The sequence below is a fragment of the Astatotilapia calliptera genome, chromosome 18 (assembly GCF_964374335.1).
Source record: "Astatotilapia calliptera chromosome 18, fAstCal68.1, whole genome shotgun sequence".
Classification (NCBI taxonomy): Eukaryota; Metazoa; Chordata; class Actinopteri; order Cichliformes; family Cichlidae; genus Astatotilapia; species Astatotilapia calliptera.
In genome coordinates, this window is record NC_137439.1 from 5,328,127 (window position 1) to 5,450,022 (window position 121,896).

General features: G+C 41.9%; 9 protein-coding genes and 5 long non-coding RNA genes across 18 annotated transcripts; 10 read left to right on the plus strand and 4 right to left on the minus strand.

The window, feature by feature from the left end:
• The first annotated feature begins 7,360 nt into the window (after nucleotides 1-7,360).
• On the plus strand, nucleotides 7,361-10,267 carry LOC113010225 (tripartite motif-containing protein 16-like). Its single transcript, XM_080292663.1, has one exon. It carries the CDS (start codon nucleotides 7,490-7,492, stop codon nucleotides 9,149-9,151), a length of 1,662 nt encoding a protein of 553 aa, XP_080148789.1. The 5' UTR covers nucleotides 7,361-7,489; the 3' UTR covers nucleotides 9,152-10,267.
• Nucleotides 10,268-11,822: 1,555 nt separating this feature from the next.
• Nucleotides 11,823-18,788, plus strand: LOC113010286 (uncharacterized). Its single transcript, XM_080293015.1, has 5 exons — nucleotides 11,823-11,922; nucleotides 12,097-12,224; nucleotides 13,499-14,278; nucleotides 16,319-16,580; nucleotides 17,283-18,788. The coding sequence occupies exons 1-5, from the start codon at nucleotides 11,823-11,825 to the stop codon at nucleotides 18,209-18,211; spliced, it is 2,199 nt and encodes a 732-aa protein (XP_080149141.1). The 3' UTR covers nucleotides 18,212-18,788.
• Nucleotides 18,789-31,593: 12,805 nt separating this feature from the next.
• Nucleotides 31,594-102,517, minus strand: LOC145421845 (uncharacterized). Its single transcript, XR_013903203.1, has 2 exons — nucleotides 102,379-102,517; nucleotides 31,594-32,730 (listed from the first exon to the last, which is right to left on the minus strand). It is a non-coding gene; the product is annotated as an uncharacterized LOC145421845 (long non-coding RNA).
• Nucleotides 32,564-62,547, plus strand: LOC113010273 (tripartite motif-containing protein 16-like). The gene is made up of 3 exons (XM_080292670.1): nucleotides 32,564-32,669; nucleotides 59,490-59,576; nucleotides 60,066-62,547. The coding sequence occupies exon 3, from the start codon at nucleotides 60,209-60,211 to the stop codon at nucleotides 61,865-61,867; it is 1,659 nt and encodes a 552-aa protein (XP_080148796.1). The 5' UTR covers nucleotides 32,564-32,669; nucleotides 59,490-59,576; nucleotides 60,066-60,208; the 3' UTR covers nucleotides 61,868-62,547.
• On the minus strand, nucleotides 35,508-49,799 carry LOC145421829 (uncharacterized). The gene is made up of 4 exons (XR_013903186.1): nucleotides 49,608-49,799; nucleotides 47,849-47,881; nucleotides 36,055-36,214; nucleotides 35,508-35,835 (listed from the first exon to the last, which is right to left on the minus strand). It is a non-coding gene; the product is annotated as an uncharacterized LOC145421829 (long non-coding RNA).
• Nucleotides 63,409-74,041, plus strand: LOC145419267 (uncharacterized). 2 transcript variants are annotated; one of them, XM_080292690.1, is made up of 3 exons: nucleotides 63,409-63,620; nucleotides 69,499-69,777; nucleotides 70,264-74,041. In XM_080292690.1, the coding sequence occupies exons 2-3, from the start codon at nucleotides 69,531-69,533 to the stop codon at nucleotides 70,806-70,808; spliced, it is 792 nt and encodes a 263-aa protein (XP_080148816.1). In that variant the 5' UTR covers nucleotides 63,409-63,620; nucleotides 69,499-69,530; the 3' UTR covers nucleotides 70,809-74,041. The 2 variants fall into 2 exon arrangements, with proteins under 2 accessions (XP_080148816.1, XP_080148815.1); XM_080292689.1 differs by lacking the exon at nucleotides 63,409-63,620 and adding an exon at nucleotides 68,088-68,233.
• LOC145421809 (tripartite motif-containing protein 16-like) lies at nucleotides 78,134-81,049 on the plus strand. The gene has a single exon (XM_080292650.1). The coding sequence runs from the start codon at nucleotides 78,486-78,488 to the stop codon at nucleotides 80,163-80,165; it is 1,680 nt and encodes a 559-aa protein (XP_080148776.1). The 5' UTR covers nucleotides 78,134-78,485; the 3' UTR covers nucleotides 80,166-81,049.
• Nucleotides 80,170-86,830, plus strand: LOC145421826 (uncharacterized). Its single transcript, XR_013903182.1, has 4 exons — nucleotides 80,170-81,918; nucleotides 82,949-83,210; nucleotides 83,913-84,058; nucleotides 85,329-86,830. It is a non-coding gene; the product is annotated as an uncharacterized LOC145421826 (long non-coding RNA).
• On the minus strand, nucleotides 95,762-101,059 carry LOC145421936 (uncharacterized). The gene has a single exon (XM_080292931.1). It carries the CDS (start codon nucleotides 100,346-100,348, stop codon nucleotides 95,762-95,764), a length of 4,587 nt encoding a protein of 1,528 aa, XP_080149057.1. The 5' UTR covers nucleotides 100,349-101,059.
• Nucleotides 101,067-101,514, minus strand: LOC145421837 (uncharacterized). The gene is made up of 3 exons (XR_013903195.1): nucleotides 101,388-101,514; nucleotides 101,244-101,303; nucleotides 101,067-101,163 (listed from the first exon to the last, which is right to left on the minus strand). It is a non-coding gene; the product is annotated as an uncharacterized LOC145421837 (long non-coding RNA).
• A 159-nt stretch (nucleotides 102,518-102,676) lies between the features above and the next one.
• Nucleotides 102,677-108,849, plus strand: LOC145421836 (uncharacterized). The gene is made up of 3 exons (XR_013903194.1): nucleotides 102,677-103,197; nucleotides 103,305-103,480; nucleotides 105,556-108,849. It is a non-coding gene; the product is annotated as an uncharacterized LOC145421836 (long non-coding RNA).
• LOC145421824 (uncharacterized) lies at nucleotides 103,562-108,119 on the plus strand. Of its 2 annotated transcripts, none has more exons than XR_013903180.1 (7): nucleotides 103,562-103,706; nucleotides 103,817-103,910; nucleotides 104,014-104,106; nucleotides 104,181-104,407; nucleotides 104,501-104,672; nucleotides 104,770-104,897; nucleotides 105,006-108,119. XR_013903180.1 is itself a non-coding variant. In XM_080292698.1 (7 exons), exons 4-6 carry the CDS (start codon nucleotides 104,306-104,308, stop codon nucleotides 104,835-104,837), a joined length of 342 nt encoding a protein of 113 aa, XP_080148824.1. In that variant the 5' UTR covers nucleotides 103,564-103,706; nucleotides 103,817-103,910; nucleotides 103,996-104,106; nucleotides 104,181-104,305; the 3' UTR covers nucleotides 104,838-104,897; nucleotides 105,006-108,119. The 2 variants fall into 2 exon arrangements, 1 of the variants encoding a protein (XP_080148824.1); XM_080292698.1 differs by having other exon boundaries at nucleotides 103,564-103,706; nucleotides 103,996-104,106.
• Nucleotides 108,850-110,004: 1,155 nt separating the features above from the next.
• LOC145421813 (tripartite motif-containing protein 16-like) lies at nucleotides 110,005-114,333 on the plus strand. The gene has a single exon (XM_080292660.1). It carries the CDS (start codon nucleotides 110,629-110,631, stop codon nucleotides 112,291-112,293), a length of 1,665 nt encoding a protein of 554 aa, XP_080148786.1. The 5' UTR covers nucleotides 110,005-110,628; the 3' UTR covers nucleotides 112,294-114,333.
• Nucleotides 113,683-121,651, plus strand: LOC145421822 (uncharacterized). 3 transcript variants are annotated; one of them, XM_080292686.1, is made up of 5 exons: nucleotides 113,684-115,406; nucleotides 116,437-116,706; nucleotides 117,401-117,546; nucleotides 118,812-119,090; nucleotides 119,577-121,651. In XM_080292686.1, exons 4-5 carry the CDS (start codon nucleotides 118,844-118,846, stop codon nucleotides 120,119-120,121), a joined length of 792 nt encoding a protein of 263 aa, XP_080148812.1. In that variant the 5' UTR covers nucleotides 113,684-115,406; nucleotides 116,437-116,706; nucleotides 117,401-117,546; nucleotides 118,812-118,843; the 3' UTR covers nucleotides 120,122-121,651. The 3 variants fall into 3 exon arrangements, with proteins under 3 accessions (XP_080148813.1, XP_080148812.1, XP_080148811.1); XM_080292685.1 differs by having other exon boundaries at nucleotides 116,437-116,698; XM_080292687.1 differs by lacking the exons at nucleotides 116,437-116,706; nucleotides 117,401-117,546 and having other exon boundaries at nucleotides 113,683-115,406.
• The last annotated feature ends 245 nt before the right edge of the window (nucleotides 121,652-121,896 follow it).

Consider the following 121,896-nt stretch of genomic DNA (forward strand, 5'->3'; position numbering starts at 1 on the left):
ATGCAAGTAAACTCAATGTTTGCCAACTCTGTGTGTGCAGTTTGCTTCATAAGTACAGTAACAGAACTTGAACTACATGGAGCCTATTTTGATTACATCATTACAGATGTAGATATTATTCATAGTTCATATTTCACAGTGTGCTGCAATCTTCTCCACAGACCTGCATTGCTCTCTGTTCAGACCCGTCATCTTCAAGATGTCCACTAGATGTCGTCAGAGTTCCCCCACTTTCCTCATCTATTGTGTTGCCATTACCTGAGCCTGCTTAAAACCTACAGTCCTTTACATATGGGTTCATTCAGGGTCATGTTTAGTGGGCAGGTTTAGTGCGATGAAGGAAACTCGTTTTCTTTAACTTTACCTCTGAGTAAGTAACTGGAGTAACAGACTCACTGATTCCTCCCCACCTGCTGGACATGAACCAGCTGACTGACACTTGTTTTCATTTTCTCATTCATAAAGTTGCTACCAGTTCAATTCATTTATATTTATATATAGTGCCAAAAAACAACAGTTGCCTCAAGGTGCTTTATATTGTAAGGTAAAGAATGTAAAAACCTCCACAATTGAACAAGCTGAAAAGAGCAAATGCTTGGCAGCAGTGGCAGAAACAGGCTGTCTGTCGTAATCACTGTAAAACACTAATCACTGGTCAGTCATTTGTTGTGTTGCAATCGGTTACACTGAGGGAAAAAATTTCACAACTGGATCTCGGAGATAATGTGAATATTTGTGAAAATATGTGAAGATGAGGCTGAAATAACTCTGAGACTCTAAAACATGATGAAATGCTTACATATTGAAATGTGTGTAGTAACATGACCTACAGCTTGTTTAAGAACTCGTGATTTTTTTCCCCTGTTGGCATAAGGTGAAATCCTGCATAAAGGAGGTGACCTTTGCTCCCTGACTCAGACGTGATAAACATGACCCAAATCATTCACGTTGGTGCCAAATAATGTTTTGTTAAAGTTTAACAAGCTTTCCCAGCCTGAAACTGCCAGACAAACAAATCACCTGTTGGAGATGCTGGTTTAGCTCCCTGGGTAAAGTGGGTGACCCAGATGCTAAAGCCCAGCTATGACTCCTGCCTGAGGACTTTTAGTCTTGGTTTGCATCCAACTTTTCTGCCACAATAGTTCAATTTTCTTAATAAAACACCAAATTACAACAAGTTACCTCGAGGCAGTTTATATTGAAGGCACTTTATTTGAAGGTAAAGATCCGACAATAATACAGAGAAACAACAGGTAGAAGCAATGGAAGATTGAAAATAACGGTTGTCATTACTTTTCATTCAGTCATAAGATACAGAAACACCATCTGTTGTGTGTAAAGATGAACAGTAGGGGTAGGGTGATTTTCACCAGATCAAAGCCATGGATTCACAATTATGGTTTGGTGCTGTTGAGTACCTGGATAGAAAATGCACATGTGGAATGGTAGAAAGTGTTCAGCATGCTTTGATGATCTGCTTCAACTATGCTGGGGTGAGCATTACAGACTGCTTCTTAAATGTAATAACCAAATTGCATCAATGGGGAACTATAAATTCTACATTTGGATTTCTGATTATTATTTCTGGCTGATTTTCATTAGATCGACCTGAGTAGGGCAGCGACAGATGTGTGCGGTCCAGAAGAAGAAGAAGAAGAAAGAGGAGAGCAGAAATGATGACATTCTAGGCTCGCTTTTCACCTTTGATGTACTCTTAGCAGGAAGACTTTGGTTTGGTGATGTGTTAGAGATAATTTAGTGGTTGAAGCTACTGTGGACTGACCAGATCTGCCATCAGCTCAGAGTGCTGGATATCACCGCAAACCTGAGACAAAGTCATACAGAACAGGTGTGTAAAACTGTGATGGTGTCAGTGAAATAACACTGACTCATGCAGGACTCTGATAAAAACTCAGCTTGTGGGCTAACAGACTAAAATCAAAGAATGCTTCTCTTTTTCTCTTTTGTTAAAAACGTTGAACATCCAGTGAGACACAGAGTAAAGTGACTTTCCGAGATTGTTTCTTCTTCTACAGATTCAGATAAATGATGTCATTTTGAGCCAGAAAGAACATTTCCATCATAAAGTAGGAGACTTTTATATTTTTTATTTATTTATCTGGTAAAAAGTCTCATTGACTTTGAAATGATCTGGCCAAGACCAGAAGCTCCAGTTTTTTCTGTTTGCAGCAGAGCAAAAAGGACAGAGAGCAAGGGACGAGAGAAGACACGAGACAAAGACATGAACGGGACCAAATACTAACCAAGACAACCTAAACAACAAATACTGAATAAATTCAAGAGCGTAAGCCCTTGAATTCTGATTTAATAAAGTAAATCAGAATACTTTATTAATCCTGAAGGATTAATAAAGTATTCTGATTCTGATAACTAGGAAACATAAGATACACAGAGAACAGAATAATGATTAAACAAGACTCAAAAAACCACAAACACAAAACACTGGGTCAACGACCCAGGTACCCTAACAGCCGAGGGAAAAGATGACCTCCTATTCACATCAGTATGGTATATTTTACTCCCATATCACTACTCAAAGATCATATTTTATTGTTGTAGGTTGTGGAGGTGACACACACACAAGCTGTAGTTCAACAATGACTTCATTCCTCTATTGACCTATAAAGAGGTCTTGTTACATAAGATTAAAGCTGGAAACTGACACACATAAGCCCAAACACATTGTGTTATTGTGGACGTTGAAGTCACTGCATGTGTTTTTCATGAAGATTAAACTTTCCTGTGCTGTTGGTTCTTTGTTTAATTCTGTTGATTCTTACTTTTTTGTTCCTAAAGTTTAAACTAAACTCTTGTTGGATACCAGGTGTTCATTTAATAAAGCTGCAGGTTCAAACTTCTAACTGCATGAAAATGTAATGTGTAATGTCATGTGTTTCTAAGTACCATCATTGATTTTGGTCATCAAATCAGCCATTACTCATTTAATTTGATGTAAATTTCCCCTAATTTGCATATTCAGATTCAGTATTCAGTACCACATGTGAAAGTGACCCAGATCAGATTTGAAAATATTGGATTTGTGCCGTTCACACTGTCGTAGCATGATCGGATATAGGGTCGCATAGGGTCAAAAAAATCGGATTTAATGCGCTTTCGCCTGCAGTGTGAATGTAGCCTTAGTTAGTTCTTAGAGTTTGGTTTCTGTGTTCCCCTCTATTTAGTGTCTGTACCGTGTCTCTGTGCATTTCCTGTTTTATTGTGAAGGTCCATGTCTTATGTTAGTGTGTTCTGTTCACATTTCCCCTGTCTCGTGTAGTCAATTAGGATCAGCTGTGTCTTTGCCATTCCATGTCTCCCCCTGTGTGTATTTATACTATGTGTCCTCGTGTGCTCCTCGCCGGTTCATCTGTGTTTTTTCCTGCATCATTCTGTGTCGTCTCCCTGCATCTCCATTTTAGGTTTCAGTTCTGTGTTGTGTTAGTTTTTTCCAGTTTAGGTTTCACCTCCTGCTGGCCTCCTTCGCCCGTTCCTAGATGCCCCTGGTCTCATATTGCACTGGACTTCATCACTGGTCTCCCACCATCCTCAGGTAACAGTTATTCTGACCATCATCGATCGGTTCTCCAAAGCTGTGCATTTCATTGCTCTGCCTAAGGGGATTAGGTGCAAGAGTTGTTAAAATGTATAATTAAATAATAGATGTGTTACACCCCGGCCTAGGCAACCGGCATGCAACGTATGAAAATAGAAATAAGAAAAAAAACACACGAGAAAAAAACTAAAGCTCTCCACCAAAATCCCAAAACGAAGGTGTCTCAAACGAAAATATTAACAAACCCATTCACAGCTATTTACAACAGACTATTTACAACAAAACACCAAACTATTTACAACACGGGGGGAGATCGCGACCATGACATACTGAAACAAGGCTTAAATACATAGAAGGAGCAATCAGGGAATGGACCACAGGAGGGAAACACAGCTGGGGCAAATTAGAACTGACGAGACAGGGAAAATGTAAACTGAACACACTAAGATAACACAGACTTTCAAAGTAAAGCAGGAAATACATAAGTCACGCCAAAACAAAACGCCTAAAACAATACACTGCCAACACCGAACCGTAACAGATGAATTCAATAGCAAACTGTGCCTCGTTCTCAGATGGACAGCAAGTGGAATGTGATAGATGAGATGAGGAGATGGAAGGAAGAAGAGAGGCAAAGAGTGATTCACAGGCAGAGCTTAGTTTATTTCCCAGTTTTGTTGCCTTATGGTTCCAAGCGCCGTGACCAATCTTTGCGTTTTATTATTATCTCATAACACTTGTTTAATCAGCTACCCTCTCTCCTGTGGACTGTTTAATCTCTACAGTCTCAGATCAACACAGCCCTGCCCTCCAGCACTATCAGCAGCAAGAGCAGAAGTGTGGCCAGAGGGGTCTTCAGAGGCTCTACAGGACTGCTTCAATACTACAGACTGGAACATGTTTAAGCAGGCTGCCACCTATAACAACACCACTGACCTCCAGGAGTACGCAGAGACTGTTACTGCCTACATCAACAAGTGTATTGAGGATGTAACAGTCACGAAAACCATAACTGTCCGGGCCAATCAAAAACCATGGATGACAGGAGAGGTCTACAGGCTGCTGAAAGCTCGGAATGTTGCCTTCAGAGTTGGAGACGAGGCAAGCCTGAGGACAGCTAGGGCCAACCTTTCCCGTGGCATCAGAGAGGCTAAGAGACAGTACTCCAGGAAAATATCTCATCACTTCAAAGACAGCAGAGACTCACGGAGCCTGTGGCGGGGCATTCAGACCATCACAGATTACAAGCCCCCACCACAGACCTGTGATAGCACTATCCCCCTGCTGAACGAGCTGAACACTTTCTTTGCTCGCTTTGAAGTCCAAAACAGCACCACTGCACAGAAGACCCCACCCCCTCCTGGTGACCAGGTGATGACTCTGTCACCGGACAGCGTGAGGAGATCCCTCAGCAGGATCAATGCACATAAAGCTCCGGGTCCTGACAACATTCCTGGTCGTGCACTGAGAGACTGTGCAGTGGAACTCACTGATGTCTTCACAGACATCTTCAACATATCACTCATCCAGGCTGTCGTCCCCACATGTTTTAAAGCCACCACAATCATTCCGGTTCCAAAAAAGTCATCTCCCTCCTGCTTTAATGACTACCGTCCTGTTGCACTTACTCCCATCCTGATGAAGTGCTTCGAACGACTAGTCATGCAACACATCAAGACTGTCCTGCCCCCCTCCCTGGATCCCTTCCAGTTTGCCTATCGGCCCAACCGCTCAACCGATGATGCCATCTCCACTGCACTCCACTCGGCACTCACACACCTGGACAAAAATGACTCATATGTTCGAATGCTGTTCATAGATTTCAGTTCAGCATTCAACACCATAATCCCCCAACAGCTCATTCAAAAACTGGTCCAGCTGGGGCTCAACACCTCACTGTGCAACTGGCTGTTGGATTTCCTCACCGGAAGACCTCAAGCAGTACGGGTTGGCAGTAATACATCCAGCACCATCATTTTAAACACGGGGGCCCCGCAGGGATGTGTGCTGAGCCCCCTCCTCTTCACTCTGCTGACCCATGACTGCACCCCATCATACAGCTCCAACCTCTTCATCAAGTTTGCGGACGACACAACGGTGGTGGGTCTCATTAGCAACAGGGATGAGACCGACTACAGAAGTGAGGTGAGACGCCTGGCCACGTGGTGTGCTGACAACAATCTCTCTCTGAATGTGGAGAAGACGAAGGAGATTGTTGTGGACTTCAGGAGAATGCACACCCAACATGCTCCTCTGACCATTGACGGAGCGTCTGTGGAGAGAGTGAGCAGCACCAAGTTCTTGGGTGTGCACATCACAGAGGATCTCTCCTGGACGTACAACACCACAGCACTGGCCAAGAAATCACAGCAGCGTCTCTTCTTTCTCCGCAAACTAAGAAGAGCAGGAGCACCAGCCCCCATCATGTACACTTTCTACAGAGGCACCATCGAGAGCATCCTGTCGAGCTGCATCACTGTGTGGTTTGGAGCCTGCAATGCGTCCTGTCATAGAACCCTCCAACGCATAGTGAGAGCTGCAGAGAGGATCATTGGTGTCTCTCTCCCCTCCCTCCAGGACATTTACAGCACCCGTCTCACTAAAAAAGCCCTTTGCATAGCGGCTGATCCCACACACCCAATGCAAAGCTTCTTCAAGCTGCTGCCGTCGGGGAGGAGACTGCGGAGTCTCCAGGCCAGGACCAGCAGGCTGAAGGACAGCTTCATCCATCAGGCTGTCAGGAAGCTTAACTCCCTCCCGATTCTGCCCCCTCTCCCCTCTCTCCTCCACGGTCTCACTGAACTCTGTCACACACACACAAACACACACACTCTCTGACTCACTCACTGGCCTGCACCAGTTACCAGTCACTTTGTGGAGCATTGGACTGCCATTACCTCATAAGACTTTGTTGTTACACTTTCTCTTACCGTACACTACTAAATCTCCATTTGCACTATTTGCCTATTTGCACTACTCTGCCTGGTTTACACTCAATGTCACTTACCCATTATATTGTATATTATATAGCTTTCTTGTTATATGTAAAATTGTATTTATTTAAATTTTTACTTTTTAATTATTTTACTTGCATTTTTTAATCACTTTTATATTTAAATATATTTAAATGTTCATTTGCTATTTATCTAGGGAGTGAAGAGTAACGCAATTTCTATTCTCCGTATGTCCTGTACATGTGGCAGAATCGACAAATAAAGTTGACTTTGACTTTGACTTTGAGAAGCAACCCCCCAAACAGCAACATTGTACCCATCAGGTAAAAAATGGGCTACGTTTGCTTTGCATTGTGCCCACCTGATGACAGTGATGTAGTGTGATGTGATTCCATATTAGATTCTTGATGAATGTGGGTTGTTGTTCTTCAGCCTGCTTCTATGTGCCCTTTTTAACTGTGAGCACCCGCCCCTTTAAACATCTCTGCACTGCCCTGACTAAATGTATATATAAACTGTCTCTATGGTTTACAGTCTGAGTCTGACAAGCTGTCAGCTGTTCATTTCTGCTATTTGAATTGTTAAAAGAAACAAACTATTCATTTAGCAGATTAACAAAAAGAATAGAGAGGCATCCAGTTATTGACATTTATATTATTTAGTTAAAGGTTTGAACAGAAAAACAATTAAACACAGAGCCTCTTCCTGCTTTCTGGAATGTTTCACAGCATGAAAACCCTTCCTCTTCTTCCTGCTCTCTAGCTCAGCACCTCCTGTCTGTCCATATCGTTCTGTGTTCCCTCCCCTTTAGATCTACATTATGAAGATGGGTGTAACCAACATGTGTTAGAGCTGGCAGGCCCCATTCACAGCAGCAACACATGTTGTTCAGATCAGAGGTCAGACCAGTTTCTATAATAAGGAAGTGAAACTTACACAGTCACTGACACTGAGAGGAGAAATGGCGCAGAAAGGAGTTCAGCTAGACCGAGAAACCTTCTCTTGTTCGATCTGTTTGGATCTACTGAAGAATCCGGTGACTCTTCCCTGTGGACACAGCTACTGCATGAACTGTATTGAAAGCTTCTGGGATGAAGAGGAAAAGAAGAAAATCTACAGCTGCCCTCAGTGCAGACAGACTTTCACAGCGAGGCCTGTCCTGGTGAAAAACACCATGTTAGCAGTTTTAGTGGAGGAGCTGAAGAAGACTGGACTCCAAGCTGCTCCTGCTGATCACTGCTATGCTGGACCTGAAGATGTGGCCTGTGATGTCTGCACTGGAAGAAAAATGAAAGCCTTCAAGTCCTGTTTATTCTGTCTGGCATCTTACTGTGAGAAACACCTTCAGCCTCATTATGATTCACCTACATTCAAGAAACACAAGCTGGTGGAGCCCTCCAAGAAGCTCCAGGAGAAGATCTGCTCTCGTCATGATGAGGTGATGAAGATGTTCTGCCGTACTGATCAGCAGAGTATCTGTTATCTCTGCTCTGTGGATGAACATAAAGGCCACGACACAGTCTCAGCTGCAGCAGAAAGGACTGAGAGGCAGAGAGAGCTGGAGGTGAGTCGACAAAACATCCAGCAGAGAATCCAGGACAGAGAGAAAGATGTGAAGCTGCTTCAACAGGAGGTGGAGGCCATCAATCAGTCTGCTGATCAAACAGTGGAGCACAGTGAGAAGATCTTCACTGAGCTGATCCATCTCATCCAGAAAAGAAGCTCTGATGTGAAGCAGCAGATCAGATCCCAGCAGGAAACTGAAGTGAGTCGAGTCAAAGAGCTTCAGGAGAAGCTGGAGCAGGAGATCACTGAGCTGAAGAGGAAAGATGCTGAGCTGAAGCAGCTCTCACACACAGAGGATCACATCCAGTTTCTACACAACTACCCCTCACTGTCAGCACTCAGTGAGTCTACAGACTCATCCAGCATCAATATCCGTCCTCTGAGCTACTTTGAGGATGTGACAGCAGCTGTGTCAGAGGTCAGAGATAAACTACAGGACATTCTGAGAGAGGAATGGACAAACATCTCACTGACAGTCACTGAAGTGGATGTTTCACTGTCACAACCAGAGCCAAAGACCAGAGCTGGATTCTTAAAATATTCATGTGAAATCACACTGGATCCAAACACAGTAAACACACAGCTGTTATTATCAGAGGGGAACAGAAAAGCAACATTAATGAAACAACAACAGTCTTATTCTGATCATCCAGACAGATTCACTGTATGGTATCAGGTCCTGAGTAGAGAGAGTCTGACTGGACGTTGTTACTGGGAGGTGGAGTGGAGAGGGGGAGGAGGTCGAGTAGCAGTCGCATACAAGAATATCAGCAGAAAAGGAGGGAGTGAATGTGGATTTGGATATAATGACAAATCTTGGTCATTAGATTGTAACAACAACAGTTTTACATTTTCGTACAACAACATTGAAACTCCTGTCTCAGGTCCTCGTTCCTCCAGAGTAGGAGTGTACCTGGATCACAGAGCAGGTATTTTGTCCTTCTACAGCGTCTCTGAAACCATGACTCTCATCCACAGAGTCCAGACCACATTCACTCAGCCGCTCTATGCTGGACTTTGGGTTGGAGCCACTGCTGAGTTGATTAAAGTGAAATAGACTGAAGTCTTTCATATTGTTGTAAGTTTAAATCTGTATTTTAGTTCCCTTTTAGTTTCTCTCCATCATTATTGTGGTATTTATGTGCTGCACATAAATCAGATGTCAGTCAAACATTATGGGCAGTACCTCGACATCTTCAACATGTTGTCTTGATGTTTTTACGTTTTATAGGTGGAGCTCTTTCCTGTGTCTGTTCAGCCATGGAGACTATCAATGCTTATGGATATTTTTATTTGAAAAATTTCTCCACATGACAACATAAACTTCTCTATCTTCTAAATGTTTACTGAATATTTTTCTTAGGTATTTGTATGTTGTTGTTTCTCTTCACTGATCTTAACAGAGAAGTCTACAGACCTTCCTTTATCACACAGATTTTATTCTCATTTGTACATTTATAAAGAAAACAATTAATTACAGAGCAATAAGAAATTTTAAGAAAGTGCACTATATCATAATTTATAGTAAAGTGTATTAAAGCATCGTTAGTTAGTCACTTATTTAGTTTGGAGCTGTATCATCTGACACTGTAGAAACATTTCCTCCAGCTTCAGCACAGAATGTTAAAAACAGAACTATTAATGAGAACAAACAGTAGGAACACAGTATCAGCAAACATCATGGCTTAAAATGGAGAGTAAAAATCTAAAAAGAAATAAACAAATTAGTAAAAAGGATTTCCTGTTGACATGTTATTGGTCCTATCTTGTCTGCAGCACCTCCAGGATGCTTCTTATATGTTTCTGGTTATTTTTGCACCAATTTTAGTTTTTGTCAGTAGGAAGTTCAAGTTCAACTCAGTGTGTTTGTTTGTTTTTTTCAAACTGATGCCTGACCTTGAACACCAAACATCTGTCAATAAAGCAATGATATAAAATGCTTATATTAGTACTGAAAAACTGCATATCCACTTTACAAATATAAATAATGATATAAATCCACAGCTGAACTGGAGGAGCAGCTGATCTAGTTCACTCATGTGTTTCTGGACTAAGAGTTGGAGCAAATACCTTATGATTCAGTGATGTTTGTTTTTGTTCAATATTTTGTAGATCCAAGAGTGAGTTTGACTCATGATGATGATGTTCCGAATGAAACAAAGTTGGTCACAAATTCTTCAAAGCTGTTTATTAAGAATATATTCACTTGGACTCATGAGACAGGCTTGTGATCCAAGGGAGCCATCAACTGGACAATTACTGACATGACAACAAAAAAGCTAAGTACAGAGGGGGGAACAGAGGTGAAAATACTTGCTTTAAAGGATTGTAATGTTTCCTTTTAAAATAAGTCTCTAAGGTCAGACAAAGGGACAGAAACTCATAGCTTTCTACCAGCCCAATGACAAAACTATAAGTTGTTTTTTAACATCTACTTTTTCATCTATTTGGCAGTCACAGTGAAAAGTATAAACATTGGCACGCTTTGTCTTGTGATTCTGCTGTTCGTAAAAAATGACCATGCGCAAAGTACCAGACTTTAAGGCTTTGACTTGATGCCAATGGCCTGAGGAGGACAGTATTACCCTTGGACATGTGTAGTCTGCCGTCTACTCAATAGAAGAAGAAGAAGCGCGGAAATGGCACAACTGTCTTCAGTTTCTGGGAGAGTTTAACAATGAGAGACTGATGATGCAGAAGAAATCTCCGTGGTTAAAAACATTAAAAACAGTCGTCCAGGATGATGAGATCCGCCACTGGCTCAGACTGCTGTATATCAGCCGGAGACCCGAGATGAAGTCACGCAGCAGCAGGGACGTGCAGAGGGGGGAGGGGGCGGAGGGTGCTTGAGCACCCGCCCCTTTCCTCCAGGATGCCTCAAGTGCCCCTTTCTTGTGTTTTTTTTTTTTTTTTTTTTAAATGTGTATCTGCGTATGGAGTCCTGCCTTTGCCCCTCAACAATAAAATGTAACTATTAATCTCAATTTTGCTAAATAAAAGGATCTGGCTTGCATCAGTCACATGACTACCATTAACCAATGGTTGCCCTTGAGAACAGAGCGCGCTCGTTAAGAGCCAGGTACGAGCTCGCAAAGTGCACGCGCATTTTCTGCAAGCTAGGTGGTGCGGAGCTGGAGGAGGCAAATTAATTGGAAGGTGCTGACTGCAACAAAACAGTAAGTAGGGTGTACAGCTCACATTATAGTCTATAGCAACAAATAAATTGAAATAAATGAGCGTGCTGTTTGTGCAACAGCGCGACAAACATTACATGTCCTTTTATTAACTGCATAAGTAGTGGTGGTCATTAACTGCTAGCTAACTGGGTAAGGGTGTTACAAGGGGGTCTGTAGCTCTGTCCACAGTCTTAGGGAACATGTTTTGTTTTAAAGTAAGTTACAGGACTTTTCCCTTCTTTTCTGGAGGGGTTTTATTTCACTAAAAACGATGTAATATGGATATCCACATAATTATGGATTATTATATTTATGATATTCACCCCCCCCCCCCCCCCCACACACACACACACACACACTTGTTTTTGAAGAAAATATATTAAGTAACAGATGATATTAGGTTTATATTTCAAATGAGATAAAATGCTGATTTTAGAGTAGTAAAATTATTGTATCTCTACAGTTTGAACATTTAATAAGCACAGCATGTGTGTGTTTTATGTGTATAGATTTCTAAAAATGATTACTAATAATATAACAAATATTCCAGAAATGCCTCGTAAGGAGAGGAGGAAGAAACAGCTACAAAAGGAGCTGTGTGAGGCTGCTAAAGGCAGTGGATCCCTCACCAGCTGGATTAAAAAGAGCACAGGTAACAATAACACATGTACCAGTTGTTGCATTGTAGAGGTATTCAAGGATAAAAACAGTAATTAAAGCAGTTGCAATGTTTTGGTTCTATAACATTTTCTATCATTACTTTATCACGGACTAGGTGCAAAAGTTGTTAAGTGTAGATAATTAAATAATAGATTGTTGTTCTCAGATAAACAGCAAGTGGAGGGTGATAGTTCAGATGAGGAGATGGAAGGAGGAAGTGAGGCAAAGACTGAGTCACAGGCAGAGCCTAGAGATAATGTAGAGGAAAGGACAAGCCAGGAGAAAGAGCCTGGAGTGAGAAAGTCAGAGAGTGAGTCAGAGGCCAGAGAGGAGGAGAGTGAAGCTAGTGAAGCCATAGAGAGGACATTCTCAAACCTACTTGGACTTGCACACCCAACTGATCCTGCCCATGTCCTACAATTCCACATACAGTATGATGAGGCCTTTATTCAAATGTGTGATAATATTGGACCCTGCCAACCAGTACTGTCATCATATCCAAAGAATGAAGAGGGACGATCATTTCAAAAGAAGTGGTATGAGAAAAATCCATGGCTAGAGTATTCTCCAAGTGCTGATGCCATGTTTTGTTTCAGCTGCCGTCTTTTCTTAAATGATGAAAAGTACACAAGTCGCAAAACCTGGAAAACGGAAGGGTTCAGTCGGTGGAGAAGGGCTTTAGAAAGGATTAAAGAGCACAGTGCATCAGAGTCTCACATGTGTGGTATGGTGAGGTGGAACTCATTTAAAAAAAAAACCTTGGAGGCAGCTTTTGAAGTAGCTGACCAAGTGTCACAAGCTGCAAAAGATAAAGAAAGAGAGAGAAACAGAGAAATTTTGTCTCGTTTCATAGACATCACTCTTTACTTGGCAAGACAGGGTATGCCTTTCAGGGGAGATGATGAGACCTTGTCAAGCCAAAATCGAGGAAATTTCTTGGAGTTAGTTGAGTTGTTCAGCAAGTATGACAGTGTAATTAAATTACACATTGATGCCATAAAAGAGCGACAGGGACCTGGAAAAAGACCTCTCGTCTTGCTCCTCTCAAACAGAAGTCAGAACGACATAATTAAAGCTTTGGCCACATCAGTAAGACGTGTCATCCAAGCAGAAATTCAAGAATGTGAAACCTTTTGTGTCATGATGGATGAAACCACAGATGTGTCGCACACAGAGCAGGTTTCCTTTGTTGTCAGATATGTGCACAACATGGAAATCAAGGAGCGCTTCCTTCAGGTGTGTAATGTGGAGTCAACAACTGGAGATGCTCTTGAAAAGCTACTAATCGCTCTACTGAAAGAAAATAATCTGAAGATTGACAACATCCGGGTTCAAGGTTATGATGGGGCTGCAAACATGAGCGGGCGCTTTAAAGGACTTCAGTCAAGAATACAAAAAAAAATCCAAAGGCCTTATATGTCCACTGTCAGGCACACTGCCTTAATCTGGTTTTAGTAGAGAGCGCAAAGTCAAACATGTGTTTTGTCAGCTTTTTCAACCTAATCGAAAAGCTTTACACTTTTGTGGCAAATTCATCTAAACGACACTCTGCATTTATTAAAATGCAGGAGAAGTTGTACCCCGAGCAGTGCCCACTGGAGCTGCAGAAGCTGTCAGACACTAGGTGGGCCTGCAGAGAAGCTGCCCTCAAGACAATGAGGAAGATCCTCCCAGCTGTCATGCAGTTTCTGGAGGAAATACTACAGCAAGATCCTCCAGACTCTTCAGCAGGTGATGCAAAGATCCTTCTCAAAAGCATCAATTTTGAATTCATCCTGTGTCTGGAGATCACCTGTCCCATCTTCCAAGTGACTGCTACTGCATCTGATGCATTGCAGAAGACAGATATTGACCTGGCTGCAGCATACAAGATTGTTGATGGTGTTTTGCAGAGCCTGGACCACATCAGAACAGAGGAAGAGTTTGAGAAAATTTATGAACAGGCTAGAGAGAAGGCTGCATCAGTGGGCCTGGACCCCCCATCTGAGGTCCCTGGACAAGCTCGGAGGAGGAAATTGCCAGCAAAGTTTAAGTTTGCTGCCACAACAGCTACTGCTGATGACCATGCTTTCACAACTCCCCAAGAATACTACCGTGTTAAAGTGTTCTATGTTTTTGTTGACACAATGACACAGGAGCTTCTGAGACGCTTTAAAGGAGGAGATAATTCCACATGGGAAATCTTGAATGCCTTACATACCCTGACAGTCCCAGAGAACTGGAAAATAATCTCAACAGAGGCACACCAAGCTGTGAAGAAACTCTGCCAGTTCTATGACATTGAGGAGGAAGACAAATTACAGACAGAACTTAAGGTCTTTCATGCTTCATACTCGTGCCCCCCACCAGTCAGTGTGGCATCCATTCTTTCAGTGGTCAAAGAAAACAATGCACACCTGATCTTCCCCAACATGACTGAGCTGCTGAAGACATATGGAACACTCCCAGTGTCCACAGCAACTGTTGAGCGTTCTTTCTCAAAACTAAAACTAGTTAAAAACAAAATTCGTAACCTTTGCTCAGAGGAGAGGTTGTCAGACCTTCTTTTATTGGCAGTTGAAAAGGATGTTCCAGTCAGCCACAGTGAGGTCATTGACATTTTTCGGGACATGGCAAACAGAAAGTTATTGTTATAATTTGGGACAGGACATGAAGAGCATCTTATTCCTTCCTGCTCTTTCCAAAACATACCCTGTGTTGTTTTTGTTTTCTGATTAACACAATGTTTGATTCATCCTCCTATTGGTTTATTTTTTTACTGTTGTATTTTAATATTTGAAAGAAAGAAAGAAAGAAAGAAGATTTTACAGTTCTACAATCTAATCCCTCCCATGTAAAGTTGATGCTGTGATGTTTAAAAGGTGCTAACAGGACACCAACACTGTATGTATAGATTTTTTTTAATACATTCTCACACTACCATGACCCCTGTCTTTTGTACTACTAATGTCCTGGTTTCAGTTTATTTCCCAGTTTTTAAAATCTGTTGCCTTATGGTTCCAAGCGCTGTCACCAATCTTTTTACATTTTATTTTTTATCTCAAAGCACTTGTTTAATCAGCTACCTATGGCTTTTTTAATATGTACAGTCTCAAAACAACACAGCCCTGCCCTCCAGCACTATCAGCAGCAGGAACAGCAGTAATCCCTCAACAGCAACATTGTACGCCATCAGGTAAAACAAAGGCCACATTTGCTTTGCATTGTCCACACCTGATGACAGTCATATAGAACGATGCAATTCCATATTAGATTCATCATGAATGTGAGTTGTCGTTATTCAGCCTGTTCTATCTGCCCCTTTTTTAACTTTGAGCACCCGCCCATTTAAACCTCTCTGCACGTCCCTGCGTAGCAGGTATGTAAAACTGTGATGTTCTCAATGAACTAACACAGGAACGATCTGAGCTCAGTCTGTAAGCTAACAGGCTAAAATCAGAGAGCAGCTAATCAAACAAGTGCGTCCGTTTTTTTTAAAGGTCAACTTTTAACAATAGACTTTCATGAGACACATCAAAACCAAACAGGGAGGGAAAGCTTCGGTTTTCTGCACTGTGCCACAGTTCGCTGTCTGCTTCGGTTCACGACGCCTCACTCCGGGGCTACAGACAGTTCTCTGCCGCCTGTGGTGCTCCTCACCTCCGTCTGCACCCACAGACTTCCCGAGGTGGAGGCAGGCCGGCAGGGACTTTGAGAGATGGGCTTTACTTTTAAAAATACCCCTTAATCAGGGTCTAACTCACTAAAAGATGGCCACATGTCTCTCTCCAACTTAATCTCTTTCTTTTAAGTAATTGTTTTTCATTGAAATGAAATGAATTGTTCAATAAAATGATTACATTTATAATTGAATTAAAGTTAAATGAATCAAGGTGATTTTGACTTTGCTAGTTAACAGGAAGAGAAACAAACTTACACAGGATAAAATGAAATTTGGAGCCAGCAGAAAAAGTCAGATCACAGACAAACAGAAACATTCCTCTTTGGCTAAAATAAAATGCAGATTATTGCTCATCTGCAGTTTTAATCATGGTGAATAATTTATGATTCAGCCAAGTAAGATTCTTCTGTGTGGAGGTTTTTCCCCTGTCAAAAGGCATTGACCATTACCTTCATCTAAACATGGAATTTAAGTCATGTAGTTGCCGTTGTTTGTTTTTAAAGAGGTCATAATATTTTTGTGATGGTAGAAATTTATCTTCAAAGTAATAGTTATAAAGTGAATTAATAAGACTTTCCAACAAAGAGAGGGAGTCACATGGTGCTTCTGAAACATTTGTACAAACCTCTCTCACATATGTGAGCAACATGCTCACAGTGTACAGCCCTGCTGACTGAGGCTGCACCTTTACCTGTCTAATCTTTTTCTTTTTACTTTGTTCCTCAAGTCCCACATCAACATGAAGTGTAAGGAGGAGGAAGATCTGGCTGGCCAGCAGGTCTGGAAGCAGGAGAGGAACTTCAATCTGGACCAGGAGGACACAGATCCCCCACAGATCAAAGAGGAACAGGAGGAACTCTGCATCAGTCAAGAGGGAGAACAGCTTGTAGTGAAACACGAGGATGAAGGCATCGTCGTCTGGAGCGGGGAAGAGCGGCTCAGACAGCTGCATAACATCTGGAAACCTGAGAAAGATTTACAGACCAGCGGTAAAACTGTAATGGCTTTTCTGAAGTGTTAACATTAATATTAAACCTACAGTTTGTATCAGTCAGATCTATTTAATGTGTATTCGTGAAAACATGACAGGGAGTTTTAAATGGACTGGTTCTTATATAGCGCTTTTCTACTCAATCTTGAGCACTCAAAGCGCTTTACAAAACTTGTGCATTCACCCACTCACTCCCATTCGCACAAGCACATTTTTCTTAGTGCTTTCTACCAACATTCAGACACACATTCCACAGATCAAAGAGCAACTTGAGGCAACTTGGAGTTAGTATCTTGCCCAAGGATATTTGAAATGCAGACTAGGTGAAGCCGGGAATCGAACCGATCAGTAGATGATCTGCTCTACCGCCTGAGCTACAGCCACCCCCAATAGTGAAGATTATTTTGAAAAATATCGAGATGTAGATCAGTTTCGAGATCAACTCCAAAATAGATCATCAGTCAGTCAGTAATAAGTGAGTTCTTTTTTGTTTGAAAGGTTTTTTTTACTCTTAATGTTGCTGAAAAATGTCAGAACTCAAGTTCTCATTTGCATCAGAGTGCACAAATAACTTCATTTTTACACACTTTTAATTTCACCTGCAAATGTGAGCAACATGCCCTCATTACAGACTTTAACTAAAACTTTATCTTCTCAGAAGTGTTTTTCTATAATTACATTTTTTTTATTGTTCGTTTAGACCTCCACCAGCAAACTGCCTGTAAGGAGGAGGAGTTTGTCGCCAATCAGCAGGAGAGGAACTCAAGTCTGGACCAGGAGGACCCAGATCCTCCACAGATTAAAGAGGAACAGGAGGAACTCTGCACCAGTCAGGAGCTGGAGGAGATTGTACTGAAGCAGGAGATCAATAGTTTTATGGTGACTTCTAGTTTTGAGGAAAGTGACCTCAGTGAATCAGAACCAAACGATGACCAGCTCCTTGCTCTTAACTTTCCTGAACCAGAGCTTGAGGAACAGGAAGAAAACCAGCATGTGGACTCGGGATCAACTAGAAATGCGGAGCTGAAGAAAAGGAGACGTCACAAAAACCGAACAGATAAGTCTCGGAGTGAAACTGATACAAGTAAAAAATCTGTAAGCTGTGACACTTGTGGAAAAACTTTTCAGTGTAAATCCAACCTGACGAGACACATGAGAGTTCACACAAGTGAGAAGCCACATTCTTGTAGCACCTGTGGGAAAAGATTCATTTGGAAATCAGGATTGGAAACTCACGTAAGGATCCACACAGGCGAGAAGCCATATTTTTGCATCACCTGTGGGAAAAGATTTAATAAGAAATCCGGATTTGAAAGTCACGTGAGAATCCACACAGGCGAGAAGCCGTATTTCTGTAGCACATGTGGGAAAAGATTTGGTAAGAAATCAGGACTAGAAACTCATTTGAGAATCCACACCGGTGAGAAAGCGTATTCTTGCAACGTCTGTAGGAAAGAGTTTAGAGACTTGTCGACTATGAAAAGTCACAGAAGGATCCACACAGGTGAGAAACCATATATTTGTAGCTCCTGTGGGGAAAGATTCAGTTGGAAATCAGGACTGAATTTTCATCTAAGGATCCACCTGAGTGACAAACCAAATCACTGCAGCACCCGAGGTAGAAAATGACCTCATGCTCCAAGTCACGGTACATTTCCTGTCCACAGCAGTGAAGGGCACTCTATGTTGTTTGTTCCAGCCCTGACTTTATGTTTCTCTAAGCTTGATATTTTTTTTATTGGTCTTTAAAGGTGACACAAATATTTATTGAACATGGATGCTCTTTTAATATTTACCACAGAAACTTGTATTTCTTCTTCAGTATAGAAGAAAACAAACATGAAAATGAGTTTTTCATCACTTGTTCCTTGTAACAACCATGATGTGATTCCTTTTTATCAGCCAATAAATAAGTTTTAATACACAGGACTAAAGATTTAAAAAAGTTCAAGACAAGTATACAATTTTTATTTAAATATGTTTTCTTTGTGATTTATGTTAATGAAGGTTATACTTCAGTATGGCTTTGACCTGGTTGTCCTGGTTCTTCTTAGCAACATGTTGCAAGATTTGATTAAAATGTTTGTGACTAATTTTGTGTATTGTGTAATCCCTGCTAAATAAAAGCAGTTAAATGTGCTATATTGGCTCATGATAAGTGTTTATATCATTTTGCCTAAATGCAAGTAAACTCAATGTTTGCCAACTCTGTGTGTGCAGTTTGCTTCATAAGTACAGTAACGGAACTTGAACTACATGGAGCCTATTTTGATTACATCATTACAGATGTAGATATTATTCATAGTTCATATTTCACAGTGTGCTGCAATCTTCTCCACAGACCTGCATTGCTCTCTGTTCAGACCCGTCATCTTCAAGATGTCCACTAGATGTCGTCAGAGTTCCCCCACTTTCCTCATCTATTGTGTTGCCATTACCTGAGCCTGCTTAAAACCTACAGTCCTTTACATATGGGTTCATTCAGGGTCATGTTTAGTGGGCAGGTTTAGTGAGATGAAGGAAACTCGTTTTCTTTAACTTTACCTCTGAGTAAGTAACTGGAGTAACAGACTCACTGATTCCTCCCCACCTGCTGGACATGAACCAGCTGACTGACACTTGTTTTCATTTTCTCATTCATAAAGTTGCTACCAGTTCAATTCATTTATATTTATATATAGTGCCAAAAAACAACAGTTGCCTCAAGGTGCTTTATATTGTAAGGTAAAGAATGTAAAAACCTCCACAATTGAACAAGCTGAAAAGAGCAAATGCTTGGCAGCAGTGGCAGAAACAGGCTGTCTGTCGTAATCACTGTAAAACACTAATCACTGGTCAGTCATTTGTTCCACAAATTCTACATTTGGATTTCTGATTATTATTTCTGGCTGATTTTCATTAGATCGACCTGAGTAGGGCAGCGACAGATGTGTGCGGTCCAGAAGTAGAAGAAGAAGAAAGAGGAGAGCAGAAATGATGACATTCTAGGCTCGCTTTTCACCTTTGATGTACTCTTAGCAGGAAGACTTTGGTTTGGTGATGTGTTAGAGATAATTTAGTGGTTGAAGCTACTGTGGACTGACCAGATCTGCCATCAGCTCAGAGTGCTGGATATCACCGCAAACCTGAGACAAAGTCATACAGAACAGGTGTGTAAAACTGTGATGTGTCAGTGAAATAACACTGACTCATGCAGGACTCTGATAAAAACTCAGCTTGTGGGCTAACAGACTAAAATCAAAGAATGCTTCTCTTTTTCTCTTTTGTTAAAAACTTTGAACATCCAGTGAGACACAGAGTAAAGTGACTTTCCGAGATTGTTTCTTCTTCTACAGATTCAGATAAATGATGTCATTTTGAGCCAGAAAGAACATTTCCATCATAAAGTAGAAGACTTTTATATTTGTAGGAGCCATAATTGAATGTATTGAATTTTGATGATCACTGGGTTTTTATTTGTTTGGTTGTTATGGGAGTCACGTGGGTGCTAGCGGTGACATAAATGGGCGTTGTCACTCTGTCATTCACGGGTTTTGATTTTGACAGAGAGGAGGGCTGGGTAGCCATAGTTTTTGTTGACCGCTGCACTACATGTTTCGCTTCGTTATATTAGAGCCTGTGATGTTGTAAGAGTTTGAATCAGGAGCCGATGATACTACTCTGTAAACTCTCAAAGCACTTTAATTAAACGAGCAAACAATTCCATCTCTCGCATTATTGCGTAACTTTGACAGCGCGTCAGGCAAATAGGCAGGCTCCATCCCCGGCCTGTAGCGACTGTGGAAGTCGCTATATCTTTAGTCAACAAAAAACGGCATTCTGGAGAAGCCAGCCGCAAGCAGGATCAAAGGAATCAGATCAAGGAACCTGAAAGCCACAAGTAAGTGCAGCGCATCTGAATGAGTGAGCCCAGCAGCACCGACACACCTGACGCAATTCTGAGGAGCGCAGGTAAGAATACCTGTGCATGTCTGGTTGTGGAAAAGGAAGCGACATTGCATTAGCGCTGAGATGTTTCAAGAGGAGACACTGAATGGAATGAATGTTGGTTAAATGTGCAATGTTTTTGGCTGCGCTCTTGGATTGATGACTGCGCTGCGTCTTATTAATTATGCTGCTTGGATGACGTTCAAATGGACAATTAAAGTGCCGTTACGTTGAAAGGATTTTATGGTCAAAGTCTATTGTGGCTTCCAGTGGATATGTTTTAATGGATAATCACTGAAGATTAAAATAAATAAATAAAAAATCGAACAAACAAACGGGAAAATCATGAGTCAAACAGGTGGTGATGATTGTTCCTTTAATGATTTTGGGGGAAAGAGAGAAAGAAAAATGACTGGAAAGGCATTGTTGAATAAAATCGAAAAATCACAAAATGAATGCAAAATATATGTTAATAAAATGAAAGGACTAATACAAAAAATGAAAGCGCTCCTGCAACACAATGAAAATCTTTCTCAAATTAAGCAGTATTTGGTGGATTTAAAGGCACTGTGTGAAAAGGCTTCAAGTTCACATGTTGAGGTGTTGTCTTTGGTGCCAGAGGAAGAAGTAATAAAACAAGAGGAATGGTTTTCAAGTATCATGAAATACACCAATGTGTTTTTAAATGAAATTCAGAACTGGATAAATCAAAGAGAACAAAATTCTGCTGTTTGTCCAAAGCAAATCAATTTATTGGAAAACAATGTTACATCAAATACTGAGACAGAAGTGGAGGATGATATCAAGCCAAGTGATAGTGTTTCAAATGTTGAAAGCCACAAAACTTCTTCATCAAAATCTTCAACTTCATCTGTTCATATGAAAGCTGAGGCAGAGTTGGCAGCTTTAATGATAAAGCAGAAATTATTGGATGAGAAACATGTACTGGAAGAAGAGGAGGAACGTCTTCGTAAAAGAAAGGAAAGGCTAAAATTGGACACTGAAATTGCTGAAAAAATGGCTACAATAAATGTCCTTAAAGCTCAAAGTATAACAAGCAAAAAAGGATCTTTAAAAGTTTCAGATGGAATGAATTCATACATTTCCCATGAAAGATCTAAACAAACCCTTAATGTTGATGCATTAGAATTTATACCTCACATTTCTGCAAAACAAAATTCATTGACTAATGCTGAAACTCAAAACCGGAGAAAAGATAAAACCCAGGAATGTGTCATGCAACAAGCTGTGCTGACTGAATCTTCTCAAAATAAGCATCCTCGACAATATTCAGTTATTCCTTCAAACCCATCTGATGCAAATGGACAAAATCAGAAATCAGAAATCAGAAAGGGTTTATTGCCAAATGTTGAGCAGGTTTACAACATTAGGAAATTGCTGCGGTGCTTCAGTGCAAACATACTGTCATAAAAATATAAAATAAGAATAAGAATTAAAAGTGCTAAGTAGATAGATATATACATGAGTGCAGGTGGTGATCAGTGCCAAACATGGAATGATGCAGTGACACAGCGTAGGGTCATGTGTTAGTGGTGGGAACAGTCATACGGTTATTGTTCATGTGTCCGACACCAGAGGGGAAGAAACTGTTCTTATGGCGAGAGGTTCTGGTGCGAATGGACCGGAGCCTCCTGCCTGAGGGGAGCAGGTCAAACAGACTGTGTCCAGGGTGAGAAGGGTCAGCTGAGATCCGAGCTGCACGCCCCAGTGTCCTGGAGGTGTACAGGTCCTGCAGAGATGGGAGTCTGCAGCCAATCACCTTCTCAGCAGAGCGCACAACACGCTGCAGTCTCTGTTTGTCCCTGATAGTGGCTCCAGCGTACCACACAGTGATGGAGGAGGTGAGGATGGACTCAATGATTGCAGTGTAGGATTGCATCATCGTCCGTGTTGGCAGGTTGAATTTCTTCAGCTGCCTCAGGAAGTACATCCTCTGCTGGGCTTTCTTGATGACGGAAGTGATGGTGGGCTCCCACTTCCGGTCCTGGGTGATGGTGGTACCCAGGAAGCGGAATGAGTCCACAGAGGTGATGGGGGTGTCAGACAGGATGATGGGGGGGGGGGGGAATGTGGAGCTGTGTGCTTCCTGAAGTCCACAATAAATAAAATAAAATGACTGTTATACAAATGGTATGGTGGAACCGGAACCACAAAATGATGTTATTGGAGTAATGACTAAACAAAATGAAATAACAACACTCTTAATCCAACAACAAAGCCTCTTTTCTTTACCAAAGAGAGAAATACCTCATTTTGATGGAGATCCACTTCAATATTATTCATTTGTTAAAGCATTTGAGAATGCAGTTGAGTGCAATACGAAGAATAACAGCGATCGTTTATATTTTTTGGAACAGTACACAAGAGGCCATGCAAAGGAATTGGTGAGAAGCTGTCAACAAATGAACTCAGATCGTGGTTATCGCAAAGCAAAATCACTGTTAAAGGAGCACTATGGCGATGAACAGAAGGTCGCAGCTGCATATCTGGACAAGGCACTTTCATGGCCATCAATTAAAACAGAGGAAGTAAAAGCTCTTCAGAACTACAGTTTGTTCCTCAGGGGATGCTGTAATGCAATGGAGGAGGTGCAGCATCTGAGCGATTTGGACATGCCTTCTAATATGGTGAACATTATTAAAAAATTGCCGTATAAATTTAGGGACAAATGGAGAAGCCATGTTTGTGACCTGCAAGAAAGGCATAAAAGAAGAGCCAAATTTATGGATATTGCAGACTTTTTGGAGAAGCAAATAAGAATATTAACTGATCCTGTATTCGGTAATATTCAAGATTCTCCGCTTTCTTTACCAACAAAAGGAATGAGTAAAGCCAAGTATCAAGGCAGACCTGGAAATAAAGGAACAAGCTTTGCCACCACTATGCAAGTTGTGGAGAGTACACCTAAGCCTGCGGAAATGGAAATGAAAAATAATCAGGTTGGAAGGAACGTCTGTATTTGTTGTGGAGGAAGACATATGTTGGACGTCTGTGCACAGTTGGGGAAAAATGGCTCATGAGAAGAAGATAACCTTCTTAAAGGAAAATGGCATCTGTTTTGGCTGTTTGTGTATAGGACACATCAGTAAAGATTGCCGTAAGAGGATTTCCTGTTCCAAATGCAGCTGGAAACATCCCACCATCCTGCACAAAGAAAGTTCACCTTCTGAAAAGACCGACAGGAACATGCAGCCGCATGTGAGCACACTAGTGTCGAGTGGTCTTACAGGGGCTGGAGACCAGGACTGTAAACTGCCCATTGTGCCTGTCCAAGTAAAGTCAAAGAAAGGAAGCAACATTATTACAACATATGCTTTTTTTGGACCAAGGGAGCACAGCAGTTTTCTGCACTGAGAGTCTGATGCGCAGACTTCACCTTGAGGGAAGGAAAGGAAACATCCTCCTCAGAAGCATGGGCCAGGAAAGAGTTGTGAGCAGCAACACTTTATCAGGACTGGAGGTTGCCGCTCTTTGTGGTGACGAATTTCTGGAACTGCCAAAAGTGTACACACAGGAGTCCATGCCTGTACATAAGGGAAATATTACAACACCAGGAGATATTGAAGGATGGGCACATTTAAAACACATAACCCTGCCTCAAATAAATGCAGGAATCGAACTTCTGATTGGAACAAACATTCCCAAAGCCTTGGAACCTCTGGAAGTGGTGTGTAGTGTTGATGGAGGACCGTATGCCATAAGGACAAGGCTTGGCTGGACCATCAATGGACCACTTTCAGGAAACTGTGAAGCTACAAGTGATCAGAAGCATCCACAAGTTACAGTCAACAGAATTTCTGTTGTCACGCTGGAGGAGCTTTGGCAGCAACGGTTCAAGAATGACTTTCCTGAGAGCAAAGTTGATGAGCAGGTTGGATTGTCAAGAGAGGATCAGAGATTTCTGGAAATAGTGACTAACTCTGCCAAATATGTGGGTGGTCATATCCAGATAGCATTACCTTTTCGGAATGCCAGTATCAGTATGCCAAACAATAAGAAAGTTGTTCAACAACGTCTGTGCTTTCTAAAAAAGAGATTTGAGAGAGACACAGTGGTTCATACTGAGTACAAAGTCTTCATGAATGAGCTTCTGGCTAAAGGTTATGCTGAAAAGGTCCCGGAAGAGGAGATCAATCGCAATGATGGCAAGCTGTGGTATATACCACACCATGCAGGGCTCTAGACTAACTTTTTGACATGGGCGCACCGGTACGCCTAACTTTAAAAATTTAGGCGTACCGGCACAAAAGTTAGGCGCACTCAAATTTTTCAACCGCATCGCTTAACACCGCAGTTTTACATGTGCACTTTCTTTGGGGGGGGAAGTCCATACAGACAATATTAATTTCTAAATTATTAACTAACAAACTTGTGCTTAAAGTGCTTTGTCAATATTGTAGAAAATGTTAAAAACTTAATCATCATCTTGGCCTCCTCTGACGACCTGTTTGCTGCTGTCTGCTGCTGAAAGGCCGTGGGGAGAGGGGACACTTGGGCAGTGCATTTACTGCAGCATATAATGTGTTTTCTGGATACACTGTGCTTTTTCAGCATTCAAATATTGATGGCACCGTGTCAGAGCACTGGCTATGAATTTCAGACAGATCAGGCCTTAACTTAACAAAAAAGTTATCAATAGTTCTTTTCATCTTTTCTTATTACCCACAGCTACAGTACATCCACTTCTCTCAGGCCTAGGCTGCTCACTAGGGCTGAGTATCATCACTGATTTCTATAATCCATTCAATTCCGGTTCTCAAAGTCCTGATTTGATTCAATTTAGCCTCAGACAGTCAGAAATATTATAATTCTGATCATTTATCAGTACTGATACACATGAGACTTCATCAGAATTGTGAAAATCACAGCAGATGCCTTTGTGTGAAAGTAACTGAGAATAAAACACAGGAAAACATGAAGGAGATTTTCCTGGTCTGGCTTTTTATAGCAGATAACCTTAAAAATATTCTGCAATTTTGCATAATTTTAAGAAATTTAAATTTCTTCAGTATTGAACAGCAGAAATTAGGCTTTCTTGTCCGAGGTCATTTAAGTGAAAAAAGAAAAAGCGCTGTAAACAACGCTAGACTGGTGGGTAATAAGCGAATGAATAATGCAGAAAACAGATTTGAGACGGGAAACTGTTCCTGAAGTACAGAGAGAGAGAGAGCTGTGCAGGAAGTGTGATTTTTATCGTGGTGGAAGCAAAACAGCAAAAGTCAGAGGGAATTCATGACGACATTGATCAAATGTGAAGCGCAGTTTGCTGCTTCTTTTGCTGCAGGCTCGGTGAATTTTGGTTGGAGAGAGGCAAAACCTGCAGCTCAGAATCAGCGCAAAAAGACGTAAACACAGCGCGGACCCGAAGAATCGCTAAGCTCCGACAGCGTGTCCGTGTTCAGGCCGTCGGGTGAGAAAGCCGAGAAAGACGAAGCTGATTCTGATGTGTTGGGTCCGCTCCGTGTTTAGGTCTTTGTGTGGAATCCGTTAATGAATTGATATCGCTTTATTCAAGCTACTCACCTCTCTCTTCCACCTGCACTTTCAACTGGACCACGGCCAATCAGAGAGGTCCCGCCCCTGACTATCTCTGATTGGTTTAGTCCACGATAGGGGCATAATGTGTGTCTGTTGTTGACCACACGGAGAGTTACAGAGATTTTTTTTTTTTGTTACCGGAACAGTTGGTCGCACCTGTGCGACCAAATATTTATTTTTAGTCGCACCACTGAAAAATTTGGTCGCATTTGCAACCAAATTGGTCGCACTCTAGAGCCCTGCCATGGTGTTTACCATCCGACCAAGAAGAAACTCAGAGTTGTGTTTGACTGTGGAATGAGTTATCAGGGAACATCTTTAAACTCCCAACTCTTACAAGGACCTGATCTTACAAGCTCTTTAATAGGAGTGATCACAAGATTCAGGAAGGAGCCAGTTGTAATTATGGGAGATATTGAATCCATGTTCCATCAAGTCATGATTCCAGCTGAAGATAAAGATCTATTGAGATTTCTCTGGTGGCCTAAAGGTGATCTGGAACAACCAACATCTGAATACAGGATGAATGTACATCTCTTCGGGGCAACTTCGTCACCAAGTTGTGCCAACTTTGCACTCAGAAAGTGTGCGGATGACTTTGGACATCTCTACAGTGAGGAAGCTGTGAAGAAGTTGTTGCACTGTTTTTATGTGGACGATTGTCTTGTGTCCATTGAAACTGATGAGGAAGCAGTGTTAATGTACCACGAGTTGGTTTCTTTGTGTGCCAAAGGAGGATTTCTGCTCAAAAAGTGGATCACCAACAGACAGGGAACAGTTGGACATTTAACTTGCCGTCACCCCGATGCCCTTGACTCTGTTCTGAACTGGCCCTGCCCAGCACATCATCACCGCACCACTGCGTACCAAGACACCGAGATGACATGCAACATGTCCCCTGACTCCGAGAGAGGAGGAGAGTCATCATTTATTCTTTCACTCGCCTGCTGGAATCAATTCCTGAAAGTCACAGAGCCATAGGAATGAAAGAGTTGAACATGGAATTGGATTCCTCAATGACCGAGCGAGTTTTGGGCGTGGAATGGTGTATAAAATCAGACTCTTTTAAATTCAAGATTGTGCTCAAGGACAGACCGCTCACCAGAAGAGGAATCCTTTCAATTGTCAGTTCTATCTATGATCCTCTTGGAATGCTAAGTCCTGTGGTCTTAACTGCTAAGAAAATCCTAAGAGATCTATGCCAGGAAGGAATCGGCTGGGACAATAATGTAACCGAGCTGTTTTCCAAAAGATGGTTAACATGGCTCCAGCAGCTCCAGCTATTGAGCAAGTTTGAAGTGAGTCGTAGTTTGAAACCTGATGGATTTGGAGAAATCACGAGTGCTCAGTTGCACCATTTCTGTGATGCCAGTGAGGATGGGTATGGAACAGTGACCTATCTGCTGATTGAAAACATCTGTTCAGAACGACACTGTGCGTTTGTTATGGGAAAAGCGCGTGTCGCTCCTCTTAAATCCTTTACCATCCCGAGAATGGAGCTCATTGCAGCAACCATGGCCAGTCGATTGGATGTACTCTGGAGGAAAGAGCTGCAGATGGAACTTCTGGATTCTGTGTTTTGGACAGACAGTGCTTCTGTTCTTAAATACATCAGGAGTGAAACTTCAAGATTCAAGGTTTTTGTGGCCAACAGAGTTTCACAAATCTTAAGAGTTTCATCTTCCTCGCAATGGAGATATGTGGACACTGCCAGTAATCCAGCAGATATGGCCTCAAGAGGAGTGAAAGTCGATGTTTTTATGAAGAATACAAAGTGGTTGTCTGGGCCTCAGTATCTTCTACAATCTAGGAGTGAATGGCCTGTCTACCCAGATGACATCAGTCTGCTTGCATCTGATGATCCTGAGGTAAAAACAGTTGCCACAGTGAGTGTTGAGCAAGCTGGCGAAAATTCTGTTACTCGCTTGTTTAAACATTTTTCCACCTGGACACGTCTTAAGAAGTCAGTGGCATGGCTGTTAAAATTTAAGGACTTGCTTCTGTCCTTTGCGAAGAAAAGGAGAGAATTGTGTTCAAGCTTACCACAGTCAGAGGTCACCAAAGAGCAACAGAAATCATTTGTGGAAGAAAAGCTGAGGAACTTCAAGAGGACATCTGTGATTAAGAATCTTACAGTGGAAGATCTGGACAAAGCTGAGGTTGTCATTATCAAGTTCTGTCAGAGGAGGAGATTTTCCTTGGAGCTTGTGAGTCTGGAGAAGGGACAACCCATTATAAAATCAAGTCCTCTAAGAAGACTCTGCCCACAGCTGCAAGATGGAATTCTCAGAGTGGGTGTGAGACTCAGTAGATCATCGATGCCGGTTGAGGTGAAACATCCCATAATACTAGCAAAGGATCAACACATTTCCGAGCTCTTGCTTAGACACATACATCAGGAAGTTGGACATGGTGGTCGTAACCACATGCTGTCTAAGCTAAGAGAAAAGTACTGGTTGATTGGAGCTAGTACAGCAATAAGAAAAGTGTTATCTAAATGTGTCATCTGTCGACGTCTTAATGCTGCACCAGTGAATCAACAGATGGTGGATTTGCCCAATGAAAGAATCATTCCAGATGAACCTCCATTCACGCGGGTGGGAGTGGATTACTTCGGACCCTTCAGTGTAAAAAGTAGGAGGAGCGTGGTGAAGAGATATGGTGTTATATTCACCTGCCTTGCTATCCGTGCTGTTCACATTGAGGTTGCTCCATCACTGGATACTGACTCTTTCATTAATGCGTTCAGACGTTTCAATGCAAGAAGAGGTCAGGTTCGAGAACTGCGTTCTGACAACGGAACCAATTTTATAGGCGCTGAACGTGAACTTAGAACTGCCATTGAACATTGGAACCATGTAAAAGTCAATGACGTCTTTCTGCAAAAGGGAGTTAAATGGACATTTAATCCTCCTGGAGGTTCACATCACGGAGGAACCTGGGAGTGACTGATAAGACTGGTTCGCAAAGTACTTAATTCCATAATGAAAGTACAAAACCTGGATGAAGAAGGTCTTCATACAGTACTTTGTGAGGTTGAAGCCATCATTAACAGCCGCCCAATTACCAAAGCCTCAATGGATCCTAACGACCTGGAAGCTTTGACCCCTAATCATCTTCTTCTGTTAAAGACCTCACCGATATTACCACCAGGAGTATTCCATTCCACTGATATGTACACACACAGAAGATGGAAACAAGTCCAATACATGTCTGACTTGTTTTGGAAAAGATGGGTGAAGGAATACCTACTACAGGAACGTCAGCGATGGATTGGAGTAAAAAGGAACCTCATCGTGGGAGATCTGGTTCTCATCATGGACAGTTCGGCACCTCGAAACTCTTGGCCAATGGGACGTGTGATAAAGACTTTTCCTGACCGAAGAGGATTCGTTCGTCAAGTTCGGATTAAAACTCAGACTAGTTGCCTGGATCGACCTATTACCAAACTGTGTCTACTGCTGGAGGCAGATCACAGTTAAAGACTTCTGGGTCCAATTATCAGACTTTGATTGTATTTGGACATAAAATGTCTCTCATTTTTCTTTAAAGATAGACTTTAAGATTACCTATAGGATTCCTGCGGGTAATATTGAAATACAGTAAATGCTTGACTTTTCTCTGCATGTTTTATGTCTCCTACTTGGTTAATTATGGGTAATTATTAGAAGGGATCCTAATAATTAGGGGCTGGTGTGTAGGAGCCATAATTGAATGTATTGAATTTTGATGATCACTGGGTTTTTATTTGTTTGGTTGTTATGGGAGTCACGTGGGTGCTAGCGGTGACATAAATGGGCGTTGTCACTCTGTCATTCACGGGTTTTGATTTTGACAGAGAGGAGGGCTGGGTAGCCGTAGTTTTTGTTGACCGCTGCACTACATGTTTCGCTTCGTTATATTAGAGCCTGTGATGTTGTAAGAGTTTGAATCAGGAGCCGATGATACTACTCTGTAAACTCTCAAAGCACTTTAATTAAACGAGCAAACAATTCCATCTCTCGCATTATTGCGTAACTTTGACAGCGCGTCAGGCAAATAGGCAGGCTCCATCCCCGGCCTGTAGCGACTGTGGAAGTCGCTACAATGTTCTTTATTTATTTATCTGATCTAACAGGTTCTAGGTGCCCTAACCAGACTCAGTGGACGGAGGAGGCTGAGGCAGCTTTCCAGGACATCAGGCAATCCCTCAGTAAGACTCCAGTCTTGTATACCCCAGATTTTGAGAAACCTTTTATTCTTCAAACTGATGCTTCTGACAGGGGTCTGGGGGCTGTTCTTCTACAGGGACCACCCAATGAGCGACACCCAGTGGCTTTCATTAGCCGTAAAATGTTCCCAAGAGAGACGAGATACTCGACGGTGGAAAAGGAGGCTTTAGCAATCAAGTGGGCACTTGATTCCCTCAAGTATTACCTCCTAGGCCGGGAATTTACACTGGAAACTGACCACAAGGCGCTCCAGTGGTTGGAGAAAATGAAGGATACGAATGGACGAATTACCAGATGGTACCTTGCGATGCAGCCATTCCGTTTTACCATTCAGCATATCGCAGGCAGGAACAACTGCACAGCGGACTATCTCTCTCGCTGTTCCAGCTCACTGCTGAAGGGGGGGAGTGTGTGATGGGTGCATGCAACCACACAACTGAGACACTTAGGTAATATTCATTTGGTCTTTTGTCTTATGTTTACGTTATGCTTTAAAGTTTCTGTGATCATAAGTTAACTAATTTGATATTTTGAGGTTACCTGTAATGCATGACAGCACTAAACTATAGCCCAAATGGTGGCATAGACTTTGCTTTGCATTGTTTGTTATTTTATATAGGTATGTTATATTGATTATATTTCTGCTCTTTCTCAGTTACCTGACCTCCGCTCCAGTCCTTCCTGGTTTGGCTGAAAGAGGAGGCTGAGGGTGGAGCTGGTTTAAATGCAGAAGCCAATAAAGTGGACTGGACCATCTATTGTGATCATGCAGGGGGAATGGGGTTCTTCTTGAATGATGGTTATCTGTTATCCCTTTAGTTTTCACCTTTGGTTTATATAATGGTTTATTCATTTGCTATATAACTGGAGCTGTTTCTCATTTGGGCAGGTCAGTTTGAGTTATGTTTTTGTTAAGTGATTTTTGAGTAGCGGTCTGTTAAGGTAACCTCTTTTATGGGCCCACTTGGTTCTTACAAACTTTATTTTTTGTTATTTTGAATTTTTGTAATCATTTTGTCCTTTTTGGGGTATAATAAAACCCTTTTTTTTGAAGATTACATTTGTGCCTGTGTGTTCCTGGCGGCTTGGATCATGACAGTCTCAGTGAAATAACACTGACTCATGCAGGACTCTGATAAAAACTCAGCTTGTGGGCTAACAGACTAAAATCAAAGAATGCTTCTCTTTTTCTCTTTTGTTAAAAACGTTGAACATCCAGTGAGACACAGAGTAAAGTGACTTTCCGAGATTGTTTCTTCTTCTACAGATTCAGATAAATGATGTCATTTTGAGCCAGAAAGAACATTTCCATCATAAAGTAGAAGACTTTTATATTCTTTATTTATTTATCTGGTAAAAAGTCTCATTGACTTTAAAATGTCTTTTTCAAAAGAGATCTGGCCAAGACCAGAAGCTCCAGTTTTCTCTGCTTCTGTTTGCAGCAGAGCAAAAAGGACAGAGAGCAAGGGACGAGAGAAGACACGAGACAAAGACATGAACGGGACCAAATACTAACCAAGACAACCTAAACAACAAATACTGAATAAATTCAAGAGCGTAAGCCCTTGAATTCTGATTTAATAAAGTAAATCAGAATACTTTATTAATCCTGAAGGATTAATAAAGTATTCTGATTCTGATAACTAGGAAACATAAGATACACAGAGAACAGAATAATGATTAAACAAGACTCAAAAAACCATAAACACAAAACACTGGGTCAACGACCCAGGTACCCTAACAGCCGAGGGAAAAGATGACCTCCTATTCACATCAGTATGGTATATTTTACTCCCATATCACTACTCAAAGATCATATTTTATTGTTGTAGGTTGTGGAGGTGACACACACACAAGCTGTAGTTCAACAATGACTTCATTCCTCTATTGACCTATAAAGAGGTCTTGTTACATAAGATTAAAGCTGGAAACTGACACACATAAGCCCAAACACATTGTGTTATTGTGGACGTTGAAGTCACTGCATGTGTTTTTCATGAAGATTAAACTTTCCTGTGCTGTTGGTTCTTTGTTTAATTCTGTTGATTCTTACTTTTTTGTTCCTAAAGTTTAGTTTAAACTAAACCTAGTGTTCACATTTCCCCTGTCTCGTGTAGTCAATTAGGATCAGCTGTGTCTTTGCCATTCCATGTCTCCCCCTGTGTGTATTTATACTATGTGTCCTCGTGTGCTCCTCGCCGGTTCATCTGTGTTTTTTCCTGCATCATTCTGTGTCGTCTCCCTGCATCTCCATTTTAGGTTTCAGTTCTGTGTTGTGTTAGTTTTTTCCAGTTTAGGTTTCACCTCCTGCTGGCCTCCTTCGCCCGTTCCTAGATGCCCCTGGTCTCATATCGCACTGGACTTCATCACTGGTCTCCCACCATCCTCAGGTAACAGTTATTCTGACCATCATCGATCGGTTCTCCAAAGCTGTGCATTTCATTGCTCTGCCTAAGCTCCCATCAGCTCTGAACACCAGCCAGATTCTTACACAGCATGTGTTCACGTTCTGGGTTTGGAGAGAGTTTTGCAAGGAACTAGGGGCTCAAGTCAGCTTACCATCCGGTTTCCATCTCAAACTAATGGGCAAATGGAACAGGCAAGCCACCTTGGCTTTCATACCTTGGCTCAGGCGATTAGAGGATCATCAGGGGGTCCTTTTGGGCTTTCCAAATTAATCTGTTCACTGAGTCACATGTATTTTCACAGTAAATTTGTCGGTGTCTGGTTTTTGGCGCAAGATACTAACAACATAAGTTGAGGCTGAATTCCAGTGTGTTAAATAAACTGCTTCTACCGAGAAACTAATAAGACACTACGTTGAGCTAGTTGCAGCCACTTTACCTTCCACATTTAATTTTGTCTAATACTGGCTTCTGTAGCAATAATACGTTAGAATTTCTTCTGAAGACGCGGCCATTAGTCCAGTACATTGAAGTCGAGGTTTGTTTATTTTGTTTATGGTGTCAGTGACGTCCTGGCTTTTGCCGGCTATGAAATAGAAGTTGATTTAAGGAAAAGCAGATGCTGGCTTCACGGTGCAGTTGAACGCTGGCAACGCGAGAGCGAAACACGTCCGTAGGTTTGGTTTATGATACGGCGTGTTCCGGTGGTGCGGCCGTGAAGTGCAGTAGTGGTTGGTGCTAGTTTTAGTACATTGGATAGAGGTTTGACGGTGGTTTGTGGCGTCAGTCGAGTTTTAAGGGCTGCGGTCATAATACAAAGTAAAATTTTAAGTACATAGAGCAAAACCTGGTTTATGATGTCAGGTATAACTTCGGGGATGCAAGCATCACTTTTATGATGCGACTTTGCCCCGTTGTGGGTCATAAGCGCAGAGAAAGGGGTATTTTGTTCTATGGTGCAGTGTGCTTTAAGAAGATCTAATAGTTGAGCTCAGAGGTTTCTGTGTAAAATTCCCGCTGAAGAAAAGTGTTGTGTGTGTGTGTGAAGGCGCGCTCTGAGTGAGAGTGTGTGCGAAGCTGCGAAGCGCGCTCTGGGTGCTGTCTTGTGTGTAAAGCGCGCTCTAGGTGTTGTTTTGAGTGTGAGTGAGGCGCGCTCTGAGTGTGTTTTTTGTGTGAAGTGTGAAGCGTGAACACAGTGACAGTGACGGTTGATGTGTTTGATTAGGAGGACATTAGAGCAAAGACACATTTTAGGATCAAAGGTTGATGCCTAGTGTACCTGTGGAAATAATTTTGCCCTAGGAGTGGCGACCCTCCTGTTCGTGGACGCGCGGCCAGGACCGGCGGCGTCCGGGTGCCGAGGTGGTGACTTGGGGAGGTGAGGGCCCCCGCATAGCTACGGAATAACACTGGGACCGCAGCGTAATCGCGGGTTCACATTTATTCCGGACTAGAACAAGACACATTTTGCGAACAAAGGTTGAGTCTAGATTAGTTAAGAAATAAAAAGGTTAAAATTCCTCGTTTCAGTGGTTAAAATTGTTGTGTGCCTGTCCCCTGACGAGTGTGAAATTAGAATAAAGAGGGAATTTGGAGCCACATAGAGATAGACCCAGCCAACATTTATATGTGGGGCCCATATGGTTTGGAAATGGGCTGAAAAATGGGCCCCATATAGGATTGTCCGCGGGTTCCGTAATGGCCCCATATTAAATGCCCATATAGGTGTTATGTTAGGAAAATCTGGGAACTAAATGGGCCCCAACTGGGAAAAGTACACAGAAACCCACCTGGGCCCCATCTTTCAAGTTTTTGTGGGTACCATGTAGGCACCACATAGGCTAAAAAGTGGGTTTTAAGTGGGATTGTCCGCAGGTTCCATAATGGCCCCATTTTATAAGCCCATCTCGGTGTTATATTGGTAAAATCTGGGAACTAAATGTGCCCCAACTGGGCAAAGTACACAGAAACCCACCCGGGCCCCATCTTTCAAGTTTTTGTGGGTACCATGTGGGCACCACATAGGCTAAAAAGTGGGTTTTAAGTGGGATTGTCCGCGGGTTCCGTAATGGCCCCATTTTATAAGCCCATCTCGGTGTTATATTGGTAAAATCTGGGAACTAAATGGGCCCCAACTGGGCAAAGTACACAGAAACCCACCCGGGCCCCACCTTTCAAGTTGTTTTGTGGGTACCATGTGAGTACCACATAGGCTAAAAAGTGGGTTTTAAGTGGGATTGTCCGCGGGTTCCATAATGGCCCCATTTTGTAAGCCCATCTCAGTGTTATATTGGTATAATCTGGGAACTAAATGGACCCCAACTGGGCAAAGTACAAAGAAACCCACCCAGGCCCCACCTTTCAAGTTGTTTTGTGGGTACCATGTGAGTACCACATAGGCTAAAAAGTGGGTTTTAAGTGGGATTGTCCGCGGGTTCCATAATGGCCCCATTTTATAAGCCCATCTCGGTGTTATATAGGTTAAATCTGGGAACTAAATGGACCCCAACTGGGCAAAGTACACTGAAACCCACCTAGGCCCCATTTTTCAAGTTCTTAGTGGGTACAACATGAGGAAAACATGAGCTAAAAAGTTGGAATGGCATTAGCAGTGGGTTCTGTATTTGCATCTTATTTCTAGTTTGAATTGACTAAGTTCTGGCACTGAGTGGGCCCCATGTAGTAAAACAGTCACAAAATCAATTTTTCAGACGGCTAATACGGGTTCTGTGACACAAAGACACCAAATATATTAAAGCTGACCGCAAACAAAATCTAGTTTGTAAATAAAACCATTTCAAAAATCACGAGGGTACACAAAACAACATTTTTCACATTTATTTTGTCCAACAACTGTGATTTTACGTAACTGTATTCCAAAGTGCGTAAACGTTTAAAAACTAGAAATGTCAAACTACAGCAAAATTCCTTAGATATTTGGAACTGTAGCAACATGGGGAAAAAGTCAGATGGAAAACTCAAAAGCTTATCTTGAATCAGCAGGGTTTGTTTTTTTACAGAGCCGTAAGTCTATTTTGTACCCTTGCAGCCCTCGGTCCTCCTCTGTCTTTAGCTCCACTGAACCACTTGGACAGAGCCTTCTCTGCTTCTTGCAAGTTGACTTTTGATGTTAAATAATTCTTCAGTGCCTCTGCAAATGAAGAAGAAGAAAAACGGGCAAGCCAAAGTAAAGTTAATCTTAGCTTACTTCATTTGGTGATGATTTTCAAAGAACAATGTTTATTTCACTTTATTGCCTCAAAAAATATATACAAATTGCATGATAACCAATCTCAGTTACACTTTCAAACACTTTATTAAAAAAGTTTAGTTTTCTAAAGTTCAAATGTCTCAAGTGAAACTAACTTACCATACACAACATTAAAAAGACGCAAATCTCTGAACTTTTTTTCCCCATGTCGGCCAAGCATGTTGTACTCCACAGCCAGCTCAGGTGATATGAGGAATTTCATCATCCTTCTTGTGGCATCGTCTACACTTGTTTCCCCTGTATCTGCTACCATGGCAACCTGAGGGGAACATACAAAAAGGACAGATTAGATACTGGCATCTGGTTAGGATGCCTCCCTGGTGAGGTGTTTTGGGCACGTCCCACCAGGAAGAGACCCAGAACACCCAGGACATGCTGGAGGGACTATGTTTTTCGGCTGGCCTGGGAATGCCTTGGGATTCCCCCGGAAGAGCTGGGCCAAGTGCCTGGAGAGAGCGAAGTCTGGGCCTCTCTACTTAGTACCGGATTGGGTCGAGGGGCAGCAGCCTAAGCTTAAGATAATGGACCGGAATGGAGGATAAATGGACACTTTACATATTACTTAATGTTTACTGTGTGGTGATAAAAAAAAAATGGTAGTAAACACAAGCTAAACTAAAAAAATTAATTGCGCTTCCTTAACCCTTTATCCCCAATAATGTTACGCAGGATAACTGGTAGGTCTGGTAGGTTTTTTCCTCTACTGTATATTATATGAATGTAATCAAGGATTAATAACAGAAAGAAAAAAGAAATTGAAATTTTGCCATTTTTACTAAAGGCAATCAAAATGTACATGAATAAAATATTTAAATTAGTCAATTCAAATTAATAACTCTAAAACACTGAACAAAATTAAGTATTTGACCCTGTGGTTTATTTTCGGACATCTCTTTTCTTCTAAAAGTCCAGGCGTGTTGGGCCCCTGGCAGAGCTCAGGTTTGACGAGACAGGTTTGGAAAAACCTGTCGCTGGCGACTTTTTGGGGGCTAAAGGGTTAAAATAAATAGGAATTGGCCAAAATTTGTATAAACTATGAAATAGCAGAACAAAAGTAAAAAAAAAAAATCTTTATCTGTTATCAGAATCAAATATTTGATTAGAATAAAAAATTTAACTTTCTGGAAGATTTCTCGTTACATCTGTCATAAAAGTAACAACATCTCAGAAAAGAAACATGATAGCAACAGAAAAATATGATAGCAGTGTGATGTGATGGTCCCTGGCCAGATTTTTACACATATTATAAGCCCTGTGACACAAAAACCACAGAACTCTGACACGCACAGACTGTTTTCCTTCGTGCTAATGAAGAAAAATGCTGGTCTGGTATGTAAAAGGGAATTTATTCTTCCAGGACCTGAAGCTCCGTAATGCAGCCCTCCAACAGCCAAACCTATCTGTTCTCTGATTGTCTTGATGCATGCTCAATCATCCAGGTAAGTAAATCTCCAAAAGTTGATTCTGTTCATCTGGACGTAGCGCTTGCAGCATTTTCTCCCACTGAAAATGCTACGTCCAGATGAACAGAATCAACTTCTGGAGATGTTCTCTGATTGGATTGTTTAATTGGTGATTGACATGAAATTGACCAATCAGCTGAAAGGAAGAAAAATAGGGTCAAAATTTGGATGTGTAAGTATAAATCCACACACAGCCAGGAAAGCCGAGCGCAGAGTTGTTTGTAGCACCAATTCAGCCAGAGTGGAGCCAGATGGATTTTCCATCCATCCACACTGTAAAGTCTATAGACCAGCAAGTGATAAATTAACAGTGTTGTTGGTATTTTCTAAAACAGTTGTATGCAATAGGAATTGCTGTTTATAGTCCTCCTGTATATCTGCATGTTCCCTCCCAATTAAAACCTGTGATAATGGAGATTCAAATTCATGTCATACCTATACCAACAGTTATCAAGTATCCAGATCGACCTTTACTGATGTGCTCTGTCAGTGCGCCCCAGGGCAGCTGTGGCTACAATGTAGCTTGCCATCGCCAGTGTGTGATTGTGTGTGTGAATGGGTGAATGACTGAATGTAGTGTGAAGCGCTTTGGGGTCCTTAGGGACTAGAAAAGCGCTATAAAAATGCAGGCCATTTACCATTTAAAGGAAAATTGTTATTTCCATGTATTTTCCTGTTCTGCCTTCAACTTTGAGGACTTCCCCCCACATTTCTAGTTGTGACAGTGCACCTACAACAAAAAAAATCTGCTGTGATTTACATTTGTTGAAAGAGCAATTTTGTAAAATAGTCTATTTTTGTATGCACAGTTTACAAATCTGTCCTGTACAGCATGGACTGATTGCATGCTAAAAAGTTGTTGCTTAAAAATAAAACAATAAATTTTTAATTAATAACATCAGCAGAAAGCCTTGTTATTAATTAGATGTACAATTTCTATAGAATACGAAACAACTCAGTTCATTTTTGATCATATCAATACCAGCATATTACACAACTAGTGATGGGATTTTCGTCTCTTTTTAGAAAGCCGGCTCTTTCGGCTCCCAACCGGCTCTTCAGGTTGTTTTGTTGCTTTAATTAATTTATTATTAACAACAATATAAAATTATGAACAAAAGGAATTACTAATGTAAAAAAAGAAACGTGGTTTTATTTATATATGTTTATATATAAATATATATGGTGGCCCCTAGAGACAAAGCATGTACAAACTCCAAAACCCATTTCTAGCGTCAACTGAACTTCCAAAACAGAGCTATCTAGATCACTTAATTTACACAATTGAAATCATATGTGTATTTTTTGTGTATTTATACACAAGCACTCATATATATTCATAAAAAATTCCAAAAGCTGTTCATTTACCTGTTACTACCACACACCAAATCCGGTCGTTGGTACTTCCTGGCTTGTGTAGCCACTAGGTAACAAAATCTCAACACTGTGCCTAGCATCCTGGAGCACTTCTGTTGTGTTTTGTACGTGCTTTGGAGTTTGTACGTGCTATGGAGTTTTTACGTGTTTTGGGGTTTGTACGTGCTTTGTCTCTAGCAGCCACTGTAAATATACTTTTATTTATTCTCTCCACATAAAATGTAATAAATAAATCATATAATACAAAAAAAACAACTATTCACATTTCAACTTTTAACTATTTAAATTTTCAGCTTTTTCCTTTTAAACAAATTTAAAGTGAAACAACACAAAACACTGCAAACCACAACACAATTAAATATAAATTATAATATGAAAACAAACAGAAGATGCACATTCTCTGTCATATGGGCCTGCATGAATAAACTTTCTGAATCCTTTATCATCCGCAATTGAAAATAGTTGTGGATGATTACTATACCTTTCTAATGTGACGTTGTTGTCCCTGGCTCTCTTTCTCTCTCTCTCCCTCCTGCTCTGTTACTGTGCTACTGCGTGTGTAACAACCGCCCCTCCCCCCTCTTCCCAGCGCAAAGCACAAGGCTCGCGTGCAGAGTGAAGCGGAAAAAAGTGCGAGAGAGAGGGTGAGAGAGAGAGAAAAAACACGCTTGTGTCGTTCACTTCAAAGAGCCGTTTCGTTTTGACCAACACATCACTAACAACCATGATGAAAAACGCTCATCTGCTTCCATCACCATCAGCTGATTAACATTGAGCTGCTGCAGTCAACACCATCAAACTAATTTACTGTTTAATGTTATGTTATTGAATGCTTTTATTTTTAAATCTTGAAGAAAATATAATCTGATCAAACATTATTCAGCTTTAAATATTGTTCAGCTTTAAAGTTACTGTGCAACTGTGTAATAAAATGTGCTCACGACTTTGGCCTTGAGAGCGATAAGAAGCGATCGCCTCATCCTGCAGGTGCAAGATATCTGCAAGCGAAGAGACTAGAACACCCAAGGCCGCTTTCCTTTTATGGAGTTGTTTTTCTGCTAATGCAGCACTGTCCTCACAACCCCCTCCTGTAAGTTTTAGAGAATATATACCCATTCTCACAGCAAATCTGAGGAATCTCCTGATGTGAGCTGTGTTGAGAGGTTGTCTCTGTCACAATAAAAGTTCACTGATTCCCCATCTGCAGCAGGTGTCCGGTTGTCTTCATTCTCCGCCAGCCTGGTTAAGTCAATTCCTCCTTAACATCTAAAAGAACCTATTTAATGAAGGAAGACGGGTTCACTTTGTGTTTAATATTATTCTATTGCTGTTGTTGTTTTTTTAAATCCTTCAATTGGCGTCACGAACAGGATCCGCTCCAGGGCAACTGGAACGGATGGGAGGACATCGGCAGTGGTCTGAGTGAACGGAGTTTGGACAAAAGCTGTGTGCACACAAAAACAAGGTAAGCAGACCTTTTATTTCTGCTATATTGAACATTATAAAAATACTTAGTGTCCAAACTCCTAGTAATTCATAACCAAAATTGTCTGGCTTACTTAAGGCTTGTTGAGAATCAGACAAGTGAATAAGAGATAAGTGAATAAGAAATAAGTGAATAAGTGAATAAAGATAAGAGTGAACTGAGGTCTGACCACGGTTGCAGCCGACGGGTTGCTCTCCGGTGTCGGATACATACCTCAGTGCAGGTCTGGGACCTTGAAAGGGTTTATTAGTAACGCCTTTCTAAACAAATTAAAAGGTTAAAGGCCTTGAGAATATTTTTTAGTAATATTCTCTAAACTACAGAAGGGTTAGGAAGGCCCAGAGGACTTTATTAGAAAAGATCCTCTAAAACTTAAAAAGGAGAAGTACTGGTTGGAGTCCAAAGGAGGGGTCCCTTTGATCAATAGGAGAAAACGGATCTCTTCTTAAAACCCCGATGATTTTAGTGTTTTAAATGTTTTGATGTTCTGTTTGATATTGGACACACATAAATACACGCTGAATGCTTGCTGTGGAACACTGGGCAGGACAGTTTGGTTCTCCGTTGTTCACAGATTACACAATTAAAGGAACTAGGTTCCTCTTTTGGTTAAAATAATACACCACACATAGAATTTTTTTACACATTTATTACATACATAAGGAGGGTAATGAGTGACTGCAGGTAATGTATGAAGTGTGAATGAGACGTGTGAACAAGGTGACAACCAACTAGCACCCCTATCAGGAAGCTCTAGGCAAGGTTACCCGCCAGACTCCGGTTTGGTAGAAGCCTGGTAACACCTGAAGGGATATTTCAGTGCTGACTCACCTTTAAAGCAGCGCCCCAGCTGTTAGTGCCTAACAGAGGCAGAAACCCAGCTGGCCCAAATTCTCCTTTAAAATCAATAAATAGAACATAAATTACCGGTGTGTGTAAATAAGTTGTATAAATCTGTTAGATCTGAAACTCCTGCTAAAAAACTTCCTCTCTACAACTCTTTTCTCTTCTCTCCCTCTTTCTCTCAGTTGGGATTCTGTGTGTGTATGTGTGCTGGAGAAATAAAAAAAAAGGAAAAGGGTCTCTCTCTGTCTCTGTGAGAGGAAAAAGGTGGGGGCCGAGTGAGCCCGCGGGGCCGAGCGGGTCCGCGGGAGCGAGCGTGTATGCTGTATGAGGAAGAAGGGAGTGAGAGGGAGCGAGGGAAAAGAGTAATCGAGTATTTGGTGATTTTTTTATTATTTCAGAGGCACTGGGTAAGAGTTTTGACTTTAGCTGTGAGAGTTGTGAAAAGAGCAGGTTTTTCTTTTGTTGTAGACTGTGAGTAATCGGTGTTTTTCTGCCTATTGTGCTGCGTGGAAGACACAGAAGTGTAGAAATGTTTGTGGTTTATCTTTGTTTGACGTTTTATATAGAGTTGGTTGATTCAGGGTGATTTCTCCCGTTTAAGGGAGGAGTTGCATTGTGGTTATGTTAAAGCTTTGCTGTAGGGGTATGTGTGTGATTTTGTGCTGGCTTCGCATGTTTAAATGGATGCATAGAAGTTTGTCAGTGAGAAATTGTTATGGTGGGGTTTTAAAGTTAGTAAAGAGTCAAACAACGCCCACTGTTTTAAAAAGGCCCAAAACATCATAAAAGACACCTCACATCCTGGCCACTCCCTGTTCGAACTGTTGCCCTAAGGCAGACGGTACAGGGCAATCAGAGCAAGGACTAATAGACTCAAACACAGCTGTTATCCAACTGCAATAACACATCTGAATACTACAAAAATGTCCACCATGCCACTCTTGTGTTAATCTATGCACGGTCTGAAGCATGACGGTGGGAATACTTAGTATTTTAAGTATTCTATCTATTTTATTGATTGAATTTTATTGTTTTTTTATATTTGATATTACTAGGGATGATGCAATGATCAGGGACCATTCTTAATGTCGTCGGTCTCATGACAATGACAATAAAGTTTTTGATTTTGATTCTGATTCTGAAATACACCCTCCTCAAGAGTTCAATGATTTAGGCAGTTATGTTTATACAAATACTAAATGTATGTTTAGTGTCTTCATACAGGTGTTTTTTCTTAACCTGGAAGCCTGAGTACGGCAGCAGAAGACAGGCCAAGCTTTGGCTAAAATTCACGGCTGGACACCAGAGTTGTCCTCACCCCTCCCGGTAAAACAAAAAAGAGAGAATGTAGTTTGAGGCGGGTTTTTCTCGCTGACCTGCTCTGGGTGCTGTGTCCCTGAATCTCACCAGTGTTAACCTCTGGCGGAAGACATGGAGAAAAGGAAAAGATGTTCCTGGTAAATCACTGAAACAAATAAAACCACACACAACCAGAGAAAGATATGAGAAGGGTGAGGAACAGACACATGTGCGTGTTAGAGAAATGCCTCGTTTGAGAAAAAGTTAAAGTAACCCATATACAGACGCACCCATACATGCAATGAAGAAACAGCTTACATACATGTGCACGTACATGCAAGGTTAAAGTAGCGACACTTAACATACACCTGTTTTTAAATGATATAGTTCATACATTACTGACAATTAAACGCTTTGGGTTGCAGGACAACAACGTAACGTCAAAAGACAAAGACACTGGTCTGAGGATTAAGTGAGGACACGACAAATTTAGTGGTTAAAAGGGTCGACTTGGGACATGTTTTTGTTGATTGTTTAAGACAAATGACTACTGAATGATAGGAAATTCCTTTTTAGGTTTCTAAACAGGATCTTAAGAATTTTAACACGTACCTGTGTTGTCCTGTCAACTTGAGGGGTTATGAGTTGATTATATGGAGAAAAAAAAAAAAAAAAAAAAAAAAAAAAAAAAAAAAAACAAAAACAAAAAAGGGGGGAGACGAGATCTCGTTGTTTCTCCCCTCTCGGGATAACACAGCCAACACAGCACAGCCAACACAACATCATTTTCCTGTTCGCCTGTTTTGTTTTGTTTTTGTTTTTTCTGAGAGCCGAAGCTGACCTGGACTCCTACCCTCCCCTCTACCATCGTTGCCCTCTCCGCGACCATCTTTGACCCTTTGACCCCTGAAGGCCACAGCAGCTGGACTCACAACAACAACTTGAGGATGTCAACAGTGCTGCAAAAGAGTGATCTCATGCAGCAGAGACGGAGAGCACTAAACCTAAAGCCCGTTTCACTACACGGGGGAAATTCCCAGGCTGCGTCAGCTGACAGAGCTGTGACGAGACGCGCATTAAGCCCGGAGGAAAAGGGACGGTGAGCAGAAGGATGCTGACCTCTGAGAAGAGCCGAACAGCAGAGCTGCAGAAGGCCGTGGAGCAAAGTAAGGAAGATGCAGGCAGCTGCAACAACGGATGAAAACAGACCCAAAGAGGAGGGGAGGACCCTAGGCCATGCGTCAGGCCGCTGGTTTACCTAAACTACAGAACAGGAAGGTGATGAACACAAACATATACCAACACACGAACACACACTTCTGCATGCGCCTACTTAGAATGAAGGGAAACACACACATGAACACTTATGCACTTGTTGAGGGAGTAAAAACTGATACATACCCATGCACTAAAATCAAAATGTTGATTTAATTTACTAAGAAGTGACACACAATGCTCTAGCTGCTGCAATGAAGAATGCTTTACTGACAAAGGCTCAATGCTGCACACAACAAAGTCAAATACAGAATTTGCTATAATAATAAGCCCAGAGGGCATTTGTGTGGTCTGGGGAGCAGAGTCCGGAGCGGTTTGGTTATGAAAATGATGCCCGTGCGAGATATCTGGGGCTTAAGGCCTCGACTTAATTGTTTACTCTACACTAAAAAGAAAAGAAAACACTCTGAGCAGTGGTGCAGAGTGAAAACGAGGAATTAACAGTGTGAGTTTTATTTCAGAGCGCCACGTCATTGTGATGGAGATTTAATAAAGGAGGAACACACGGACAAAGAAGAAGAGAAGGGGGGGCAGCCCTTGAACGCGATTGCCTGAGGCATTAAAGTTCTGTACTAAATTCTGGTTTCCAGTGTGAGAAAAGTCACGCAGTGCCAGTAGTAGAGCTAGGTTGAGTGATGATTCTAAATTACTGTAAGTAAATCATCGTACACCGTTCAAGTTTCATGATAACGGGGATCTAGACTTTGTTGAACCCTAGGCAATTTGAACAGGTAAAAGTCGAGTGACCAAGTAGCAGTTGAATAAAAGTCATTGAATAAGTGTTGAAATAAACTGGCAGAATTAAGAGAATTAAAACATTTCAAGAGCTCAACTTACTTAATGGTTCAATTTTGTTTCACGAACGCAAAACATATAGGTTTATGAATATGAAAAGGTTGAGGTGGTGTTGATTTGACTCTGTGTAGGTTTAGGTTGGTATTTTTATTGATGGGAAGAATATTCAGTGACAAGTCCTAAGACCCGGGCGTCTGCATTTTGTTTTTGTTATTTTTCATTTTATTTTGTTTTATATTTACTGATTTTTGTTTGTGAATCTTTTCTTTAAGCAGATCTGCACATCGGAAATTACAAGCATTACACGTCGGCGAGAAAATTGTTGTAAGTGAGTTTCTCCGCATTGAAATGGGTTCTGGAGGAAACACTTGTGGGGACAATTAGAAACGAGAGTCCCTGTTTAAAAAAGGATTCAGCGAGGTAATCCAAACTCAAGTTCTTGTTTCTTTTTGAGATGACGTCATTTTGCTGAGTGTGGAAACTAGATGCGACGACAGGTTTCACTATCAGCAAAGAACGGATGAATGGATGAAAGACTGGGAATAAAAACAAACGGACTGACTGGTAAAAGATGACAAGACTTGACCATGACTCAAGGTTAACCACCTCCACCTAGATAGGATAAAAGGGTGGATGAATTTATGTGGGTTTCTTTTACAGGAGTAGAAGGATGACAAAATATTCGAGGATGAGTGAACCTGTAAATGCCATTTTTGTGTCTTGTGTTGCTTACAGAGGTAACTGCGCAGCGTTACCATTTACATTTTCTTCCCTACAGGGTTACAGTTTTAATGTTTTTCTATTACAGGATTTCTGGGCGGATGTGTGAAGAAACGGTGTTTATGGGTTAGGAGTTGGGGATGCTATTACACTGTATTTACAGGAAATGTTTTATAGCACCTATGGAATGAGGATGCCTGACTACGGTCAATGTGCTGCTAATGTTTGCTTTGCTTTGGTGAGAGGGGTGCAGTAGAAAACAGACAAGTGACATGAAAACAAGTAATAATAACAAATAACAAATTTGGGGACAGTTTGACCTAGAGCCCACTAACTGGCCATTAGGGGCTCTCTCTCTCTCTCTCTCTCTCTCTCTCTCTCTCTCTCTCTCTCTCTCTCAGGTTGTTGCTCTTTAACTCCTAGAACACGCCCTTGGCGAGGTGGGGGGAACTGGACCACCTTTCTGTGCCCCATCATCCTCTATTAGACGACATCCAAGCTAAGTAAACATGTCTTGGCCCTTTCCCCCTGAAATGACAGGCAGGCAAAGATGTTGCGTCTTTGTTTGCTTCCTGGCCCTGGGTCTCATTCCCATTGGCATAATCCTGATCTGTGAAGGGCCCCCGACACTTCTGATACCTTCAAGTTCAAAAGCTTCGCCCCCTTCTGACAGTCCCAATCTGACAAATGTAGCCCCTAGGGTCTTGCCCACCACTTCCTCTCCAGTTTTGCCCACGCCCGATCCATTTAGAAAGAAACGAGACACGGTTACCTCCTCGCCAACGGATGATGAAAACTCTGATCGTGAGGGTGACGAACATTATCGTCTTTCTCTTGTTTAAATGCTTCTAGAATGGTTGTTTCTCTGTGGTGTTTTGTATTAGGCTTGTTATTAATTGTTTCCCTCACCCACTTCCTCTTGAAGGATATATCTGGTTGAACTGTGTCTGGTCGGGTTGTGAGGGTTAAGCGATGTTCTCAGGGTCTCCGGACTTAAGCCTGAGCGAATGTGTACTCCCACCACTGGATATAAATTGTTTTTTTCCACACCCCTTCCTCACGTTTTACCATATTCACTTTTGAATGTCCTTAGCAGTTACCGTTCTGTGTTTATTTTACGATTGATTTATTCTTTCACATTTTCACGTTTATATCTCTCATTATTATAGTATACTCTGTACTCTCCACATTTTTATCATTACTTATGCTTTTTGGTTGCTGAGTTACAGGGACTGTTAATTTTGTGTCACTACCCTGGTTGCACTAACTCGTTGTATCCGTGTGTGCAGGACAGCTGTTACTGCTTTCATCGGGAACCGAGACTGCTTGCAGCCGACCCCTGGGCAGGGTGGTGCCTGGACTCTTTTCTCCTCATCTGCAATGACAGATAAAGACAAATGATAAGACCCGAGGAGTTTTTCGAGCCAGGCTTCGACACGTCTCTGTGTTCCTTTGAATGTTACTTATTTTTGTGTGTTGACCCATTTAAGATGGGTCAAAAGGGGGATTTGAAGAAAATATAATCTGATCAAACATTATTCAGCTTTAAATATTGTTCAGCTTTAAAGTTACTGTGCAACTGTGTAATAAAATGTGCTCACGACTTTGGCCTTGAGAGCGATAAGAAGCGATCGCCTCATCCTGCAGGTGCAAGATATCTGCAAGCGAAGAGACTAGAACACCCAAGGCCGCTTTCCTTTTATGGAGTTGTTTTTCTGCTAATGCAGCACTGTCCTCACAACCCCCTCCTGTAAGTTTTAGAGAATATATACCCATTCTCACAGCAAATCTGAGGAATCTCCTGATGTGAGCTGTGTTGAGAGGTTGTCTCTGTCACAATAAAAGTTCACTGATTCCCCATCTGCAGCAGGTGTCCGGTTGTCTTCATTCTCCGCCAGCCTGGTTAAGTCAATTCCTCCTTAACATCTAAAAGAACCTATTTAATGAAGGAAGACGGGTTCACTTTGTGTTTAATATTATTCTATTGCTGTTGTTGTTTTTTTAAATCCTTCAATCTTTACCAGCGCTTAAAGACTGTAGATGTTCACACCTGGTGTTAGAAAACAGAGCTCCCAGCAGTATTTTTTTTTATAACAGGAAATTTTAATTTTTATTGGTTACCGTGTTTATTACCACTTTTATCAGTAATGTACTTCCTATAAAATATGGATTTGATAAGTTACCGGTTTATTGAAATCAGCTAGTGAACACATCGATCACTTTATTGAACTACACGCCTTACACTCTTGTGAGCTCTGGTTACTAACAGCAGGTGTGAATGTTTGGAGTCCAAAACGCAGATAAAGATTAGAATAACAAGGCAATGTAAAATCAGTTTAATGCAGTTGACAGTAGCAGCTCAGATGGAAATCAGCTAATTGTGAGGAGAGCAGAGGACCAAAACTGTCAGAGTTGTGGGTCAAGTGAAGAGAACACTGTTGGCATTATTGTTAGCATAAAAGATGAAAATTAAATAAATGTTAAATTTTAAAATAGATCATTGCCTCCTGTGCCTAAATAAATATATATACTTAATACCAATAAAAAAAAAGGATGCCCCAAAGACCATCACTTTTCAAAAATAATAATAATAATAATAATAAGTAATACAAATAATATGAAAGTTACTTACATGTCAAAGATGGTGCTTGTGATCTTGAAGAATCTAAACGTGATAAGGAAATGAAAGAAAGTGCATGAGAAAATACAAACATTTTTGTTTTTTCCCAGGATAATTCAATATAAAAGATTCTCTTACTAATGCACAAAATGAACAGTGTAATTAAAAGTTTGAAAGGCACTGCATGTGTTTATATGATAAACTGACTAATTCAAGCAGCAAACACTAGCAGTGCAAAAATGTATCTAACTAGCTGACAGACTTTAAAGTCACAGGAAGATATATCAAAATGGTGACTTATGCCAGAACAAATGACTTGACAGACATAAATCCTAAATTCCTTTAAGTAAAAAAGGAATTACTTTTTTATAAGTGGTCCCTAGTGGTTTTCAAATTATTACATGGCTTGTTAATTTTTTATTAAATTATTAAGAAGCCAGATGAGTTCAAAACATTTACAAATTACTATAAAGCACTATCCAAACTTCAAATCAAGTGGCAAAATCTCCAAATTAAAAGTACTTGCAAACTATAAAAATTTGATTATACTTAAAAATATGCAAAAACGAATTTAGTGGAATTTTTACCTGCTCAAGAATACATTGAACATGCAATATTTAATTGAAAAGAACAAAATTTGTGTACTTTTAGAAAGGATTATTAAATATTTGGGGATACTAGACATAAAGAGGGTCTCGTACATTTACGGGCATCTAATTTCCTGGATTTAATGGTTTAAAAGTTTAATAGGTCTTTGAAGTTGATAATAAAATTGAGTCCATTATTAGCAAAAAGAATTAAAAAAAAAAAAAGAGCAAAAAAATGCTTAATATATAATAATTGTTTTAAACTTAAGCTTTGTAATTGTAGCAGATTTCATTATGTCTGTAATTTTTTATTTAGCCCCACAGTAGTAAAAGCCATAAATGGGAGTTAGATTTATTACTAGTATTTTACACAGCATTCAGCTATAATAACATGTTCTGCATTTTCCTACTTCACCATCTGATCTGAACAGCTGCACTCTCTTAATTAATTAATGACCTAACATTTCTCAGTAACCAATAACTAGATGGAACAGCACAGTATCTAAGAGAGTGATCAGACAGTGTTTGAGCTAAAGACGCTGTGTGTTTCTTTTGGGGGCTTTTTACACACTGATCCACCACCGTTTTCCCATAGTACAATGCATATCTGGTAACATTACCGTATTCAGATCAGAAAACCGTTTCAGCTGCAGGCATCTACTCCTGTAATTTAAACAATCACCTTGCTACACTGCACATGAATATTACGTAACATGGTATGACTAGCTCATGTTCAGACATTTAAGATACTGTTCAGCCATTTTGTTTACTGGGTAGTGCATAATGGCCGAGTTAGCTGAGCAGGAATCCACTAAAGCCAAAAAAATAATATAAATTTTTTAAATTAATTACAAAAACCTTATAGGAAAACCCAAGAAACAGTTGCAGAAGCACAGAAAAAAACTGCCGTGTACGTTATAGTGTGTAAATTCAAAAACTGTATAGAGAGAATGGTGCAATGAAAACAGAATAAGATAAGATGAACTTTATTGAGTAGAATATAGGCAGTAAGAGTTTTTTTAATTAACTTTAAATTATGTTTGCCAAAGACAATGCAGTAAATTAACCCAGTTCTACCTGCTAGCTAAAGATGTTATGCTTCTCCCCCTTATACCGTTTAGGACGACTATAGAAAGTTACTAAAATAACCATTGATGAAAACGTATCAAACTTTCAGTATTTACCTTTGTCATAGTTTTCGATTCTTTGGTATCCTTTTGTCCTCCACGTTCTTAAACACCAGGGAGAGAAAAGGCGCAACAGACGAAAGACCGCGAAGACTAGACGCTAGGCGGTGCAATCTGCTCCTCCCTCTTTTTAAACGAGCCAATAGGAGCTGCTCACATTAAAAACAACTTTATTTAAAAAGTCGTTTTACACCTGATACAAAAATTTTAAAAGTCAAACAATGCACAAGTTTAAAAGAACAATTTTATTTTTAAAAGTTTTTTAAGCATAGGGATGGTTAATATGTTTTAAAAAGTAATATATAATATTTATCAAAAAGTGTCACCCAAATCAACATCATAATAAAAATATAATTAATAAAAATATAATAATGATAAGAAGAAGAATAACAGTTTACCTAAAAGCTCTTCTAACATTAGACTGGTTTTGAAAAGTTTCAATAGTGTCAATACACCATAAGGACAAGGGAGTTTCACAGTTGAAGTGTGACTGCTTGAAAGACCCCATTCCCTCTCCTTTCCACTAGTTCAAAGAAAATATAAATTATTTCTGGTTATATAATTTGAGGGCACAAGTTTGAAGAGTAACATTTTAACAGATCGGTAATATACTTCAGGAGCTTTACTGGATCTGATTAACCAAAACTTCCATCTTCCATGTAACTAACTGTCTTTTCTCTAATACAGTAGAGTGTGTCTGATCTACTAAAAATCCTCAACTGCATGTTTGCTCAAGTAAATAGTCTTAATTGTTTGAACAACCAGTAATCCTTAATTTGCAAATGCCAAATCTGGATTTTGTCTGTGTAATTCACTTTTATCTTAGGTTTTTTATTCGTATTTTTTGCTTTTCTTTTTTTCTACTCTTGTGTCCGTTTTAATCACTTATTATTGCTGCTGTGACAAGTGAATTTACCTAAGAAGAATCATGAAGTCCTTATTTTATCTTATCTGAGCCTCACCATGCAGCCTACCATGCAGAGTTCACATTAAGTACATAAAATGAAATCTAAAATTAAAAAGTAACCAGTTTCAAACCAGTTATTTGGAATAGTGTGCAGAGTGTTTTGAGTAACATTGAATGTTCAAAAACACCAAAGTTCCTATAGTCTCACTTGACAGCTGGGTTGTAGTGTCTGATAACACATAACATCTTGAGGTCTCAATGTGGACTTTGAGTACATTTGCTAGCCAAGGCTAAATACTGAGAGGGTCAAAAATGAAGGGTCAAGAACATCTGACTGTACGTAAGGGTAGCAAAAGTGATAGACTGAGGTTGTGCCAAATATGTTAAAGTTAGGGTGATTTCTTAGAGAATGGTACCACATGGGTGCCGTCTGCAGGTTATAAAAGAGAGTTATGTTCATACTTTCTTTTGAGATTATTTTTACAATTTGACTTTCAGAACTCCCTGGGTTGTGCGCAATCTGTGATGGGCTTGTTTGGAATAAATCCTCCTTTATTCAAATAACACTTTCTCAGGCTCTTCACAGAAGAAGAATCCTCACATAAGCATGTGCTACCATTTTGAACCAATGTACACATTTACCATCACTAACCCAACTAGGACCTACATTGGATGCCCACCCATATGGATTTGATGTTAGAAACGCAAGTGGGTCCCATATATACTAAACAATCTTGAGCCCATGTAAAATATATGCCCATATTAATTTAACACAACCCATTTGGGGCCCACATAGACATGTTTTCAGGGTCTGACTTGCATTTGCCCATGTGTGACACATATAGTTTGACCAGGTGGGCCCCACCTATGTCATCAGTACCAAAAAATATATACCGATTACCTCACTTTGCCCCACCTGGGGCACACAGCAAATGCTTTTCTTTAAATGACTGTGTTTGCCCATGTCTAACCCAGGTGAAAAACCCAAGTGGGTCCTACGTGTGTTTCCCATTTTGAAACAAGTGAAGTGTTTCCCATGTTTGACCCAGCCAGGACCTACTATATGTTTCCACTCGGTTTTGCCCATATGGCTTTAATGTGAGAAACCTAAGTGGGTCCCATATATACTAAACAATCTTGAGCCCACATAAAATATATGCCCATATTAACTTAACACAACCCATATGGGGCCCACATAGACATGTTTTCAGGGTCTGACTTGCATTTGCCCATGTGTGACCCATATAGTTTGGCCAGGTAGGCCCCACCTGTGTCATCAGTACTAAAAAATATATACTGATTACCTAACTTTGCCCTACTTGGGGCACACAGCAAACGCTTTTCTTTAAATGACTGTGTTTGCCCATGTCTAACCCAGGTGAAAAACCCAAGTGGGTCCTACGTGTGTTTCCCATTTTGAAACAAGTGAAGTGTTTCCCATGTTTGACCCAGCCAGGACCTACTATATGTTCCCACTTGGTTTTGCCCATATGGCTTTCATGTGAGAAACCCAAGTGGGTCCCATATATACTAAACAATCTTGAGCCCACATAAAATATATGCCCATATTAACTTAACATAACCCATATGGGGCCTACATAGACATGTTTTCAGGGTCTAACTTGCATTTGCCCATGTGTGACACATATAGTTTGACCAGGTGGGCCCCACCTATGTCATCAGTGCTAAAAAAATATATTGATTACCTAACTTTGCCCCACCTGGGGCCCACATAGACATGTTTCAGGGTCTGACTTGCATTTGCCCATGTGCGACCCATATAGTTTGACCAGGTGGGCCCCACCTATGTCATCAGTGCTAAAAAAATATATTGATTACCTCACTTTGCCCCACCTGGGGCCCACATAGACATGTTTTCAGGGTCTGACTTGCATTTGCCCATGTGCGACCCATTTAGTTTGACCAGGTGGGGCCCACCTGTGTCATCGATACTAAAACATATATTGATTACCTAACTTTGCCCCACCTGGGGCACACAACAACAGCCTATCCTTAAATGACTGTGTTTGCCCATGTCTATCCCAGGTGGAAAACCCAAGTGGGTCCTACATGTGTTTCCCATTTTGGACCAAGTTAAGTGTTTCCCATGTTTGACCCAGCTAGGACCTACTAAAAGTGCTCACTTGGGATGGCCCATATGGGTTTAATGTGAAGAACCCAAGTAGGCCCCATACAAAAAGCCCAGTTTGAGCCCATGCCCACATGGTACCCATCCAGCCCGAGCAAAAACCAGGTGGGGCCCATATATACATGTTGGCTGGGGACGGGCATAATTGGGTGTATTACTCTGTGGTGTAAACATTTAAAAAGTATTATAAAAAAAAAAAAGGAGAGAGAGGGTGAGAAGTGTGTGGTGGTGTGAATATGTCGGGTCTTAAATCTGACATAGAAAAAGGAGTGATGCAGGGTGAGTGGAAAACTGTTGATGAGCAGGTGAAGGAGTTGTTGCGGGCGCTGAGGGTCATGCGACCTGGCAGCGTGGGTGAGAAAAAATCAAAGGCTGCAGCTGTGGCAGCGAAAGTTAAAAAGTTGTGTGATAAGGAAGGAGTGAGAGGAGAAACAAGAGGTTCGTTGGCAAAATTGCTTCTGGGAATAGCACAGAAGCTCCAGGAAGAAGAGCAGGAGATTAGTACACAGTTAGAGGAGGCCTCTTTCTGGAGCAGGCGGAAACTCGGGAAAAAGTTGCAGGAAATTCAGGAGGAGAAAGCCCGTGTAACGAGGTGGGCTGTGACATGCCAGGGGGTGGAGCACTGGATGAGGGAGAGAAGGGAGGAGCCTGAGAAGCTGATGCTGCCGGCTTCTCCGGTGAAGTCATCGCTCACTGGTTTTCCCCCTCCCTATCAGGCCCCTGCCCCCCTTTACCCTGTGCTGAGGGTGGAGCAGGGCTGTCTCTCTGGTGAGAATGGCCAAGTTTTAGAAGTGACAGGAGGTTATGTGGATTGTGATATATCTAAAGAGCCCAAACGACCTACTCCAGCCCCGAAGAGTGAAAGAATAAAGCAAAGCTCCACTTTTGTTAATGAGGAGGGAGCTTGTGGCGGAGTGCAGTCACCGCCCATGAAACAGTCTCCCCAGCAGGTAGAGACTGAAGAAGAGCGGGCTGTGCGGCTGCTTGAAACAGCTATAATAACTCTAGAGCAGCGTCATCAAATTTCTGATGATGAGGCAGGTAGTGGAGTAGTTGTTGCACCACAGGTTGAGAAAGGTGAGGTGTGCGGGCCCGATGGGGACGCATACGAGGGCTGGTTATCCGGCACACTGGATGATAATACGCCAGTAAGTGTCTGGGAAAAGCAGAAATTAGATGCAGGGCCGGAGCTAGAGGGCCGGGGCCGGAGCTAGAGAAAAATCAGGAAGAGGCAGAGTAGTCAAGCCCAAACCTGCAAACAAACCACACCCCATGACGCGTCGGAGCCAGGAAGATAGGGACACTTTGTCTCTGCCGGGGACATTCCCCCTGGTGGTGACCGCTGGGGGTCACATGAAATACAAACCATACGGGGTGGGAGATGTAACTGCATTGACTGAGTTATTACCTCCTATTACGGACGGAGGTGCGGGGTGGTTGAGAGAGTTTGACAGAGCAACAACAGGTGTTCAACTGGCCCTAGGTGATTTCAGAGCTGTGGTGGCCAGATGTGTCAAAGGCACAGCACTGGATGACATAGAAAAAATAGCAGGTACAGCATTGATGGTTGATAGCACCCCGTTCTGCCGTGTTGTGAATGAAATATCTCATGCATTACGTGAAAAATATCCCACTCCAAATGCTGCTAAGATTTTGAAGTTGTTGTGGAAGCCTGATCAAACTCCAAGGAAGTACATAGAACAGGCTAAAGCCACATGGGCCCTTAACACTGGCCAGCATCCTGGTAGAGAGGGGATGCAACAACTGTGGTTTAGAGACGCTGTGTTAAAAGGTGTGCCCGAAAGGGTCAGAGTGGCCATGACTGATAATCCCGACATGGAGGGGGCGGAGTCTCACGTGTGGGAGAAACATCTGGTGCATCGCCTGCAGACAGCTCATGATGAGGTTATGGCTAAAACTGAGGAGACAGATAACATGAAAGAGCAATTGTTGAAATTACAGCTGGGTGAAATGAGGGGAAAGGCAAATGACAAGAAAAAGGATGAAAAAATAGCAAAAGTAATGGTAGCTCAAGGTTTCCAGCAAATGGGGACTGATGTTGATCCTAATGCATTGCCAGTAGACACACCGGGACCCGCGCGAGGCACAAATTGGGGTGGCCGTGGGGTCGGTAGAGGAAATTGGGGTTCACGTGGTGGTCAACGGGGAGGAGGCGGCGGCATGGGTAGACAAAGGGGTGCGCTTAGAGGTCCGTACGTGCCAGGTACTGTGTGTTTCAACTGTGGTCAGACTGGACATTGGGTTCGAGAGTGCCCAGAACCACCTCAGCAGTTCAATACCAACATGCCACGTTCGGCCAGAAGGGGGCGTGGACAATGGTCGGCCCCCAACTCACAGATGGCTCCTCCAGGCCAGTATTCAGTGGAATACTGGCAGCAGGGACAATACTGACACACCCCACAGAGAGGCCTGGGCATAGGGGGAGGGGCAGACCCCCTGGTGCCACTGAGGGTTCAAGGACGTAACCTGCCCTTTTTAGTGGACACAGGAGCGACGTATTCCACCATTCGTACGGCTCCTGACGACATCCCACTCACAGACACAAAAATCAGAGTTATCGGCTTCTCTGGGGTACCTATGACCTTGCCAGTGACTGTCCCTCTAAAGACAGAGTTAGGACGCCAGTCCTTAACACATTCATACATGATTTCATCACAAGTTCCAGTTAATCTGTTGGGCAGGGACCTGCTCATTAAGCTTGGAGCTACTATCATGTGTGGAGCTGATGGATTAACAGTGACTTTGAAAGATGGCACACAGCTGTCCTGTTTGCAATCAGGAATGAGAGGACAGTGGCTGTTATCTGAAGATTGTGAACGCACAGCGCAGATTTACTGGGCGCGACTGACCACATCAGATGGAATTCTGGCACAGTACCAACTCTGGCGTCCCTGGATAATGTCCATGTCGGTTTACTCACCCTTGCGTGACCCCTACCACGTGACCTTGTTTTACGATCGCGAGCGCACTGAGTGGTTTGAGGAATTGTTTAATGAGTGTTTAGATGAGACAACTTGGGAGCTTAACTCTCAGGACATTTATGTTGGTACAGCTGGAGTGGCAGCGTTTGTTCCACTCCCTGAAGATAAAATGAGTTGGTATAGAATGGGGGATGAAGCGGTTCCCCATGTGTCTTTGGCAGTGCACGAGGGTCATCAAGCAAAAGATTTAGGCCCCATGGTGAGAACAGCCACAAGGGCCACAGATTGGCAACAAACACAACTCACTGATGTCTCATACTCACCCAGTTGTAAAACATATCGAATTTCTGTGACTGCTACTGATCAGAGTGTGTTAGAACACAAACTTTTAAAGCGAACACATGGCAGGGAGAAAGCTGATCATGAGGAAGCTGTTAAAGGCTTAACAGAACTCCCAGACACTCTGTGGTCTAAAGGTCCAACTGATGTGGGTTTAACATTTTGTTCACCCGTCACATTTGAGTTAAAGGATGACACCCCTATTTGGCGTTCACAATACAGACACAGCCCAGAGGCAGATAATGGGATTGCAGAAACTATTTCAGGGCTCCTGCAGGTGGGTGTGCTGGAGTCGTCTTCCTCTGCATGGAACACTCCGATCCTCCCAGTTGAAAAGTCAGGCACGGGCAAGTATCGCATGGCACATGACCTTAGGGCAATAAACGCTGTCCTTAAGACACAAACAGTACCTGTACCAAACCCGTACACAGCTCTGACTAATTTATCTCCAGATCAGCGGTGGTTCACATGCATAGATTTGGCAAATGCTTTCTTTTGTCTCCCTCTGCATCCATCCTTAAGAAATATTTTTTCATTTACTTACAGGGGCCAGCAGCTGCGTTACACACGGCTGCCGCAGGGTTTTGCCCTTTCACCTGGCATTTTCAATCAGGTACTTAAAAATGCTCTTTCTCCATGTGTATTACCTGAAGGATGCACACTGATCCAATATGTGGACGATTTGCTGATTGCCGCTAAAACAGCTGATGCTTGTTTTCAAGCGACAATGACTGTGCTTCGTCAGCTGGCTAAAACAGGCTTTAAAGTAAGTAGAGAAAAACTCCAACTTGTCAGAACTGAAGTTACATTTCTAGGTCGTGTGGTGGCGATGCAGACGGTGGGCATGTTGGCGTCCCAGAGGGAAACAATTATGTCACACCCCCAGCCACGTACAGTTAAAGAAATGTTGTCATTTCTTGGGCTCACAGGTTACAGTAGACACTACATTCCTGACTATGTGGGCAAAACCAAACCTTTGAGGGATTTGGTGAAAGAACACGGCATGAGAGATCTCACAGCTAATCTCAACTGGACCACTGAAGCTGAAATGCGGTTCATTGAATTAAAGCAGGCCCTGTCTCGTGCAGCAGATTTGGCAATCCCCGATTATAACTCTGATTTCTCAGTTGATGTTTCTGAAACAAATGGAGTAGTAAATGGTGTGTTGTTTCAGAAAAAAGGGGGAAAGAGACAAGTGCTGATGTATATCAGCATTGGCCTGGATAACACAGAAAAAAGACACCCCATGTGCACACAACATGCAGCAGGGGTAGCAAAAACAATTCAGAAAGTGGCTCACATTGTGAGAGGGCACCCACTGAAAGTGCTCACAACACACAGTGTGGTGGCCTATGTGAACTCACAGGTATTTACAATGACCCCACTGAGACAACAGAGACTGACTAAGATTCTGGAGTCTCCAAACTTGACCTTCACACATGAAGGGATTAACATGGCAGATCAAATGGGGGGGGGGGGGGACACCTCATGACTGTACACAAATAGTAGAGGTTGAAGAGAAAGTAAGGTCTGATTTGAGAGCAGAACCGGTGAGTGAGGCAGATGATTATTTTACAGATGGATGTTATTTTAGAGATCCGAGTGAAGGATTGAAAACAGGCTATGCAGTGGTGAAAGGAGTTGGAGACCAGCTGCTGGTGGAGAAATCAGGAACATTAGAAGGGCCTCAGTCAGCACAGAGAGCAGAGCTTATTGCAGTGATAGAAGCTCTGAGATTAGGGAAAGGAAAAAGAGTTAACATTTATACTGACTCAGCATATGTTTTTGGAGCAGCACATGTGGAGCTGGGGCAATGGAGGAGGGCTGGATTCAGAACAGCCACAAATAAACCGATCAAACATGAGGAGGAAATGAGACAGCTGGAGGACGCTCTGAAAGAACCTCTGGAGGTCGCTATCATAAAGTGTAAAGGGCATGACGAGTCTGACACTTGGGTGGCGAAAGGAAACAGAGCAGCCGACGAGGAAGCAAAACGGGCGGCAGGCTATAAGGAAGGAAAACAAATGGTAAGTATGGGTATGGAATGGGGAGACCTGCCAGCCCAACAGCGAGAGGACATCGAAAAGGCGCAAGGAGGAGCCTCACCCGAGGAAAAGGCGGTGTGGCAGGAAAGAGGGGCCGTACAATCAGAAGGATTGTGGAGAGGGCCCGATGGGCGGCCAGTGCTCGCAGCAGAAGTGGCCCAGGAGAAAATCAAAGAAGCTCATGGGCTAGGTCATGTGGGAGTGGCCCAGATGGAAAGGGATTTGTGTCATTGGTGGCATCCCTACATGAAAAACCTGGTAAGGGAACATGTGAGAACCTGCCTGATTTGTGGACAATACAATCCGAAGCCCACCGTGAAACCAGAAATGGGTAAGTTTCCTTTGCCAGAAAGACCAGACCAGGAAATTGTGATTGATTACACTGACATGATAACCACTGTTCGAGGGTTTAGATATCTGTTGGTGTGTGTGGATGGTCTGACTGGCTGGCCAGAGGCGTGGCCAACGCGCAGAGAGGATAGTAAAACAGTGATCAAATGTCTGGTGAATTATTATGTCCCCTGGCATGGATTCCCAGAGAAGGTAAGATCAGATAATGGCACTCACTTTAAAAATCGAGATCTCGCTGAGGTGGAATGTATGTTGGGGTTGCAACATAGATATGGTACAGTTTACCATCCACAATCTCAGGGAAAAGTGGAAAGAATGAACCAAAATCTTAAAAACAAATTGGCAAAAATCTGTGCACAGACCAACTAGGTGTCTGGGCAGAAGAGATAAAACCACATTCCTTACCCCCCTTCCTGCTTCACACAGAAAGACAGGGAGGCAAGGTCAGGAGCCAGGCTCGCTAAGAATTAGAAAAACATGTGAAGATGCAGCTTTTATGACAAAGAGGGGGGCTTTGACTAGCTATAAAAGTCTGTGAAAGTTGCTACCATTTTGAGACATGCTGTCGAACCTCTGCAGGCATCTCTCCCGTCCGGACGTTGTAATGCTCTGACTGTTGAATTGTATGGAAATAAATGATTGTTGATTGAGCATTTATACACCGAGTATTGTCCTTCCTTCAGCCCAAAGATTCAAAGAATTGGGAGATTTCAACAGTCTTCAAGCAACTTAAACAAGTCCAGACGCTTTTCTTTGCAAGCTGATTTGACTACGATGACCTGGATGACTGAGAACCTTCACAGACATAATAAACACAAAGTTTTTGTTCTATAACATTTTTCTATCATTGCTTTATTATGGATTAGGTGCAAGAGTTGTTAAAATGTATAATTAAATAATAGATGAATTCAATAGCAAACTGTGCCTCGTTCTCAGATGGACAGCAAGTGGAATGTGATAGATGAGATGAGGAGATGGAAGGAAGAAGAGAGGCAAAGAGTGATTCACAGGCAGAGCTTAGTTTATTTCCCAGTTTTGTTGCCTTATGGTTCCAAGCGCCGTGACCAATCTTTGCGTTTTATTATTATCTCATAACACTTGTTTAATCAGCTACCCTCTCTCCTGTGGACTGTTTAATCTCTACAGTCTCAGATCAACACAGCCCTGCCCTCCAGCACTATCAGCAGCAAGAGCAGAAGCAACCCCCCAAACAGCAACATTGTACCCCATCAGGTAAAAAATGGGCTACATTTGCTTTGCATTGTGCCCACCTGATGACAGTGATGTAGTGTGATGTGATTCCATATTAGATTCTTGATGAATGTGGGTTGTTGTTCTTCAGCCTGCTTCTATGTGCCCTTTTTAACTGTGAGCACCCGCCCCTTTTAAACATCTCTGCACTGCCCTGACTAAATGTATATATAAACTGTCTCTATGGTTTACAGTCTGAGTCTGACAAGCTGTCAGCTGTTCATTTCTGCTATTTGAATTGTTAAAAGAAACAAACTATTCATTTAGCAGATTAACAAAAAGAATAGAGAGGCATCCAGTTATTGACATTTATATTATTTAGTTAAAGGTTTGAACAGAAAAACAATTAAACACAGAGCCTCTTCCTGCTTTCTGGAATGAATCGCAGCATGAAAGCCCTTCCTCTTCTTCCTGCTCTCTAGCTCAGCACCTCCTGTCTGTCCATATCGTTCTGTGTTCCCTCCCCTTTAGATCTACATTATGAAGATGGGTGTAACCAACATGTGTTAGAGCTGGCAGGCCCCATTCACAGCAGCAACACTTGTTGTTCAGATCAGACCAGTTTCTATATTAAGGAAGTGAAACTCACACAGTCACTGACACTGAGAGGAGAAATGGCGCAGAAAGGAGTTCAGCTGGACCGAGAAACCTTCTCTTGTTCGATCTGTTTGGATCTACTGAAGGATCCGGTGACTCTTCCCTGTGGACACAGCTACTGCATGAAGTGTATTAAAAGCTTCTGGGATGAAGAAGAAAAGAAGAAAATCTACAGCTGCCCTCAGTGCAGACAGACGTTCACACCGAGGCCTGTCCCGGTGAAAAACACCATGTTAGCAGTTTTAGTGGAGGAGCTGAAGAAGACTGGACTCCAAGCTGCTCCTGCTGATCACTGCTATGCTGGACCTGAAGATGTGGCCTGTGATGTCTGCACTGGAAGAAAAATGAAAGCCTTCAAGTCCTGTTTAGTCTGTCTGGCATCTTACTGTGTGAAACACCTTCAGCCTCATTATGATGTGGCTCCATTAAAGAAACACAAGCTGGTGGAGCCCTCCAAGAAGCTCCAGGAGAACATCTGCTCTCGTCATGATGAGGTGATGAAGATGTTCTGCCGTACTGATCAGCAGAGTATCTGTTATCTCTGCTCTGTGGATGAACATAAAGGCCACGACACAGTCTCAGCTGCAGCAGAAAGGACTGAGAGGCAGAGAGAGCTGGAGGTGAGTGGACAAAACATCCAGCAGAGAATCCAGGACAGAGAGAAAGATGTGAAGCTGCTTCAACAGGAGGTGGAGGCCATCAATCAGTCTGCTGATCAAACAGTGGAGCACAGTGAGAAGATCTTCACTGAGCTGATCCATCTCATCCAGAAAAGAAGCTCTGATGTGAAGCAGCAGATCAGATCCCAGCAGGAAACTGAAGTGAGTCGAGTCAAAGAGCTTCAGGAGAAGCTGGAGCAGGAGATCACTGAGCTGAAGAGGAAAGATGCTGAGCTGAAGCAGCTCTCACACACAGAGGATCACATCCAGTTTCTACACAACTACCCCTCACTGTCAGCACTCAGTGAGTCTACAGACTCATCCAGCATCAATATCCGTCCTCTGAGCTACTTTGAGGATGTGACAGCAGCTGTGTCAGAGGTCAGAGATAAACTACAGGACATTCTGAGAGAGGAACGGACAAACATCTCACTGACAGTCACTGAAGTGGATGTTTTACTGTCACAACCAGAGCCAAAGACCAGAGCTGGATTCTTAAAATATTCATGTGAAATCACACTGGATCCAAACACAGCACACAAACTGCTGTTATTATCAGAGGGGAACAGAAAAGTAACCTTAATGAAACAAAAACATTATTCTGATCATCCAGACAGATTCACTGGATCGTTTCAGGTCCTGAGTAGAGAGAGTCTGACTGGACGTTGTTACTGGGAGGTGGAGTGGAGAGGGAGAGTTTATGTAGCAGTCGCATACAAGAATATCAGCAGAAAAGGAGGTGAATGTTTATTTGGATGTAATGACAAATCTTGGTCATTAGATTGTTACAACAACAGTTTTACATTTCGGTACAACAACATCCAAACTCCTGTCTCAGGTCCTCGTTCCTCCAGAGTAGGAGTGTACCTGGATCACAGAGCAGGTATTTTGTCCTTCTACAGCGTCTCTGAAACCATGACTCTCCTCCACAGAGTCCAGACCACATTCACTCAGCCGCTCTATGCTGGACTTTGGCTTTATTATGGAGCCACTGCTGAGTTGATTAAAGTGAAATAGACTGAAGTCTTTCATATTGTTGTAAGTTTAAATCTGTATTTTAGTTCCCTTTTAGTTTCTCTCCATCATTATTGTGGTATTTATGTGCTGCACATAAATCAGATGTCAGTCAAACATTATGGGCAGTACCTCGACATCTTCAACATGTTGTCTTGATGTTTTTACGTTTTATAGGTGGAGCTCTTTCCTGTGTCTGTTCAGCCATGGAGACTATCAATGCTTATGGATATTTTTATTTGAAAAATTTCTCCACATGACAACATAAACTTCTCTATCTTCTAAATGTTTACTGAATATTTTTCTTAGGTATTTGTATGTTGTTGTTTCTCTTCACTGATCTTAACAGAGAAGTCTACAGACCTTCCTTTATCACACAGATTTTATTCTCATTTGTACATTTATAAAGAAAACAATTAATTACAGAGCAATAAGAAATTTTAAGAAAGTGCACTATATCATAATTTATAGTAAAGTGTATTAAAGCATCGTTAGTTAGTCACTTATTTAGTTTGGAGCTGTATCATCTGACACTGTAGAAACATTTCCTCCAGCTTCAGCACAGAATGTTAAAAACAGAACTATTAATGAGAACAAACAGTAGGAACACAGTATCAGCAAACATCATGGCTTAAAATGGAGAGTAAAAATCTAAAAAGAAATAAACAAATTAGTAAAAAGGATTTCCTGTTGACATGTTATTGGTCCTATCTTGTCTGCAGCACCTCCAGGATGCTTCTTATATGTTTCTGGTTATTTTTGCACCAATTTTAGTTTTTGTCAGTAGGAAGTTCAAGTTCAACTCAGTGTGTTTGTTTGTTTCTTTCAAACTGATGCCTGACCTTGAACACCAAACATCTGTCAATAAAGCAATGATATAAAATGCTTATATTAGTACTGAAAAACTGCATATCCACTTTACAAATATAAATAATGATATAAATCCACAGCTGAACTGGAGGAGCAGCTGATCTAGTTCACTCATGTGTTTCTGGACTAAGAGTTGGAGCAAATACCTTATGATTCAGTGATGTTTGTTTTTGTTAAATATTTTGTAGATCCAAGAGTGAGTTTGACTCATGATGATGATGTTCCGAATTAAACAAAGTTGGTCACAAATTCTTCAAAGCTGTTTATTAAGAATATATTCACTTGGACTCATGAGACAGGCTTGTGATCCAAGGGAGCCATCAACTGGACAATTACTGACATGACAACAAAAAAGCTAAGTACAGAGGGGGGAACAGAGGTGAAAATACTTGCTTTAAAGGATTGTAATGTTTCCTTTTAAAATAAGTCTCTAAGGTCAGACAAAGGGACAGAAACTCATAGCTTTCTACCAGCCCAATGACAAAACTATAAGTTGTTTTTTAACATCTACTTTTTCATCTATTTGGCAGTCACAGTGAAAAGTATAAACATTGGCACGCTTTGTCTTGTGATTCTGCTGTTCGTAAAAAATGACCATGCGCAAAGTACCAGACTTTAAGGCTTTGACTTGATGCCAATGGCCTGAGGAGGACAGTATTACCCTTGGACATGTGTAGTCTGCCGTCTACTCAATAGAAGAAGAAGAAGCGCGGAAATGGCACAACTGTCTTCAGTTTCTGGGAGAGTTTAACAATGAGAGACTGATGATGCAGAAGAAATCTCCGTGGTTAAAAACATTAAAAACAGTCGTCCAGGATGATGAGATCCGCCACTGGCTCAGACTGCTGTATATCAGCCGGAGACCCGAGATGAAGTCACGCAGCAGGTATGTAAAACTGTGATGTTCTCAATGAACTAACACAGGAACGATCTGAGCTCAGTCTGTAAGCTAACAGGCTAAAATCAGAGAGCAGCTAATCAAACAAGTGCGTCCGTTTTTTTTAAAGGTCAACTTTTAACAATAGACTTTCATGAGACACATCAAAACCAAACAGGGAGGGAAAGCTTCGGTTTTCTGCACTGTGCCACAGTTCGCTGTCTGCTTCGGTTCACGACGCCTCACTCCGGGGCTACAGACAGTTCTCTGCCGCCTGTGGTGCTCCTCACCTCCGTCTGCACCCACAGACTTCCCGAGGTGGAGGCAGGCCGGCAGGGACTTTGAGAGATGGGCTTTACTTTTAAAAATAGCCCTTAATCAGGGTCTAACTCACTAAAAGATGGCCACATGTCTCTCTCCAACTTAATCTCTTTCTTTTAAGTAATTGTTTTTCATTGAAATGAAATTAATTGTTCAATAAAATGATTACATTTATAATTGAATTAAAGTTAAATGAATCAAGGTGATTTTGACTTTGCTAGTTAACAGGAAGAGAAACAAACTTACACAGGATAAAATGAAATTTGGAGCCAGCAGAAAAAGTCAGATCACAGACAAACAGAAACATTCCTCTTTGGCTAAAATAAAATGCAGATTATTGCTCATCTGCAGTTTTAATCATGGTGAATAATTTATGATTCAGCCAAGTAAGATTCTTCTGTGTGGAGGTTTTTCCCCTGTCAAAAGGCATTGACCATTACCTTCATCTAAACATGGAATTTAAGTCATGTAGTTGCCGTTGTTTGTTTTTAAAGAGGTCATAATATTTTTGTGATGGTAGAAATTTATCTTCAAAGTAATAGTTATAAAGTGAATTAATAAGACTTTCCAACAAAGAGAGGGAGTCACATGGTGCTTCTGAAACATTTGTACAAACCTCTCTCACATATGTGAGCAACATGCTCACAGTGTACAGCCCTGCTGACTGAGGCTGCACCTTTACCTGTCTAATCTTTTTCTTTTTACTTTGTTCCTCAAGTCCCACATCAACATGAAGTGTAAGGAGGAGGAAGATCTGGCTGGCCAGCAGGTCTGGAAGCAGGAGAGGAACTTCAATCTGGACCAGGAGGACACAGATCCCCCACAGATCAAAGAGGAACAGGAGGAACTCTGCATCAGTCAAGAGGGAGAACAGCTTGTAGTGAAACACGAGGATGAAGGCATCGTCGTCTGGAGCGGGGAAGAGCGGCTCAGACAGCTGCATAACATCTGGAAACCTGAGAAAGATTTACAGACCAGCGGTAAAACTGTAATGGCTTTTCTGAAGTGTTAACATTAATATTAAACCTACAGTTTGTATCAGTCAGATCTATTTAATGTGTATTCGTGAAAACATGACAGGGAGTTTTAAATGGACTGGTTCTTATATAGCGCTTTTCTACTCAATCTTGAGCACTCAAAGCGCTTTACAAAACTTGTGCATTCACCCACTCACTCCCATTCGCACAAGCACATTTTTCTTAGTGCTTTCTACCAACATTCAGACACACATTCCACAGATCAAAGAGCAACTTGAGGCAACTTGGAGTTAGTATCTTGCCCAAGGATATTTGAAATGCAGACTAGGTGAAGCCGGGAATCGAACCGATCAGTAGATGATCTGCTCTACCGCCTGAGCTACAGCCACCCCCAATAGTGAAGATTATTTTGAAAAATATCAAGATGTAGATCAGTTTCGAGATCAACTCCAAAATAGATCATCAGTCAGTCAGTAATAAGTGAGTTCTTTTTTGTTTGAAAGGTTTTTTTTACTCTTAATGTTGCTGAAAAATGTCAGAACTCAAGTTCTCATTTGCATCAGAGTGCACAAATAACTTCATTTTTACACACTTTTAATTTCACCTGCAAATGTGAGCAACATGCCCTCATGACAGACTTTAGTATTTAGTATTTATTTATTTATTGTCATTGTCAAGAACAATGAAATTGCGTTTGGGGCTTCCATACAACCCAAAAAAAAGAAGAAAATAATAAATACCCCTTAAAACCCAAGTGTACATATTTAACCCAGTGTGACTCCAATGCAATAAGACAATCCTTAGCAATAATGTTCGTAGAAATTCAGACAAAGACCTGAGAAACATGACAAAATACAACAATGCAACCCATTCAATATTATTGTACTGTGAGATATGATATCAGATATGATAGTTATCTATTTAAGAAAGAGGGGGGGGGGGCAGGAGGGGGAAGAGAATAAAGATATGATGCACCAATGCAGACCAGTTCATTGCTATTAAGAAGTTGGATATGGTTATTGTCCGTGAGAGGGGGGCAGAGAGTTCAGGAGCCTCACAGCCTGTGGATACAGGCTGTTGGCCAGTCTGGATGTTCTGGCCTGTATAGACCTGTACCTTCTCCCTGAGGGCAGCAGATGGAAAAGGTGGCGCGCAGGGTGATGTTGGTCCCGCAGGATACTGTGCACCCTCCTCAGACAGCGAGTGGGGAAGATATTACTGATCTCTGGCAGACTTGTTCCAATAATTCTGCCAGCTTCTTTCACCACCCGCTGGAGTGCTTGCTGATCGGCCTTGGTGCAGCTGGGGAACCACACTAGAAATCCATACGTCAGAACGCTGCTGATGGCACAGTTGTAGAAGTTCAACATCAGAGATCTGGGAATGTGTGCGCTCCGCAGTCTCCTCAGGTAGTAGAGGCGCTGTTGGGCCTTCCGTACAACTGAGGTGATATGGTTGCCCCAGGACAGGTCCTCGGTCACAGTTACCCCCAAGAATTTAAAACTGCTCACCCTCTCCACCGCCTCACTGCCAATGAAGAGAGGCAGATGGTTGTTATGACCCCTCTTCCGGAAATCTACAATGATCTCCTTGGTCTTTTTGGTGTTTAAGACCAAGTTATTGTCGTGGCACCATGACTCTAGTTGTTGCACCTCTGTCCTATAGTTTGTCTCATCATTGTTGGATATAAGTCCGAGCACTGTAGTGTCATCTGCAAACTTAACAATGAGATTGGACGCGCAGGAGGAAATACAGTCATGGGTGAAGAGAGTGTATAGCAGAGGGCTCAGAACACACCCCTGAGGGGCACCGGTGTTGACCACAAGGGTGGAAGAGGTGTTCTTACCCACTCTGACACTCTGTCTACGGTTAGTGAGGAAGTCCACAATCCAGTTGCACAGAGAGGAGTTAAGTCCCAGTTGGTGGAGTTTGGGACGGAGTTTGTATGGCCGGATGGTATTAAAAGCCGAGCTGTAGTCTACAAAGAGGAGCCGTGCATAGGTGTTCCTGTGTTCCAAGTGCTTCAGTAATGTGTGCAGCACTGTGGCGATCGCATCCTCGGTTGACCGGTTCTCCCTGTATGCAAACTGGTGCGAGTCCAGGGATGGTGGAAAAGCAGCTCTGATGTGTTTAATGACCAGTCTCTCCAGGCATTTGGCGGGAATGGGGGTGAGTGCCACAGGTCTGAAATCGTTCAGACATGTGACATTTGACTGTTTTGGGATGGGAACGATGGTTGCTGCTTTGAAACAGGATGGTACCAGTGAACAGGACAACGAGGTGTTATATATAGAGGTGAAGACGTCCGCCAGGTCCGCAGCACAGTCTTTTAGCACCCGGCCCAGCACTCCATCCGGCCCGGCCGCCTTCCTGGTGTTAATGCTCCGGAACACACGCCTCAGCTCATGAGTGCTCAGGACCGGAGCAGGGTCGGTTGAGGGGAGAGGGGACAGGACAGGGTCGGTGTTCTCCCTGTCAAAACGGGCATAAAAGAGATTTAGATCCTCAGCCAGAGTAGAACTGTCGGCTGAGGGTGATGGTGTTCTTCTTTTGTAGTCCGTGATAGCCCTGATGCCCTCCCAGACCTGCCTTGGGTTTGTGTTGTTCTCAAACCTGGCCTCGATACGCCTCCTGTGCTGCTGCTTGGCAGTCTTGATGCCTCTTCTCAGGTTGGCCCTGGCAGCACTGTATGCCTCCTGGTCCCCGGATTTGAAAGCGTTGTTCCTTGTTCGAATAAGTTGTTGAACTCCGTGTGTCATCCAGGGTGGATTATTAGGGAACACACGGAATCGTTTCCAAGTTGTTACATTGTCCACACAGAAACAGATGTAGTCCAAGACAGTGGAGGTGTAACTGTCCAATGCGACATGATTGTCAGTGTCCTGCACCTTGAATACATCCCAGTCTGTGCAGTGGAAACAGTCCTGAAGCATCGGAATAGCGTCCTGCGGCCATGTTCTCACGGTTTTGGTTGTAATCCCAGTGCTCTTGATCTTTTGTGTGTATATTGGGTGTAGCAGAAGGGAGAGATGGTCTGACAGACCCAGGTGGGGATAAGCCTGGGCTCTGTACGCATTCGCCATGTTGGTGTACACCTGGTCCAACGTTCTATCTAACTAAAACTTTATCTTCTCAGAAGTGTTTTTCTATAATTACATTTTTTTTATTGTTCGTTTAGAAGCAATAGTGGAGAGACCGGCTGACTGCTGCAGAAGAAATCTGCTCTGAGGTTAACAGAACGTCTGATCGTCCAGTATGAGATCAACCTTCAGCAGAGACTGCTGGATATCAGCCGGAAACCCGAGATAAAGTTACGCATAACAGGTAAAACTGCGATGGTCTCAGTGGACTAACACAAGAATACAACTCATGTAGGACCTGATCAGAGCTCAGCTTGTAGGCTAACATACTGAAATCAGGGAGCGGCTAATCACACAAGTGCGTCTCTTTTTTACGGTAAACTTTTAGCATTAAACAAACCTTGAGACCGAGAGAAAGTGCCTTTATAGAAGATTTATTTAGAAGATTAAGATAAAGGAGGCAGGGAGGGAAAGCTTCTGTTTTCTGCACTGTGCCACAGTTCGCTGTCTGCTTCGGCTCTCTGACCCTCACTCCGGGGCTACAGACAGTCCTCTGCCGCCTGTGGTGCTCCTCACGTCCGTCTGCACCCACAGGCTTCCCGAGGTGGAGGCAGGCCGGCAGGGACTTTGAGAGATGGGCTTTACTTTCAAAAATACCCCTTAATCAGGGTCTAACCCTACAAGACCATCGTGCCTCCCCCACCATCCTCACCTCATTTTAAAATGTATATTTTTCAACTGAATTATATTTGGGTTCAAGAAAATGATGAAGTTTTTAAAATAACTTTGTAATGTTCTAATAAACAGTCTTAACTCGAACTAAATCAGCTCAAATCTCACAGATGTCAGTGTTATTCACAAAGCATGGAAACATAGTTGTTAGTTTTGAATGCAGCCACAGCAGGCAAACTATGGCTGCATGCTCCAAAGAACAGGAGCACAGTAACTGAACACACTCTTAGCACACTTACATCTGATTTTGGGAACAGTTAACAGATCTGAACCTGATGACCTGAGAGGTTTAACTGGGTCAAAGGTCGAGAGCCAATTGAGAACTGTCCAGTTAAACCAACTAAATGATGAAACCTTTGATTTAAAATGTCATGATCAACAGTATCAAAGGCAGCAATGAGATCAAATAGAACTAAGACTGAAACTCTGAGTCCCTAATAATCTTCAGATCACTGATGACTTTAGTTGGGTTGATTCTGTGCAATGACTGGCTGTGAAACCTGACTGGTACTTATCTGCTATGGCACTGTGAGATTTTCAGTTTAATCTACAACAATGACAAACATTTACTTGCAGCGTGAAGCTGGCAGCAGCTACCTGAATGATTTGTACTCTGAACTTTCCTAATAAGAGTATCAGAGCTCGAGAGTAACTTACACTTTCATTTTTCACATTTGTACAGTTTAAATTTCACTCCCATATGAGGACATGCTCAGAGTGGACTATATTTGCTCAGATGTGTTTTCCTGTCATCACATTATTAACCTTTTTCCTCAGTGACCCTTTGTTCCTCAAGATCTCCCCCTAACATGAAGTGTGAGGAAGAGGAGGGCCTGTATGACCAGCAGGTCTCCAACCAGGAGAGGAACTCCAGTCTGGACCAGGAGGGCCCAGATCCTCCACAGATCAAAGAGGAAGAGGAGGAACTCTGCATCAGCGATGACGTAGAAAAGATTGTACTCAAACAGGAGGATGAAGGCCTCATCTGGACTGAAGAAGAGCAGCTCAGACAGCTGGATAACATCTGGAAACCTGAAATGAACTTACACAGCAGGGGTATGTAAAACCGTAATGGTCTTACCTAAAAATTAATATGACTTTAATTCATTCAATAAAGATATTTTGGAAACACATCAGAGTTCTTCAAGGCCAGTGTTTAAATAAACTCAGCTGATTGTTAGTCGAGGTTTTCTGAGAGCTTCGCTGCTTTTTATCCCCATATTTTAATCCTACTTTTAAATTTCCCCTTCTGTCTGATGTTTGTCTTATCATTTACATAAACATCTTTCCAACAGTAATTGGTGGACAAACTGTGATTGGTGCATAGAAATTTACTAACGTGTTAGAAGTGAGTGCATGAAATCTTATTTTAACAGTTTCCAGGTCTGGGTAAATGATATGATGATATTTCGGATGATATTTTGATTAAACTCTGTTGTAGAGTTGGAAATGGACAGCTGTAGACACCACTGCCGAGTAGTCATTCTTGTTATACTTCTATATTTATCTAAGACAAGTAATTTTGTCCATTTGTCACCTCAGCTTTCCCACAACAGCATGAATGTGAGGAGGAACTGGTTTTTGGGGACCAGGAGAGAAACTTCAGCCTCGACCAGGAGGATCCGGAGCTTCCACAGATAAAAGAGGAAGAGGAGGAACCTTGCACCAGTCAGGACATAGATCAGCTTGTAGTGAAGCAGGAGACTGAAGGCATTATTATCTTCATGGTGGCTCCTACTTATGAGGAAAGTGAGCCAGAGCTGGACAGTGAACATCTCCTTTCTTCCAGCTCTCCTGAACCAGAGAGCAGAGATCAGCAAGACAACTTTCCTGTGTCAGAGAGTCAGCGTAAAACTGACACAAGTAAAAAGTTTGTGAAATGTGAGATTTGTGGAAAAACCTTTGAGTACAGATCCAAACTAACGAGACATATGAGGGTTCACACAGGTGAGAAGCCACATTCTTGCAGCACCTGCGGAAAAAGATTCAGCCTGATGATAAACTTGAAAACTCACATGAGAATCCACACAGGTGAAAAGCTTCATTCAGAGGATACAGTTACAAAGACACATGAGGATTCACACTAGTTAAAAGTGGGAGAACTGTCAGATGAAGCAGTCCACTGAGAAGCCAGATCAGAGCAGATCAGATGACCTCCTTCCTTAAAAAACTCTGTATTGTTTATTGTATGTAGGGGTGGGAGATATAGCCTCAAAATAATATTTCAAGAAACTTACATTTAAAAAAAATAATGTACATTTTATCAGCTCGGCAGGCAGCAGCATTTATATGTGTAAGTAAATGATGGATTTTCCATCTTTCTCTTCCAGTGAGCTGCTGTCACTGATGACAGCTTAGCTAATTCAAAGTGTGAAAATGTGGCCACCTCAAGGTGCTTGATATTGTAAGGTAAAGACCCAACAATAATACAATGAAAACAGAGAAAACCCAAACAGTCATATGACCCCCTATTAGCAAGCGTTTTGGCGACAGTGGGAAGGAAAAACTCCTTTTTAACAGGAAGAAACCTCCAGCAGAACCAGGCTCAGGGAGGGACCCCCATCTGCAACAAGGAAAGTTTTAAGTCTAATCTTAAAAGCTGAAGGCTCTGCCTCCCATTCTACCTTTAAATACTCTATGAACAACATTATAGTGCAATGTTAGTGACACGGCATACATGAAATATGAGCACATAAGTATCCTCAGTGGTGTTTTTCCTGGAAGTTTTAAGAAAAGTGTATTACAAGTGCTTACACTCTAGCTTAATATCCAAAATAACCTTGTAATGCGGAGCCTGCACAATTCTGTCATATAAGCAGAGGTGGAAAGTAACGAATTACATTTACTTGCGTTACTGTAATTGAGTAGTTTTTTTGTGTATTTGTACTTTTTAAAGTCATTTTTCAAGTCTGTAATTTTACTTTTACTTAAGTATATTTTTTAAAAAGTATTGTAGTTCGCTACGTTTTCAATCACACCCGTTACTGAGTAAATTAAAAAAACCATTGCGCTTCGGAAATACTGCAGGGAATGATGGGTAGTAGAACAAATTGGCGCTAAGGTCACGTTAAAGATGGAGTCTGACATCGGTGTTATGGATCCAGTGAAAAAAGAAGCCCCGTCGAATTCTGCTGACCCTGAACTCGAAGAAACGGATGTGAACCCCTGGCCGTATTTAAGGGACCATTTCGGCTTCAAGTGCAAGAAAGGCAACAGCTTTATTATGCAGTGTAAGCTGTGTTTGCCCAGAGAGACCGAGTTAGCAGCTTTTAAAAATTCCACATCAAACCTGCGCAAGCATGTGGAGGTAAGTTAAATACAACTCGTACCGTTATGGTAGCAAAAAGGCTGTGTTCAAATTAATCACATTAAGTTAAGACATCTGTGAAGAACACAGATAACGTTGGTTGGTACTAGCAACTTGCTGTAATCGGGCACGTTGTTGTCCACGCAACTTACATTTTTTTTACTGGGTTGGTAAATTGCCAAAAGAAAATGTGTTTACCTACGTTTTTCCTGTTTGTTAATAATAAGAATTTATTTAAAAAAATAGTTAAATTAAAGACAGAAGCGGCTACTTTCTTACTTAACCCACATATGTTCACACTGCAGGCAAAAGAATAACAGAGCGCTCACTTACCTTAGATTAGTCAAAGACAGCTGACTTCTGTTACTTGTTAATTAGCACTTGCAACCTCCCGTTAACTAGCCTGTTACTGTCCAATAAAAAAAACCCCACGAGGTATATTGGTATAATTTACCAGCGGTAGCTATGTAATGCATTGATGTCTTATTAGGGACATCAAAAAACTTTCTCTCAAACTTAACACTGGCCTGCCTGCCTCAGCTGCCTTCGAGCGTCTCTTTAGCTGTGCTGGACTACTGTTCACTGCAAAGTGAGCAAGGATGAACTCTACTAACTCTGAAAATCAACTGCTCCTCAAAATTAACAGGAAGTTCAGAGAGTAACACTCTAGGATGGATACAAAGGAACTTTAATCTAGAGGTACAGTAGGGCAGGGCCAAGTTTAAAAAATTCAAAAACATTTTTAAAGCAGCTGCCGTTCAGTTCAGTACTTGTTCTCTTATTTGACAGTTTAGAACACATTCTCATGTGAAAGAATGATATGGTTTTGTATTGAAAACACTGTGATACCTGACGGTTTGGTTTGGTTGATTGGTTTGGTGACCATTATCCATTTTCATGTATAGACTTGCAGTTTAACTGCCACTGCACTTTAATTTGTAAAGTTTTTCTTTTCACTAAAAAAGAACTACTTTGAGATTTATATCCCACTGTCCTTTTTTGCACTACTCAGAAGCGGCTGTCCTCCTGCTGACAGAAAAGTAACTATGTAACTTTTACTCTGAGTACATTTTAAATGAGCTACTTTTTACTTTTACTTGAGTACATTTTTAGACAGGTAATTTTACTTGTACTTGAGTAAAATTTCAGCAAAGTAATAGTACTTTTACTTGAGTAAAATATTTTAGTACTCTTTCCACCTCTGCATATAAGGAAAAGAAATTCTACCTGGTTTGTTTCATCTTGGGTCGAGCTTTTTAACCTCCTGCTTTTCCACCGTGTAGCACATCAGTAATTTCCATCCACTGACTGCTCTTGCTGTTATATGAAATGTAACTCGCGAGTACTCCAGTGATGCATGGTTGAATCATTTGTTTACCTTTGGGTCGCACATCACTGCTGCTAGTATCTCCTGCTCACGTGCCTTCACAGCCCGGTTGTACTCAAGTGTGTTTTTGCTTAAAGTGTTGTAACAGGTTTGCTTTTTTCACTTTCAGTGGGAAAAGTTTTCTTGCATATTTTGCGAACATTCAGCTACCAAACTGTGACTGGAGCCCGACATATGGCTCTGGCTGTGAGACATGACTGGGGTTGACTCATTGGGGTGAATGCAAACACATGATGTTCCTCTAAACACACTTTTTTGTAAACATTTATACCAGTATTATTGCAGATCATATGATATGTCACAGCCCTAATTCTGTTTGTTGCATATTCCATTAAAACCTGTAATGAAGATGAAACACGTATTTACATTCATTTGATGTGATATTTGTATCGTGTTGAGCTGTGGAGGTGACAAAAAAGTTGCTGAGATGTTTTATTTTTTTGTTTAGTGGAGAGGTTTTACTCCACAGAGTCAAAGCTGGAAAGAAACACACATGAGACCAAACATTTTGTGATTTAATCTTGATTTTCATGAAGACTGAATTTCAGCATGTGCTCATCCTGTTGATTCGTATGTTGGTGTTGGTTATGTGTCTTAAAAGTGAAATAAAGATTTCTTTAAAACTTCTTGTGGCTATTTTTTTAAGGCACAATCTTTACAACATGAAACAACGTCTGTGAAGCACATTTTGTACAGTGGGCAGGGAGACTTGCCCATCACTGTGGTGGTGGGGTGGATGAGATTTGCCTGCGGTCACTTAAGGCTCTGTATGTTGTGGGTCTGTCCTGGTTGTCCTGCTCAAACATTGTATGGAAGTTGAGGTCAGTGCCTTCAGACCGGCCAACTATGGTGGTAATCATGGTCCCCTGTTTTATGAAGGGAGTGTAGAGGGTATGTTTGCACTTCAGGCCTCCCTAGGAAGGTCTATATCTGTAGTCACTTTCACTGTTTTCTTATTGCTGTTTCAAATTGTTGTTTCTGTTTGTAGCCTTTTTATTGAAGGATTTTGGTTTATATTATTAATATGTGCATTTGTTGTTATTAATAATATTTGCTTCACTCTCCATTTGATGTGTTTTTGGTATGTTTTACTTTTAATTGTTCTACACTCAACAAAAATATAAACGCAACACCTTTGTTCCTGCTCCGATTTGACATGGGATGGACATAAAGACCTAAAAGTCACTCCAGATACACAATATTACCATCCCTCCCAAACATTGTTCACAAATCAGTCTAAATGTGTGATAGTGAGCACTTCTGCTTTGCTGAGATAATCCATCCCACCTCACAGGTGTGCCACATCAAGATGCTGATCTGACATCATGAGTAGTGCACAGGTGTACCTCAGACTGCCCACAACAAAAGGCCACCCTGGAATGTGCAGTTTTATCTCACAGCAAAATGCCACAGATGCCACATGCATTGAGGGAGCGTGCAACTGGCATGCTGACAGCAGGAATGTCAACCAGATCTGTTGCCCGTGCATTGAATGTTCATCCCTCAACCATAAGCCGTCTCCACAGGCGTTTCAGAGAATATGGCAGCACATCCAACCGGCCTCACAACCGCAGACCACGTGTAACCACACCAGCCCAGGACCTCCACATCCAGCAGGTTCACCTCCAAGATCGTCTGAGACCAGCCACTCAGACAGCTGCTGGAACAATTGGTGTGCATAACCAAACAATTTCTGCACAAACTGTCAGAAACCGTCTCAGGGAGGCTCAACTGCATGCTCGCCGTCCTCATCGGGGTCTTGACCTGACTCCAGCTCGTCGCCGCAACAGACTTGTGTGGGCAAATGCTCACATTCGATGGCGTCTGGCACGTTGGAGAGGTGTTCTCTTCACGGATGAATCTCGGTTCACATTGTTCAGGGCAGATGGCAGACAGCGTGTGTGGCGTCGTGTGGGTGAGCGCTTTGCTGATGTCAATGTTGTGGATCGAGTGGCCCATGGTGGTGGTGGGGTTATGGTATGGGCAGGCATCTGTTATGGACGAAGAACACGGGTGCATTTCATTGATGGCATTCTGAATGCACAGAGATACCGTGATGAGATCCTGAGGCCCATTGTTGTGCCATACATCCATGAACATCACCTCATGTTCCAGCAAGATAATGCACGGCCCCATGTTGCAAGGATCTGTACACAGTTCTTGGAAGCTGAGAATGTCCCAGTTCTTGCATGGCCAGGATACTCACCGGACATGTCACCCATTGAGCATGTTCTGGATGTGCTTGACCGGCGTATACGACAGCGTGTACCAGTTCCCACTAATATCCAACAACCTCGCACAGCCATTGAAGTGGAGTGGACCAACATTCCACAGGCCACAATTGACAATCTGATAGACTCCATGCGACGATGTGTTGCACTGCATGAGGCAAATGGTGGTCACACCAGATACTGACCGGTTCTGAGTCCCCAGACCCCCAATAAAGCAAAAAACTGCACATTCCAGGGTGGCCTTTTGTTGTGGGCAGTCTGAGGTACACCTGTGCGCTACTCATGATGTCAGATCAGCATCTTGATGTGGCACACCTGTGAGGTGGGATGGATTATCTCAGCAAAGCAGAAGTGCTCACTATCACACATTTAGACTGATTTGTGAACAATGTTTGGGAGGGATGGTAATATTGTGTATCTGGAGTGACTTTTAGGTCTTTATGTCCATCCCATGTCAAATCGGAGCAGAAACAAAGGTGTTGCGTTTATATTTTTGTTGAGTGTATGATTATGTTTATGTGTGGTTTATAATTATATTTAAGTTCTGGGTTTTTTTATGAATAAAAGTGACTTAACTTGTCAGAGATATGAGACTTTGGGCATTTCCCCTTCTGTCTTATTCTCAGTGTCTTGTCTCCATGTTTATTTACCTCTGTGTTGCTATCTTTGTGTCTCTGTCTCTTTCTCTTCCCCTGTTCAGTGGGATTTAAGACTTCCAACAAATAATTTCAAAGGGTCAATTAAATATTAATAAAACCATTTTACTCAACACTGCACTCTAATTTTAGCATTTTTTTTTACTCAGTCATAAAAAGATTCATCTTAAAAGATGTTTTAGAGACATTTTTATTACTTTTTTCTCTTTCTTTCTTTCTTTCTTTCTTTCTTTCTTTCTTTCTTTCTTTCTTTCTTTCTTTCTTTCTTTCTTTCTTGTTTTTTAGCCATCAGAATTATTGTCTGAAGGCCAAAAAAGATGCCCAACTAACTTAATTTACCAAATGGACCATCACGGCCTTGCCATATTGGTCTATTTGATCAACCTTTGTTATTATTTATTTATTTTAATTTATTTTCAGCTGTTACAGATAGGACAGACATGACTGGGGGATAAGAAAGAAAGAAAGAAAGAAAGAAAGAAAGAAAGAAAGAAAGAAAGAAAGAAAGAAAGAAAGAAAGAAAGAAAGAAAGAAAGAAAGAAAGAAAGAAAGAAAGAAAAGGGGAAGAGGGACAGTGAGAAAGGGCACTTAAAAAATATCTCTCAGGTCACCTGTTGAGAGAAGAAAATAAGAGAAAACAAGCAAAAAAGAGAGCAACATAATAACACAACACCATTGCAATAATCTAGCTAAGTGTAAATAACAGTAAATATTAAATACTGAATGTGATTGTGCAGCACGCAAGATTGACATCGCACAATGTGGTTTGAGGTAGCAGCCAAGAAAGGTGTAGCTTGTGTGTGTGAACACCTGTGTGGATGAGTGCTTGTCTATTCAAAAGGCTTCTCCATGTAACGATCTGCTAGAAGGTGTGGGGAGCCACAGCCCCGTCCCCCAGGGCATGAAGCAGGCATGGAGGAGATCCAGGCCCCAGACATCCAGAGGCCCCCAGAGTGCGAGCACCCAAAGAGGACCACCGGAGGGGCAACCGTGCCACCTTCCTGGGAAGAGCTGAGGAGAGCCCCAGATGAGGGGTCACCCAACAGCCACAGAGCAGAAGCCAGAGGGGGCGGCAGTGACGTACACGCGGGCTCTGCCGGCAGCCAGCTGTGCCAGAGTGAATCGAGCCCCCGCAAGGGGCCCGACCGAGCCACGGGCACCAGGCCCCACAGAGCAGCCGTACCAGCAGTGAGCTGGTACAGACCTGAGCGTCCAGCCTTGGACACCAAGTATGCACCGATGTCTGAGTTCATCAACCAGGGAGTGTGGTGAGGGGAAATAGGCCTCCATACCTTGGAGGGCCTGAGATGTTCCAAGGGGGTGGAGTCTAAGACTAGGCACACACAGACCCAAACATGCATTCCCACCCTCATGCACACATATACAAATACTCGGCGCTCATCCAACCTGGATACAGACACAAATGGACACTGTACATGTACTGTACAGCACGGCCCCTCCTGAGAACCCTCAATGTCTACATGCATTTAAAACTGAGAGGTGGGCACCGGCGCCAGAGGTGAGGTTGAATACAAAGACTGTCCTCTGGACACCGTATAACATGCCCGATCCCAAGGCCCTATATGTATGTGTTATGAGAGTGTGAGTAATGTGGATGTCTAGGTTGTGGAATAAAATCAGTCTGCTGATAAAACAGTGAGCACAGTGAGAAGATCTTCACTGAGCTGATCCATCTCATCTCATAAAATTGAGGCACAGGTGACCAGGAGGGGACAGAGGGGGAACGACCTTTTATTGCTTTTTTCTACAACAATTTCTTAGTTCAGCTGCAGTATTTGATATCCTGTAATGACTAAAATGATAATTTAAACTAATTTACATAAAAAGATTGTCTTTTAAATGTTACGTTTATTTAACAACTTTAAAGGCTGAGCAGTGCTATTTTTAAATGAAAAACTCACAGGCTCACATGTTCCAGGATTGAATTAGTGTCTGATAACCCTCCCTCTTCCTGCTCTCTAACTCAGCACCTCCTCTCTGTCCACATGTTCCCTTGTTCCCTCCCCTTCTGATCTGCAGTTTGAAGATGGGTGCAACCAACATGTGGTGACGTATAAGAGCTGACAGATCCCATTCGCTACAGAAACCTATGTTGTTTAGATCAGAGCAGTTTCAGTTCTGAGGAAGTGAAACTCACACAGTCACTGACACTGTTGGGTGAAATGGCGCAGAAAAGTGTTCAGCTGGACCGAGAAACCTTCTCTTGTTCGATCTGTTTGGATCTACTGAAGAATCCGGTGGCTCTTCCCTGTGGACACAGCTACTGCATGAACTGTATTGAAAGCTTCTGGGATGAAGAGGAAAAGAAGAAAGTCTACAGCTGCCCTCAGTGCAGACAGACTTTCACAGCGAGGCCTGTCCTGGTGAAAAACACCATGTTAGCAGTTTTAGTGGAGCAGCTGAAGAAGACTGGACTCCAAGCTGCTCCTGCTGATCACTGCTATGCTGGACCTGAAGATGTGGCCTGTGATGTCTGCACTGGAAGAAAAATGAAAGCCTTCAAGTCCTGTCTGGTGTGTTTGGTCTCTTACTGTGAGAAACATGTTAAGCTTCATTATGAATGTCCTGCATTTGACAAACACAAGCTGGTGGAGCCCTCCAAGAAGCTCCAGGAGAACATCTGCTCTCGTCATGATGAGGTGATGAAGATGTTCTGCCGTACTGATCAGCAGAGTATCTGTTATCTCTGCCCTGTGGATGAACATAAAGGCCACGACACAGTCTCAGCTGCAGCAGAAAGGACTGAGAGGCAGAGAGAGCTGGAGGTGAGTCGACAAAACATCCAGCAGAGAATCCAGGACAGAGAGAAAGATGTGAAGCTGCTTCAACAGGAGGTGGAGGCCATCAATCAGTCTGCTGATCAAACAGTGGAGCACAGTGAGAAGATCTTCACTGAGCTGATCCATCTCATCCAGAAAAGAAGCTCTGATGTGAAGCAGCAGATCAGATCCCAGCAGGAAACTGAAGTGAGTCGAGTCAAAGAGCTTCAGGAGAAGCTGGAGCAGGAGATCACTGAGCTGAAGAGGAAAGATGCTGAGCTGAAGCAGCTCTCACACACAGAGGATCACATCCAGTTTCTACACAACTACCCCTCACTGTCAGCACTCAGTGAGTCTACAGACTCATCCAGCATCAATATCCGTCCTCTGAGCTACTTTGAGGATGTGACAGCAGCTGTGTCAGAGGTCAGAGATAAACTACAGGACATTCTGAGAGAGGAACGGACAAACATCTCACTGACAGTCACTGAAGTGGATGTTTCACTGTCACAACCAGAGCCAAAGACCAGAGCTGGATTCTTAAAATATTCATGTGAAATCACACTGGATCCAAACACAGCAAACACACAGCTGTTATTATCAGAGGGGAACAGAAAAGCAACATTTATGAAACGACAACAGTCTTATTCTGATCATCCAGACAGATTCACTGGATGGTGGTATCAGGTCCTGAGTAGAGAGAGTCTGACTGGACGTTGTTACTGGGAGGTGGAGTGGAGAGGGGGAGGAGTTTATGTAGCAGTCGCATACAAGAATATCAGCAGAAAAGGATTGGGTTATGAATGTAAATTTGGATGTAATGACAAATCTTGGTCATTAAATTGTAACAACAACAGTTTTACATTTTGGTACAACAACATTGAAACTCGTGTCTCAGGTCCTCGTTCCTCCAGAGTAGGAGTGTACCTGGATCACAGAGCAGGTATTTTGTCCTTCTACAGCGTCTCTGAAACCATGACTCTCCTCCACAGAGTCCAGACCACATTCACTCAGCCGCTCTATGCTGGACTGAGTCTTTCCTATGATTATGGAGACACTGCTGAGTTGATTAAAGTGAAATAGACTGAAGTCTTTCATATTGTTGTAAGTTTAAATCTGTATTTTAGTTCCCTTTTAGTTTCTCTCCATCATTATTGTGGTATTTATGTGCTGCACATAAATCAGATGTCAGTCAAACATTATGGGCAGTACCTCGACATCTTCAACATGTTGTCTTGATGTTTTTACGTTTTATAGGTGGAGCTCTTTCCTGTGTCTGTTCAGCCATGGAGACTATCAATGCTTATGGATATTTTTATTTGAAAAATTTCTCCACATGACAACATAAACTTCTCTATCTTCTAAATGTTTACTGAATATTTTTCTTAGGTATTTGTATGTTGTTGTTTCTCTTCACTGATCTTAACAGAGAAGTCTACAGACCTTCCTTTATCACACAGATTTTATTCTCATTTGTACATTTATAAAGAAAACAATTAATTACAGAGCAATAAGAAATTTTAAGAAAGTGCACTATATCATAATTTATAGTAAAGTGTATTAAAGCATCGTTAGTTAGTCACTTATTTAGTTTGGAGCTGTATCATCTGACACTGTAGAAACATTTCCTCCAGCTTCAGCACAGAATGTTAAAAACAGAACTATTAATGAGAACAAACAGTAGGAACACAGTATCAGCAAACATCATGGCTTAAAATGGAGAGTAAAAATCTAAAAAGAAATAAACAAATTAGTAAAAAGGATTTCCTGTTGACATGTTATTGGTCCTATCTTGTCTGCAGCACCTCCAGGATGCTTCTTATATGTTTCTGGTTATTTTTGCACCAATTTTAGTTTTTGTCAGTAGGAAGTTCAAGTTCAACTCAGTGTGTTTGTTTGTTTTTTTCAAACTGATGCCTGACCTTGAACACCAAACATCTGTCAATAAAGCAATGATATAAAATGCTTATATTAGTACTGAAAAACTGCATATCCACTTTACAAATATAAATAATGATATAAATCCACAGCTGAACTGGAGGAGCAGCTGATCTAGTTCACTCATGTGTTTCTGGACTAAGAGTTGGAGCAAATACCTTATGATTCAGTGATGTTTGTTTTTGTTCAATATTTTGTAGATCCAAGAGTGAGTTTGACTCATGATGATGATGTTCCGAATGAAACAAAGTTGGTCACAAATTCTTCAAAGCTGTTTATTAAGAATATATTCACTTGGACTCATGAGACAGGCTTGTGATCCAAGGGAGCCATCAACTGGACAATTACTGACATGACAACAAAAAAGCTAAGTACAGAGGGGGGAACAGAGGTGAAAATACTTGCTTTAAAGGATTGTAATGTTTCCTTTTAAAATAAGTCTCTAAGGTCAGACAAAGGGACAGAAACTCATAGCTTTCTACCAGCCCAATGACAAAACTATAAGTTGTTTTTTAACATCTACTTTTTCATCTATTTGGCAGTCACAGTGAAAAGTATAAACATTGGCACGCTTTGTCTTGTGATTCTGCTGTTCGTAAAAAATGACCATGCGCAAAGTACCAGACTTTAAGGCTTTGACTTGATGCCAATGGCCTGAGGAGGACAGTATTACCCTTGGACATGTGTAGTCTGCCGTCTACTCAATAGAAGAAGAAGAAGCGCGGAAATGGCACAACTGTCTTCAGTTTCTGGGAGAGTTTAACAATGAGAGACTGATGATGCAGAAGAAATCTCCGTGGTTAAAAACATTAAAAACAGTCGTCCAGGATGATGAGATCCGCCACTGGCTCAGACTGCTGTATATCAGCCGGAGACCCGAGATGAAGTCACGCAGCAGGTATGTAAAACTGTGATGTTCTCAATGAACTAACACAGGAACGATCTGAGCTCAGACTGTAAGCTAACAGGCTAAAATCAGAGAGCAGCTAATCAAACAAGTGCGTCCGTTTTTTTTAAAGGTCAACTTTTAACAATAGACTTTCATGAGACACATCAAAACCAAACAGGGAGGGAAAGCTTCGGTTTTCTGCACTGTGCCACAGTTCGCTGTCTGCTTCGGTTCACGACGCCTCACTCCGGGGCTACAGACAGTTCTCTGCCGCCTGTGGTGCTCCTCACCTCCGTCTGCACCCACAGACTTCCCGAGGTGGAGGCAGGCCGGCAGGGACTTTGAGAGATGGGCTTTACTTTTAAAAATAGCCCTTAATCAGGGTCTAACTCACTAAAAGATGGCCACATGTCTCTCTCCAACTTAATCTCTTTCTTTTAAGTAATTGTTTTTCATTGAAATGAAATTAATTGTTCAATAAAATGATTACATTTATAATTGAATTAAAGTTAAATGAATCAAGGTGATTTTGACTTTGCTAGTTAACAGGACGAGAAACAAACTTACACAGGATAAAATGAAATTTGGACCCAGCAGAAAAAGTCAGATCACAGACAAACAGAAACATTCCTCTTTGGCTAAAATAAAATGCAGATTATTGCTCATCTGCAGTTTTAATCATGGTGAATAATTTATGATTCAGCCAAGTAAGATTCTTCTGTGTGGAGGTTTTTCCCCTGTCAAAAGGCATTGACCATTACCTTCATCTAAACATGGAATTTAAGTCATGTAGTTGCCGTTGTTTGTTTTTAAAGAGGTCATAATATTTTTGTGATGGTAGAAATTTATCTTCAAAGTAATAGTTATAAAGTGAATTAATAAGACTTTCCAACAAAGAGAGGGAGTCACATGGTGCTTCTGAAACATTTGTACAAACCTCTCTCACATATGTGAGCAACATGCTCACAGTGTACAGCCCTGCTGACTGAGGCTGCACCTTTACCTGTCTAATCTTTTTCTTTTTACTTTGTTCCTCAAGTCCCACATCAACATGAAGTGTAAGGAGGAGGAAGATCTGGCTGGCCAGCAGGTCTGGAAGCAGGAGAGGAACTTCAATCTGGACCAGGAGGACACAGATCCCCCACAGATCAAAGAGGAACAGGAGGAACTCTGCATCAGTCAAGAGGGAGAACAGCTTGTAGTGAAACACGAGGATGAAGGCATCGTCGTCTGGAGCGGGGAAGAGCGGCTCAGACAGCTGCGTAACATCTGGAAACCTGAGAAAGATTTACAGACCAGCGGTAAAACTGTAATCGCTTTTCTGAAGTGTTAACATTAATATTAAACCTACAGTTTGTATCAGTCAGATCTATTTAATGTGTATTCGTGAAAACATGACAGGGAGTTTTAAATGGACTGGTTCTTATATAGCGCTTTTCTACTCAATCTTGAGCACTCAAAGCGCTTTACAAAACTTGTGCATTCACCCACTCACTCCCATTCGCACAAGCACATTTTTCTTAGTGCTTTCTACCAACATTCAGACACACATTCCACAGATCAAAGAGCAACTTGAGGCAACTTGGAGTTAGTATCTTGCCCAAGGATATTTGAAATGCAGACTAGGTGAAGCCGGGAATCGAACCGATCAGTAGATGATCTGCTCTACCGCCTGAGCTACAGCCACCCCCAATAGTGAAGATTATTTTGAAAAATATCAAGATGTAGATCAGTTTCGAGATCAACTCCAAAATAGATCATCAGTCAGTCAGTAATAAGTGAGTTCTTTTTTGTTTGAAAGGTTTTTTTTACTCTTAATGTTGCTGAAAAATGTCAGAACTCAAGTTCTCATTTGCATCAGAGTGCACAAATAACTTCATTTTTACACACTTTTAATTTCACCTGCAAATGTGAGCAACATGCCCTCATTACAGACTTTAACTAAAACTTTATCTTCTCAGAAGTGTTTTTCTATAATTACATTTTTTTTATTGTTCGTTTAGAAGCAATAGTGGAGAGACCGGCTGACTGCTGCAGAAGAAATCTGCTCTGAGGTTAACAGAACGTCTGATCGTCCAGTATGAGATCAACCTTCAGCAGAGACTGCTGGATATCAGCCGGAAACCCGAGATAAAGTTACGCATAACAGGTAAAACTGCGATGGTCTCAGTGGACTAACACAAGAATACAACTCATGTAGGACCTGATCAGAGCTCAGCTTGTAGGCTAACATACTGAAATCAGGGAGCGGCTAATCACACAAGTGCGTCTCTTTTTTACGGTAAACTTTTAGCATTAAACAAACCTTGAGACCGAGAGAAAGTGCCTTTATAGAAGATTTATTTAGAAGATTAAGATAAAGGAGGCAGGGAGGGAAAGCTTCTGTTTTCTGCACTGTGCCACAGTTCGCTGTCTGCTTCGGCTCTCTGACCCTCACTCCGGGGCTACAGACAGTTCTCTGCCGCCTGTGGTGCTCCTCACCTCCGTCTGCACCCACAGGCTTCCCGAGGTGGAGGCAGGCCGGCAGGGACTTTGAGAGATGGGCTTTACTTTCAAAAATACCCCTTAATCAGGGTCTAACCCTACAAGACCATCGTGCCTCCCCCACCATCCTCACCTCATTTTAAAATGTATATTTTTCAACTGAATTATATTTGGGTTCAAGAAAATGATGAAGTTTTTAAAATAACTTTGTAATGTTCTAATAAACAGTCTTAACTCGAACTAAATCAGCTCAAATCTCACAGATGTCAGTGTTATTCACAAAGCATGGAAACATAGTTGTTAGTTTTGAATGCAGCCACAGCAGGCAAACTATGGCTGCATGCTCCAAAGAACAGGAGCACAGTAACTGAACACACTCTTAGCACACTTACATCTGATTTTGGGAACAGTTAACAGATCTGAACCTGATGACCTGAGAGGTTTAACTGGGTCAAAGGTCGAGAGCCAATTGAGAACTGTCCGGTTAAACCAACTAAATGATGAAACCTTTGATTTAAAATGTCATGATCAACAGTATCAAAGGCAGCAATGAGATCAAATAGAACTAAGACTGAAACTCTGAGTCCCTAATAATCTTCAGATCACTGATGACTTTAGTTGGGTTGATTCTGTGCAATGACTGGCTGTGAAACCTGACTGGTACTTATCTGCTATGGCACTGTGAGATTTTCAGTTTAATCTACAACAATGACAAACATTTACTTGCAGCGTGAAGCTGGCAGCAGCTACCTGAATGATTTGTACTCTGAACTTTCCTAATAAGAGTATCAGAGCTCGAGAGTAACTTACACTTTCATTTTTCACATTTGTACAGTTAGTTGTAAATTTCACTCACATATGAGGACATGCTCAGAGTGGACTATATTTGCTCAGATGTGTTTTCCTGTCATCACATTATTAACCTTTTTCCTCAGTGACCCTTTGTTCCTCAAGATCTCCCCCTAACATGAAGTGTGAGGAAGAGGAGGGCCTGTATGACCAGCAGGTCTCCAACCAGGAGAGGAACTCCAGTCTGGACCAGGAGGGCCCAGATCCTCCACAGATCAAAGAGGAAGAGGAGGAACTCTGCATCAGTGATGACGTAGAAAAGATTGTACTCAAACAGGAGGATGAAGGCCTCATCTGGACTGAAGAAGAGCAGCTCAGACAGCTGGATAACATCTGGAAACCTGAAATGAACTTACACAGCAGGGGTATGTAAAACCGTAATGGTCTTACCTAAAAATTAATATGACTTTAATTCATTCAATGAAGATATTTTGGAAACACATCAGAGTTCTTCAAGGCCAGTGTTTAAATAAACTCAGCTGATTGTTAGTCGAGGTTTTCTGAGAGCTTCGCTGCTTTTTATCCCCATATTTTAATCCTACTTTTAAATTTCCCCTTCTGTCTGATGTTTGTCTTATCATTTACATAAACATCTTTCCAACAGTAATTGGTGGACAAACTGTGATTGGTGCATAGAAATTTACTAACGTGTTAGAAGTGAGTGCATGAAATCTTATTTTAACAGTTTCCAGGTCTGGGTAAATGATATGATGATATTTCGGATGATATTTTGATTAAACATCTGCAGCACACCAGGGCCTTTGCTGCCGGCTGAACAAACTGCATCTGTGTTGCTAGTGCAAGACATCAGCACCACACCAAGGCCTGTGCTGCTCGAAAAGCTTATCTGCAATACATCGGGCGCTGTGCTGTTGATTGAAGCCTTCTACACCACATTGGTGAATGTGCTAGCAGAAGCCCTCTGCTAGCAAGCCACCAGGACCCGAACTTTTGGCTGGAGCCTTACTTGCCATCCTAGGTTTGTGCAGCCTATTTAATTCAGCATCAACAATCATTGTGTTTTGGATAATGGCTTTTTTAATAACTTTACTTTGCTTATTGGCCGTGGGGGACTTTTGGACTCTCAATTTTTCTAAGATGAGAACATTTAACAGTGACCCCATTCTGCGAGACATGGTTCCCAGATCTACATGCGTCACTGCTGCTATACATCCTGTACAATTTCCAATGTATTTGGAACAGGACATTAATCATTTTGAACTACAGAAAGATTTACCTCATCTTCAAAACCTTCTTGCTTTGTACAATTACAAAATTAGTTACGAAAAATCCTGCTTTGTGTCAACATTTCACACGTCAAAATCAATAAGTACAAAGCAGAGACTTCTGATCGTCTTACTACTGCTCTTATCTGGTAATGTGCAACCTAACCCAGGCCCTGAGCTGCAATGTAGCCAGACACCATCTGAATTTAAATCCTCACCTGGGCTGAAGATAGTTCATCTTAATGTGCGCAGTTTGTTACCCAAGATGGATATGATCAAGATCTGGGTTCAATCAACAGATGCAGATATTGTCCTCATTTCTGAAACTTGGTTGTCTAAATATATATCTGATGAACATGTTAGCATGGCTGGCTACAATATCTATCGCACCGATAGGTTTAAGAAAGGTGGTGGTGTTGCTGCTTATGTTAAGTCAAAATTTGATGCTACAATAGTTCTATCAGAATCAATTTGCAAACAATTGGAATTTTTGGCTCTGAATGTGAATGTTGCAAAGGGTCTTTGCATAACAGTTGCTTGTTGCTATCGACCCCCTTCTGCCTCCACAGAAGCTCTGCGTTCTTTAAACCTTTTGCTGTCCAGACTAAATTATGGGGAGCTTGTTCTAGCTGGTGACTTTAACTGGGATTGGCTCAAAACTGTTTCAGATGATTTTAAATCTTTCTGTGATTCTATCAGTCTTACCCAGCTGGTCAATTTACCCACTCGGCCGAATCTCAAAAGCCCCGAAAAGTCTACCTTGATTGACTTGATTTTGACAAATGTTCCTCATAAATTTTCATCTTTGGGTGTCTTTTGTAACGACTTAAGTGACCACTGTGTTGTTGCTGCTATTAGAAATACTAAAGTGGCCAAGTCACAACATGGTATTATTTTTAAAAGAACTCTTAAACATTTTAATGAGCAAGCATTTTATCATGATTTGTCAAATTATGACTGGAAGAAAATAGGATTGATCCCTGATGTAGAATTAGCGTGGGCATTCTTTAAGGATGGGTTTATGCAAATTGTGAATAAACATGCTCCATTAAGAAGATATAGGATAAAAGGTCGTGAAAACCCCTGGTTCTCCCAAGAGCTGGCAGATATCATTCATGAGCGTAATCTGGCTTGGGCCAAAGCGAGGAAAACAGGCTACCCCAGTGATTGGCTTCTTTTCAGACAACTAAGAAACAGATGTACTTCCTCTATTAAGAAAGCTAAAACAGAATATTATCTGTCTGTCACCACTGAGAACCTAAATAATCCACAGAAGTTCTGGAAAATCATTAAGTCTCTTTCAGTGAGTAAAAGCTCCCACGCTCTACCCACCTATGTTTTTAAGGATTCTGTTCCTGTTTATGATAGGAAGGAGATTATGAATTGTTTTAACAAGCACTTTATATCTTCTGGCTCTTTGTTTGACTCTCTGAACCCAGTCTCTGTAAAATCTGGCACAAACCTTCCGGTGTACACTGGTCAGCCATTTAACTTTGTTCCTTTCTCTGTGCAGGAGGTCTGTAAAGCTCTTAAACTGTTAGATCCTAGAAAATCTCCAGGGCCAGACTTACTAGATCCTTACTTCTTGAAACTGGCAGCTGATTTTGTAGCAGAGCCTCTCACAACACTTTTCAACCTCACACTGGATACGAATAAAATTCCCTCAGTATGGAAATCAGCTTTTGTTGTTCCTCTATTAAAAGGGGGCGACCCAGCAGTGTTAACTAATTACAGACCAATATCTAATCTATCTGTGCTGGCTAAAGTTCTTGAAGCTCTTGTGTGTGAGCAGTTAAAGGAGTTTTTGCACATCAATGCCATTTTATCTGAATATCAATCAGGCTTTAGGAAGAATCACAGTACTATCACAGCTGCAATTAGAGTGGTAAATGATATTACTATTGCACTTGATAAAAAACAACACTGTGCATCCCTTTTTATTGATTTGTCAAAAGCATTTGACACTGTTGATCATTGTATTTTAAAACTTAGACTCTTCCAGTCAGGACTCTCTGAGAGAGCAGTGGCATGGTTCTCAAACTACCTCAGTAACAGGACTCAGTGCATTAAATCTGACGGTCTATGTTCTGACTTTGTTACAGTGCACAACGGAGTGCCACAGGGTTCTGTATTAGGTCCCCTTCTATTTATCATTTACGTAAACAATCTTAGTCTACATGTGCCAGATGCAAACTTGCACTTCTATGCTGATGATACAGTTATTTACAGCTGTGGTTCAACTCTTGTCCAAGCCATCGACTCCTTGCAGAAAGCCTTTTCTGCTGTCCAGCACTCATTACATCAGCTTAAACTTGTTCTCAACGCAGACAAAACAAAGCTCATGTTGTTTTCTAAATCAAGGAGACGAGCCCAAACAATCCCATCAGTAACCACTCTTGAAGGTAATAAAATAGAGTTGGTTCACACCTATAAATATCTGGGAATCTTAATTGATGACTCGCTTACCTTCAAACCACATGTAGAGAATCTTGTGAAAAACCTGAAGTTAAAACTGAGATTTTATTTTCAAAATAAGTTGTGTTTCTCTTTTAATACAAAGAAGCGGCTTGTTGCTGCAACATTCTTGCCTGTGCTGGATTATGGTGATATTCTATATATGAATGCTTCTGCTCAATGTCTTCGAATGGTTGATTCTGTGTATCGTGCTTCTCTGAGGTTCATCACTAACCGTAAATTTCAGACTCACCACTGTGAGTTATACTCTCAGGTAGGATGGCCTGCTTTGGTAAGTCGGAGGAACTCTCATTTATACAGTTTTATATATAAGGCGATACTTGGGTTGCTGCCTTCTTATATATGTTCCCTGCTTGTAATGAAACATGCTGGTCGGTATTCTCTTCGTCCGCATGGTTACTTGTTGCTTTCTGTTCCATTTGCCCGAACTGAACTTGGTAAAAGAGCTTTTGTCCATTTAGCACCCTTGGCCTGGAACAAACTGCAGAAGGAATGGAAAATGACTGAATTCATTTCATTAAGTGATTTTAAATCTAAACTACGAATCCTTGAGGCCAAGTCCATAACATGCAACTGTTTCAATTAGATTGATTGTCATTTTAACTGACTTTTTATTTTATTTGAATTTTATTGAATTTTATTTTTTATTTTATTTGTATTCTTTCACTTATTGTTGCATGTGTGTTGTTGCTGCCTGTGTTTGAGTAATTTCTGTAACTGTGAGACATCTGCTGCTGCCTATCTTGGCCAGGTCTCCCTTGAAAAAGAGGTTTTTAATCTCAATGGGATCTTCCTGGTTAAATAAAGGTTAATAAATAAATAAATAAATAAAAAATGGACACTGTACATGTACTGTACAGCACGGCCCCTCCTGAGAACCCTCAATGTCTACATGCACTTAAAACTGGGTGGTGGGCACTATGGAACGCCAGGACTGCCATAATGAATTAATTAAATACATCATTAAATAATTAATTAAATGTGGCAATAATTAATTAAAATTGGAATTAATTACTTAAATAAATAGTTAGTTATTGACACATTTAATTAATTATTTATATATTTCACATTTTAATTAATTATTGACACATTTAATTAATTATTGACACATTTAATTAATTATTTAATGCTATATTTATTTATTTCATTTTGGCAGTCCTGGCGTCTGGCTGTCATCTTGAAATAATTTTATCTGTCAGCCTCACCCATCAAACTCAGGGGGCGGGGTTAACGCTGCCCATGCAGCTTCTCTAACATTTGATTGGTTGCCGTGCAAAGTAAGTCAAAACAGGTCGATCCTAGATAATCGATTGCTTGTGTAGACTTGGGGCAGCCAGGTATCCCAGAATGCATTTCAAATCACAGGCAGCAATGGTGGTGGTGTAGTTTTAAAATATCCCGTTTTTCTGTCACCAACTACACTTTTAACAGTGTTTTAGCTGCGAATGTCGCGCTGTAATCTTCACATGTCTGGTCAGGTTGTCAACATAGAACATGTTTGCAAAAGTGCTCAGATGTTTTCAGAGATTTCACTAGCTCTGCTAACAGTTAGCATGCAGAGTGCACCGAGGGGGTTACGTTAACCGGTTTGTTTACATATTCCACTCTCCGTGTTCCACATGTTGCATTCGCAGATTCTCATTTTCACCGAACGATCGTCTCTTTCCGCCTGGTCTTGTGTCTCTGTGCTTCTGTAACATAAAGAACGAGCTGACATTTTTCTCACGAAACCAGCAATCAGCTCAACAGACCCTCAGTTTACCTGCATGCAGACGGAGGTCAGACAACAATTTTACATGTATGATCTTAAAACAGGACACAGCCACTATACGTGCTGCACAGTAAAAAATGGAGTGTCAATATTTCAGTGTAAACCTATTTTAACCTAGAGAGAGTATATACAACTCTGTGAGGAGTAAACCAGCTCTAACGTCAGAGTTAAAAGTCAGTGTAAAGTTCTGTAGACACGGAGTGAAGACATAACTCCACACAGTGTTGATTAGTACCAGTCCGCAGGCGTGTGCGGTCTGAGAGCTACCACAGTCAGGTAAGTTAAGTTAACATTCCCATACTGGTAACATTGTTTAGTAAGTATTTTTAAACTAAATAGCTCTTTATAGTTACACTGATGTCGAGTTAGCAGCATTTACCCATAGGTTTAATGATATTGTCGAGTAGCTACATGCTAACCATTGCTAAAAGTTCAAATGTTCGTTATATTCTCACTGAGTTAAGATTAACCTAAAACATGTTAACTATGTATTTCTTCTAAGTGCAGCTTAGATAATATTATTGTCACATGTCTAATGGGATAGTTTTAGCAACTAAATTACCGTTTATTAGTAAGCTAATAATCACTAATTAGCTTCGAAGGAACTATCAGAAAAAGTGGGTAACATTACAATAAAGTTTACTCTACTGATTTATATTCTTTTAAGCAAATGCCAAAGGCTTACACTAATTTAGAATTAATTCAGATTCTTTTATATAAATTAATTGACAGCAATGTTAATGATATGTTAATATACAGTAATTGTTCACAGAAATAAAGCGAATTGCAGTAAGAGCGACCAATACTTGATAAGTAGACTAAAGTTATTAAACAATATTAGATGTTAGTCACACTTGGTCCATTTGCAGTAACACTGGTTGATAAAGGATCTTTATTAGCAGTTAATCTGTTACTTATTTCTTCATGCTGTAGCTGTTAAGTAATATTGACTTTTAACTGCTTCTATTTTGTATAAAAACTAAAGCTCTAAAGTACATCCACAGTTTTAAACTCTTTCCTTTATTATTTTTTTCTCTTTTGTTTTGTGAACAGAATATGTTGCTGCGTGTTTTGTTTGGTGGGGAGCAGAAGTATGTTAGGCTGTCTGACCAGGGGCCCGTTCTTCGTACCTCGCTAAGTAGGTTAGCCGGATTAGATTGTTGACGATTTCGCGTGATCCTGGATCAGTCGGTTCCCCGAAGCTCATCCGGGACTTGCTGTCATAGCAACAGAGCCGTAAGCGTAAACCTGCTCGGGAGCAGGTTTACTTTATGTAAACAGGATTAGATCGCGGCCACGCAGGTATGTCCGCTTCATTTATACGAAAGCAACAGCGATATTTTTCCACTGTTTCACCATAAATAAATATTATCAATGTAACTAAAGATAATGCAGCACTTGATCCTTTTATTGATGTCACACAGATACATACAGGTCATTTCCTAAAAAAGGGAAATGAACTATTAACATTCTATTACATGTATGTGATTATTACAGATGTAATTCATATTTCAGAGTAGTAATTGTAAATTACTTCGTGTAATCAAGATGAGAGACCACGGCTATAAAAGCGAAGGTGGATTTGGGAAGCCTGTCGCAGCCATGTCCTGTCCGTATACGCGACCAACCCATTGCGGAAGGTGAAAGATTGATAAGGAGAGTCCTCAGAATTCAGCGTATATTGCGGGACAGACAGGATCCTTTAGCTCAGCGCGACAGTGTGCTCATAGAGAGATATCGATCTTCCCGTGAGGATATTATTTACTTAACCAACTTGTTGACGAGGGGGTGCAGGACCACCACCTGTCTTTTTTTCCTCTGCCCTTTTCTTGGTTGCTGTTATGAACAAACTAACAGAGTATTACAGGCCAGTATTACCTTGCCAAGAGACGCAAAGCAATCTAAGAGATAAATATTACCATTCTGTAGAATACTCCTGTATTCCACTTTTACTTGTTCCCATGTTCTTGTGGGTCCTGTTGTGGCTCTAATGTGAAAGGGGATATAATATAACATATTATAATATAATATAATGCCATATGATATTGGACAATATAGTGTCATATGATAGATCTACCCTACCGCCTACTGGTGTTGGCCAGAGGGGCCAATGGCGCGATATGGCAGCCTGGCTACAACCGTAGCTGCCTCCACCAGTGTGTGAATGTGGGAGTGAATGAATAGTGGTATCGTAAAGCGCTTTGGGTGCCTTGGAAAGCGCTATATAAATCCAATCCATTATTATTATTATTATTAAATTACCTACGAGTTTGATTTGTCAGCAACTTTCTGCCAGCCCTCTCTCCTTGCTTTTGCAGCCTTTGCAGTGTTCTCTTGCGTTTTAATTAAACTCTGAAACTCCTGAAATCCCTCACTCATGAGTTCTTGCTCTGCTGCCGGAAAATACCGAGCACGCCCCTTGGACATTTTCGCCGACCAATCAGCGGGTTGCCGATCAATGTTTCTACTATCGATGCGTAGCCCCTTTTACAACACCCAGTGATGTCACATTCCTGCGTCCAGCTGTAGTAATCGTCAACAGCAGGTGTGTTCAGGGAACCGGATTAGCGAGCTCACGGTTAGCGCGATGATTTGATCTTGGATGTGTCATTTGATCTTGGATGTAGTAAGCGACGTACGAAGAACGGGCCCCTGGGCCCTATTTCAGAAAGCCGGTTTAGTGCAAACTCTGAGTAAGTATACCCTGAGTTAACGAAAACTCTGGGTTTTCGGTTTCACAAAGCGAGTTCAGATGAATCCTGAGTGAATCACTATGACGACACACTCCGTGAAGCTAACCTGCCCCCTAGCAGGTTTACCACAACTAACCCTGACTGTCTCCGCCTCTTTGTCGGAAACCTGACAGTAGGAAGTGTCGGACATGGCGTGCCCCTACCTCGAAGAGCCAGTAGATGTTGAAGCCCAAATTCTCCGCAGAGCTCTCCGCCGGGAGAGAGTGATTAGAGCGCGTTTGGACATTTGATCATTTCCTGATGATTTTCTGTGTGAACGTTACCGTTTTTCAGCACAATCTATAATTCATTTGAATAACATCCTCAGGCCTAATATTGCTCATGTGACACATCGCGGACATCCTCTCAGTTCTGTACATATTATTTGTATTGCACTTCGTTTTTTTGCAAACGGGAGCTTTCTGTATAATATTGGTGACGCTGAGCACGTTTCCAAGGCTACCGTCTGTCGGGCAGTCAGGAATGTTACAGTTGCACTGAAACGTCTCCTGCACTCGTCTGTGGTGTTCCCCGGTCATAGACCCACAAGATTTGTCAAAGAGGGATTCCACAAAATTGCAGGTATCAGGATGAACAAAACTCAATTCATGATGTGGTGATACTTGAACTACTACTTAAATTTTACATTTATTTTCAGGGTTCCCAGGCGTGATTGGCTGTATAGATGGCACTCACATTCCAATCATTGCTCCTTCAGTAAATGAAGGAGACTATGTGAACAGGAAGTCTTTCCACAGCATTAATGTACAGGTACATAGTTCCCTGTAGCATTTCAAACTAACAAATTATTTCATTATAGTAATGGATGCTAATTTGTGTTCTCTGCACTGTGAAGATCATATGTGATGCTGCCAACATTATGACAAATGTGGAAGCCAAGTGGCCAGGCTCTGTTCATGACTCACGAATTTTTTGTGAATGTACACTGAGCACAAAATTTGGACATGGTGAGTTGAAAATACTTTAAAATATATAAAGACCAATTGCTACAGGGACATTTGAACTGAAGTGTATCCTTCTGTCTTAGGAGAGTTCACTGGCTACTTGCTTGGTGATAGGGGGTATCCATGTTTACCCTATTTGCTTACCCCTTACCCTGACCCTGAACCGGGCCCACAGCAGCGATATAATCTGGCTCATTGCAGGACAAGAGCCAGAGTTGAAATGACTATCGGAATGCTTAAGGCCCGGTTCCAGTGCCTTCAAAGACTCAGGGTCACCCCAGAAAGGGCATGTGACATTATTGTGGCATGTGTGATTCTTCACAACATTGCCACAATTAGAGGAGAACACTGTCCTTCTGAACCAAACATCAGCAGTGATCCAAACCATGAACATCCTGACCCTCCCACGGACATACAAGATGGAAGAGCAGTCAGAGACACCATATGTCACAATCATTTCCTTTGACCCATCATCTCAACATGTTGAAAGAAGAATAAACAGATTTTTTGTTCAACTGGCTTTATTGGTCGCCTGTATTTCCTGTACACAAAGTATTAATAAGTATATTATTATGTATAAGTATATAACACTGAAATAATTCGTCCATCTCTGACCACTTCACCCACCCTTAACTGATGTTCTAGCAGTAAAATCTCAATCTTGGTGTCACGGGGTCCCCTTCCAGACCTCTCCCGGACAAACACAGGCGTAGTCGGTAAGGTATTAGTGTGGATACTTTATTTGAAACGGCCTCCCCAGTGCATAAAAAGATGGTTACAAAGACATAAAACTGAGATCCGCGCTACACAGCCTGTATGTTACAACACACTCCCCTTCATATCCGGCTCGCCGTCTCTTATATCCCGTAACCCCTCCCCCTTGGCGTCACCACCAATTCTTTATTCTAACTTTAATCCCCGTCTCCCTCCCCCAGAATTTCTTTTTCATTATACACTCACAAAACATATACATTGATACAGGCTCTCAACTATTTCCCGGAAGTCTACCCGACTTCATATACACATTAACGGCCCACGTAATGAGGCCATTCTCATGACGGTCCAGACACACGTGAACTCATTATTTAAACCCCACACCCCCATACCATCGGCTTGCGTCACCCTGCACGATTGGCGATCCCCCCGCACGTCTCCCCGACCGACGCCCTTAACAAGTAAGTGGGAACCAAAATCTAGCCACCCCCGATGCGGCTCACAACTTGCTCCTCACCCCTTTTATTCCTCTACTCGGTCGTCAGAAAGATACGCCGCCCCGGGTGCCAAATCGAACTAATGGTGGCGATCTAATGGTGGCGGTGCCATACTCAGCGGACTCTGCCTTGAGACGGGTCACTCCGTCACATCATCCCCTTCCCCCCGGAGGTTGGCGATGTGCGGCAACCTAGAGAGGTAATCCGCCACCACATTGAGTGTACCTGGTCTGTGCCGGATGGCGAACCTGAAAGGTTGCAGTGAGAGGTACCAGCGTGTAAGTCTGCTATTATGATCCTTCATGGACTGGATCCAGGTAAGCGCCCGATGATCAGTCTCCAACACAAACTCTCTTCCCAGTAAGTAATACCGGAGTTTCTCCAGCGCCCACTTAATCGCCAGAGCCTCCTTCTCCACCGTCGAGTAATTGGTCTCCCGCGGCAGCAGCTTGCGGCTCAGATATAGGATCGGGTGCTCCTCGCCCGGGTCCCCTTGAACCAACACGGCTCCCAGGCCGCTCTTGGAGGCATCCACCTGGACCAAAAACTGCTTCTTAAAGTCCGGACTCCAGAGCACGGGGGTCGAACACAGGCATGTTTTCAGTCCCTGGAACGCCTGTTCACATGCTGCGGTCCATATGACCGGATTTCGTTGGTTCTTCCCCAGTAATGTCGTCAGCGGCGCCGCCATTGTTGCAAACTGGGGCACAAACCTTCGGTACCAACCAACCAGTCCCAGGAAAGCCCGCACCTCCTTCTTGGTGCGAGGCCGAGGACAATTCTGGATAGCTTCCACCTTATCCAGCTGCGGTCGCACCTCTCCTCGTCCCACCTGGTAACCCAAGTAGCGAGTCTCCTGCCGCGCCCATTCACACTTCGAGGGGTTCAGAGTCAGCCCGGCCTTATGAATTCTTCCCAAGACCTCCGACAAATGCTGCATATGCTCCTCCCACGTGTGGCTGAAGATGACGACATCATCCAGGTAGGCGGCGCTATAACCGTCACAGCCCTGTAACAACTTGTCCATCAGCCTTTGGAAGGTAGCCGGTGCCCCATGTAGGCCAAAGGGCATCACGGTAAACTGGAAGAGCCCGGCAGGGGTCCTGAAAGCAGTGTACGGCCTCGACGTCTCCTCCAGTGGCACCTGCCAGTAGCCTTTGCACAAGTCCAAAGTGGTGATATACTGGGCAGCCCCAATCTTCTCCAGTAAATCCTCAATTCGCGGCATGGGGTACGCATCAAACTCGGAGATGGCATTTAGCTTTCGAAAGTCGATGCAGATGCGTAAAGAGCCATCCTTTTTGAAGATAATGACCACCGGGCTGCACCATTCGGAGCAGGACGGCTCGATCACTCCAAGCTCCAGCATCTTCTCCACCTCCTGTCGCAGCTTCTCCACCAAGTGTTGCGGAACCCGATAGGGCCGTTGCCGGATGGGCTGTCCCTCTTTTAGCCGGATCACGTGTTCAACCAAGGTAGTCCGACCTGGGTTAACGGAACACAGCGAAGGCGTCTCCTGCAGAATTTTCAGTAGCTCCGCAGCCTGCTGTGAGGTCAGATGAGTCAATACCGGAGACCTTGAATCCGTAGCCTGCTCAGGTTCACTCTGTCCTCCTCCGTGCACCACCCTGGCCATCAGTGCCTCCCTCGGAGCCGGACGGGGCTGCTCCACCCATTCCTTCAGGAGGTTCACATGGTAGGTTTGTTTCGGTTTCTTTTTTCCCGGATGATGGATCTCATACGTCACTGGTCCCATTCGGCGAAGCACGATATAGGGCCCTTGCCATTTCGCCAGCAGTTTACTGTTGGAAGAAGGGAGAAGTAACAGCACCTTTTGTCCGGGCTGAAACTCACGTTGCCGGGCCTGTTGGTCATACCAGATCTTCTGGCTTTGTTGAGCATCCCGCAGATTGGCTTCGGCCTCGGCCTGGTACCGCTCCAACCGCTCTCTCATCTCCAGCACAAACTGCACCACCCCTTTCTCATTTGGAGCCACGGTCGAAGACTCCCACCCCTTTCGAACGAGATCAAGCGGCCCCTGTACCTCCCACCCATACAGTAACTCAAAGGGGGAGAACCCCGTGGACGCCTGTGGAACCTCTCTATACGCGAACAAAAGAAAGGGTAACCACTGGTCCCAATCTTTTCCCGTGTCTGACACAAACTTCTGTAACATCCGTTTGAGAGTCTGATTAAACCTCTCCACCAACCCATCTGTCTGTGGATGGTACGGTGACGTCTTGATGGCCGAAACGCCTAACTGAGTGTGGAAGAGCTGCATTAACTTCGACGTAAAGTTAGTCCCTTGGTCGGTCAAAATCTCATCAGGTATCCCCACCCGAGAAAACAACTGTATCAGTGCGCGCAGAACATTAGGGGCTGTGATCGCTCGCAACGGAAACGCCTCTGGGAAACGGGTCGCGTAATCACACACCACCAATATGTACTGATAACCCCGACCACTTTTTACTAACGGACCCACAATGTCCATAGCTACCCTACGGAAGGGGATAGAGATGACCGGCAAGGGTTGTAGCAGAGCCCGATCCGATTTGCGCGCTGGGCAAGTTTTCTGACACACAGGGCATGCACGACAGTACTTCTGTACATCCGTATACATTGACGGCCAAAAGAAACGCGTACTAACCCGTAAATAGGTTTTTTGGCGACCCAAATGGCCTGCCCAGGGGAGGGTATGAGCTAAATGCAGAATGAGAGGTCTACAACTAGCAGGGATCACAAGCCGCTGGTGGTCCCCATCAACTGCATACAACACATTTTTCTCAACCACAAACTTCTCTTTTCCTCCCCATTTCCCTGTTCCCCCTTCAGGCACATTAGCAAACAACACTTCCAACGTCTCATCCTCCCTTTGCAACACAGAAATATTTTCAGGTACATCCCATTTCATGTTCTTATTGCCCGGTCCCTGGGACCATAGCTGCTTCTCAAAGCGGCGTTGGCGACGAGATTTTCTCGGCCCTTTCGTGCCACCCTCGCACAGACTACTGTCCAAGTCTGGCAGGGGTTGGCATCCCGCCTTCGCCTGGGCCCTAGTGACCACTGGGCCTAACACCTTCATTTGAACATTCCCCGTTTCCCTCCCTTTTGTCTCTGTGTCCCGCTCTTCTTTTTCTTGCAACAAATCCATAAGCACAGGCACATCCATCCCCAGAATAACCTCTACCGGCAAATTCTGTACCACCCCAACAGACAATAAATATGGCTGGTCATTAATAGTCACTGTTATTTCCACCTTTGGGTAGGGATGTTTGTCACCATGCACACATAACACTTCTTCTTGTCGACTATAGTCCACACAGTTCACTGGTACCAAGCTTTGCTTAATTAATGACATAAAACTACCAGTGTCCAGCAAAGCAGTAACCTGCTGCCCATTTACCCTTACAGTTTTATAGCGTTGCCCCTCAGCTGGCTGGACCTTTGTTGGTTCCGCCTCCAGCCGAGGTGCATAGCAGGCCCCAGTGACTTTGGCCTTCCGGATGGGGCACACCGAGGCTTTATGGCCTGGCTGCTGGCAGTAATAACAAAGAAAGTCCTTACCCGCTCCTCGTAGAGTGGATACCTTGGGGGCCCCGGATGGCTCGGGGTTACTCTCCCGCTTCGGCAGACCCGCGGATTGCGGGGACGATCGCTGTGGCGTCCCAGCTGAGCGGACCGGGGCCGCTCCTCTCCGCGCATTGAAATACTGCGTCACCAACTTGGCTGCGGCCAGTCCGTCCGCGGGCTCATGCTCCCTCACCCAGGTCCTCACCTCCCCTGGAAGAACTCGAATTAGCTGCTCCAAAATAATCGCTTCTCCCATCTCGTCCTTCGTATGCTGCTCTGGTCGAAGCCAGCGCCGGTACAGTCCTTTCAGCCGGTAGTACGTCTCGGTGGGGCTCTCCCCAGGTGGAATAATATTAGAGCGAAACCGCTGCCGATACGTCTCCGGGGAAATGTCAAATTTAACTAACAAGGCAGCTTTTAAATCCTCATAACAGTGGGCTCTTTCTTCATCCATTGCGGTATAGGCCTCCAACGCCTTCCCCGCTAGCAACGGAACTAGCCGACAGGCCCATTCATTCTCCGGCCATCTCCAGGTTCTGGCCACTCGCTCAAAGCGCAACAAATAGTTCTCAATATCTTCCCCCATCTGGTACGGTGGAATCTTTGGCCCCTCCGATCGCCTCCACTCTCCGCCCGTCTGGTCGAGGCTGCTTGTCGTTGCCAGGGACTGGCGAGCCGGTTCCTCCAGTAACGACGGCCGGTATTCTCGCTGCCGGGCCGGGGTAGGCAGCACCATCCTGGGGCTACTCGCTGTTACCGTGCTCGGTGTAGCCGTAGCGGCCGTAGTGCTAGCTCCCGCTAACACTTGCCCTGAGCTCTGCTGACTAGCTGAATCCGCCGGCAACAGCGCATTAGGAGAGGGAACGGTCCTCAGCCCCCTGAGTTCTGCCAATAACACCGTCTCTCTCCTTTGCTGTCCCGCCAGGAAGTCCCTCATCATCGCAATCAGTTCTCCATCACGTGCTGCGGTCGAGGTTGTAGGCAACTCCGGACCAATCCTGCCGGAAATCTCCTCCTCCTCTGCTGAAGAAGATGACGCCGGCACTGTGTCCCACGCCAGCTCCTCTGCTGTCTTCTCCCCCGGAAGCTCATGCTGCTGGGACCGCAGCCCTGTGCGCTTCGCTGGGAGGCGCGTTTTCCTCTTCCGACTAGCCATCCCACTTCTGACACCATATGTCACGGGGTCCCCTTCCAGACCTCTCCCGGACAAACACAGGCGTAGTCGGTAAGGTATTAGTGTGGATACTTTATTTGAAACGGCCTCCCCAGTGCATAAAAAGATGGTTACAAAGACATAAAACTGAGATCCGCGCTACACAGCCTGTATGTTACAACACACTCCCCTTCATATCCGGCTCGCCGTCTCTTATATCCCGTAACCCCTCCCCCTTGGCGTCACCACCAATTCTTTATTCTAACTTTAATCCCCGTCTCCCTCCCCCAGAATTTCTTTTTCATTATACACTCACAAAACATATACATTGATACAGGCTCTCAACTATTTCCCGGAAGTCTACCCGACTTCATATACACATTAACGGCCCACGTAATGAGGCCATTCTCATGACGGTCCAGACACACGTGAACTCATTATTTAAACCCCACACCCCCATACCATCGGCTTGCGTCACCCTGCACGATTGGCGATCCCCCCGCACGTCTCCCCGACCGACGCCCTTAACAAGTAAGTGGGAACCAAAATCTAGCCACCCCCGATGCGGCTCACAACTTGCTCCTCACCCCTTTTATTCCTCTACTCGGTCGTCAGAAAGATACGCCGCCCCGGGTGCCAAATCGAACTAATGGTGGCGATCTAATGGTGGCGGTGCCATACTCAGCGGACTCTGCCTTGAGACGGGTCACTCCGTCACACTTGGTCTTTTGGATCTGCTGCTTGAAGTGTTCCATTTCCAAGTCACATTTTTTTATTTTCTTGATCAAATGGGTCTTGTACAGCTGCTTTACAGGGAGCTATTGAAACAGAAAATAGCATTGACATTCATAGTACATGCCTACTTAGGTTGGTTGTAAATCAGTGCTGAACATCTTACTGAGGAAAGGTTTGTTGGAGACGTGGCTGGACCCTCTTCCTCTTCATTTCCATCATCACTCTGTTAGAGACATAGAAAGTCCATGGTTTTATTATAGTACCACATTTTATTCAATTGTTATATTTTCCATTGTAAGATGTAAACCTCATAAAGTGTCTCTGTTGCTTCCTCCTCTGTAACAGCTGTCAATGTTTCTTCATTATTTTCCTGTAGTAAAGAAATTAACAACATTGCTGTTCTACTGTAAACTCATATAATCTGTGGAGTATTAAGAGTACTCATAACTGCATGTTGGTCTGGCTCAACAGGAGGCTGCACCAGATGCAGTACACCATCACCATCAACTGATAGAATATGAGGTTTATACAGGTCACTTATAACTTACAAGGGACCAAATGGCAATTAACAAACATACCAATCACCTTACACTTCATTGTCATTATGCTCTCAAAGACAACCAAGACTGAGGGAAGGCAAAATCAGTAGGAAAATAACTTCACTACAAAATAATTCATTATGGTAAAGAGTTTATCAAATGAATGAGTAGCACTGCAAAGGTGACTGTGAAGAAAGGATGTATGCACATCATGTATTATTTTGAATTTACCTCTTATGTAGGCACTTGTGTCTTGCGGGGTTACTGACTCAGAGGATGTCCCCGCAGAGATGCCTTCAGCCACAGGGCGCCCACTGTTTTGGCTGAGGGCCAACTGCTCAGCCTCTGTGAGTGGTGGTGGTGGAGGACCCCCACCTGTTTTTCGGGCCTCCGCTTTTTTTCTGTTGGCTATAACGGGTCACATTTGAGCATACAGAGTAAGCAAATATGTACTTGTAATGTGCTCAGATAATTTCAATAAGTGCTTACAGAAGGAAAATTAATGTAGCCTCTAACTGCAATTGATTTACATGGGACAAACAGACCAAGCACTATGGCTCATAATACAATTACACCTTACCTGTTTGGACTATATTTTTATATTTCATTTTTACTTGCTGCCAGGAACGTTTGGGGCCTGTTGGGTTGCACCTGCGCTCACATCACGTCACAAAATAAAATGTATAAAATAACAAATAAAATAAAATAACGTGTTAAATGGGTGGAAATCCCTAGATCAATGTTTAAAGTAACACTCACGCATTGACTCTGTCGGCTATGTTTTGCCATGCATGCTCCCTTTGTTTTGCAGCTGAGGCTGTGTTACTTTTTTTCCGCAAAATTTGCATGTTATCGGCATATGCTGCCATCAGAATTTCGGCCTCAAGCGCTGTAAAATACATTGACCGCGCCTTCTTTCCCTCCGTCTCCATGGTGACTCGCTTAATCTGTGCTCCACTAATCAGGGCTTTATGTATCCTCGTGCGCGCGCTTGACTTGGGGTTAAAGCAACTCCGCGTTGATTGAACTGATTGTTATCAGCCTTTCTGAAACCGAATATTCCGAGTTGGACAGTTCGGGGTTACTCAACCCTGAGTATCGTTTTTCACTCTGAGTTTTCTAAACCGGCTTCCTGAAATAGGGCCCTGACATTTGATGCTTTCATGAAAGAAGGTTAGAATATCAGGATAAAACAAGATAACAACGTTTACCTGGTCAATAAACAAGCTTAATTATATTCTAAGTCAACTACCTAAGTTGATAATTGTTTCTACTTCAACAATGAATGAGAATTACCTATATTCTTAAGCTTCATCTCATCAATATTTTGTGAAGACATAGCCTTACTCTACCATTTGATAAGAAAATGCATGGCCTTTTTTTTTTTAACAATTTCTGTAACATTTCTTTTCTCTTACCTTACTTCAGTGTGCCTAAAATTTAACATACCAGAAGGCAGACAGCTAGATATGAAGGTGTTTGACCAGTCTGACACAGAAGTAGACGCAGAGGTGTTTGAAGAAATAGTGAAGGGGTCACCTGTAACCTTCCGAGTCATGCTGAGCAATGAAGAACTTGGTAATCACTCACATACGTATATGTTTATATGAAATTTAAAGGTTGAGATTGAAGCATTAACAGTTAAATTTAATGCTTCTGCTTTGGTCATGTTCCTTAATGCACAGGTGTATCTCTGTCATCATCATCTTCTCCATCGGATGATGCAATCATTCTAAACTTCACAATGTGTGAACCTCCTGAAGAAGCAGCAACCACTGAAGGAAGACCACCTAAAAGGCCATGCCATATAAACTATGAGGCAAAAGCTGTGGGTAGTGAACATTGTTAGTCTAATTTGCATGTTTGATGTGAAGTGTTTTTATGTAATCGTTTTCCAGTTTTTCTCAAGGTTTAAAAAATTTCTGACTTCATATTTTATGTCTATTTAAGTTGATTGAAAAAATCCTAACAACAAAGCCTGGTGGTGAACACATCATACAAGAGTATGCAAAAACCAAATCTCTGACAGATGCAACTAGAAGACAGATGATAAACATACTTGCTGCTGAGATGACAGAAGCACATGGGTAAGAATCATAAATGTAGTCTATAAAGAAACATTTTTAGTATTGTATTATTTTTAATTGTGATGTTCAATGCCAATTGAGTGACGGTCATCACTGAATTTATACATTAGGACATCTCCCCCTAAAAGTGTAAGAGTGATGTATGCGCAGGGGATTGTTGCTCTGTTTCCATATCTGGAAGACCCATATTCACAACATGGATATGTAAGTAAAGGGGACTTTGCAACATTAAACACATAGTTGCCCTCAGAAATGTTGATAACATTCTGCTTGTATTTAATTACATAAGAACATTACTATGATCCAGAGAGCGGTTCAGGATACCTTGCGTGGCGGTTGAAGACAATTCAAAGAAAAGCTGCAGAGGAAAGAAGTGTCTCACTTTCCAAATCTCCTAAAAGTAAGTTCACTTGTGATTTAAATGATTCTGATCTAATTTGTAGGCAGGAGTCAATCAAATTGTTTTTTCTTAAGTTGGCGGGCCAGGCCGTGGTCGATCCAGACCACTCACCACTGAGACAGTGTTATCAGATGAGGATGTAAAAGCAGCTATTGCTCTTTTGAGACACTCTGCTGATGAAGACACTATCCGTGAAAAGATGAAAGCTACCTTCATTTATCGGCATTCAATGGTCAGCGATGATAAGAATGCAGCAGATGTCTTCATAGTCTTCCCGCGGTTTCTGGACACACCAGGACTGGTAAGACATCTTCATTTGTTGAATCACTGAAATATTCCATGCAGCTTGCAATTTCACTCATTACACCTCTTATCTTCTATTTTTGCATTATAGATAGAACAAGATTTCAGACTCCTGTTTGATGAGGTCACTGCCAACAAATTCTTGGAGAGGTGGCCCATCGATCTCAAATCAAAGATTGTAAAGGAAAGTCATGGACTTGTACCCACCTCGGAGCTCTTGGAGTTGATGTGCAATGCTGAGTCAGCTACTGAAGTTGAGAATGGTATGACTGACTGTTTTTATTTGCCATTGTTGGTTATATAGGCAATTCTGTCTATCGAATGTATTTTTGGAGTAATTCTTTGTTTATTCGTCTGTAGGCTGGGACAGTGACATGTCTGCTATCTTGCTGCTGCTACATCTGCTACCGCCATCTGCACAAGGGTGAAAGAGACCAGGAAAGATGTCTGCATCTCAAGCTGTCGATAACCTCATCAAATTCCTAAAGGTATGTTATTTAAAATATATATTCCATCACCGCCATTGTAATGTACAGTAAGGTGATCTAATCTAATGGGATAGTCACTAAATACTGCTGTTTAATGTGTTGTTGTAGGCTGGAACCAGTGTACAGCAGCATCTAGACAACATCACCCGAAGCAGTCAGCCCTACCTTCTTGCTCAGGGACCCACAAGAAGCAGCATCCACACCTTCTTCATTGTGATTGACAAGCATGCACTTCCATGTAAAGCGACAGGTTCAGTAGGAGCCCTTGATGAACTCTTTAAGGCCCATTATGTCTTTGATACGTCATACAGTTCATCCCTGACCAACTTTTTCACTTTTCTGCAAACAACCATTTACAACATTGATGTTGGGGAAACAAAGGAAACTCCCAGAGTTGCGAGCAAGAATGGTGCGTTAGTATCCATTGAGATCAAAATAATGAAGTGCTTTCTTTGCAAAAGTGATCATGGTAGACCAAACAGCCTTGTAAAACACCTTAAGGTAATTCATGGTCTCTGTACTGGGAGGACACTATATCTCAAATGTGGCCAAGTGGGATGCTCACGTTCTTTTAGTAGTTTTTCTGGCTTTAGAAAGCACCTGAACAAATGCCACGTAAGCAGTTCATTTGATTCTGCAGAACTAGATTTTTCACCAGTTCAAAGTGTTACGGACACAAGTACTACTGCTAATGTTGATGTGGTGCCTGAACATTTAGAGCATAGGTGTCAAACTCTGGCCCGCGGGCCAGATTTGGCCCGCAGCCTGATTACATTTGGCCCGCGAAGCCATACCAAATTACTATTAGAGCTGGCCTACTGGTAGTATACAGTTAATATATATATTGTTTAGTATTAAGCTTTGCTTGTTCCATATTCAGGTTTTCAGCAAAACTTGTTTGAGTCCATAAAAAAAGATTCATTCTTATATCTAGAGGAAGATTTTTTTTTTCAATAAATATTAATGTTAGCCCGCGACTTTGTTCCAGTTTTGAATTTTGGCCCACTGTGTATTTGAGTTTGACACCCCTGATTTAGAGGCTGAGTCGGAATTATCTTCAGCAGACCTTGTAAATAGTTGTGCAGCTGTTATTTCTGATCTAAAGGCAGCAGGTGTAGGCCAAAGTGTAGTGAATTCTGTAGTGAATTCCATGGAAGAGATTGTTCAAGATATCCAACAACATGCTAAAGAAACAGTCATTAAGCATGTATTTAGTAATGAAAGAGAAACAGAAATGTGCAAGAAAGTTGAAGCATGTTTTGATGAGTTAGAGAATCCTTTCTCAGTTCTTAATTCTGAGTACAAGAGGTCAAAATATTTATCAGACAAGTGGGAAACTGTAGAACCAGTTGAATGTGTAATTGGCTCAAGATTTGACACAAGGCGAAATAAAAAGACTGGAACATATGATCAGGCAGTTGTTCAAGATAAATTCATGTATGTTCCAGTTTTATCAACATTGGAATCAATATTTAAGAGTCAGCATGTTGGAGAAATGTTGAAAAAATCAGACACTTGTGATTCAAGACGCAGAGATATTTGTGATGGATCTCTATTGAAGACACACCCTCTTTTTTTCAACAGAAAAGCACACAGTTCAGATCCAAATGTTCTATGATGACTTTGAGGTTGCAAATCCTCTTGGTTCCAAGCGAGGTATTCACAAGTTGGGTGCAGTATATTTTACCTTAAGAAACTTCTCTCCCAAATGGAATTCTTTTTTGGCCAACATACACCTTTGTGCCTTATTTCATGCACAAGATCTGAAACGTTATGGTTTTAGTGAAATTCTTGTTCCTATTGTTCGAGACATTAAAGTGTTAGAGAGCGATGGTATTGAGATTCCACTATTCGGTGGTTATGTTCGTGGTAGTGTGGTACAGGTCACTGGTGATAATTTAGGCTTACATAGCTTGTTTGGTCTGGTGGAGTCTTTCAGTGCAAGGTACTGTTGCAGGTTTTGTTTAGCTGATAAAGATGACTTTCAAACAGAATTCTCTGAAGATTTCCCCCAAAATAGTGTTGCGCACCAAAGACAACCACACTGCTCACTGTCAGGAAATGTCTAATAATCCATTGCTTCCTTATGTTTTTGGTGTAAAGAGTTCATGCTTATTGAATTCACTGACATATTTTCACACAACTGAGAACTTCTCAGTTGATGTGATGCATGATGTTTTGGAAGGAGTGGCCCAGTACAAACTGAAGTTATTGTTTTTGTATTTAAAAGAACAACATCTTACATTGGGAGAAGTGAATTTGAGAATACAAAGTTTTGATTATGGATTCATGGAGAAAAACAATAGGCCAGTAGCTGTGAATTTAGGTGGAGAGTCTAATGATCTGGGACTGAATGCTATTCAGACATGGTGCTTACTGAGGAATGTTCCCCTCATGTTTGGAGATTTGGTAACCTCTACTGACCAACATCGGGGCCTACTACTTTTATTACTACAGATAGTTAACATTGTATTTTCTCCTATGTTATCTCAAGGTATGTGTGTATATTTAAAACATTTGATTGTGGAACACCACAAACTGTTCAAGATGTTGTATCCCCAGAAAAAACTTTTACCAAAGCACCATTTTCTTATCCATTATCCTCGCTGCATCCAAAAAATAGGGCCTGTACTTCATAGTTGGTGCATGCGCTATGAAGGTAAGCACAATTTTTTCAAGAAACTGCTCAAATCATTCAAAAATATCACCAAAACGCTGGCCAAAAAAACACCAGAATTATATGGCATACATTTGGCAATCTTCAACAACCTTTAGTCGGTTAGACATTGGTCCAGGAAAAATGGTGTCTTTAGATATGGTAAAAGGAGGTTCTGGAATTGCAATAGCAATGCAACTGCCCAATAGAGTTCAAGTTATGAAAGTGAACTGGGCTAAACAGAATGGTATTGTTTACCGCCCGCATTTGGTTATTTGTGGCAAAGTAGTGTCTGAAATGCCTGTGTTTTACCAGATTGAGTCAGTTCTGATAATACATGAGAAACTGGTACTTCTCATTTTGCCATTATGTACAGTAGCCTTTCAAGAACATTTCCATGCTTATGAGTTGACCAGGACAAAGCAAGATTTAGTTGTCTTTCATGTTGACAGCCTGCATTATCCCAGGCCTTTTGACATACAATTGTCGTATGGAGTGAATGACAACTGTCATTACTTACTGTCATTTGTAAGAGTTTGTTATGCTAATAAATGCTGTTACTGTAACCTGTATGTTTGTAGTTATTTTCATAATATAGGATAGATCACAGCCATTTAGAAATATAGCATCATATGATAAATATGAAAAAATAATGAAAATGAAATATTATTACACATTAGAGTGAACTTGGACTAAAAATAACTCTATAAAGTGAAATCATATTACTCTAAACAGTGTGAATAACCCTCAGTGTTAAATATTTTTACACATTTTGTTGTTAATTTTGACACTAAACTGAGTAGAATTAACACTAAAAAGTTAACACTGGCCATAGAGTAAATTTTACCCTAATTTTGAGTGGGACCAAATGTTATCTGAAACAGAGTTAAAATCAACTCTCTAAGTGTAAAATTGACAGTTTTTTACTGTGTGGCCTCATATCAAATGTGAAGGCAGAATGAGTCTACGTTTGACGTTTGTTTATATCTAATCTTCCTTTTCAAACATTTAAACAGCAGCGAGTCTGCAGCTGAGGGAACACAAACTCAAATTGTCGGAACAGGTTTGCTCGTTTCTTGGATTCATTTGGTGATTTATTAAATGTATAACTGTTATTCTAATCTGCTGCTGGGTCTCTTACACTTTTCTTTATGCTGTATATTTTCACGTCTCTGGAATAGTTGGCAGTTAGTCAGCTGGGAAACTCTGCATATCGTGGATATGCTGACCTCGCTCCGTGGTGTACAGGGCCGTTTACCCTCATGATTAATATTCACAATAAAAATATTAGCCGAACATCATGAAGTCTGTATGTGTTTCATAGTGTCGAACAACCTTTGTACAGTTAAAGCCAGCAGTTACTACATGACAGAAACACCAACGTTATCTCTTTTATGCGTTTATACACAGGTCACGCTGATTGCTGAACAAAAACCCAAAGATCAGATGTTAAACAGATTTATTTGCTCTCTCTCCTCCTTAAACATGTTTTTAATGTTAGTTATAATTCAGAATTGGCGACTGAAACACGTAGGACACATAAGAACATCAGGAAATAAAACACCGATAAATATAACCTCAGTAAAAGAAGTCAGCGGGGGTTACTACAGCTGTGTACCGGGGCCTGCGCTTTGTCGGTGGGATTGCTTGCGAGGCGAGCGGGTCTATCCCACGCTTTGCCGTGAGACTGGGCAGACGTCTCCGAAATCATCGAAACACTTTTGCAAAGAGGCTGTATCTTGACAAACCGACCAGACACATGAAGATTAAACCACTACATTCTCGGCTAAAAAAATATTAAAACGGTATTTGGTGACACACAAACAGGGTTTTTCAAAGTTCAGTTCTGTTAGCTTCCACATGCCGGTTGTTGTGTGCTAGAAACAATGGCCACCAGGCCTAAGCAATGGTTTTGACTTGATCAGCGTTAACCCCGCCCCCTGAGTTTGATGGGTGAGGCTGACAGATAAAATTATTTCAAGATGAGAGCCAGGCGCCAGGACTGCCAAAATGAAATAAATAAATATATCATTAAATAATTAATTAAATGTGTCAATAATTAATTAATTAAATGTGTGTTGGCCCTGCGACAGACTGGCGACCTGTCCAGGGTGTACCCCGCCTCTCGCCCTATGACAGCTGGGATAGGCTCCAGCGCCCCCCGCGACCCTGAAAAGGATAAGCGGAAGCGAATGGATGATGGATGGATGGAATAATTAATTAAAATGTGAAATACATAAATAATTAATTAAACGTGTCAATAATTAATTAATTACATGTGTCATAACTATTTATTTAATTAATTAATTCCAATTTTAATTAATTATTGCCACATTTAATTCATTATTTAATGGTGTATTTAATTAATTCATTATGGCAGTCCTGGCGCTCCATAGGCACCAGCGCCAGAGGTGAGGTTGAATACAAAGACCGTCCTCTGGACACCGTATAACATGCCCGATCCCAAGGCCCTATATGTATGTGTTATGAGAGTGTGAGTAATGTGGATGTCTAGGTTGTGGAATAAAATCAGTCTGCTGATAAAACAGTGAGCACAGTGAGAAGATCTTCACTGAGCTGATCCATCTCATCTCATAAAATTGAGGCACAGGTGACCAGGAGGGGACAGAGGGGGAACGACCTTTTATTGCTTTTTTCTACAACAATTTCTTAGTTCAGCTGCAGTATTTGATATCCTGTAATGACTAAAATGATAATTTAAACTAATTTACATAAAAAGATTGTCTTTTAAATGTTACGTTTATTTAACAACTTTAAAGGCTGAGCAGTGCTATTTTTAAATGAAAAACTCACAGGCTCACATGTTCCAGGATTGAATTAGTGTCTGATAACCCTCCCTCTTCCTGCTCTCTAACTCAGCACCTCCTCTCTGTCCACATGTTCCCTTGTTCCCTCCCCTTCTGATCTGCAGTTTGAAGATGGGTGCAACCAACATGTGGTGACGTATAAGAGCTGACAGATCCCATTCGCTACAGAAACCTATGTTGTTTAGATCAGAGCAGTTTCAGTTCTGAGGAAGTGAAACTCACACAGTCACTGACACTGTTGGGTGAAATGGCGCAGAAAAGTGTTCAGCTGGACCGAGAAACCTTCTCTTGTTCGATCTGTTTGGATCTACTGAAGAATCCGGTGGCTCTTCCCTGTGGACACAGCTACTGCATGAAGTGTATTGAAAGCTTCTGGGATGAAGAGGAAAAGAAGAAAATCTACAGCTGCCCTCAGTGCCGGAGGACTTTCACAGCGAGGCCTGTCCTGGAGAAAAACACCATGTTAGCAGTTTTAGTGGAGGAGCTGAAGAAGACTGGACTCAAAGCTGCTCCTGCTGATCACTGCTATGCTGGACCTGAAGATGTGGCCTGTGATGTCTGCACTGGAAGAAAAATGAAAGCCTTCAAGTCCTGTTTAGTCTGTCTGGCATCTTACTGTGAGAAACACCTTCAGACTCATTATGATTCACCTACATTCAAGAAACACAAGCTGGTGGAGCCCTCCAAGAAGCTCCAGGAGAACATCTGCTCTCGTCATGATGAGGTGATGAAGATGTTCTGCCGTACTGATCAGCAGAGTATCTGTTATCTCTGCTCTGTGGATGAACATAAAGGCCACGACACAGTCTCAGCTGCAGCAGAAAGGACTGAGAGGCAGAGAGAGCTGGAGGTGAGTCGACAAAACATCCAGCAGAGAATCCAGGACAGAGAGAAAGATGTGAAGCTGCTTCAACAGGAGGTGGAGGCCATCAATCAGTCTGCTGATCAAACAGTGGAGCACAGTGAGAAGATCTTCACTGAGCTGATCCATCTCATCCAGAAAAGAAGCTCTGATGTGAAGCAGCAGATCAGATCCCAGCAGGAAACTGAAGTGAGTCGAGTCAAAGAGCTTCAGGAGAAGCTGGAGCAGGAGATCACTGAGCTGAAGAGGAAAGATGCTGAGCTGAAGCAGCTCTCACACACAGAGGATCACATCCAGTTTCTACACAACTACCCCTCACTGTCAGCACTCAGTGAGTCTACAGACTCATCCAGCATCAATATCCGTCCTCTGAGCTACTTTGAGGATGTGACAGCAGCTGTGTCAGAGGTCAGAGATAAACTACAGGACATTCTGAGAGAGGAATGGACAAACATCTCACTGACAGTCACTGAAGTGGATGTTTCACTGTCACAACCAGAGCCAAAGACCAGAGCTGGATTCTTAAAATATTCATGTGAAATCACACTGGATCCAAACACAGCACACAAACTGCTGTTATTATCAGAGGGGAACAGAAAAGCAACATTTATGGAACAACAACAGTCTTATTCTGATCATCCAGACAGATTCACTGTATGGTTTCAGGTCCTGAGTAGAGAGAGTCTGACTGAACGTTGTTACTGGGAGGTGGAGTGGAGAGGGAGAGAAGTTTATGTAGCAGTCGCATACAAGAATATCAGCAGAAAAGGATATGAATGTGTTTTTGGATGTAATGACAAATCTTGGTCATTATATTGTTACAACAACAGTTTTACATTTTCGTACAACAACATCCAAACTCGTGTCTCAGGTCCTCGTTCCTCCAGAGTAGGAGTGTACCTGGATCACAGAGCAGGTATTTTGTCCTTCTACAGCGTCTCTGAAACCATGACTCTCCTCCACAGAGTCCAGACCACATTCACTCAGCCGCTCTATGCTGGACTGAGTCTTTATTATGGAGCCACTGCTGAGTTGATTAAAGTGAAATAGACTGAAGTCTTTCATATTGTTGTAAGTTTAACCCTCAGAGGTCCTTAGGGACATTTATTGTCTTTTGCATTTTTAGTTTTAAACCATCTTCACTGTGTTGAGTGGATTAAAGCCAAATTTGTCAAAGAATGTTTTTTTTTCTTATTTTTTTTAATTGTGGTGTCAATTCATTAAATCAGCCTAAAATGGCTAAGTTACAGAAATCCAAACACATGAGTCCCTTTGGACAAAAATGTCCACATTGAAACCCATTATAAACGCTATTTTTCACGCCAGAAAATTTACGGTCAAATCGAAAGTCAGGTCTCCAGCTTAGGTTTCGTTTTGGACTACAGGCCTTAGACTTGTAATTTTTTTATTTGTCCACCGGGTGGCGCCCTTGCTTCACATTTGACCTCTGCTGGAAATCAGCGGGCTGCTTGGACAGACCTGCGGGAAATGACGCCTCTTTTCCGGCGTGCAGCAGCGGATTCGCCCGCTGATCGTGCGGACCATTTTTCGGTCCCTAGGACCATGAGAGGGTGCTTTTTTTTTTTAGTCAACAGGAAATGACGTATTTGTTGTCACGTGGTACCGGAAGTGTGCGCTGGAAAAAGGAGTCCGACGCAACATGCCCCGATCATCGTCGCGAGTTAACCCGGGAGAATGCACTCATTTCGGCCTCGACGAGCAGCATTTGCCGCCTGGAGACCATTTTCTGGTTCTGGAAAAAAAAATAAAAGGCGATCGAAATGACTCTTGGTGCCAATCTTTAGTCCATCTAAAGGCCTAATTATAATAACAATCAAATATTACTTCAAATGTTTTTTTGGGAAAATATTTAGTTTTTTAGTTTTTTTTTTAGTTTTTTTGTAATTTAAAGGGTTAAAACAACGAAAATATAATTAAAACTTTATATGAATATTTCAGGGAGAAGCAGTTTTAAAAGACTGACCAATTTAAAGTGAAAAAAAAAATTAATATTTAATATTTTTATTGCACTTTTTGGGGCGTGGTCGATAGTGTGCATTTTATGAAATGCGCTCCTGGAAAAAAAATAAAAGGCGATCGAAATGACTCTTGGTGCCAATCTTTAGTCCATCTAAAGGCCTAATTATAATAACAATCAAATATTACTTCAAATGTTTTTTTTTTTTAAATATTGAGTTTTTTTGTTTTTGGGGGCTAAAAAAACAGGGCGCTCATGAAGTAAAACTGGGATTTAAAGGGTTAAAACAACGAAAATATAATTAAAACTTTATATGAATATTTCAGGGAGAAGTAGTTTTAAAAGACTGACCAATTTAAAGTGGAAAAAAATATTAATATATAATATTTTTATTGCACTTTTTGGGGAATGGACATTTATGTCCATTAGGGACCAATGTGTGTGTATTTTTTAGGGATCTCCAATCTGTATTTTAGTTCCCTTTTAGTTTCTCTCCATCATTATTGTGGTATTTATGTGCTGCACATAAATCAGATGTCAGTCAAACATTATGGGCAGTACCTCGACATCTTCAACATGTTGTCTTGATGTTTTTACGTTTTATAGGTGGAGCTCTTTCCTGTGTCTGTTCAGCCATGGAGACTATCAATGCTTATGGATATTTTTATTTGAAAAATTTCTCCACATGACAACATAAACTTCTCTATCTTCTAAATGTTTACTGAATATTTTTCTTAGGTATTTGTATGTTGTTGTTTCTCTTCACTGATCTTAACAGAGAAGTCTACAGACCTTCCTTTATCACACAGATTTTATTCTCATTTGTACATTTATAAAGAAAACAATTAATTACAGAGCAATAAGAAATTTTAAGAAAGTGCACTATATCATAATTTATAGTAAAGTGTATTAAAGCATCGTTAGTTAGTCACTTATTTAGTTTGGAGCTGTATCATCTGACACTGTAGAAACATTTCCTCCAGCTTCAGCACAGAATGTTAAAAACAGAACTATTAATGAGAACAAACAGTAGGAACACAGTATCAGCAAACATCATGGCTTAAAATGGAGAGTAAAAATCTAAAAAGAAATAAACAAATTAGTAAAAAGGATTTCCTGTTGACATGTTATTGGTCCTATCTTGTCTGCAGCACCTCCAGGATGCTTCTTATATGCTTCTGGTTATTTTTGCACCAATTTTAGTTGTTGTCAGTAGGAAGTTCAAGTTCAACTCAGTGTGTTTGTTTGTTTTTTTCAAACTGATGCCTGACCTTGAACACCAAACATCTGTCAATAAAGCAATGATATAAAATGCTTATATTAGTACTGAAAAACTGCATATCCACTTTACAAATATAAATAATGATATAAATCCACAGCTGAACTGGAGGAGCAGCTGATCTAGTTCACTCATGTGTTTCTGGACTAAGAGTTGGAGCAAATACCTTATGATTCAGTGATGTTTGTTTTTGTTAAATATTTTGTAGATCCAAGAGTGAGTTTGACTCATGATGATGATGTTCCGAATTAAACAAAGTTGGTCACAAATTCTTCAAAGCTGTTTATTAAGAATATATTCACTTGGACTCATGAGACAGGCTTGTGATCCAAGGGAGCCATCAACTGGACAATTACTGACATGACAACAAAAAAGCTAAGTACAGAGGGGGGAACAGAGGTGAAAATACTTGCTTTAAAGGATTGTAATGTTTCCTTTTAAAATAAGTCTCTAAGGTCAGACAAAGGGACAGAAACTCATAGCTTTCTACCAGCCCAATGACAAAACTATAAGTTGTTTTTTAACATCTACTTTTTCATCTATTTGGCAGTCACAGTGAAAAGTATAAACATTGGCACGCTTTGTCTTGTGATTCTGCTGTTCGTAAAAAATGACCATGCGCAAAGTACCAGACTTTAAGGCTTTGACTTGATGCCAATGGCCTGAGGAGGACAGTATTACCCTTGGACATGTGTAGTCTGCCGTCTACTCAATAGAAGAAGAAGAAGCGCGGAAATGGCACAACTGTCTTCAGTTTCTGGGAGAGTTTAACAATGAGAGACTGATGATGCAGAAGAAATCTCCGTGGTTAAAAACATTAAAAACAGTCGTCCAGGATGATGAGATCCGCCACTGGCTCAGACTGCTGTATATCAGCCGGAGACCCGAGATGAAGTCACGCAGCAGGTATGTAAAACTGTGATGTTCTCAATGAACTAACACAGGAACGATCTGAGCTCAGTCTGTAAGCTAACAGGCTAAAATCAGAGAGCAGCTAATCAAACAAGTGCGTCCGTTTTTTTTAAAGGTCAACTTTTAACAATAGACTTTCATGAGACACATCAAAACCAAACAGGGAGGGAAAGCTTCGGTTTTCTGCACTGTGCCACAGTTCGCTGTCTGCTTCGGTTCACGACGCCTCACTCCGGGGCTACAGACAGTTCTCTGCCGCCTGTGGTGCTCCTCACCTCCGTCTGCACCCACAGACTTCCCGAGGTGGAGGCAGGCCGGCAGGGACTTTGAGAGATGGGCTTTACTTTTAAAAATAGCCCTTAATCAGGGTCTAACTCACTAAAAGATGGCCACATGTCTCTCTCCAACTTAATCTCTTTCTTTTAAGTAATTGTTTTTCATTGAAATGAAATTAATTGTTCAATAAAATGATTACATTTATAATTGAATTAAAGTTAAATGAATCAAGGTGATTTTGACTTTGCTAGTTAACAGGAAGAGAAACAAACTTACACAGGATAAAATGAAATTTGGACCCAGCAGAAAAAGTCAGATCACAGACAAACAGAAACATTCCTCTTTGGCTAAAATAAAATGCAGATTATTGCTCATCTGCAGTTTTAATCATGGTGAATAATTTATGATTCAGCCAAGTAAGATTCTTCTGTGTGGAGGTTTTTCCCCTGTCAAAAGGCATTGACCATTACCTTCATCTAAACATGGAATTTAAGTCATGTAGTTGCCGTTGTTTGTTTTTAAAGAGGTCATAATATTTTTGTGATGGTAGAAATTTATCTTCAAAGTAATAGTTATAAAGTGAATTAATAAGACTTTCCAACAAAGAGAGGGAGTCACATGGTGCTTCTGAAACATTTGTACAAACCTCTCTCACATATGTGAGCAACATGCTCACAGTGTACAGCCCTGCTGACTGAGGCTGCACCTTTACCTGTCTAATCTTTTTCTTTTTACTTTGTTCCTCAAGTCCCACATCAACATGAAGTGTAAGGAGGAGGAAGATCTGGCTGGCCAGCAGGTCTGGAAGCAGGAGAGGAACTTCAATCTGGACCAGGAGGACACAGATCCCCCACAGATCAAAGAGGAACAGGAGGAACTCTGCATCAGTCAAGAGGGAGAACAGCTTGTAGTGAAACACGAGGATGAAGGCATCGTCGTCTGGAGCGGGGAAGAGCGGCTCAGACAGCTGCATAACATCTGGAAACCTGAGAAAGATTTACAGACCAGCGGTAAAACTGTAATCGCTTTTCTGAAGTGTTAACATTAATATTAAACCTACAGTTTGTATCAGTCAGATCTATTTAATGTGTATTCGTGAAAACATGACAGGGAGTTTTAAATGGACTGGTTCTTATATAGCGCTTTTCTACTCAATCTTGAGCACTCAAAGCGCTTTACAAAACTTGTGCATTCACCCACTCACTCCCATTCGCACAAGCACATTTTTCTTAGTGCTTTCTACCAACATTCAGACACACATTCCACAGATCAAAGAGCAACTTGAGGCAACTTGGAGTTAGTATCTTGCCCAAGGATATTTGAAATGCAGACTAGGTGAAGCCGGGAATCGAACCGATCAGTAGATGATCTGCTCTACCGCCTGAGCTACAGCCACCCCCAATAGTGAAGATTATTTTGAAAAATATCAAGATGTAGATCAGTTTCGAGATCAACTCCAAAATAGATCATCAGTCAGTCAGTAATAAGTGAGTTCTTTTTTGTTTGAAAGGTTTTTTTTACTCTTAATGTTGCTGAAAAATGTCAGAACTCAAGTTCTCATTTGCATCAGAGTGCACAAATAACTTCATTTTTACACACTTTTAATTTCACCTGCAAATGTGAGCAACATGCCCTCATTACAGACTTTAACTAAAACTTTATCTTCTCAGAAGTGTTTTTCTATAATTACATTTTTTTTATTGTTCGTTTAGAAGCAATAGTGGAGAGACCGGCTGACTGCTGCAGAAGAAATCTGCTCTGAGGTTAACAGAACGTCTGATCGTCCAGTATGAGATCAACCTTCAGCAGAGACTGCTGGATATCAGCCGGAAACCCGAGATAAAGTTACGCATAACAGGTAAAACTGCGATGGTCTCAGTGGACTAACACAAGAATACAACTCATGTAGGACCTGATCAGAGCTCAGCTTGTAGGCTAACATACTGAAATCAGGGAGCGGCTAATCACACAAGTGCGTCTCTTTTTTACGGTAAACTTTTAGCATTAAACAAACCTTGAGACCGAGAGAAAGTGCCTTTATAGAAGATTTATTTAGAAGATTAAGATAAAAGAGGCAGGGAGGGAAAGCTTCTGTTTTCTGCACTGTGCCACAGTTCGCTGTCTGCTTCGGCTCTCTGACCCTCACTCCGGGGCTACAGACAGTCCTCTGCCGCCTGTGGTGCTCCTCACGTCCGTCTGCACCCACAGGCTTCCCGAGGTGGAGGCAGGCCGGCAGGGACTTTGAGAGATGGGCTTTACTTTCAAAAATACCCCTTAATCAGGGTCTAACCCTACAAGACCATCGTGCCTCCCCCACCATCCTCACCTCATTTTAAAATGTATATTTTTCAACTGAATTATATTTGGGTTCAAGAAAATGATGAAGTTTTTAAAATAACTTTGTAATGTTCTAATAAACAGTCTTAACTCGAACTAAATCAGCTCAAATCTCACAGATGTCAGTGTTATTCACAAAGCATGGAAACATAGTTGTTAGTTTTGAATGCAGCCACAGCAGGCAAACTATGGCTGCATGCTCCAAAGAACAGGAGCACAGTAACTGAACACACTCTTAGCACACTTACATCTGATTTTGGGAACAGTTAACAGATCTGAACCTGATGACCTGAGAGGTTTAACTGGGTCAAAGGTCGAGAGCCAATTGAGAACTGTCCAGTTAAACCAACTAAATGATGAAACCTTTGATTTAAAATGTCATGATCAACAGTATCAAAGGCAGCAATGAGATCAAATAGAACTAAGACTGAAACTCTGAGTCCCTAATAATCTTCAGATCACTGATGACTTTAGTTGGGTTGATTCTGTGCAATGACTGGCTGTGAAACCTGACTGGTACTTATCTGCTATGGCACTGTGAGATTTTCAGTTTAATCTACAACAATGACAAACATTTACTTGCAGCGTGAAGCTGGCAGCAGCTACCTGAATGATTTGTACTCTGAACTTTCCTAATAAGAGTATCAGAGCTCGAGAGTAACTTACACTTTCATTTTTCACATTTGTACAGTTTAAATTTCACTCCCATATGAGGACATGCTCAGAGTGGACTATATTTGCTCAGATGTGTTTTCCTGTCATCACATTATTAACCTTTTTCCTCAGTGACCCTTTGTTCCTCAAGATCTCCCCCTAACATGAAGTGTGAGGAAGAGGAGGGCCTGTATGACCAGCAGGTCTCCAACCAGGAGAGGAACTCCAGTCTGGACCAGGAGGGCCCAGATCCTCCACAGATCAAAGAGGAAGAGGAGGAACTCTGCATCAGCGATGACGTAGAAAAGATTGTACTCAAACAGGAGGATGAAGGCCTCATCTGGACTGAAGAAGAGCAGCTCAGACAGCTGGATAACATCTGGAAACCTGAAATGAACTTACACAGCAGGGGTATGTAAAACCGTAATGGTCTTACCTAAAAATTAATATGACTTTAATTCATTCAATAAAGATATTTTGGAAACACATCAGAGTTCTTCAAGGCCAGTGTTTAAATAAACTCAGCTGATTGTTAGTCGAGGTTTTCTGAGAGCTTCGCTGCTTTTTATCCCCATATTTTAATCCTACTTTTAAATTTCCCCTTCTGTCTGATGTTTGTCTTATCATTTACATAAACATCTTTCCAACAGTAATTGGTGGACAAACTGTGATTGGTGCATAGAAATTTACTAACGTGTTAGAAGTGAGTGCATGAAATCTTATTTTAACAGTTTCCAGGTCTGGGTAAATGATATGATGATATTTCTGATGATATTTTGATTAAACTCTGTTGTAGAGTTGGAAATGGACAGCTGTAGACACCACTGCCGAGTAGTCATTCTTGTTATACTTCTATATTTATCTAAGACAAGTAATTTTGTCCATTTGTCACCTCAGCTTTCCCACAACAGCATGAATGTGAGGAGGAACTGGTTTTTGGGGACCAGGAGAGAAACTTCAGCCTCGACCAGGAGGATCCGGAGCTTCCACACATAAAAGAGGAAGAGGAGGAACCTTGCACCAGTCAGGACGTAGATCAGCTTGTAGTGAAGCAGGAGACTGAAGGCATTATTATCTTCATGGTGGCTCCTACTTATGAGGAAAGTGAGCCAGAGCTGGACAGTGAACATCTCCTTTCTTCCAGCTCTCCTGAACCAGAGAGCAGAGATCAGCAAGACAACTTTCCTGTGTCAGAGAGTCAGCGTAAAACTGACACAAGTAAAAAGTTTGTGAAATGTGAGATTTGTGGAAAAACCTTTGAGTACAGATCCAAACTAACGAGACATATGAGGGTTCACACAGGTGAGAAGCCACATTCTTGCAGCACCTGCGGAAAAAGATTCAGCCTGATGATAAACTTGAAAACTCACATGAGAATCCACACAGGTGAAAAGCTTCATTCAGAGGATACAGTTACAAAGACACATGAGGATTCACACTAGTTAAAAGTGGGAGAACTGTCAGATGAAGCAGTCCACTGAGAAGCCAGATCAGAGCAGATCAGATGACCTCCTTCCTTAAAAAACTCTGTATTGTTTATTGTATGTAGGGGTGGGAGATATAGCCTCAAAATAATATTTCAAGAAACTTACATTTAAAAAAAATAATGTACATTTTATCAGCTCGGCAGGCAGCAGCATTTATATGTGTAAGTAAATGATGGATTTTCCATCTTTCTCTTCCAGTGAGCTGCTGTCACTGATGACAGCTTAGCTAATTCAAAGTGTGAAAATGTGGCCACCTCAAGGTGCTTGATATTGTAAGGTAAAGACCCAACAATAATACAATGAAAACAGAGAAAACCCAAACAGTCATATGACCCCCTATTAGCAAGCGTTTTGGCGACAGTGGGAAGGAAAAACTCCTTTTTAACAGGAAGAAACCTCCAGCAGAACCAGGCTCAGGGAGGGACCCCCATCTGCAACAAGGAAAGTTTTAAGTCTAATCTTAAAAGCTGAAGGCTCTGCCTCCCATTCTACCTTTAAATACTCTATGAACAACATTATAGTGCAATGTTAGTGACACGGCATACATGAAATATGAGCACATAAGTATCCTCAGGGGTGTTTTTCCTGGAAGTTTTAAGAAAAGTGTATTACAAGTGCTTACACTCTAGCTTAATATCCAAAATAACCTTGTAATGCGGAGCCTGCACAATTCTGTCATATAAGGAAAAGAAATTCTACCTGGTTTGTTTCATCTTGGGTCGAGCTTTTTAACCTCCTGCTTTTCCACCGTGTAGCACATCAGTAATTTCCATCCACTGACTGCTCTTGCTGTTATATGAAATGTAACTCGCGAGTGCTCCAGTGATGCATGGTTGAATCATTTGTTTACCTTTGGGTCGCACATCACTGCTGCTAGTATCTCCTGCTCACGTGCCTTCACAGCCCGGTTGTACTCAAGTGTGTTTTTGCTTAAAGTGTTGTAACAGGTTTGCTTTTTTCACTTTCAGTGGGAAAAGTTTTCTTGCATATTTTGCGAACATTCAGCTACCAAACTGTGACTGGAGCCCGACATATGGCTCTGGCTGTGAGACATGACTGGGGTTGACTCATTGGGGTGAATGCAAACACATGATGTTCCTCTAAACACACTTTTTTGTAAACATTTATACCAGTATTATTGCAGATCATATGATATGTCACAGCCCTAATTCTGTTTGTTGCATATTCCATTAAAACCTGTAATGAAGATGAAACACGTATTTACATTCATTTGATGTGATATTTGTATCGTGTTGAGCTGTGGAGGTGACAAAAAAGTTGCTGAGATGTTTTATTTTTTTGTTTAGTGGAGAGGTTTTACTCCACAGAGTCAAAGCTGGAAAGAAACACACATGAGACCAAACATTTTGTGATTTAATCTTGATTTTCATGAAGACTGAATTTCAGCATGTGCTCATCCTGTTGATTCGTATGTTGGTGTTGGTTATGTGTCTTAAAAGTGAAATAAAGATTTCTTTAAAACTTCTTGTGGCTATTTTTTTAAGGCACAATCTTTACAACATGAAACAACGTCTGTGAAGCACATTTTGTACAGTGGGCAGGGAGACTTGCCCATCACTGTGGTGGTGGGGTGGATGAGATTTGCCTGCGGTCACTTAAGGCTCTGTATGTTGTGGGTCTGTCCTGGTTGTCCTGCTCAAACATTGTATGGAAGTTGAGGTCAGTGCCTTCAGACCGGCCAACTATGGTGGTAATCATGGTCCCCTGTT

Excerpts from the sequence above, each read along its gene's own strand:
- LOC113010225 (XM_080292663.1), top strand. The coding sequence starts at position 7,490 with ATGGCGCAGAAAGGAGTTCAGCTAGACCGAGAAACCTTCTCTTGTTCG.
- LOC113010286 (XM_080293015.1), top strand. The coding sequence starts at position 11,823 with ATGCCTCGTAAGGAGAGGAGGAAGAAACAGCTACAAAAGGAGCTGTGT. Across the intron at positions 12,225-13,498 it reads GCCAGGAGAAAGAGCCTGGA|GAGAAGTTGTACCCCGAGCA; the intron begins GTGAGAAAGTCA and ends ATTAAAATGCAG. Across the intron at positions 16,581-17,282 it reads GAAAGATTTACAGACCAGCG|ACCTCCACCAGCAAACTGCC; the intron begins GTAAAACTGTAA and ends TTGTTCGTTTAG.
- LOC113010273 (XM_080292670.1), top strand. The coding sequence starts at position 60,209 with ATGGCGCAGAAAGGAGTTCAGCTGGACCGAGAAACCTTCTCTTGTTCG.
- LOC145419267 (XM_080292690.1), top strand. The coding sequence starts at position 69,531 with ATGAAGTGTGAGGAAGAGGAGGGCCTGTATGACCAGCAGGTCTCCAAC. Across the intron at positions 69,778-70,263 it reads AATGAACTTACACAGCAGGG|CTTTCCCACAACAGCATGAA; the intron begins GTATGTAAAACC and ends TTGTCACCTCAG.
- LOC145421809 (XM_080292650.1), top strand. The coding sequence starts at position 78,486 with ATGGCGCAGAAAAGTGTTCAGCTGGACCGAGAAACCTTCTCTTGTTCG.
- LOC145421936 (XM_080292931.1), bottom strand. The coding sequence starts at position 100,348 with ATGGCTAGTCGGAAGAGGAAAACGCGCCTCCCAGCGAAGCGCACAGGG.
- LOC145421824 (XM_080292698.1), top strand. The coding sequence starts at position 104,306 with ATGAAAGCTACCTTCATTTATCGGCATTCAATGGTCAGCGATGATAAG. Across the intron at positions 104,408-104,500 it reads TTCTGGACACACCAGGACTG|ATAGAACAAGATTTCAGACT; the intron begins GTAAGACATCTT and ends TTTGCATTATAG. Across the intron at positions 104,673-104,769 it reads AGCTACTGAAGTTGAGAATG|GCTGGGACAGTGACATGTCT; the intron begins GTATGACTGACT and ends ATTCGTCTGTAG.
- LOC145421813 (XM_080292660.1), top strand. The coding sequence starts at position 110,629 with ATGGCGCAGAAAAGTGTTCAGCTGGACCGAGAAACCTTCTCTTGTTCG.
- LOC145421822 (XM_080292687.1), top strand. The coding sequence starts at position 118,844 with ATGAAGTGTGAGGAAGAGGAGGGCCTGTATGACCAGCAGGTCTCCAAC. Across the intron at positions 119,091-119,576 it reads AATGAACTTACACAGCAGGG|CTTTCCCACAACAGCATGAA; the intron begins GTATGTAAAACC and ends TTGTCACCTCAG.